This window comes from Ictalurus punctatus, chromosome 2, assembly GCF_001660625.3.
Source record: "Ictalurus punctatus breed USDA103 chromosome 2, Coco_2.0, whole genome shotgun sequence".
Lineage (NCBI taxonomy): Eukaryota > Metazoa > Chordata > Actinopteri > Siluriformes > Ictaluridae > Ictalurus > Ictalurus punctatus.
This window is the reverse complement of record NC_030417.2, coordinates 11,230,111-11,374,289: the sequence shown is the minus strand read 5'-3', so window position 1 is coordinate 11,374,289 and position 144,179 is coordinate 11,230,111. Positions and strand designations below refer to the sequence as shown.

General features: G+C 39.0%; 5 protein-coding genes across 11 annotated transcripts in view; 2 read left to right on the top strand and 3 right to left on the bottom strand.

Moving 5' to 3' along the window:
* The window catches only part of gtf3c2 (general transcription factor IIIC, polypeptide 2, beta), a 42,402-nt gene extending 12,059 nt beyond the window's left edge, over positions 1–30,343 (top strand). The window contains exons 1-19 of one of the 2 annotated variants that reach the window (XM_017494226.3): positions 107–373; positions 3,203–3,374; positions 3,499–3,736; positions 5,392–5,665; positions 5,992–6,086; positions 6,822–6,899; positions 6,998–7,096; positions 8,238–8,462; positions 11,067–11,178; positions 12,766–12,877; positions 19,649–19,680; positions 22,597–22,726; positions 25,102–25,246; positions 25,610–25,771; positions 25,896–25,983; positions 26,098–26,217; positions 26,498–26,647; positions 27,614–27,721; positions 28,522–30,343. In XM_017494226.3, the coding sequence (XP_017349715.1) occupies positions 3,209–3,374; positions 3,499–3,736; positions 5,392–5,665; positions 5,992–6,086; positions 6,822–6,899; positions 6,998–7,096; positions 8,238–8,462; positions 11,067–11,178; positions 12,766–12,877; positions 19,649–19,680; positions 22,597–22,726; positions 25,102–25,246; positions 25,610–25,771; positions 25,896–25,983; positions 26,098–26,217; positions 26,498–26,647; positions 27,614–27,721; positions 28,522–28,743 (2,556 nt within the window). In that variant the 5' untranslated portion in view covers positions 107–373; positions 3,203–3,208 and the 3' untranslated portion in view covers positions 28,744–30,343. Of the gene's footprint in view, positions 1–106; positions 374–3,202; positions 3,375–3,498; positions 3,737–5,391; positions 5,666–5,991; positions 6,087–6,821; positions 6,900–6,997; positions 7,097–8,237; positions 8,463–11,066; positions 11,179–12,765; positions 12,878–19,648; positions 19,681–22,596; positions 22,727–25,101; positions 25,247–25,609; positions 25,772–25,895; positions 25,984–26,097; positions 26,218–26,497; positions 26,648–27,613; positions 27,722–28,521 lie in introns of those variants that run through there. The other variant, XM_017494234.3, reaches the window with a different exon arrangement.
* Positions 30,344–33,228: 2,885 nt separating this feature from the next.
* slc30a2 (solute carrier family 30 member 2) lies at positions 33,229–52,416 on the bottom strand. The gene is made up of 9 exons (XM_017494255.3): positions 52,034–52,416; positions 48,144–48,352; positions 42,015–42,161; positions 41,644–41,797; positions 41,085–41,304; positions 40,442–40,547; positions 35,295–35,429; positions 34,903–35,061; positions 33,229–34,080 (listed from the first exon to the last, which is right to left on the bottom strand). Exons 1-8 carry the CDS (start codon positions 52,111–52,113, stop codon positions 34,916–34,918), a joined length of 1,197 nt encoding a protein of 398 aa, XP_017349744.1. The 5' UTR covers positions 52,114–52,416; the 3' UTR covers positions 33,229–34,080; positions 34,903–34,915.
* Positions 52,417–67,107: 14,691 nt separating this feature from the next.
* Positions 67,108–96,426, top strand: si:ch211-243j20.2 (uridine-cytidine kinase-like 1). Of its 4 annotated transcripts, none has more exons than XM_047152066.2 (15): positions 67,108–67,377; positions 69,859–70,085; positions 72,235–72,341; positions 72,516–72,686; positions 75,927–75,998; positions 77,420–77,609; positions 79,958–80,019; positions 84,755–84,774; positions 85,730–85,828; positions 85,969–86,062; positions 86,254–86,316; positions 88,744–88,866; positions 91,412–91,519; positions 92,204–92,360; positions 94,108–96,426. In XM_047152066.2, exons 1-15 carry the CDS (start codon positions 67,289–67,291, stop codon positions 94,182–94,184), a joined length of 1,659 nt encoding a protein of 552 aa, XP_047008022.1. In that variant the 5' UTR covers positions 67,108–67,288; the 3' UTR covers positions 94,185–96,426. The 4 variants fall into 4 exon arrangements, with proteins under 4 accessions (XP_047008022.1, XP_047008024.1, XP_053543710.1 ...); XM_047152068.2 differs by having other exon boundaries at positions 67,142–67,377; positions 69,883–70,085; XM_053687735.1 differs by lacking the exon at positions 84,755–84,774 and adding an exon at positions 84,000–84,016 and having other exon boundaries at positions 67,142–67,377; positions 69,883–70,085.
* A 5,482-nt stretch (positions 96,427–101,908) lies between these two features.
* dusp10 (dual specificity phosphatase 10) lies at positions 101,909–124,358 on the bottom strand. 3 transcript variants are annotated; one of them, XM_053687733.1, is made up of 4 exons: positions 123,926–124,332; positions 119,982–120,706; positions 109,350–109,718; positions 101,909–104,785 (listed from the first exon to the last, which is right to left on the bottom strand). In XM_053687733.1, the coding sequence occupies exons 2-4, from the start codon at positions 120,607–120,609 to the stop codon at positions 104,520–104,522; spliced, it is 1,263 nt and encodes a 420-aa protein (XP_053543708.1). In that variant the 5' UTR covers positions 120,610–120,706; positions 123,926–124,332; the 3' UTR covers positions 101,909–104,519. The 3 variants fall into 3 exon arrangements, with proteins under 3 accessions (XP_053543708.1, XP_017348788.1, XP_053543706.1); XM_017493299.3 differs by having other exon boundaries at positions 119,982–120,784; positions 123,926–124,331; XM_053687731.1 differs by having other exon boundaries at positions 104,644–106,962; positions 119,982–120,784; positions 123,926–124,358.
* Positions 124,359–127,290: 2,932 nt separating this feature from the next.
* On the bottom strand, positions 127,291–140,706 carry taf1a (TATA box binding protein (TBP)-associated factor, RNA polymerase I, A). Its single transcript, XM_017493322.3, has 10 exons — positions 140,356–140,706; positions 139,198–139,367; positions 138,488–138,601; positions 137,790–137,988; positions 134,812–134,927; positions 134,551–134,709; positions 132,858–132,924; positions 132,372–132,498; positions 130,392–130,537; positions 127,291–127,896 (listed from the first exon to the last, which is right to left on the bottom strand). The coding sequence occupies exons 1-10, from the start codon at positions 140,477–140,479 to the stop codon at positions 127,829–127,831; spliced, it is 1,290 nt and encodes a 429-aa protein (XP_017348811.1). The 5' UTR covers positions 140,480–140,706; the 3' UTR covers positions 127,291–127,828.
* Between the last annotated feature and the right edge of the window lie 3,473 nt (positions 140,707–144,179).

Genomic DNA, 144,179 nt, shown 5'->3' with positions numbered 1-144,179 from the left:
TACGCTGGTGTAGTATTGTATGATATGTTTATTTTTATCGTGACAACCCTGTAGTTCCTGTTTGTATGACCGGTGCGCATTCTCTGCTTGTCACTGGGGGGCGGTAGAGATCAATCTTCTGCTCCCATGAAAACATGGCGGACATGTCAAACGGACATATCCAACTAACTAGAGGCACGTGTGAATTAATGCTCTGGTGATCAATTATAAACAGTTTTTCCACTGAGCTATAGATTAGTATTCATTACACGGATATGCGTGTTATGTTTTAGTTAAACGTTTAAGTTTGCTTCTTTAGTCGTGATCAGTGTGAGGCGGATTCGAACCGGAGAATATCGAATGGTGAGGGGCTTCTTTAGCGTGACCCAACACGGTGAGCCAAACATAAACCCCGATTAAACCCGGGGAAAAGCCTTTATGTATGTTGTGTACACGTTCGTTTACTGACTGTGTGATGGGGTTTTCGCATTTATTATTATTATTTTTTATAGGAATACATTCAGCATGACAATGTGGGATTAAGAAAGAGAGAAAAGCTAGCTGAGAGCTAGCTAACTAGCTAGTAATGTATCGCCTTACTAAAACTAACATAAGGTTCATGTGCACAACTTTAGTGGTTGTGTCCATGAAACTTGAATATTAAGACTTTTCGTTTAAGTGTTTAAATATATTTTGAAATATTTACTAGCACCTATTGTTTTTAATATAACCTTAAAACAGAGGAACACCTTGTGGAGTGATGGTTAAAGGCTGCTAGGCTCATCTGCTGGGTCAAAGTTGAACCAAGATACTTACTTCCCTGCTGAAAGAAAAGAAAAAAAAGAAACTATCACAGAAATTGTAATGGTTTCCACTTCAAATACCACTACAAACCATGTGCTTACTATTATTGGTCCTTAATGGTATCCACCAGACATGACATGCCACTAATAGAAGGCAACAAATAACCAGTAGAGACCCACAGGGACCATAACAGTTTCTGTTAAAACCAGTTCAATTCCCGTTAAAACCATTACAAATTCTATGCTGGTTTCTATTGTTTGTTTTTTCAGCAGGGTTTCCAAGCATTACAATTTGAATCAGGTTTAAAAGGTAACATGACCTTATATAAAATTGACCTAAACAACAAAACAAAATGAACAGTGCCACAAAGTAGAGTACTAAATCATTAAAATCAACATTACATTTCCCAACCTAACTAATTCATTCAGTCCAGTGTGTGTGTGTGTGTGTGTGTGTGTGTGTGTGTGTGTGTGTGTGTGTGTGTGTGTGTGTGTGTGTGTGTGTGTGTGTGTGTGTGTGTGTGTTCATTCATGCCTGAGTGGCAGTGTGTGGTCACAGTGACATGTTCCTTACAAATGGACAAAGTCAGTAAGCTTTGTATCAGTCAGATGACTAGTTGTGATCGAGGATCAGTCAAAATTGACCAGAATACAACAATAGGACTAGAACTGTGTTCTTGTTTATATGAGACAGCATAGTTGTGTTACCTGTCGTGACTCAATATTTACGGTGCTCTGATTTTTTTTGTGTGTGTGTGTGTGTATAGCTCATATTAACTGTTTCAGAAATTGAAACAAAATTTAAGATAAAACAAAGGCAACCTGATTGAACACAAAATATAGTTTTAAATGATAATGTTATTTATTAATGCAAAAAAGTTATCCAATACCAACTGGGCCTGTGTGAAAATGTATTTGCCCTCGTAGTTACTAATTCCCCAAATCTATGAAACTGCATTCATAATGGGGTTCAACTTGACTAGACACAACCAGACCTGATTACTGCAAATTCTGTTCAATCAAATCAACACTTAAATAGAACTTTTTCAATAACATGATGTTGGTTAAAAGGTCTTACCCAGTAACACACTAAGCCAAATTTGAAAGAAATTCCAGAAATGATGAGGAAGGTGATTGAAATACATCAGTCTTGGAAGGGTTACAAAGCTATTTCAAAGGCTCTGGACTCCAAAAAACCACAGTGAGATCCATTATCTCCAAATGGAAAAACTTGGCACAGTAGAGATCATTCGCATAAGTGGCCGACCTTCCAAAATTCCTCCAAGAGCACAGCAACGACTCATCCAGGAAGTCACAAAAGAGCCAAGGACAACATCAAAGGAGCTACAGGTCTCTCTTACATCAATAAAGGTCACTGAAGACAGGGGTCCTGCTACATCTGGAGTAAACCAAACACAGAATTCCACAAAAACATCATCATACCTACGGTCAAGCATGGGGTGGACGTGTGATGGTGTGGGGATGCTTTGCTGCTTCTGGGCAACTTGCAATAACTGAGGGAAACATGAATCCTGCGCTCTACCTGAAAATCCTAAAGGAGAATATCCGGTCTGCAGTCCATAAATTGAAACTCAAGCGCAACTGGATTATGCAGCAAGACAATGATCCAAAGCATATGAGTAAGTTTTAGTCCTGGAGTAAGTGAAAGACTGATCTCCAGTTATTGGAAGCGTTTGGTTGCAGTTATTGCTGCTAATGATGGCACAGCCAGATTTTACGTTTAAGGGGGCAATTAGTTTTTCACATTGGTGATAGGTGTTGGATAACTTTTTTTTTGCTTCAATAAAAAAAATGTAAATAATAACAACTACCGGGGTGCATGGTGGCTTAGTGGTTAGCAGGTTCGCCTCACACCTGCATTGTTAGGGGTTCGATTCCCTGTGTGTGCCGGGTTTGCATGTTCTCCCTGTGCTGTGGGGGTTTCCTCCCCCAGTCCAAAGACATGCATGGTAGGTTGATTGGCATGTCTAAAGTGTTCGTAGTGTGTGAATGTGTATGTGATTGTTCCCTGTGGTGGATTGGCACCATGTCCAGGGTGTACCCCCCCCCTTGTGCCTGATGCTCCCTGGGATAGGCTCCAGGTTTTCCCGTGACCCTGAAAAGGATAAGTGGTATAGAAGATGGATGGATGGAAAATTTTACTGTGTGTTTATTCAGGTTGCTTTTGTTTTTATGTTGTAATTAGTTTGATCATCTAAAATTATTTAGTTATGACATGTACAAAAAAACTGAAGAAATGAGGATTTGTTACAGCACTGCAGCTATCTAATGTAATGACGTGTCCTCAGAAAGGTTAGTGTGTCCTCGCACTATGCTTTGAGTCTGCAGTTACACACACACACACACACACACAGCGCATTATCACTGGCTAACTGTCTTCCTGCAACTTTCCTTTAAAGGTGCTGATGTGCTGTGAAACCTCGTTAATGGGGGTTCCCTGCAAAAACGACACGGACGATCTGAATAAACAGAATAACCACATGGACACTGGAACTGGTGGTGATACACTGGGGACCAAAGTGCTTCAAGACTCTAATATTAAAAGTAACACACTTGAAGAGATGTACGAAGGCAAGTTGGATGCATTTTTGAGTTGTGCGGAGATCATTCGTTTTGTCATCTCTATTTTCCTCTGAGAAAAAATGGGTATAAAGTAACAGTTTGTGTCATTTTAAAACATATTTTGCATTAGCAGGACAGACAGCAGCCAGCTCTCAGGGTCCCTCTGATACTGAACAAGAGGTTTTACCACCACAGAACAAGCCACAGAAAAAAAGGGGACGTCCAAGAAAAACAGTAAACAACCAAGACAGTGATCCAACAAAAATGAAGTCTGCCCCCAGTGAAGTACCTGTTAATCACGACAGCTCTGCCATTCCAGAAAGCCCTGAGATGACTCCAAGTGGACGCCCGAAGAGAAAAGCTGCCAAAGTGTAAGCTTTCTAGATTTTAGGATGAATACTGTTATGTATTAACTTGAATGCAAGTTATGTATTAATTTCTACCTCGTCAATCTGTAGTAAAAAAGAATAAACAACCCACATAAATTTCGTTACTATATGTTTTAGCTGTCGGAGGAGTGATCAATCACAGAATTCACTGTTTCAGCTAACGAGTCCTCCACTGCTCATGGCAAAAAGATTATGAAATATAACATTTTTAATAGTCTGCTATTTCCAGCTGTTCGGTTTCTTCGCATTATAACTCTTTTCGCACACTCTTCTGCATCTACATCATCTATCTTATTGTATTCCTATGACGAGTCCGACTACTCCTCAGGATGTCTTTTCTTTCATCCATCTTGGCTATGTATATGGTGTGTATTTGGGTCTAATGTATTTGGCCTGCAACAGCTAATTCTGAAAAATCAATCAACAAAATAGTTTGCACCGAATTTCATTATTGATTAGTTTGGATTGTGTTGTGAAGCACAGCTCTGTGGTGCGCTGTCTCACTTCTCTAAAAACACATTTGATCAAAATGGAGGCACACATTAGACTCTCCCCAGTCATACTGCACTTACCAACATCCTCTGAGTGAGAGAATCAAGCCTGCCAACCACATCTTTTTGAATCACACGGTAGAGTAATCTTCCATTCAGAGGGTGTGGCCAATTTTGCTCCCATGGCCCCTAACTACAGAAGATTGTGGCATCATCAGGATTTGAACCCACAGCCACCTGACGAGGAGGCAAACGCATTTCTGTTGCGCCACTCGGGAACCAGCCTCTGTGTCAGATTCTGCCATGGTCATTTTATAGGGGCAGGTTTCAGTTAAAAATTTTTCAGCGTTAGCACTGAGGTGCAATCACAAAACTTACAGAAGAACAGTATGTTAAATGTTAATGTATGGACTCTGTAATAATGTTCTGTGTAATTTGGCATGAACTGGACACTGTAGGGTTTTAGTGGTTATACGAGATCTGCTCTGATATATATAAAGTTTCTGAGAACAAAAATAAGACTTAAGACAAAAACACTTAAGAGTTAAGTGTGACACGTTTTCCTCGCACCTCTGGGGTTTGGGGTTTGATTCCTGCCTCCACGCTGTGTGCGTGGAGTTTGTGTTTTTCCCCTGTCCAAAGACATGTGCTGTAGGCTTATTAACATCTCTAAATTTTCGATAGTGTTTGAATGTGTGTGATTGTGCCCTGCAATGGGGAGGCACCACGTCGAGGGTGTCCCCCACCGTTTGCCCCGAGTCCCCTGGGATAGGCTCCAGGCTCCTGTGACCGATCCCAGCCGATCGCCTTTCAGCTGTATTTATTTATGTTTGTTGTCATTATTATTTTTGAACATAAGATATAATTCGACATTGGTGCAATTGTGCTTTGAGTTCTGTAACTTTCATGTACGATGGAAATGGCGTGAAGTTTTAAGATTATTTTTTTTGCAATGAACTGTGGAACTGTGTTTTTGTCTTAAGTCTGATTTTTGTTCTCAGAAACTATACATACCAGAGAAGATCACTTATAACCACTAAGCCCCTCCAGTGGCCATAATATAGTCACTGTTTTACCGATGGCTGTACCAACCTCAAGTAAAATACTGTAAATACTGTCTTTATTATTCTACCTATTTATGCCCAGTGCTCTGGAGTACCTTCACAATATCAGCAAAGACCTTGAAAAGTTTGAAAAATCCTTCACAAAGAGAGAGCAAAATGGACTGGGCCGGTCGAGCAGTCCATCTCAGAAAAAGCCCTCAGGAAAAGCCAGAGGGAAGAAAAGGAAAGCTGCAGATGATGACAGCGATCTGAACGACGATGCCGACTTTGACCCAGGGGACCACAGAGAGGTGGAAAGTGAGGAAGATGAGGATGACGATTATGAAGATTCGGAGTCATGTAAACAACACTATAAAGTAAACATGCATTACAATTTTAAACATTATGTTGGCAGTGTTATTACTGAAGAATAGTTGAATGCATGAATTAAGGGAATATTTAGGGTAGACTTTAGGGTGTGTTCACTGACTCATAGCATAATGCTTTTGCAGTTCCCCTGTGTATAATCAGTCATGAAGGGTCACGTCTCATATCTACTTTGTTTGACTTTTTTTTATGTTATTTGAAAATCTAAAGACATTTTGTAGTCTGTCAGGAGTCAAATGTAGGAAAGTTAGTTGTTCTCAGGTTTGTTGGGAGAAAAGTTTGCCATCAGTGTTAATCCAACTGTTTTACTTTATAGAACTTGCCGTCTAATCACAAGGTGGTTGGAAATAATGGGCTTTCCAGCAGTGCCATGCAACCCATTTGGAAATCCTTTAGAAACACCAAAGAATTGTAAGTCATTTACACTTGGGTGTTGGGGTTTTTTTTGTTTGTTTGTTTTTACACAGATATACAGATTGCTGAAATTCTGTCAGTTTTGATACAGATGTAGGCCTTCTCCTGACAACTAGAGGTCGATTGATTGATTGGTTTTGCAGATTAATCAGCACCGATAACTGGATGTCTCTATTTTTATTTATGTTTTGTCTTTTTGGATGCATATCTTTTTGTTTGCTTTAATATTTATTAATGGTTAATATATTATATATTTTAGATTACAGCATTTGGCAGACGCCTTTATCCAGAGCGGCTTACAATTATCATTTTATACAAGTGAGCAGTTGAGGGCTAAGGGCCTTGCTCAAGATCCCAACAGTGACAGCTTGGCAGTGCTGGGATTTGAACTTCCGATCAAAAGTCCAATGTCTTAGCTGCTGTGCTACCACTTCTGTGTGTGTTATATTATATATATAAAAATGTATTTATTTATTTCATTTTAAAAAGTAGAGTACATTTTCAGGGTACATTTGTACATTGTAATAATGTTCAGCAGTATTTTACTTTTGAGTGCTTTCATTCAATATCAGTTTTAAAAACTATCGGTTGATTAATCGTTTATCGGCGGGTACTGCCCAACATGGTTATCGGTAAAATCCAGTATCGGTCGACCTCTACTGACAACTGGCCATCATTTCCATACACAAATCTTAACTATTTGTCTCCTTGCCTTGTGAATACTTTTTCTAGCCGTGATAAGCATTCATCCTCATGGGTGTTTCCTGAGTGGATTCCTTCAGTCAGTGACTGGCATCTATTGTCTTTCAGGTATTGTGGAATATTAAGGAATATCACTTGTTTTCTCCAGTTTACGTACTTGACAATAAATTGACTTTTTAAAAATGAATCTCTTTGACTTCTATCAGGGAGGCAGAAAAATATTTACCCCAGGAGAAGGAGTCAATGAGTTTTACGTTAGACCGCGAGGGAATCAAGGAACAGGGTACGCTGCAGAAGGTGAAAAGGTAAAGAAATGATGGACCGTCATCATTTTATCTCTGTGATAGAGATATGTTAGGCCTGGGGTTCCCAAACATTTTGGGTAAATTATCCCAAAGGACTATTCCTTGCACGGACTTACCTTTCTAACGGGAAGTGTTGTTTGTTAAAGGAAAATCCATGCCGAGGTGGTGTGATACAGCCTGATGTGAAGCAGAAGGGTCTGATTTATACTTTGTGCATGCAGAAGTAGCGGTAACGCCAGCAGCATTGTTCAAGCACTCGCCTGCATATCTTGTGTGCATCTGGAAGACATTTCCTATGTCAGAGCCAAAACATCCCTGTCCATCAGGTTTCAAAGAAAAGATGTTTAACACACTGATGAGCTCTGATTCTCTGTCGCTGTCATTGTGATTGTTGTCATGGCCTGTGACGCAAATTAAAAAAACTTTACATTTAAAAGTATGACCTAATCTAGAAAATCCAGAACATTGGTATGCAAGAATTTTGGTAGGTTTAAAGGCTGCATGAGATGTTTTTAAAATTCATACACTAACCAGTTAGTGTTAGTACTCCAACTACTAACTGTCTAGAGTAGTACATAAGTAAGGTAAGATTAGTTTTAAAAAAAAAAATTGATAAAAAAAACAAGGGATATAGGTTGAATATAGTTGAATAAGATTTCATTTTTATTTTATTTTATTTCATTTTTACTCCTTGAGCCTGCCCCCATTTCCATTCATGTACACAAAGCTCCACGCTCCACTCATTCAGGACATTCAACTGCTTGAAAGCCAAGTTACAGCTCTATAAACATGCAACTTCTCCTCATAATGATTCATGAGGTTGTGATGGGGCATTGGGGGGGCGTGGCTATAACCTGACAAGAGGCCAATCCAAATTCAAACAAATATTCTGGACCGGAAGCCAGGTTTCCAAACTGGGTTTTTTTGTTTGTTTGTTTGTTTGCTTTTTCTGATTCAAAATATATTTGTTTAGACATTAGCTTAAATTTATTATTATCTTTTTTGTAAATGTCACAACCCCTAGTTTGGGAACCCCTGTATTAGACTATGGAAAAACCCTGGAGTACTCACATCTGGACACACCAGGTGCAGAGGTTCTTTTCAGTACAGTAAATATATTTACTAGTCACTTGGATTGCAGGTTTGAATCCATGTCACCGAATGCAGAAAGGTGGGACTCTCTGTTCTTCGTTGGAGGCCCCGTCTGGGCCATGGAGTGGTGTCCTGTCCCTGAAGGTGCTGCACATACGCAGTATGCTGCTCTTTACTGTAACAGAAATATGGATGACCGGCACAAAATTAACACACTTCACACAGAACATGCTCTCCTCCAACTATGGGATCTAGGCAAGCTACAGATGAGTAGGTGAGGAGCTCTCTTTTTATTTATTACCTGTTATTATAATAAAAAGCGTATGTGTGTATGTATGTGTATATATATATATATATATATATATATATATATATATATATATATATATATATATATATATATATATATATATATAATATAATATAATATGAGTTTTAGATAGGGACAGATTTTTTTTTTATGGCAATGAATTATACTAGAAAAATAAATGATCAGATTTTACAGTTTATAATTCTTATACAGATTAATAGCTTAAACAAGACTGAAAATAAATTCATGTGTCCATGGTATGCCAGACAATCTGACTGATATGTTTCAGTAGAATCGTTCGTGTTGAAGTAATCGTTTTAAGTGGTTTGCATTTAAAGTCCTGTGATTTTGGCAATGCAGGAAACACAGATCGAATCTTTGATCTACAAATGTACTTCATATACTGTACTGTATTGCAGAAGTGAAGTGTTGCCTTCAAAAATAATACCTTTAAAAGTGTTTTTAGAAGTAAATTATATGAAGCAGTAAACTAATAAAAACAATCCAAAATTGAATTATAATTTACTTTGCCACAGTTATAATCCCAGAGCGACTCATGGTCTAGTACTAGATTAAAATATGGTTCATTACACAAAAATTTAACATAAAATTTTCATGCAACATTACATTTATCTTTATTTATATTTAGAAATCAAATTTCTTTCTTTTCTACCAACACACTAATGCGTCAGGCATAAAATATGCAGTACAAAGTGCCTTGCGAAAGTATTCCATCCCTTGGTGTTTTTCCTGTTTTGTTGCATTACAAACTAGAATTAAAATAATCAATCAAGGATTCAACAAAGACACCAAAGATAACATTGAACACTGAACAAGTTAACAGTGGAGGTGGGAGTATCTATCCATATGACCACTTTAATCTGTACACTACACAGAGCACAGCTTTATGGAAGAGTAGCCAGAAAAAAAGAAAAGAAAACATGTTTGGAGTTTGCCAAACTGAATGTGGCAGACTCCCCAAACACATGGAAGAAGATTCTCTGGTCAGATAAGACTAACATGTAACTTTTTGGCCCTCATGGGAAACACTATGTGTGGCGCAGACCCAACACTTCCCATCACCCCGAGAACACCATTCAAACAGTGAAGCACGGTGTTGGCAGCATCATGCTGTGGAGCTGCTTTTCATCGGCAGGGACTGGAAAACTGGTCAGGATTGAAAGAAAGATCGATGGGACAAAATGTATGCAAATTCTTGAGGAAAACCTGTTTCAGTCTGCCAGAATTGTGTCTGGGATGGAGGTTCACCTTCCAGCAGGACAAAGACCCTAAACATATTGCTAAAACTATACTGGAGTGGTTTAAAGAGAAACATTTTAAATGTCTTGGAATGGCCTAGTCAAAGCCAAGACCTCAATCCAATTGAGAATCTGTTAGATGAAGTGAAGATTGCTGTGCACCAACAAAACCCATCCTGAAGGAGCTGGAGCAGTTTTGCCTTGAAGAATGGGCAAAAATCCCAGTATCTAGATGTGCTAAGCTAATGGAGACTTCCACCTGTAATTGCAGCAAAAGGTGGCTCTACAAAGTATAGCCTTATGCACACTCAATATATTTTTTTGGACTTAATTATTGTTTGTGTCACAATAAAAAAATATTTTGCACCTTCAAAGTGGTAGGCATGTTGCTTAAATCAAGTGGTACAAACCTCTAAATAATGCATTTTAATTCCAGGTTTTAATGCAGCAAAACAGGAAAAATGCTGTGCCTGAAACTTTTGCATAGTGCTGTGTACACACAGATATGTACGTCCTTATGCTCTTACTTTCCTGGTGGTCTTAATAATGTAGCCTAGCAAACAAATAGGTTCAACAAACCAGAGAAAGAAAACAAACCCTACTTTTCATTTCAAAGGTTCCATTTGGTATGCAGATGTGTCATCCCAAAACATACAATCCCAATGCTTTACACTCATCAGCTGAGGCACAATGTGCTTCACAGTAGAAAATTTTTGCTGGGTATGCACAGATGACAGGTGATCATTTCAGAATCAGGAACACATCAGAAACACTAATGAAACTGACTAAAATCATGTGCAACTCTATGCTGTTATGTAACTTTCCTTCTAGGACAATACAGTGTGTCTGAAAACCAATGAACCTAACCAATGAGAGTAAAACTACATATATACATATCATTTATTATTTACAACATATGCACCATTATACTTTTCTCAGTTACTGTATCAGGTTTTTGCAGATTTTGCTCAACATATTCAGATCAACATATTTGCTCAACACATTCCCATTGGTTCCTGACTTTTCAGACACCTTGTATATCAACTCGAAAGAATAAAGATGCTAGCCCCAAAAAATATTGGTACTTGCGATTTGAGGAGAAAAAAAACACGATGTGCTACATCAAAATATTTGGAGAGGATAAGGACTAGGGTTACATCAAGTCTTCCCCCACTAGGAATTCATACATACTGATCTACTTAACTAGCTAAGTAGCTGTCAGTACATTATGTAATAATGTCAACTACCACTTTTTCTCCACCCCTTTTATATTATTCTTATTATTTCTTATTTTTTGTTTATACTTCAGACCTTTATCATCCCCGCGCTTAGCCTATGCCCTGGCAGTGGATGATGGTTGCATCTGGAACCTGAAGTGGTGTCCCGCAGGAGCCTGGGAGGTTCCTACAACGGTACGAAAGGTAAATACACACCTCACAGTGACATAGGCTCATGAAAACCAACATCACTGGTGTCTCTAAAGGTGTTAAAATGACTGGACATTAAATGACCGACATGATGTAGTGCAGTGTGATAGTGTCAAAAGACTGGGAATATGCAGGTATTGCACAGCTTCTTGAAGTACTTAATAGGGCTTGATTGGGCTCCTAAATGGTGTAACAGAAAAGCATTCGCCTCATGGTCTGGAGATCGTGATGATGCCATGGTGACAGTGACAATAATCAATCATGGGTATCATGCATGAGGAAATAGCTGGATAGTGCTTTCCTCTGACAAAACAGACCTATTTGTATCAGAGAGACAGCAGAAACTTTAGGAGTGGCCAAATCTACCATTTGATACATTCTTAAAAAGAAGCTCAGCAACACCAAAAAGCCTGGAAGGTCACGGAAGACAACTAAAGTGGATGATCACAGAATTCTTTCCCTGTTGAAGAAAAACCCCTTCACACCATCAACAAGACGCTGGAGGAGGTAGACGTATCATTGTCAAAGTCTACAATCAAGACATGCCTTCATACAGAGAGTTTACTTCAAGATGTAACCCACTAGTAACACTCAAGAACAGAAAGGCCAGATTAGACTTTGCTTAAAAAAATTAAATAAAAACCTCTTTAAAAAAAAAAAAAAGACTGACCATTTCTGTAACAAGATTCTGTGGACAGATGAAACCAAAATTAACTTGTACCAGAATGATGGGAAGAGAAGAGTATGGAGAAGGAAAGAAAAGGCTCATGATCCAAATCATGTTTGACAGATGCCACATCATCTGTCAAACATGGTGGAGGAAATGTTATGGCATGGGCATGTTTGGCTGCCAATGGAACTGGATCACTGGTGTTTATTGATGATTTGACTGCTGATAGAAGTTGCATTATGAATTCAGAAGTGTATAGAGCTCTACTTTCTCCTCAGATTCAGTCAAATGCTGCAAAACTGACAGGACGGCACTCCACAGTACAGATGGATAATGACCCAAAATGTACCACGGAAGCAAAATCCGAGAGCTTGATGCAAGTTAGACCCGCATCTAAAAACGCTTCCGAAACATGTTGGGTGTTGGTCTTTAGTGTGATTCAGTGATTAACTCCAAATCCCAAAATGCATCACCCAGTGTAGAAACCTACAAATATGTTAAAAAGAACATTTAGTGAGATAAAAAGACAAGAGTGACGGGAGATAAGGACATGTTCTTAGTCGTTATAAACACCTGTGAGTTCTCCTTCAGTCTCTTTCTTAATGATATATATTTCTGACAAATGTATATTTAAAAACCATTTAACCCACCTAATGGTTTCTGTTAGTCCTTCTTTTTCCTATGAACATCCTATTCTCCTTTCAGAGCTGGTTATTGGGGTTCATCGATAGAATACATAATACATTTTTTTAAAAATTAAGATTTTAATAGCATTTGTTTATATTGAACAAAAAGACTTTGGTCAGTCAGTGATGTGAAATAGCCCACACTGCCCTTCATTCCAGATTGATCATGTTAGCATAAATTGAAGAAAGAAATAAACCTGGATTCTACACACCATTTTCCTACAGGCCCCACATGTGCCTCGATTGGGACTGATAGCTGCTGCCTTTTCTAACGGAAATATTGGTGTTTACAGTCTGCCACACCCAGAGCATCTACAAGCCCAAAATCAAGCTACAGGTCAGTGAGTGTGAGAGTAATAATACTGTGGGTGGATGTGTGTACTTAGAATCAGTAGCCCAAACCTTTATGTATTGTTAAACAGAAGAGGGCAGCAAATCAAAGCAAATCTATGTATAAATTCCGCTCACTAGGCCAGAAGGCTGTTCTCAGCCACATAAAGAGATATGAATAAAATTTAAGTAATGTTTGTCCTTGACCTGAAATATTTATCTTTTAATGTTATTGATTTTGGAATAGCAATAACACCACTAGTGTACTAGTTATTAGGGTGGAACTTGCCCCAATAATTAGTGACTGAAAATGTGATTATGTGATGTTCATGTTGTTCTGTCGGGTTTATAGAGAGTGTTATGACAGTAAAAGCTTCATACAGAGAGGCGAATTAAGTATCCGGATACTTTAGTTTTTGTTATTTAATATACTTCCAGTGCATAAACCAACCAAGCATAAGACACACCTGAGTCTATTGAAAGCCATTGAAAGCCAAGCTTAACTGATTAAACAGGTGGAATCAGGTATGACTCCTGCTTGGTTGGAATGAAAACCTGCACCCACACCGGCCCTTTGCAGATAAGATTGGACACCCCTGGCATAAACTATATCCATTTCAATTGTCTTTTGACTTTGCACTCGTAAATATGACCAAACCAATATGTATTCATAAACATAAATAAATATATGATGATTAAAAAAACTAAATTATTGCCAAAGAACTCTATTTTTGTTTATCTGACAGTAATATATTCTAAAGAGTTGTGATTTGAATTTTTCATTTGGTTTGTGGCATATGCAATAACATTTACACACTGTCAGGATTTCCCTTTGCGCAGAGCGGTGGAGCACGCAGCGCTCTCTGAAACCTGAGGTGCAGCACTTCCGGGTTCAGGGACTCTGTTTAACATCTTACACGTGTATTTCTTATAGTTTATGTCCTGTCTCCACCCTGTTATGTTATTGGATGTTTCTCTCACGTGGTCTTATTGATCACAGCTGTTTTGTGTTTCACCCCGATTATGTTTATTTAAACCCCTCATGTTTCTATGATCAGCGGGAAGTATTACGTATTTACTGCTCCAGTTGCATATGTCCTGATACTCATTACGTGACAGAATATTTTGTCACACCATGATTGCAGCAGGAGAAGGGTGGAGCCATCACTCTAGGGAAAGCAAGCAAACCATCCCAGCTTTGTGTTTAATCCAGTTTCCCCAGTGGACTGGGGGTATGATGAGTTTTTTTTAGCTATCCTGAATATTTTCTTGTTGACTGCCAGTTCTATTTTGTGAGCCTAGCTGACCCCAAGGCCGATGAGAAGCAATGGCTAAGGTTCATGTTGTCCCGGTTCTTAAGCCCGCTAGTGGTCACAGCTTCTAGTGGACACGGGATCCAGTAGACTTAACTTAGTTTGTGGAACTATTTGTGATTGCATTTGGGAATCCAAAAACCAAAGCTGACCTGGAACATCTTTTGGGGGGGTCAACCTGTCAGATAAACCTGCCCTGCCATTCACCACCTATTATGAGCAAGCAAATAGGGTGGCCCCCACAGCAGATCTTCAGTCAGAATTCAACATGGCGACCTCATCTCCAGAGCTCCAGCTTGAGACCCACAAAGTGGTCTCACTTACCAAGCTTCAGCTGGAGAGCAATGTGGTGCCCTCATCTCCAGAGCTACAGCCCAAGACCTATAAGGTGGTCTCATTTCAAGAGCTCTAGCCTGAGACCCACAAGGAGGTCTCCAGTGCAGCACTCCAGTCGGAGGTCAACGTGGCGACCTCGACTCCAGCACTCCAGCCTGAGACCCAGGAGGTGGTCTCACCTGCATAGTTCCTGCCAGAGGTCAACGAGGCGACCTCATCCCCAAAGATACAGCCTGAGATCCACAAGGCGGTCTCACCTGAAGAGCGTCTGCCTGAGGTCAATGTGGCGACCTCCTCCCCAGTGCTCCAGCATGAAACCTATGAGGGGGTCTGTTCTCCAGAGTTCAAGCATAAGGTCAACGGGGTGACGTCAGCTCCAGAGCCACAGTTGTATGTCAACGAGACGGCCTCCCAAGCCATGTTCCTGCTAGAGGTCAACGAGGTGGCCTTCCATGCCAAGTTCCAGTCTGAGCTCATCGAGACGGCCTCCCAAGTCATGTTCCTGACTGAAGCCGACGGCACAGCCCTTCATACCATGTTCCTGTCTGAAGGCAACGACACTGTCAACCAAGCCTGAGTCTGTTCTGCTCACACCTGAGTTTGCTGACATGGCCAAGTTCAGCCTGCAGAGAGAATAACGCTCTCTTAACGGCAAATTAATTGTTGCCTTATGGCAACACCATGCAGTAAAGGGTTAAAGGGGCATCCTGGATTGATGGGTACTGGCTGTGTGTAGGATCTTGAGTGGAATTTTAATGCCTATTGTTCAGAGATGTTGTTACAGGCACGACACTAATAGTCTCCCTTCCACTGCGTTCATTACCTCCTCTGGTTTTAGCCATTATTGTGTGTGTGTGTGTGTGTGTGTGTTTATGTGTGGACTCCTTCATTACAGTTCCTTTAGTTGCTGCTTTAAGCCATTTAGTTACAGTTCTACTTTTCTCTTCATTGTGGAGAGGCTTCAGTACATCATTGTGTTCTTATGTGCTATATTTTCAAAATTTTGGGTTTCATTCACGTTTGGCATTATGATTATATGTTTGATTGATCATATCTCTCAGCATCTCTTCTTCATGTCTTATGGATTTACATGAAGCTCATGCATTCTGAGTCAGGTGTGTTTCTGTGTGTGACTGCGGTTGCATGTTTCTTTAGGGAGCTTCTTAGCCTTGGGTTAGAAAGATAAACTGCTTGATTAATTAAGCATCTGGCTGTAATATTCATCCTGTCACTATACACGTGCAGTATATACCCTGCAGCAGCAGTTTGCAAAACATCTACCTTGGCTGGGTCTCTTTGGAATCAACTGCTGCGTCCCAATTCACCTACTTATACTACACACTAAAAGTGTGTACACTTTTTGTGACGAAAAAGTACATGCTTTTGACTGCGTAGCAAAAAGTACTGGGACATGCTAACACACCATGTAAAGGAAGAGAACATTTTTGCTCGGTCTCTTCATCTGACCCTGCAAGATAAACATGGTACTCTTTTTAACAACATCCAACCATTAATCTTACGTGACATTAAAAAAATCACCGACATTACACTCGTCCGCCATGTTTGCAGGAAATATTAGTTTAAGGTGTCCACGGATCCACAGTTCGAAAATATAACAGAAATAGTAGACCATCCGGGTGTCTTTGGGATACTCATTTACTACAACACTATGATTTGGGACACGGTCATTCTAAACTCGGATACTATATAAGACAGATAGTAGGTGAATTGGGATGCAGCAAATGTTTTGAGAGCAAATTTGATGAAGCTGCTTGAATGTTTAAATAATTCAAAACTAGTATAATTGTTTATTACCACAAAGTTTCATAATTGATTATCCTTAAAATCATTAGCGATTTTATATTCTTTTTTTTTTTTTTTTGGTGATTTTATTGGTGCATTATGGACCCATGACTAATACCACATGCTAGAGAGTTCAGCATTAGACCCACAACTATTGTTTTGCTGGCACTGTGTGTTCATCCTTCAGTTCCTGGACTCACTCTCACGTTTGCAGCTCAATCTAGTCTATACCAGAATACTGTAGACGACCCAGCCGGCATGGCTACATTAATGAGCTGTGTCCTTTTTACAGAGCTGCTTAATCTTTCACCCTGGGCAGCTGTGGCTCGGGTGGTAGAGCGGGTTGTCCACTAATTGTAGGGTTCTTGGTTCGATTCCCGGCCCATGTGACTCCACATACCAAAGTGTCCTTGGGCAGGACACTGAACCCCAAGTTGCTCCCGATGGCAAGTTAGCACCTTGCATGGCAGCTCAGCTAACATGTGAGTGTGAATGGGTGAATGAGACGCAGTGTAAAGCTCTTTGGATAAAAACGCTATATAAGTGCAGACCATTTACCATTCTCTTTTTTCCCCAGTGCCTTGATCTTAAGAAACACTAATTTAATTGCAGTGCCCTTCCTCTTCAGGAGAGCTGATTAAATATTGAATTAAACATGTTTTACTACCTTTGTCCTTTAAGCTCCGTGTCCATCATGGCAGATCAATGGCACGAAGTCAAATGTTGCAGTGACTCCAGCTACTTGCTAAAGAACATTCCAACGCTTTTGACGTACTGTGTCTTGTAAGAGAAAGATCTTATCTGCCCTCAAAGGCCTCTTTGTTCCTCATTATAATGCCTGGTGTCTGAAATCATTTCAGCAGAAATTGCTTCTCACAGTTTACCAGCTTGACATCTCCAAACCCTGAGTCTATGATGAGCACCAAAGCTATTTTCTAATCAACTGTGTCTTTCCTTTTCTCGTTCACACTCGCCAGCGTGGTTCAGTGACCCAAACAGTCATTTCATGAACAGTTCCATTATCGCATGTTGTTGCCATATGGCAACAATTACATTTTACCATTATCAAAATACTCAGAATATATAAACTTGTTTAAATGATGAAATAAATAATAATTAAGCTCAGATGGTGTTTAGGTTTTTCCTTTAAGCAGTTTTGGCTAAATATTCAAATTGAATAAAATTTTTAGAGCATTTCGATGAAGACCTTCACTATGCTATGTGATTGCCGAGAAGGAAGCGCAAACAGTACATTCCTGGTCATGTGACATGGCATGTTTTTTTGTTTCATATTTTGTTAGATAAAGCCCCCTTTTTCCAGTTACATAGGAAAATAGTGTTTTTGTAATATTACCTATAAAAAATGGGGTATAAATTAATTGTTACTGATGCACCAAAGCTATTTTCTCATCGTGTCCTTCCTTTTTTAGTGACACAACCAATCATTTCCCACTAAAAACCATCAAACAACCCCCACCACAATGCATGGTACCTCCATCAGTGCAGGCTTCACACACGAGTGCCTCTACATCCCATTTGGCATCATTATTATGTGTGTGCGTGTGTGTGTGTATTAGATGTAAAAAGATGTAAAAAGAAAAACACCACTTGTTTTTTTGAAAGTGAAGTGCTGTCATGTATAAGCTGAATTGTGTTAGCTTGTACTATACTGATGTGTCCTTTTGTGGATATTTTAGAAAAGGACCCTGAAGGGCAGTGAACTCTCACATGCACACATCATCAGCGTGTAGCCTTTTTCCTTTTTTGTTCTGTAAGAAAGATACGAGTAGGAAGCAAGATTCTCATCTCTCTCAGTGAAAATTATTTACAGATTGTTTCCTGTCAGACAAGGATCTGTAATGGAAATGACAAAAAAGATGCATAGCTAGGTAGTTGCTGGTGTTTGAAGCAATGAATTTTAGCCCCGTAGCTGACACTTTTTTCTCTCAGGACTGTCAGTCAAAATGTTTCTTCACCACAGAGAAAGGGCCTCGGTTTGGCACGCTACTTGCGTGTGAGATGAAAGGTCACGAGTTTTATCGACCTGGGTTTATGACTCATAAGTCCTTTTCATCACACACACACACACACACACACACACACTAATTTTCTCCCATATACATTCTCTGTTGTTATTGTTGTTGTTGTTGTTGTTGTTTTATTAAGTGTACCATTGGTTTTCTGCATGTTATAGATACTATATTATACCCTATCCTTTTTTTTTATCCCACTTTTTTAGCATGTGTTGTACATTTGAGACTCTGTATTTATGAGAAGCCTTGAATTTAAAACTTGAAGAAAAAATAAAAATACATTAGCCAAATTTTATTTGAAAGCTAATAAGGATACTTTTAGTATAATCTCATTTGTATAATATTAACTGGCCATTACTACCTTGTACAAAACTGGTATGGTGGGGGGGTCATATATTTAACCTGATGTGCAAATCGGTTAGTAGGGTGGTTCACCCAGAACTCTGATGCTTAAAATATCTATTTCAACATCATTCACAAATTAACAGTAGACCTACAACAGGTTCTGAACTGTTTTTAGTCACATATTGATCGAAGGCTACTAAATCGAATCATATTGTATCAGCAGATTCAGTGATACCATCAGATAATGAATCATTGCCTTAAGAACTGAAATCTTATCATATTGTGTGGAAGCCTGGGGGTTATACTTCTGCTAGCTTGTATTCGTTCATTTATTGATCTTCAATAACTTCTGTTGTCCTGGTCACGGTCTCTGTGGATCTGCAGCCAGCCCCGGGAACACTGCATATGAGGCAGGAATACACCCTGGTGGGGCCACACACACTTCACACACAATGGTAATTTAGAGTAGTCAATCCACTTGGCTTGTATTTATCATAAGTAATATTATCCTTTTTGGTTGAAGTATTTCAACCTGTAATGAATTATGTTCAGCATTCTTTCAAAATCCTTTAAACGTAAACAAAATTGTCTCAAGCTGCTAATAATGTAAAAGAAGCACAATTATTCCCATATTGCTCAGCATGAAAGGACAGACTCGACCCTTCATCAGTTTTTTGTTGTTGTTGTTGTTGTTTTGTTGTTGTTGTTGTTTTGTTTTTTTGTTGGGGTTAAGTGTTATTACACCAAGCTGATCTTCCATTTACTACGAGTTTAAATGGAGACTAGGTTTCTAATACAGTGTTCATGTTATCAGTTTTTTGGGTCTCATTTGTCAACTCTTATTCATTTAATTGTCTTTGATGATGAATGGGTGGTCATACTGAATTGTAATCTCTTTATCAGTGGCTGTACAGCGTTGATAAAAGCCATTAATGTGTTTCCCAATAGGAGAAAGCAGCCAGGCACCACAGATATACCAGGTAAGTCAATAATTATTCTGCAGCTTATCTTCATATATAAAGCGCAGCAGCTTCTTGTTTAGCTGACTGCTTTGTTAACCCAGGAAAAATACGTTCATAAATTTAATCATATTAAAGTAGGAAACATGCATGCAGGTGTGTGTGTGTCCTATATTTCTATGTTTTGTACTTAAAACATCCTGAATATGAGGATTTTGATTGTTTGGATTTTTATCCAAATAAAGATTAGCATTTTCTGTAAATGTATTACAGGTCACTTTGTCATATATCTAAGAGAGATTTTCTGTATATTTTTTTGTAAAGCTGCTTTGTTACACAATAAAACATTCATATTTGTCCTGTGAACATACTTGGGTTTAAAATAATATTAAACTGAAATATACATCTAAAAAAAAATTGAATATTGTGGAAAAGTACATTTTTCCCGTAATTTAATTCAAAAAGTGGAACTTTCATAAATTCATATCAAAGCAACCTCAGCAGTGCCACAGGCTGATTGCCTCCATGTCACGCTGCATTGACAGAGTAATTCGTGCAAAAGGATTAATTCCCCGACCAAGTATTGAGTGCATAAATGAACATACTTTTCAGAAGCCCGACATTTCTGTATTATAAATTCTTTATTCTAATATTTTGAGATACTGGATTTTTTATTTCCATGATCTGTAAACCGTAATCATCAAGCTTAAAACAAAACAAAAAAAAACTTTAAATATTTTACTTTATATGTAATGGATCTAGAATATATGAAAGTTCCACTTTTTGAATTGAATTACAGGAAAAAAATTTACTTTTCCACGATATTCAAATTTTTTGAGAGATATATTAGTTTTTGTATTCCCTAAAAATAGTGCACCATTAACTTAATGTAAGAGAAATTCACGACGGATTATAAATGCTCCATTTATCTGACCACTCATTAATTATGCAAAAGCTAGTAAATGTCTTAAACATGTATCAAAATTCAGTGGCGGCTTGTCCGTAGGGGCAGGTGTTTCAGAGCTGAACCATTTATATCAACAACTGAACAAATATTAATCTTCATAAAGTCCTCATTCAGAACTCCATACACTTTGAAATGTTAATTAGCTCTTTGGAGTGACCAACAATTTTTTTAAAGATGTTGCTGCATGACAGATATACAGTCCCCTCCAAAAGTATTTTTGCGACAGCAAGGCCATTTCTTTTGTTTTTGCTATAAACTGAAAACAGGGTTCGAGGTCAAAAGATAGATATGAGATGAGATCAGAATTTCAGATGTGTTGAACAGCTCAGAACATGCCACCTTTTGTTTGTTGTCAAAAAGGATAAACCCACAAGAAGACCAGAGAGCTGTATATGAGAGAAAAGCAAGCCATTTTGAAGCTGGGAAAAGAGGGAAAATCGATCAGAGCCATTGCACACACATTGAGCATAGCCAATACTATGATATGAACTCTCCCTGAAAAAGAAGGACACCACTGGTGTATGAACAACCAGACATGGAACTGGTTTATCCAAAAAAAAATTTTTGTTAAATATAGGTGTGCAACAATTATTGGCACGCTTTTAGTCTTTTATATTTTGTGCTACCTCCCTTTGCCAAGATTACAGCTCTGAGTCTTCTCCTATAATGCCTAATGAGATTGGAGAATACATGGCAAGAGATCTGAGACCATTCCTCCATACAGAATCTCTACAGATCCTTCAAATTTCAAGGTCCACACTGGTGGACTCTCCTCTTCAGTTCACCCCACAGGTTTTCTATGGGTTTTAAGTCAGGGGACTGGGATGGCCATGGCAGGACCTTGATCTTGTGGTCAGTAAACCATTTTTGTGTTGATTTTTGATTTTATGTTTTGTATCATTTTCCTGCTGGAAGATCCAACCATGGCCCATTGTAAGCTTTCTGGCTATCTGTTGAGTCCATGATGCCATGTATCCCCACAAAATGGCCAGGTCCTCTGGCAGAAAAAAGCTCCAAAACATTAAAGCGCCACCACCATATTTAACCATGGACATGAGGTACTTTTCCATATGGCTACCTCTCTGTGTGCACTAAAACCACCTCTGTTGTTTAGTGCCAAAAAGCTCTATTTTGCTTTCATCTGACCATAGAACCTGATCCCATTTGAAGTTCCAGTAGTGTCGGGCAAACTGAAGATGCTTGAGTTTGTTTTTGAATGAGCGTAGAGACTTTTTTCTTGAAACCCTTCCAAACAACTTGTGGTGATGTAGGTGACTTCAGATTGTAGTTTTGGAGACTTTCTGACCCCAAGACGCAACAAATTTTTGGACTTTCTGTGATTTTTTTGGCCACTCACACCATGACACAAATCATGGTTGAGCAATTTCCTGATCCTGGTCAGGCAGGTGTGCTAAATTTTTCTTAAAATATCAGTGTGAATACACTTCAAATATTTTTCTCATATGAATTCACAGGGGTGCCAATAATTGTAGTGCAACTATATTTAACAAATTTGTCTTGTCAGTTGTTATACGTATATATGTGTGTGTGTGTATATATATATGTATATATATATATATATATATATATATATATATATATATATATATATATATATATATATATATATATAATGTGTGTGTGTGTGTGTGTGTGTGTGTGTGTGTGTGTGTGTTTGCATTTGTTTGATATCCCTGAGAGCAAATTATTTTGTGAAATATTTTTTTTTTTTTTTTTTTTTCTTTCTCTAAAGAAAAGGTTAAACAAAATAAAGACAAATTTTCACAACTTTCTTTGCTCATATTTACCAAGCCTCATTTTTGGCAATTTTCTGCTGAAGACTTTCAGGGAAATGAAATTGCAGTGCTTCCCTTATAGTATTCTCCTGTAAAAACTTCTTTCAAAGAAATTCTTTCCTTTATGAAGCACGCAGGTTTGCTTTCCAATCTTGAATTTGTGTCTCTGTGTAGGTGCAGCGCATCATGACTCTGCAGGTTGGCGCAAGCCAGGCAGATCACAAAGGCCGAAGTGGACTGTGTTTTGCTCTGGACTGGCTCCCACTTAAACCACACAACATCCTGGCTGCAGGTTTCTGTGATGGTAATCTGTATTCTACTTTATATTTCCTTAAATTTAAAGGTGTATTCAATTTATTTTTAGATTAATAGCTACCCATACATATCACTGTCCATACTCATCACTGCCACCAGTGTTTTAACTTCATGGATAAAAGCTTGAAAGTAGTTGTTAGTGGAAAATTAGTGGGTAACTCAGTTTGGCTCTTAATTCTTTTCTTTTTTCAGAGCTGTAGTAGCTTGAAAGTTTAAGGCTCTCACACAAACATGCACAGCTGAGCTCTCACTGCTTAGCTTTTGTACCACTCAGCTCTCTCCACTTCTTGACCCCTCCTCCCAGTCACAAAACACAACTAAACACACGCCCACTGCCCCACAAACCAAACCACCTGACTCAGGACAGGTCGCCTGCTCCCCCAGACTTTGCACTACTTTGAACTTAAATGACTGAAGTGCCAAATACCAACGAGATCTGTGCGTTGGAATACGTCATGTGGTGGAGCCATTGGAGCGGTGAAGGTCCATCCCAACAGGTAGTATTGAATGTTGAGGACTGCCCACTTGATGGACAGGCATTTTATTTCTACTTTGCTGTACCAGCTGTCTCACACGGAGAGCTTCCTTAGAGCGGATGTACAACACTGGGCGCTCCCCAGATGTGAGTTGCCAGATGTCAAAGGTGAAATCTACTCTCCCTGTTGTGTGCTAAGGTCACCATAGAGGCCCTAGAGAGAGCCCTAGAGAGAGCCCTAGAGAGATCCATGTTAGGGGGCAGTGGTGGCTTGGTTAAGTTAAGCTCTGGGTTACTGATTGGAAGGTCAGGGGTTCAAGCCCCAGCCAAACTGCCACTCTTGGGCCCTTGAGCAAGGCCCTTAATCCTCTCTGCACCAGGGGTGCTGTATCATGGCTGACCCCAGCCTCCAGGCATGCTGGGGTATGTGAAGAAGAGAATTTCAGTGCGCTCTAATGTATACGTGTCCAATAAAGACTCATTATCCAGAATCTGGATTTAGATGCAAGTTTTGGATTCACATTTACAGGGTCACGTTCTCAAACGTGTGGTAAGTATTTACAGGGTTATTGTTTAAATGCTAAACAGTGCCACACACTACTAAATAATCTCATGTGGTTTGTTCCTAAAGGACAGGGGTAAACAATAGGCCATTTACAGTCAAAAACTCTCTTGGGATGGCGACTACATTGAATTAGTGGGTCCTGACAAAAGTGTTGCTGGGATAACATCTACATGGCTACTGCCAGATCCCAGCTCTTTTGGGTTCTTTTCCAAGGACAAAGGTACTATAGAGAAGGTCAAAAGTGCTCTAGAAAACAGCCTTTTTCCATTGATGGCCTCTCGCATCAGGATCAAATGTATGTTCCACATTTGGCTGACTTTCTCCTGTGTGATTTCTCTCATGTTATCGTGCTCAATCTCATTGTGACCTCTGACACAAGCTCCGTAACATTAAAGCAGTTTACACAGATCATCAGCCTGAGAGTCATTTTACAAAGAATCCTAACCATGTTATCAGTCCATTACATTTGCCAGTCAGTTTTCCAGATGCAGAATCAGTTAAGGATGCTCAGACCAGATCTGGAAAAGGTTTGATGAGGCACAGGTGAATCAATGCGGACCAGTGGTTCGCCCTGGACTAGACGTACAGCCCACAGGGACAGGGTGTCCTGGCCCCACACCAGGCCTCATCACTTTTGTATGCTTTTCCTACTCTACTGCTGGTTCTACCCGTTCTGTGCAGATAGACCAGATTGCTACTTGTGGATCCAATCTCTCTGGCAAGACCCTGCTTTCTTGTGGCTCCAAGCCTCACTGCTACTTGTTAGTTGTCAGAACAGCCTATCTGGGGTCACGATGGCTATCGAGTTGCACGATTTACATATCGAAAACGAGGTGTCCGCAGCTTTAAGATCAACAAGTTGTATCTTATATTAAGTGTTTTATACGAACCTTAAAAGCCTTGCTCTCTGACTGTGGAATAAAGCAACAAAAGATCTTTCTCTGAGGCATTTTAGCTTCACTTGTCCATGCTTGCCAAACAATGCTTGATAAACCTGTGCCTGCCTTCTGTGCATGGATTGCCTTTACGTGCAAAACATAAGATTAAAAATTAAGAAACAATGTGTTGTTCATCACATCTACTTTGGTATACACAAATGAAATTAGTATCTCCACTACTGTTGACCACAGAGCACATGCATGCTTAATTTATATGGTTTTATTTTTAGTTTATAATGAGCTTAGTTACAGCTAATCACTTTTTTTATAGTCCCGACTTCAATTATGTATGTGACCTTGTTAACATGTAATTAATTTTAAAAAATAGTTTTACAGTGTTTGCAGTGTTTTTGATTTATTTATTTTGTTATTACCTCCTTCTCTAGGTATGGTGGCTTTGTGGGATCTGAACACCAAGTCTTCCTTGCTTAGAGTTAGATCTCCGGACAGATCTATCTCTCTCTACCCCTACCACTGCTTCTTGGCTCATGAGAACACCATTCGCTGCCTCAGCTGGTGCAGAGCCTCAAGGTAACAGTTTCAGATTATTCAAGTTTATCACAGTTTCACAACATTCCTGTTGCATATCATACATCAGTTTGCCAAACAAAGGAATTGCCGTGCATTGCTGCAAATGTCCCTTTTACTGACACACTTTACTAACACAGTCACTCAGTCTGTGCTTTCTGTTTTATTGAGGAAGAACAAGCTCCAAACTCCATAACATTTCCCATTAAGGTTACAGCGCTTTGGAACGTACTTGCTTGAAAAGTGTGATTGCGGTATCTTATAAAATGTATGAATTTATTTTAAAAGTGTTCAAATACTTTCTGGGGCCACCGTTTTTATGTAGAGCATTTTCTTTCTTGTTTTATTTTTATTTTTTTACTGTAGTGAATTGATGGTGACAGTAGGGGATGATCGTATGATCAAACTGTGGAACTTGACTAAGACCTGCACTCCCCTTAAGGCAATAAAGCGCTTCCTGCACACTGATGTGTCCTGGCCTATCTTTTGGCCAGGAGTTTTTCTCACCCAGGAGTCCTGCTATGCCACGTGAGTATTCAGTCCACCACCTAATGTTTGACGTCTCAAAAAGTGAAGACTATATGTGAAGACAAACATAGTGTTTTTTTGATTACATGTATTGCAAATTATATGGCCTTTGTTCTCGTCATAGGCTTGGGCAGCAAGGACTTCACTACTTTGACTCAGGTTACTTCGGTTATAAGCCTTTATTTGTTTGTTCAAGGAAAGCTACTGTATGGGTGAGTATTGTGTAGACATTGTTCACTGTGCCAACCCTTCATATGATGATACATTATGTAATGTCCTGTACTATCATTTGGCTTCAAGAATCTATCTCTCTTATGTTGTCAAAGAGCTTCTCTGTATCCGACTGGATGAACTCCTGTGTAATCGGGGACAACATTGGAGAGTTTGTTTGCTCTGTGCTGTGTGACCCAAACTGCAATTACAGCAACAGCAAGAGACATCGATTTGTATGTTCCTGATGCACGCATGATTTCCTACTAGACTTTAACATGTCCTGAAGCATATTCCAATAATATATTTAATGTCCAATCATTTCCGATGCTGTTTAACACTCTTATTTGTCGTCTGGTAACTAAATCAGACAAGAGCAGGGGACAAAAGCAATGATAATTCATGTAGGGCTTCATGTTTTCAGGACATACCGTACCATCCCAGGACATGTCAGTAACATATCACTTAACTGAGAATCATTCATCACAGAGTTGTAATATATCCTTCTTTGTATAGCCGGTGTACAGGACAGAGCTGGTGCAGTTTGAGCCTGGTCAGAGAACTGAGGAGGAGAAGGAGGAAGAGCATGACTCAACCCAGCAGGAGCCACAGACCTACATAGGCGCCATAAGAAAATACTACCTCCGCTTCCATGACATGGACCTTGTGAGTGTCTTCTTGTGCAGTTCACTAGTTTAACCTGTGCTTGACTTTACTTTTATAGACCTTGTTCTTCAAACTCGGATTACTGAACTTGTTGAATTAGATTTGCAGGTAGGGCTGGGCGATATGAAAAAATAAGTTACAATGTAACTTAAGCCACGCTGTCTTACCAAACAAAACAAGGAGGAAACATATTATAAGAGCCTGCCTCCTCTTGGTTATTATTAGTTTGTTCACGTGTCTCTCAGAGAGAGCATGAGCTGGATTAGCGAGTGATGTCAGGTTCATAAAACTTCTCTGCTTGCCATGTCTGAGCATTTTCAGTGCACAAAATGTGTTTAGTATGACAACACTCACACATCTCTCTATGAAAACAGACTATGGAGACGTTTTAATCATATCGCCAACCCACATATCTTTCAGTGTCCTCTCTAGGGTAATATATCAACCTGATTTTGGTTACGAGTCTCTACATATGGCCTTTCCAAAACAGTACTCGTGCACAGTTAACACAGTCCAGCTACTCCGAACCACTTCTCAGTTCAGGTCAAAGCATCAACTTTGCTTGTTTCGGAATTATACTTACTAAATCAGGCACACATCATTTTATTCTGGATTTGTAAAGTGAAGAATGTAAAGTATGGACCTCCTACCACGGCGACACTCCATGTGTTCCCGTCTGTGCACTCCTTCACCATCATGCATCCATGCACAAGTCCATTTCACACGTTTATGCACACACTGCAGTCAGGGCTGTTTGACTTCGGTTAATTAAGCTCTCCGCATCGAACTCGTACTCGCACACACTTTCTTGGGTGCCATTATTAAATGACCTGTGCTGTAAAAGGGTGAGTGCCGTTTCTAGCGCCACACACAATCCTAAAGACTGGAAACTTGAACGTTAGTATTTAAAGCTTACTGTGTTTTCGAACTTGCACACTGACCGGTGCTCCTTTCTTTCCCACACAGAGATCTTTTATAAAATATCAGCAGAAGCCTATATTGAAGCAGCTGCATGCGTCCGAGACTAAAGGCCTGCTTTCTGTCGATCAGATGCCTCTGAATGCACTCTACAAAGTAAGAACATCACAAAGAACTCAGGCTTTTTTGTGGTCCACAAAGCTTTATGTGCTCTGTAGTGGATATGAAGTTGAAACGATATGAACCATGAAATATATTATTAACAAAAAGATTTATTCCACGGCAGTGTCTGATTAGATCAAATTAACGTATAAGCGATTTTCAATGATATCTAACATATACTTGTATGAAGGACAACATCTATCCATCCATCATAGTATTTATGCATCTGTCTCCATGGTTACCGCTTAACATGATTCTCAGTATTATTTGTTGGCAAAATAATGGATGACAAAAATAATGGGGCAGCTGTGGCTCAGGTGGTAGAGCGGGTTGTCCACTAATCGTAGAGTTGGTGGTTCGATTCCCGGCCCACATGACTCCACGTGCCGAAGTGTCCCTGGGCAAGACACTGAACCCCAAGTTGCTCCTGATGGCAAGTTAGCACCTTGCATGGCAGCTCTGCTACCATTGGTGTGTGAGTGTGTGTGTGAATGGGTGAATGAGACACAGTGTAAAGCACTTTGGATAAAAGTGCTATATAAGTAAGGACCATTTAATGGAAGCTTGTTTCAATCCTTCTTGGTAAGTATAAAAGCTTCATGTATTTGGGCGTCTAATCTAAACATGACCTCTCATTTGGAATCGCTTTGTTTTGTGTCCTCCAGAAATACTGAATTGAATAAAAAATTAGTTCCCCCATATCCTCCAAATGTTTCACGGGAGAAAAGACAAAGAAAAAGTAAATACTGTACAGCACTGGTGTTTAAAGATTCTTCTTTCTCCTCCTCCTCTAGGTGTGCTTCAATCCAAACATGGACGCTCACTCCTGGGTGCTGTCAGCTGGCCAGTCGGGGCTCGTGCGTGTTCACTGTGTTAGTGGCCTGGATGGTCCCGTTATGCACAAACTCATTCACGAGGCCCAAGCACAGTTTAGCACCATGTTCTGCTCTCAGGAAAAAGACACATCCGCTACCACTGTCCACCAGTGCATGGCAGAGACAGTGCAAGTGCCCTAGATGCTCTCAAATAAGCCATGTAAACACCAGTATAGGCTTTATGGTGTGCTACATTTCATCTAAAGTCCAATTCGTAGTTTTTACTCTTCTATGACTTTATGTAGACTATCCGATTTTTAAAAAGGAAAAAAAACTCCTAACTTATTTTGGGGACTGGAAAAAGATAGATTGCGCTATTTTGATACAGTTTGTGAAAGGTTTTATATTTTGTGCACTTTGTTTTTAATTCTTTGCTGTGTTGTACAGGTATACAGCAAAGGAATTGGGTCATCAACAGCAATAGCACTTTTGAGCTGTTCTAGAGTTTTCTAAAATGAAGGCTTTCTAGGTTTGGTTTTATTTATAATGCAAATGTCTCTCAAATGTGTTAAGCATTTGTTAAGTTTTGTATCATGTGTTTGTGTCCTAATTAAACAAATCAGCAATATATTTAGATTTTGATACTTTTTTATTTTTGGCCCGATCATTTCCAAGGTTATTACTTTACTGTGTTTTGGTGGTTCGGTTGCTTTATCATTTGATTGGTCGTCTGCCCTGTGAACAACTTCCCACATAAAGTTGTTAAGTGCACAGAAATGTTCATCTGTCCTTTCTATTCTCTCATCTCTGTCAGATGTGCAGTTCTTTACTAAGTGCCCTAATGACTGACACAAGCAGAAAATATACTTGTCTGGAAAGTTGTCCTAGATCTATTCATACTATATCTGACATCTTTATGTATAATAACCAACACAGTCACTGTTCAGCACTGAGTTAATGTTGCCTCTCAAATGTAATAGCTTTTTGTGATGAAGTGTGAAGCAATACAGCTGAACACCTGCCTCATTTTTCATGCCTTTAATTACAGAACTCAGCAGCTGTAATTAGCTCCCACAGACACACATCTGAACAGTGTGGTGTTTTTTCAGGCTCGTTAATGAGAGTGCTTAACATGGTGCTCTGTTTTCCTTCATTTCGGTTATTTAAACTCCTTTGTGGGATCAGATTAGCGCTGTATGTATGTTCCTGAGTATCAGAATTATTTCTTTGAGCAGTTGAGGGTAAATCACCACCACCAAGCAAGCATTTTATGGTTAAGTTGGTTAACGCATAGTTTCTTGGTTAAGAGCTTAAACACTTCATAAGTCAGGGTTTTTTGGCCGCTTGTTCATTTTATTGTGGCTTACAAAAAGCTCACTTTATTAAACATGTAGTGACGAACGATAACATGTAGATACATATAGTACCACCATAAAACATTTACACAAAGGACTTTGTTTATACAATATGCAAAACATATATACACCCATTCACAAGGACTTTGCAGACACACATTAAGAGTATTTACAGTTTTCACGGTAACACTGTCTTCTAAACATAGCACAAAAAAGCAGGACACATCAGAAGTGACAGGACATACAGTAAGAGATTAACAGACATTCTTCCTTAAATTTAACTCCGATTTCTTTTTCACATGAATATTACTCTTTATGTTGGTATATTTCACTGATCTGCTAACCTCATTAATCTGTTTGTTATACTGCATATTCACCCAATGCAATGTACAACTTTAATTTCATTTTCATGTTTCCAGTGGGAAAATAAACTCCTCAATGTTTGATTGTGTTATTGAGCTGAATTAGTATCAAATCTGAAACTTCAGCTCAGATTTAGCTCCATTCTAACAGTTCCACTTTATCAAATTGATCTCCAAGAGGATGTCTAAACTCCCAAAGGCAAATCCAGTATAAGAAAGTGTGTGATCTGCTGTCAGAAACAGATCTACATACATTAAGACATTTTCTGAGAGTGCTGAACATACATTACGTGCAGCACTATTATAAAAAATATTCAAATTTAAATGTTGGTCCATTTTTTTAAATCACTTGGAGTGATATGTTAATCATGGAGTGGTATGTTAAAGTGTTTACTTGTAAAATATCAATTTTATCAAAAGTGAGATACACAATATACACAAATTAAAGTACTTCAGCAAGACAGTAAGGTCCTTTTCATAAGAAATCTTTTGACTGGCAGTTTGTACTAGGCTTAAAACAGCACTCATGCAAGCGTGCATTGCCTTGTTGGGGTATTTTGCAAATATAGTACCCTTTTTTCTTAAAGTGCAGCTCACAATATCAAAACACGTTAAAGCAGACCTTAAAGCACAACAACATGGCAGGTATTTGCATACCAACTGGAGATAATGGCCCTTATTCATCAAAGTCACATAGAAATGAGTGCAGACCAGTGTGTGAGTGTGGAATGATTCAAGTCACCGGTGATTTGAGCACACATCGTGCATCAGCCTCAACCGGGTGGATGTTCATGTGGATGAATCAGCAAAAATCATTTGGAAAGCCTTCCCAGATGAGTGGAGGTTATTATTACAGCAAAGAAATCTGGAATTAGATGTTCAGCAAGCACATATGGGTGTGATGGTTAAGTGTTTTGGGCATACAGTGTACCATATACAGTACACCATTCCCCTTATGTACTGTACCTCTGATTTACATGAAACACAGCTTAATTTATTCAGCATGCTACAGTTATCAGTAAAATTTCTGGCTTCCTCAAAAACAGCATAATATGTGTGCATAGTGTGAAAACCAACTGCTCCCACGGTTTCAATTAAGGAAATAATCCAATAGGTTTGTTTTTTGTACTCCTGTGTTTTTATTCAAATTAGCTGCTTCACAGTTCTCCGGTTTTCTTCCACAAACATGCAGGAAAGTGGACTGACTAAGATTAATTGCCTCTAGGTGTAAGGGTGGGGGTGTGTGTGTCAGTCACACTCTGTGTATTTCCACAGCGGGAGGATCCTGACCTGAGTAAAGCAGTTACTGAAGATGAATGAAATAGTTCGATTTAAAGCTTAAAACATAGCGAGCCAAGTTTCCATCTTAAGCAAATATATCCAGGTCAGAGCTTCATGGTATGCAAGGTATTACACAGTTAAAAGGGCTGACGATAGTCATGTCTGTGCATTCTGATTTACATTTACAAATTACATGTTGATACTAAACCTGATGATATTCATTTGAGGTTCCAATATACACTATGCTACTGTGGTGATTACATGATTTTTGTTATAATACTAGCGTTTACTTGCTGTCGACGCTATTGATCTAGATCATTTAACTTGCAAGTCGAGGCATTTTTTCTTATTGTTAAAGCATTACACTGAAGCTTATCCCCCCCCAAATAGATGCAAGTTTGATCACACATTCACAACAAATAAAACAGATATATAAGGAAACTTGTTAGAATTTGCTTGTTGTATGATCAGATTTGACCGAGACTTTGATGAATAAAGGCAAATGTGAATGGGTGTGAATTTTCCAGAAGTGTGTTTGCATTAATGTCAAGCCTATAAATTATAAACTCCGCAAAAAAAGAAAAACATCCCTTTTTCATGAGACTGTATTTTAAAGATAATTTTGTAAAATCTAAATAAGCTTTACAGATCTTTACGGGAAATGGTTTTAACAATGTTTTTTCATGTTTGTTCAATGAACCATAAACAATTATGGCACATGCACCTGTGGAACAGTCCTTAAGACACGAACAGTTTACAGGTGGTAGGCAATTAAGGTCACAATTACAATAACTTAGGACACTAAAGAGACATTTCTACTGACTCTGAAAAACACCAGAAGAAAGATGCCTAGGGTTCCTGCTCACCTGTGTGAACATGCCACAGGCCTGCTGCAGAGAGGCATGAGGACTGCAGAAGTGTCCAGAGCAATAAACTGCGATGTCTAATGTAAGACGCCCAAGACAGTGTTACAGGGAGACATGAAGGACAGCTGATCACCCTTGCAGTGGAAAATTACATGTAATCATGCCCCCCCCCCCCCGTTTTCTAAAATGCCTCGGTTGCATGGTTAATTTGATACACTTTCTATTCATAAGGTGTTTGCCATGCCCTTTTAATAATGCAAAAATGCTAATATTGCTATTGAATATTAGTAACTACATTAGCATTTTGTCCCTTTAATGGAATAGTGGCAGCACTGAGCTACTCATTGGAATGTGGCAGTCACATCTGTTGAATTTTATGGCAGTGTACTATATGGCACTCGAACCAGTCATAAAAATCATATGTACTTGGTATAGAGTATAGATATCTCTCCTTGTCATATGGTAACAGTTCATTTGATCAGTAGTAATAGTCTGCTAATGCTTAAGCACCAGCCACATCCAAATTACTCAACTTCCCTGTTGTGTACTGCAACTCAGCAAGCTGGGAAAGTAAAATCAGACTAGTGACACTCCAGTTTGAATTTGACCTTGAATTTCTCTCTACCTTAATTGATTTCTCTCTCTCCATATTGTGGGTAGAATGGTTTACTGTCTCCAGGCAGTCACACTGAAACCTCACAGAAATCACATCCATACCTATCTTTCACTCACTAATTTTCCTGCTTGAGTGCTTAGAGTTGCTAGAATTGTTTTGAAGTGTTTCACACTCTGTCAAAACAAAACACTAAAAATCAAGAAACGTACACAAAAATGAAATATTTAATAAAGCTGCCCAGAAAGAACTACGGATTTGAGTGCACAGAATGATGAATGAACGAATCAGAGTCTTATTCACAAAATAATCAAACTGTGATTTGAGCACAAGTCGTGAATCGGCTTCAGTGGCGTGGAACAAATTTCCTGCCCATGAGTCGCTTGTCATAAGCATAACACACCCATATTTACCCTCGTATCAATTTACAACAACCACACTGAATTATACAGGCATTACTACAGTGGTTCAAATGAAAAATGATTCAAACAAGCTATATTTCATAAATCAAAAAATTTGGGGGAATTAAAAAAATAGAGGGCAAAAAAATCATTTCAGTGAAGCTGAGTTAGAGGTATTTATGTCCTAGTTTGCTGCAAACAAATATGGGGGGGGGGGGGGGGGGGGGGGGGTGTTGCATGAAGGTACATACAAAATGAAAACTTGAAACACAGGAAAGGATGGTTCAAGAGATCTGACTGTTGCAATCCTATATAGAAATTTTCTCCGTTTGTTGTCGGACTTATTTAAAGCTTTATCCATAAATATTGAGATGCAAAATGTTGGTGGAGCTCCGAGATGCTGGACAAAAACAAACAAACAAAAAAAAAAAACAATTTTTAAATCACATATACATAATCACAGTTCTGAATGAGGAGGTGCGCAAAAAAAAAAAAAAAAAAAAAAACCAACCCAGATGGAACATGACTAAAATAAACAAATCCTTCAAATAATCCTAAAAGAAAAAATCAATCAAAAGGCAGAAAAAAGTGCAATGATATCCAAGCATCTCTGAATAGCTTGATGCGTGTGGTCCTCATCCCTGTGCAGCTCCATGGTGCCTATTGTATGTAAAGACATCTGTTACTCATTTGATGGAGCAATGAGCTATATCTGTGCCCTGCAATTAACATTTGCAAACTGCCTGCCCATGGAACTATTTTAATGAGGTTTCCATGTGTGCGGATGTTAAATGTTATTTGTTATTCAGTTGTTACTTACTTCCTTGCTGTAATTATCGATTGTATTGATTTTCAGTAGTTTACATTAAAAATCAAGGATGAGATTGAAAAGCATTCCAACGAGATGCGAGTTTAATCATATAAATTAGATTTGCTGAACATGAAATCGATCAACACAGAAACTGTCACTGTGTGTGGTGGTTTTCCAATCACATTTGACCTTATACAACTTTGATTGTTAGGGCCATTGTGTCCAATCTCTGTTTGGAAGTGACAAAGAAAACAACTTCAAGTGTCATACTGCTTCTTATTTACAACATGGTCCAACAATGTAAAGTATCAAATATTAATCTAGGCCTTGTGGTGGTTAGTAGAGGGCAAGAAAGCCGTTTATTGCCTCTATTTGGTAATAGACAATGCATATTTCTATTCAGTACTCCAGAATATTGACATTGTGCACAGCTTATGGGAAGCCGACTAAGCTTATGTTTTTAGGAAAACTTCAGTAAAACAGAGGAAACATGAGAGGATCTCTGCATCTATGCATAATAAAGAATACTGATGTGGGGGGAAAAAAAGAAGAAAAAAAAAAAAAGAGGCCTGCTAATGCACCAGCAGCATTTCTGGATATGGAGCCTCAACAAAGTCAAAAACAATGTACACGTTTTAGACAGGCCACTTCCGCAGGACAGCTTTCCTCACCGGATTGTCTTGGTTAGTCCATGGGATCCTGGCACATGGTGCAGTAGGCCATGTCCTCACTGTAGGGCTCGACCTGGATGGTGGTGCTGTAGAAGCCAAACTTGGTCTGCAGGAGCTCTGTAGCTTCCTTCAGGACATTCTGAGGATCTGCATTTTCCTCTGATTAAACACAAATGGTGGTTTATTCTAGCAGGCATGCAGCTCCACACTTAGTACTTTTAGCTTAAATATTATGAACAGTACAAATAAAATGAAAGGAAAGCTCAATTCAATTTATAAAAGAAGATATATACTTGGAAAATGAGATTACAGCATTTTAAGTAGTCTTGTTTACAGCATTTGAATGAGTTTTAGTAAACTATATCTGTGCAAGTGAAGTACTGGTGTCTTACCAATGGCCACATGGACAGAAACCAAGGTCTGTCCAACAGTTAGAGCCCACAAACGCAGACTGTGCAAAGCCTTTACAGATTTCAGTGATAGCAGCACCTCCTTCACAGAGTTAAATTCAATTCCTCTGGGTGCACCTGAAAGTAAAAACATATGCCATGAGGAACTACAAAAGAACATTAACAGCTAAGCAAACCTTAATTCCTGGGAAGTGCACCAAGTGTATTATTTCCCCAATTATAATGCTGTTACTCTAATACTGCAAAGATGGCACCATTTGAGAGCTAGCATTTTAATATTTGCTAACAGAAATAAAACATCAAGTGTCTTATAGTGTTCTATTATATAAAACAATGTCTTATTGACCATGAAATAGTCATCTACACTGATGATTTGGGGGGGGGGGGGGGGGGGGGGGTGCAGGGTGTGCTCGGCTAAGGCTCTGGGTTACTGATCGGAAGGTCGGGGGTTCAAGCCCCAGAACATCAAGCATGGCCATTAACCCTCTCTGCTCCAGGGCCACCGTATCATGGCTGACCCTGCACTCTGACTCCAACCTCATAACATGCTGTGATATGCAAAGAGAAAGAAAAAAAAAAAAAAAAAAAAAAAAAAGAATTTCACTCTGTTGTAATGTATCTGTGTTCAATAAAAGACTTATTATCTCAGTCATTACTAAGCCTTATCTAACATTTGCTATTCTGTTTTTTTGACTGTGCTTATTCCCTCGGCTGTGATTCTCTGCCTTGCCTGCTTTGGATTGTTTGAATGATCTTTGACCTCAGCCTGTTTATGTTTCCCAAATTCTGCCTTACCCTTTGGATTTGTTGTCTCATTAAACTACCATACCTGCAATTGCTTCTGCCTCAACCTCCATTACGTGACTGAATACTTCGCCTCAACATGGATGAAGAAGGTACGTCAGACTGGTGACAAGCCATTGACGCCCATGCCCATGGGAGAACTCCACCAACAGCTTTCCATCCTGATTGAACAGGTAACTCAACTTTCCCAGAGCATGCCGGTGGTAATGCAGACCCACACCTCTTTCCCTCGGATACCGATGCTGGAAAAGTATGCAGGTGATCCAGAGTGAGGCAAAGGTTTCCTCCTGCAATGCTCATTGTTCTTTGCCAGCTACATAGGGATGCCTGAGGCACGCAAGATCATCCATTTCATGGAGTTACTGACCGACAAAGCTCTCACTTGGCAGTATGGGGTTGTTTCGACGTCTTTTTGACCATGAAGGCAAAGAAGTGGGGGAGGAGCTACTGACCATCTCCCAAGGTCCATGCTGTGTAGCGGAATATGCCTTAGAGTTTTGGACTATTGCTGCGTGAAGTGAATGGAATGAGCCTGCGCTGAAAATGCAATGGATTAAACCCGGAAGTATTAATGGAGCTAACCTGCCCGACAACTCACCCTTGATTCTCTCATTGACCTGTCCATTCATCATTACCGCCTGCTTCAGAGCCGCTGTGGTTTCAGGAGTGAGAACGTTTCTACGGCACCGTGCACCAAAGCTGAACTCATGCAGCTGGGGCACGTGTGACTCAGGGAAGAGGAGGGGAATAAGTCATGTTGAGAGTTTCAATCAGGGGAGGGACAATCTCGCACTGCACAGCATCTCTTTCCCTCCAGATCGGCACACTCCATAAGGAAATAGTCACCCTCTACACCATGGTCTCTGCCAGACATCCCATCATCTTTGACCTCCTATAGCTGGAACAGCACAACCCTTGTATCTCCTGGACAGACAGACAAATCATACACTGGTCTCCATACTGCCATGCACACCGTTTCCAAACCTGCGTCATCCCTATAGAGGCAACATCAGTTGAAAGCCAGAACCAACCATCCCCAGTTCGCATTCCACCTAAAGATCATGATCTCAGGGAAGTCATCAGCAAAGAGAGAGCCAGCAGACTACCACCACACCACTCATATGACTCTGCAATCGAGCTGCTCCCTGGAACCAGTCCACCTCAGGAAAAGGTGTAACCTCTAATCAATATCAGCGCATCTACATCCCCTGCTTCAGCTAGTTTCTTCTTTGTGGGGCCTAAACCAATGTCCCATAAAGTACCGTTATCCTCTGCCTCTGGTTCCCACAGCCCTTGAACAACTCAGAACAGCAACCATTTTCACCAAACTGGATTTACGCTGTGCATACAATCTGGTCTGCATCAGAAAGGGAGACAAGTGGAAAATGGCCTTCAGTACCACCTCTGGCCACTGAGTACATCAGCCCTGAGGGAGTCACCATGGACCAAGGCAAGGTGAAAGCTGTGGTGGATTGGCCTACTCCACACACAGTCAAGGAGTTCACAATTTCTGGTCTTTGCCAACTTTACCGACATTTCATCAGAGGATGCAGCTCCATAGCACACCCCTTAACGTCAAGGAGGAGGCAAGACGAAACATTTAACCTGGAATCCAGCTGCCAAAGAGGCATAGAGCAACTCAAGTAGGCATTTACCACAGCCCCTATTCTCATCCACCCGGATCCCGCCAAGCCCTTCATCGTAGAGGTTGCTGCCTCAGAAATGGGAGTAGGTGTCGTCCTGTCTCAGAGATTTGGAGATAAACCCAAGCTTCAACCTGTTGCCTTCTTTTCCAGGAAGCCATAATCAGCAGAATGAAACTTTGACATGGGCAACAGGGAACTCTTGCTGGTCTAATTAGCTCTCAAGGAGTGGAGACATTGGCCGGAGTAACGCATCCTTTCATCATCTTCACAGACCATAAAAACCTCAAATATCTCTGCACCGCCAAACATCTGACACCTAGTCAAGCCTGCTGGTCTTTGTTTTCCTCATGTTTCCAGTTCATGCTATCCTACCGACCAGAGTCAAAGAATACAAAGGCTGATGCACTTTCCCGCCTTCATGGCCCAGAAGTACAAGACAACCATGACGAATTAATTCTACCGAGTTCATGTGTAATCAGCTCCATTGAATAAGAATTGGATCAGGCCCTGGTAAGTTTACCAAGATCACAGATCCTTTCTGCATGCTCTGCAGGGAAACATTTTTTTTTCCTGAGTAGCACCAGGTGGAACTCATGTCATAGGCCCACACAGCGGTCGCCACATGCAACCCCGGGATGCAATGCACCTACCACCACTGCAGGAGAAGTACTGGTGGCCCAATATTCTGAAGGATGTGCATCACGTAGTATCTTCATCCTCAATGTGTGCTCAGTCAAAGGTTCCTTGAACATTGCCAGCAGGCAAGCTCAATCCTCTGCCCATACCTGAACGCCCACAGTCCCACATCTCTGGCAGGTCTGTGATGAAGTTGACAGAGTCTCAGGGTAACAAAACCATCTTAGTAAATCACTGATAGCTTCCCCAAATTGTTGCATCTTATACCACTACCATCCATCCCATCAGCCTTCACAACGGCTGAGCTGCTGTTCCAACATGTTTTCATATACTTTGGGATCCCCGAGGAGATAGTTAGTGATTGGGGACCACAAAACACATCTCAAGTCTGGTCCAGCTTCATGGGTAAGATGGAGACCACCATCAATTTAACTCAGTTTACCATCCACAAGCTAATGGCCAAGTGGAACGTGCCAACCAGGAGAAAGGGCAGTTTCACTGGACAGTTTCTGTGCTTCAAACCCTGACGACTGGTCCAGATTCCACGCCTGGGCCAAGTACACTCAGAACTCCCTACATCACTCAGCAACACACCTCCCCTTTTTCCAATGTGTTTTAGGCTACCAACTGCCCCAGTTCCCTTGGAATGCGAACCCCACCTATTCCCAGACCATCAACCAGTGGTTCCAAAGAAGCGAGCACAATCAATCTGCACCTACAAGCAGAAGACTGGTAGTCACCACAGTGAACATCCTCAATACCAGCCTGGGGAAACTCCATTTCCCAGAATGCATCACTAACTACAAAACATGGCCGAAGACACCTACAACTCCCAAACAAGTCACATTCACCATCCCCAGAGTTCTAATTAGAGACACCTGGTTCCAATCAATCACACACACCCCCCCCACTCCTTAAAAGAGACTATTCACACACTCTTCAGTTGCAAAATAAACACTCAGTTGATCATATCTGTCACTACCAAGCCTTATCTAGTGCTTGCTATTCTTTTTTTTTTTGACTGTGTTTATTCCCTTGACCTTGATTATCTGCCTTGCCTGTTTTGGATTGTTTGCATGATCGTTGACCTCTGCCTGTGTGTCTCGAATTCTGCTTGACCCTTTGAATTTGTTGTCTCATTAAACTGCCATACCTGCAAGAGCTTCCATCTCAGTCTCCATTACATGACACTGGGTAGCATCAGATGACCTGCAGTTCATCAATTTAAGCTGAATAAGCAAATAATAAGTAACATTTTAGCCATCACTAATTATCAGCTACCAATTGGAGAGGGTGAAGGCTAACATGCTTCCTCTGAGACACAGCTAACTTTTGCTCATGCTGTGTACAGAGCAGCGCAACACACTCTGAGGAAAACATGATCTGCCCCTTCCCGCATACATGAGCTCACAGACATCCATGATCAGCTACAGTCACTGTGATTGAAAAGAGTATGTCCCTACCACCTAGACAGCATTGACAATTTTACTCCTTTGGTTTCTGGCCACAGGTGGCTGTGGCATTGTTTTGAACTCACAATCTCTCAATTATGTGTTGTGCCATTCAGAACATTTTAACTCATCCAAGGGGTATCGGCTTCTGAATAGTGGGAGATTTCCAGTAATTTAAACACTATTTGTGTTAATATGTCCATCGCACCTGCATCAGTGTTTCAGTAGGATTGAAATAGCTTCAAGATTATACCATAAATCATCTGACTTACCACATAAGAACCCTTCATTAGAAAACTATTGTACGGACATGGCCTACTGCACCCTGTGTCAGGACCAGTTACACATCAGCATGCAACATCAGCATGCAAATGTCTTAAAGGCGTCTCATCCAAAATGTACTTTTCGAATCCATATCTGGAAACACTGCAAATTCATTATTGGTGCATCTTCTGAACCTTTTGCAGGACTTGTTTACAGGAGTTGTTTCAGCTGTATGAAGGCTCTCAGTCACCAAACTTCAATAAGGGATATAAATTTACTAAACCACTGAGGTCTGAGTAACATAAATTAAGCACTAAAACAAACCTACCCTCCATGAGGATGCGGAACACATCTCGGAGAATGGTAAGTGTTGTCCCCAGGACAAACAGAGAGAACAGGAAGGTGCAAATGGGATCAGCTATTTTGTATTCAGGCTGTAACAGAGAAAGCATTCAGTTCTTTAAAAATGTATTATATCTCATTAGGGGAAAAAATTATCTTTTCCAGATCTGTTTATCAAAATTTGGCTCTTCTCAGGAACACATAGCCAAAGTTTGTGTACACCTGACCATCACACCCATACTGTGCTTGTTGAACATCCCATTCCAGATTTATTCCCCATGTGCTGTTATAATGATATCCACTCGAGTGAGGTCAGGTCACCCACACCACTGATGTTGGGTGAGGAATTGCAGTTCCAGTTCATCCCAACCATCATGGAGCTCGCTTTGTTATGCGCAGGGGCATTGGCATGCTGGAACAGGTTTGGGCCTCTTAGTTCAAATGAAGTTAAATTGTAATGCTACAGCATACAAATTCAATACAATCGTGAGCTTCCAAATTTGTGGCATCAGTTTGTGGAAGAACCACATATGGGTGTGATGGTCAGGTGTCCACAAACTTTGGCCATATAGTGTAGCTCTAAATACCCTACTTTGTGGTGACTGCATGTAGTGATTTGATGTATTTACCCGTAAGTAGATAACGATAGCTGCAACCATCACCCCAAAGCTCTGTAAAAGGTCACCCAAAACATGGATGAATGCCGCCCTGACACTGGTGTTTCCATGGCTTCCCAGAAGGCTGTGAGAGTGGCCATGGCCCACAGGACTTATCCCATTTTCAGTAATCTTGTGATAGCCAGAATCATTTCCGTGAAAGGTAGTGGAGTGATGGAGGATGTATGCCATTCTATAAAACAACACTGCAATCAAAACCGCTATTCTCCTAAATCAATGTGAGCAGAAGGGAATTCCATGAAGTACACCAACTCCATAAGCCAGGCTTATTTCAATAAACCTAGTTAATTTTAGTCAAGTTTGGTTAATCTTAAGCCCCTCGTTCAATTACTATGGCAAGGTAAGCTTGAGTACAAACCTGCATGATTAACACAGCCAGACTTGAATCAGCAGAAACAGGTTTGTTAGTGGAATGCAGTGAGCATGTAGTCACCTGTGTGGCCAGTTTCAAATAAGCCTGGATTATATTAGTTTACTTCATAGAGTAATATTACAGGTTTTTTTCACTCACATGATGTTGACCACAACAGCACATCCCGAAGTAAGCAGCATCACTCTGCCATCAATTTCATAATCATTTTTTACAATTCTCTCAATAGCAAGGTACACCAACACCCCAGTAACTATCCAGATGGACATTATGGATATCAGCGCTCCCAAAATCTCTGTAAACACAAAACAAAACCACCACTAGACCAGTGCTAAAAAAAAGAAAGAAAAAAAAGGAGGAGGCTGGGGGAAGAGTATACACGATTGCTATTTTGATTTTCAATCACAGAATAACATTATAGACATGGACACCAACAGCACTATTAATATGCTCAGTGAGTGATGCCTCCTGCAGATGTTGGACCAGCTAGATTTGCTTTAATAGTTACTTACCTGATCTGTGCCAGCCAAAATTCATGGTCTTGGTGGGAGGTCTATAGGAAATCCACAGGGAGAAAAGGCTAACCATCATGCTGCCAAAGTCTGTGAGCAGATGAGCAGCATCTGTCATGATGGCCAGGCTGTGGGCGAGATAACCACCTGCAGAAATGGGGATGCACAGACATGCACAAACTAATGCAGTGACATACAAATGATATTTTATATATATTTTAAGCATGTTAATTGCAGTTGCATGCAGTATGGGTGTTTTTCAAACAGAGCAGTTCTACTTTCACATTTTAAAATTAGAATTGGACTAATCTTTTACATTTTGTAGAGGTATTGTTAATAAACGAGTCAACAACCCGGCTATGTGAAGCATTTTCAAGTTATTACTTAAATACTTAAAGTTTTAAATGATTCACTCTTGCTATTCTTGTGGCAAGAATACCTATTGTGCGGGAAATCGTTTAATCTTTCAATTTAATGCAGGATTCTGGAGCTGGGCTCAGAGCCAATACCACAGTGTGAAGATTAACAAGAAATGATTACTAAACTAGAATTCCTTTAATACTTCAATTCCTTTGTGTCGCACAGAGAGAACATTTATCTTCCTCAAAGCTGAAAAATTTCCATTCAAGAAGAAATTTGTATCCAAATAAAACTCTAAAAGTCAATGAAACATAATGGGATGTCACGAAGCTAGATTTAAAATAACTGAAATCCTGATTCAATGTCAGAAAACATGTGATCGTTACATGTGTTTTTTCATTATGAAGTATAAATAAATATATAAATATATATATATATATATATATATATATATATATATATATATATATATATATATATATATATATATATATATATATATATAAATAAAAAAGGAACCCATTTCAGAATATGGCTGTAATGTAACAAAATTAGGGGAAGGGAAAGGGTTTGAATGCTTTCTGAATGCACTGTACATTTTATTACAAATAAGAAGTACATTTAAAAATATAATAATGTTAAGGGGTTAAACAAGTCTGTTTTAAACTGGGTTTAAAAACAGTGGGCTGCTGCATTCTCAACTAGCTGAAGTGTCTTTAAAGTGTACTTACAGTGGATAGACTTTCAGGATATCTGTTTTATCAGAACCCCTTCAGTGAGAATTTATTTATGAGCTCGTGTATTCTGGTGAACCTTGGAGCTACTATATGTAACAAGGAGCTGATCAGAAAGTTCTGTGAAAAACATACTGCATCACGTCTGACCCCTGCACTCTGACCCAGACTGACTAACAAGTTGGTATAGGAAAAGTACTTTTTTTTGGCCACAGGGGCAGTCGTATGACTGACTATTTTGTATTGAAACAACAACAAAAAAGAAAGAAAGAAAAGAAAAAAAAAAGAGAAATAAGAGAAATGCAGGCAGTAAACACCAAATCAGCCATGACATTAAAACCACCGGCCTAATATTGTGTAGGTCTCCCTTGTGCCACCAGAACAGCTCTGACCCATCGAGGCATGGACTCCACAAGACCGTTAACAGCAGATTCTTCAGGTCCTGCAAGTTGGGGCCTCCGTGGATTGAACTTGTTTGTCCAGCACATTCTAGAGATGCTCGATCGGATTGAGATCTGCAGAATTTGGAGGCCAAGTCACCTCTTTGTCATGTTCCTCAATCATTCCTGAGCAAATTTTGCAGTGTGGCAGGGCACATTATACTGCTGAAAGAGGCCACTGCCATTAGGGAACACCGTTGCCAGGAAGGTGTGTACTTGGTCTGCAACAATGTTTAGGTAGGTATTACATGTCAAAGTAAAATCGACATGAATGAGAAGACCCAAGGTTTACCAGCAGAACATTGCCTAGAGCACCAGACAGCCTCTGCCGGCTTGCCTTCTTCCCATAGTGCATCCTGTTGTCATCTTCCCCAGGTAAGACACACACACACACACACACACACACACACACACACACACACACACGGCTGTCCACATGATGTAAAAGAAAATGTGATTCATCAGACCAGGCCACCTTCTTCCATTGCTCCATGGTCCATTTCTGATGTTCACGTGCTCACTGTAGATGCTTTCAGTGGTGGACACGGGCCAGCATGGGCACTCTGACCGGTCTGCTGCTATACAGTCCCCATACGCAGCAAGCTGTGATGCACTGTGTGCTCTGACACATTTCCACCATAGTAAACATTAACTTTTTCAGCAATTTGGGCTACAGTAAATCCTCTGTGGGATCAGGCCAGACAGGCTAGCCTTCACTCTCCACAAACAACAATGAGCCTTGTGTGGAAGATAAAACGGGTAAGATAAAACAGGATTCAGGGATCTGTGGCACATGACGGCAAATGAAATTCTGAGCTACAACTTTAGCTACAACACTGGTACAGGCCACCTCCAGAGATTCTCTGATGACTCCTCCATCGTGGGCTGCATCAGTGAAGATAAGGAGGAGGAATACAGAGGCGTAGTGTAGAGCTTTGTCAGATGGTCTGTGGATAATCACCTTCAGCTCAACATCGGCAAGACCAAAGAACTGACAGTGGACTTCTGCCGAAACAGAAAGCCCCCAACACCCATTACCATCCAGGGGGAGAAAATAGAGATTGTGGACTTGTACAAGTTCCTGGGAGTGCACATCAACAGCAAGCTGGACTGGTCGGAAAACACCGAAGCTCTCTACCGGAAGGGACAGAGCAGACTGTTCTTTCTAAGGAGGCTCGGGTCGTTTGACGTGAGCAGCCAGCTACTGCAGATGTTCCATCAGTCTGTAGTAGCCAGTGCCCTGTTCTTTGCTGTGACATGCTGGAGAGGTGGAATTAAGGCTGGGGAGGCTGACAAACTCAAGTTAGTGAAGAAGTCCAGCTCTGTTGTTGGTCACAAACTGGACAATCTGGAGACAGCAGTGGAGAAGAGAATAAGAAACAAAATCAGGTCCATTTCGGGAAATCTTCTTCATCCACTGTATGCTGAGCTGCGGCAGATGGAGAGCACCTTCAGCCACAGGCTCATCCCCCCCAGTGCAAGACGGAACGCTTCAGATGTTCCTTTGTGCAGACAGCCATCAGGCTGTACAACACTTTGCCACCCCCTCCCTTCACCTTACCTTTGACTACACTACACATACACTTTTCATATGGGTACCATACTGTACTTTTTGCACTGCTCACAGATCACATCACTGCTTCAAAGCTTTTCTTATATGTCCACACTGATCATACCATACAGCTGCAAAATGTATATAGTATTGTACATATGCGATGTACATGGGCTACTTGCATAGTTGGACTGTACATTGTTGCTTGCTGTATATACTGCTCATATGTATGTGTGTGTGTATATACACACAGTATCTCACAAAAGTGAGTACACCCCTCACATTTTTGTAAATATTTGATTATATCTTTTCATGTGACACCACTGAAGAAATGACACTTTGCTACAATGTAAAGCAGTGAGTGTACAGCTTGTGTAACAGCCATTAATGTCTAAACCGCTGGCAACAAAAGTGAGTACACCCCTAAGTGAAAATGTCCAATTTTCAATATTTTGTGTGGCCACCATTATTTTCAAACACTGCCTCAACCCTCTTGGGCATGGAGTTCACCAGAGCTTTACAGGTTGCCATTGGAGTCCTCTTTCACTCCTCCATGACGACATCACGGAGCTGGTGGATGTTAGAGACCTTGTGCTCCTCCACCTTCCGTTTGAGGATGCCCCACAGATGGTCAATAGAGTTTAAGCGATCACCTTCACCCTCAGCTTCTTTAGCAAGGCAGTGGTCATCTTGGAGGTGCGTTTGGGGTTATCATGCTGGAATACTGCCCTGTGGCCCAGTCTCCGAAGGGAGGGGATCATGCTCTGTTCAGTATGTCACAGTACATGTCGGCTTTCATGGTTCCCTCAATGAACTGTTTCTCCCAGTGCCAGCAGCACTCATGCAGCCCCAGACCATGACACTCCCACCACCATGCTTGACTGTAGGCAAGACACACTTGTCTTTGTACTCCTCACCTGGTTGCAGCCACACACGCTTGACACCATCTGAACCAAATAAGTTTATCTTGGTCTCATCAGACCACAGGACATGGTTCCAGTAATCAATGTCGTTACTCTGCTTGTCTTCAGCAAACTGTTTGTGGGCTTTCTTGTGCAGAATCTTTAGAAGAGGCTTCCTTCTGGGACAACAGCCATGCAGACCAGTTTGATGCAGTGTGCGGTGTATGGTCTGAGCACTGACAGGCTGACCCCCCACCTCTTCAACCTCTGCAGCAATGCTGGCAGCACTCATACGTCCATTTCCCAAAGACCACTAAATATGACGCTGATTATGTGCACTCAATTTCTTTGGTCGACCATGGCGAGGCCTGTTCTGAGTGGAACCTGTCCTGTTAAATCGCTGTATGGTCTTGGACACCATGCTGCAGCTCAGTGTCAGGGTCTTGGCAATCTTCTTATAGCCTAGGTCATCTTTATGTAGAGCAACAATTCTTTTTATCAGATCCTCAGAGAGTTCTTTGCCATGAGGTGCCATGTTGAACTTCCAGTAACCAGTATGAGGGACACCAGGGAGGGAAAATGGCAAATTGGGCCCAATTTGGACATTTTCACTTAGGGGTGTACTCACTTTTGTTGCCAGCGGTTTAGACATTAATGGCTGTGTGTTGAGTTATTTTGAGTTGACAGCAAATTTATACTGTTATCCAAGCTGTACACTCACTACTTTACATTGTAGCAAAGTGTCATTTCTTCAGTGTTGTCACATGAAAAGATATAATCAAATATTTACAAAAATGTGAGGGGTGTACTCACTTTTGTGAGATACTCTAGGTAGATAGATATAAATAATTTGCGCTTATGTCTATACATATTTATACATCTTGTATATACTCTTTATATATCCCTGTATTGTTCTCCTTCCTATCTCTTAACTCTTTTCGTCTTTTTTTTGGCTGCTACTGTGACACCCTAATTTCTCCACCTGGAGATTAATAAAGTATTATCTTATCTTAAATTGATTTTCCTTCAAACTCTCAGTTACAGTTTTTCATCGTTGTACATCCAGCTAGTCGCAAAGGGGTTCGCACTTAGTCATTCATGGTCACAAAAATCACATGCATGAAAATATCAGAGCCTCAGCGATCACTCGCAGAATAAGAAAATGAGTCAGAGGCCAGATAAGCGGGGGCAAAATCATGTACTGTGCACTAGGCTTTACTATTCACGAAGGGTTCCCAATTTATTATTAGCACTGTATTACATTTCCTCAGTGGTCTGTTTTTATTAATCCACCATGGCAAAATCAGTTACATGACCAGATTTTTAAAAAAATGGCTGTATTTATAAGCAAGTACAGAAGGCAAAATTTAAACTGTACTAGGCTTTAGCAGAATGACCAATACCAGTCCTAACGGAGCAGTACACAGAAGACAGTGTTGCTGAAGTACTGTATACTCAGGCACATTGTTATAAACCTTCCACCAACAGCAACTGGATTCAGTAGTTAGAACCCATATGAAGTGTGATCCAACAGTTTGAGACCACATTGAAAATATATGATTTTTTTAAAATCTGGAAATAAACAGATGGTTTTATAATTTAAAAAATGTCATTAAAGAATTATTCATGATACTGCACTGTCATAATACAAATTTGTGATCTTCGTCGTGTTAGCCCCTTTGTACAAAATGTCAGATTTTCCTTCAGCCTCATCACTTCCACTGAAGCAAGTGTTTGGATGACACTCCAATGGATTTGATCAAGCATTGATCAGGATCTATACAAACTTGTGGATTCCATACCAGCAATCATTAAAGCAAAATAACTAAACTAAACTTTTCACTCAATTTGTTGCCATTAATATATAATTTATAATTAACCTTTTTGTATCAAGTCTAAAAAAAAGAAAGAATGCAAAATAGAAGCATTTTTGCTAGCAGTCTTAGGCCTTTGGACCCTACTATAGGTGTATTCCTCAATGTAAACACACCAGATGTCTTTTTGAAAATCACACCTCACCTCTTAATTATTTCATTGAGAAGTTTTATAATTAAAAACACACATACCTAAACACACACAAACTTGACCTATAAATAGAAGTTTTGGTCACTGTTCCTTTTACATATCAACTTGACTCTTACCAATCACTTCCCCAATCATGAAGACCAGGCAGATAATCGAGGCAATGTACAGCTTCTTTTTAGCCAAAAGTGTATCACGGTTCTCCTCCCACTGAGCTTTGCTTCCATGGCAGTGGGCTCCAACAGGCCGCTGCAACTCAATGGCCCCAGTAGCCTCCCCATTCTCATACACCCGACTTGGGTAGCTTTCTTTGGAACCAGGAAATTCACTGCAAAAATGAGACGAAGGTTTTATACCAACTATTCGAGTTTATATATTCTGTACATATATTGTAGATCATGAAAATAAACCCAATCCCTTCCCAAATATAAACAGCCGTTATTTTGGGAGACGGGCAGATGGGCCAAAGGCAAAAGTCTTAGACATGTGTAAGTAAGCAAATGAAGAAAACTTTCAACTTTCATTTGGATTGTTTGGCTCAGTTCCAAAATCTAATCAGTTCATCTGCTGGTTACAATCATAATCCAATATAAATCCCACAAACATTAAGCCACTCATTCTTGAGATATTACACTAACTAGAATCTTGGATGGACACACGAATAACCTCATAATGGAATTGCTTCTATACATAACACCAAGGCAGTGGCTTAAAACCAAAATCCAGTTAACTTATTTATTTTCTGTAAAACAATGCTATCCATTTTAGCCATGTTACTCTTGACCACTAAAATACTAGATGTTGATAAAATCCATGAGAACCCCACCGCCATGCAGTTCTAATAGATTTAATCAGTGTGACACAGGGATACACATCAGAGTGGAATGAAATCAGCATGGGTAGTAGCTGCTGAGTCTGCTGTTTGGCCTCTCTGTCTCTCTGCTGCATGCGTGTTGATGGGAGAGACTCTATGATGAAGCTAATGGAGTGGAAAAGGGCAATCTTGCCTCAGAAGAGATAAGCACCCCCAACACACACACACACACACACACACACACACACACACACCTCACGCCTTCAATGCCTGAAATGAAGCAGCCAAGCAGGACACAGCCTCAGTTTAATCACCCCACAGGGAGTGATGCACATGATACAATCCCACCCCACCACCCCATATACCCAAATGCACTCCATATGCACTTCTTATGCACAGTACTTGTGTATTATCACTTTATTTTGAAACCTTCTTTGAGTTTACACTTGGGTGAATTGGCTACATCTCATAATAGATCAAAACGTGTAATCCCTCATGCACTACTCCCAAGTTAATTAAATGGGGGGAAAAATCTCCAGAATATTAAATTGGGGTAATTACGTGGGCATATTTACCTCAGTCTTGCAGCTAATCTAGCAAGGTATATAATGATATTTTTTCCTCAGAAATATTTATTTAAAAAAAAAAAAAAAAAAGTATGATGCATTTTATCATTCATTTGAACAATTTCTCTTCTTGTAAATAAATAAATAAATAAATATAAAAATAAAAAGACGCATCACTGTCGGTCAGCAAAGAAGCTTTACATTTGTGGGCTCACGTGCAAGGAGGAGTCTCTATTCATGTAATCATAATCATATCTTGTGGCATGATGATCCAAATCCAAAGACTGATTAATAAAACGCAGACTTGTATTTATTAGGGAATAAAGAATGATCATCATGAGATTAAAGCCATAAAGATGGCTGTGGATGATCTAAGAACTGTTTGCACTCAAAGTCTCCATCATTGTACAGTTAGGCTAATCATTTCAGTTCGATACAATAGACTTTAGTCAATACTAGAATGAATTCTGAAATGACTTAGTTGCTGTCAACAAAAGTTTTTTATTTATTTTTTTATTTTGAGCATACAGTTTTAAAAGAGAAATGATTTATAACTGCGCTATCCGGTGTTACCAAGATGAGGATGGGTTCCCTTTTGAGTCTGGTTCCTCTCAAGGTTTCTTCCTCATGACGTCTCAGTGAGTTTTTTTCCCCACTCACCACCCCCTCCTCTGCCTTGCTCATTATGCATATATTTATATACGGAATTGATGCGTTTCTGTGAAGCTGCTTTGTGACAGCGTCAATTGTTAAACGCGCCTTACAAATAAAACTAAACAAGAATATCATCATCATCATCTATGCATCTATTAAAATGTGAAGAATCAATCTCCACCCACAAATATATGCATGAAAGCGCTCTTGCAGTAGTTTTCCAGTTTTAGTTCTTTCCCCCAAAATGCGCCACAACATGCGCCGTCCTGCTCCCCGGTGCCGCATGGAGAGGTGCAGCTCAACTCAACACCACTGTTAATTACATTACAGAAACTTCTCATTGTCGAACAGAAACTCAGTGATTTTACACATTAAAACATAAGAATTAATATGGAACATAAAGAAACTGACAGCAGCCTCCTTCCTGCTAACACCCTCGAAGACCTAAAAAAAAAAAATATATTAAAATGTCATAAATAAGGAATCCGAACATGATTCTTTTAATAGAGTGACCAAGCCTGCCAGAATCTTACCTTTTAACAATTATGCCACTTATTGCATTTCTTGCAGATGCCTGTCTATCCATTTATCTATCTACCTATCAAAGTGCAGTGATCCATATACTTATTATTACGAACATAGAGGAACATGATTTAGTAGGTTCCATTTTTAGACGCTTTAAACATTGGACATTTCCGAAATCAGATTAAAAACACTCCCCCCCCCCCATTCTGTGGATTTGTTGTTTTGCCGACTTTAGTAAACTGCTATAGGCCTGACCAATTCTGCTGAAATCTCATTAAAACACGACAGTAAATGCTAGAAAACGTACAGAAAAATCTCACGCACTTGAATGAACACACTTAGAAATACATGTCCGTTTCATGTAACTATAATTAACTGTGATCCTTAAATATAACCTCTAAGAGTCAGATCTTCTAGATCTTTATACAGAGCATGCATTTTTGTTTTCTAGAACTAATTGTTTGTATCGAATTTATTTTTCCAGCTACTGCATCAATCAAAATGTGACCGTTTATTCTCCATTTTCTGATCGAATTATGTTTGTAAACTAGAGAATCATGCAGTAATTGGTTATTTCCCTATTATAAGGGAATGTTGTATTACATTTACAACAATGCAGATTTTGTCGTTTTAAAATCTATGTGCAAAAACCGGCACACAAAAAAAACCTTTTACAAACACACCAGGGCTTTAAAGCAGTTTTTTTTTTATCCTATAATAAGAGGTGAAAAGCCGAGGTCATTTGTCAAGTGCTGTCCAAAAACAAGTGATGCATGGAAATGAATTTGCTCATTGACACAGCATCACACACCGCCTGACCATGCAATCTCTAAGAGGACTAGATGGAGGATAATAATAAAAAGACAGGGTTGAATTAACAGTACAGGGTTTATACAAGTCCAGAAGGGAGTGATGGTGAAGACTAAGGCTATAATCATCACAGCTGCAAGTGTGTAGTTCTGTAAGAGTTGTCCATTTTTTAAAATGGAATTTGAGTTTTATTTATTTATTTATTTATGCTCCGTCTGGAGGGAAAAAAATAGCCGTCTCCATTTCTATGTTACAGCAGTGCGGACACAGAGGTTTTTAATGAAAATGAGGCCACGAAAAATCAGTCAACTATACTAACAGTGCGTCTAACATATCCACAAATTTGATCTGATTTGTATGGGACCTCAGAAATAGACTGCTGGGTTTAGAATAAAGATTAATTCGTCTTTAGGAAACGCATTATTGTGGTCAGGGTAATAATAATTATAATAAATAAATAAATAAATAAATAAAAATAAATAAAATGTGGTATATGGTAAATTGTTTTAGTTTACCAATGCAATTTAAAAAAAAAAAAAAAAAAAAAAAAAAAAAAAAAAAGGAGCACCTCCAATTCACGTTGCACAAGGATACAACCTGCAGCTCAAAATGTAGAACCTACAAAGGAAAAAATATTTACCTTTTGAGTTTAAGAGAGTATGTTCTGGCATTTCTCTCGTTAATGAGATGAGATTTCTCTGAATTCCCCGGTGCCTCCATGCAGCCTCGGCGCTCGCGCTAATCAGAGTTAAATGAGCAAAAAGGTGTGTGTGTAATGAATTTCAAAAGCACCCGGGTTTTTTTTTTTTTTTTTAGATCACGCAATAAAGAATCCTCCACTCCTCCATTTTCAAAAGTGAAAAGGAACAAACGGAATCAAATCCCGTATCGTCGCAGTGAGCAGCGAGGAAAAGTTATTAATGCGCCACCGCTGAACTTGACTGTGTTTATTAGCAGTCTTTGTGCAAAAGGCGCGGCGCGGAGACGCAGAGAACCTACTGCGCGTGCACGCGCACACGTTTGTCTTATTATCCTTATAAGGACCTTCTTCTAAATCTAACCTTAACCTCAGTAACCAAAACTCTCATATATGCTTTTCCTTGTTGGGACATTTGGTCATCACCAAGAAATTAAAACATACACACATTCATTCATTCAATCATTCATTCATTCACTCTCTCTCTCTCTCTCTCTCTCTCTCTCTCTCTCTCTCACACACACACACACACACACACACACACACACGCACTAAAAGCAGCCTAGCGTACCCTGATTCACTCACTGTAAATGGCCAGTTCACGTCATTACATTATATATATATATATATATATATATATATATATATATATATATATATATATATATATATACACACACATCACATTATTGTAGTATTAAACTGCAGCAGCACTTCTCAGTTACAGACTCTTAAAGTGAGTCATTTAAGAGTTTAAAAAATGGAATTTGTTACAGACTACAGTTGACTTAAGATTTAGAAAATATCTTCTTAGAAGTTGTTCTGTCTCCTTAGACGGGTAGGTAGGCCTAAAGCTTAAAGTCTGCAGAACACCAATGCAATTAAGCTTTTAATAATGCAATACATTGGAAGGTTTTGTAGGTCTATCGAATATGTTACACTGCAAAGATAAACTACACCACGGGGCGGGAATGAAAACCTGTACCCACACCGGTTCTTTGTAGATATGATTGGACACCCCTGGACTATACCAAAATCAAAATAGGCCTACTACTATTGCAGGATTTTCCATTTGCTTTATGTGATGATACTACAGTGATGAACTGAACTCTTCCATAATCTACTACAGGAAAAGGGGGATAAACACTTCCAAGCCTGAATACACCCACCGGACATGATACTTGAGCGTGAGCCACATGAACCACATGAACGTGGTGAGCTCATAAAGTAGCATAGGTTTCTTTTATTTAAATTTTATTTCACAGCAAAAAAAAAAAAAAAAAAAAAAAAAAAAAAAAAAAGGGGGGGGGGGGGGGTTGGAATGGGCAACCATTAACATTTTACACACAGCCAACACGCTAAAAATAAATAAATAAATAATAAGTTTTAAGTTTTGTGTGAATCCATGTAATATTTCGTGTTATAGCAGTTTCAGTAAATTAAGCTCCGCCTCCTTGCAAAGATTGACAGATATGGCAAAGATCCTAGCAATAGATGGCGACAATTGGTTTTGCATATTGTGCAAATGATCAGAAATGTGAGTGGGTCGGGCTAAAAGGGCCGAAAGACATCAGTTTGTGGCATAAGCCAATATATGAGGACAAAAAGATTCTTCAATGTATACATTTTACGCTGGATATACTTGTTTAAATGTGAAACAACTTGAATAGCGCCCTCCGTGGCCAATGGGGATCGACAACACCATTTTTAGTGGGTCCCTAAATGGAGCTATCGCTCACGTTTTATGAGATTGCACAGTTAACCCTATCTGCCTGCTGAAAGCTGATTGGCCGATTGTGCCAATGTTTTCAAGCCACCATATCAAATAATAAATAATCAAGAGTTACAGCTGTTTGAGTGAATTAGGCTCCACCTCATTGGAATTGGTTGGCAGGTGGTGGGCATATTGTTGATAAATATCAACATATTTTTGACAGTTATTAAGCATCAAACTCTCCTCAGCCATTTGTTACCAATTTTGTAAAGATAAATGTTTTCCAAAATCAATTGGATTAAACATTGTTTGCATGGAAACAATTATTATTTTCCCTAGAATCCCTAGTTTCTTTTTTTTTAATATGGAGAATTTAGGGCTTTGAACATAATTTTATTTATTTATTTATTGTGTTTTAAATGTAACAGCGTCTCAATGAGCTTGACATTTGGAGACTTTGTTTGTCATTTAATTTTACACACAATGTCTCTCCCCACATTTGCATATTGTGGAATAATTGATGTAATCTGTATAGGAGCTAATATGTATTTAAGAAAGAATGGCTTGATAAAGGAATGGTGTTCATCTGGGTTTATTGAAATATAATGGTGAGATATACAGTATACCTACAACAAATGCATGACTGCTTTGGTTTGGGTATAGCTTACACAGAATTGATTAATGTTGTTAAAATAATTCTGCCAAAATTACTTACCTTCTAAAAGTTCACTGTATATACAGGTCTTCAAACATAACTATTGGTGGTGTTGTTTGTTGTCTAAAAGATGTACAGTGGATATAAAAAGTAAATGAAGTGACTCTGATTAAGCCCAAATAAAGATCAGCTGTTTCTGTAGGATTTTCCTGACATTTTCTTGGTTTCACACAATTGCTGAAATCATGGGATCTCATTGTTGAAAGGTATCAGTCAGGAGAGAGATACAAAAGAATATCTAAAACATTAGATGTACCATGGAACACAGAGAAGCCCATCATCAATAAGCAGAGAAAATGGGACACCTCCAAAAATGGATAAAAGTACAAGAAGAAAACTTACCAGATAGGCTGCCAGAAGACCTAAAGCAACATTAAAAGAATTGCAGGAACATCTGGCAAGTACTGGTCACTCCTCCCTGTGATAACAATCTCTCTTATTCTTCACATGTCTGGGCTATGGGGTAGGGTGGTTACACGGAAGAACTTTCTCACATAAAACAAACAAACAAAACATCCAAACCCTCCTAAATTTTGCAAGAAACATCATATGGTCTGATGTGACCAAGGTGGAAATTTGTTGTAATGATTCTGAAAGATATGCTTGATGCAAAAAAAACAAAAAAACAACAACAACAACAAACAAGACAACTCATCACGCAAAAAGAACACCGTACCCACAATGAAACATGGTGGTGGCAGCATCATGCTATGCAGCTGCTTCTCCTCAGCTGGGACTGGTGCGCTAGTCAAGATAGAGGGAATCATGGATAGCCCCAAATACCAATCTATTTTGGCACAAAACCTGCAAGCCTCTGTTAGACAGCTGAAGATGAATGACCCAAAGCATAAATCCACATCAGCAGAGGAATGGCTTCTTAAGAAGAAGATCAATGTTGTGGAATGGCCCAGATATAAATCCTGTTGAAAATAAATAAATCCTGTGGAATGACTTGAAGAGGGCTGTGTACATCATTTTTGCAAGAAAAAGTGGAATAAAATTGGCAAATTGAGATGTGCTAAATTGGGATACTCGCAAGCCCCCAAAACTTATGCAACAAAGTTATAGAATTTTTTTTTTTGCTATATCACATTAAAGGTGAAGTAAGATCTGACAGGATTTCGTTTGGTTTAATTTTCTATTCTAATAGAGGTGTGTAGACTTTTTATATATATTGCCTGTAAAACGTTTCATATTAAAAAGCAATGGATCAGAGATGTTCCCTTGGAATTTGATATGTGCACTGCTTTCTGTAGTCCACATCTGGATCAATATAATTTTCTCCCAAACAAGGTAAAAGACATTTGATGCATTTTCTAGCCTTGTAATAATGGTCCTGAGAAATTTAAACCAGCTGCTTCACCAAAGCATACTATGTGTTATTCTGTTCCAGAAATGTTAATTTATGTATTTATTGTCAAGATAATAAAAATGTTTGTTTATTTATTTTTTTATTTATTTTTTTAAATTTTCATAGCTTAATTCATTTAGATGACACAACTAAAGGGGTTGTGATGCAGTTTTGTCTGGAATCAGTAGTATGGGATTATTTTATATTCTATTTTTCCATGATTATTTGTTAATGGATAAATGATTTATTCATTTTAAGATCAATTCAATTTAATGTAACTGTCTTTATTCACTCATAATTTACATGTGTCTGTTTTTTGGGTCATAATGTTCTGTCCTTGCTCATGTTTTTCTCCTCTCTTAGCCTTGGCCATTATCTGTATGGTCCTTTTGCATGCACATATCAGTATAAAAACCTCCTTTGTCCAATTTTTGTTTAGGCTAAAAAAAAAACACCCAGGTTGTCTTTATGCATGCAATAAACTATTTCTTTCGTTATACCCTGGATCTTGATCTCCTGATTCTTTTGTCATCTTACTTCTGATGAAACTGAAGTATTTTTATGGTCATCAAGAAAGACCTATCTGATCTGACCTATTCCGGTGATCCTGTTCCTGTGGTCCTGATAAACCTATGTCCTCATGGGTGAGTGAGCCATCCTGTCAAAGAACTTGCTAGATGACAGGCTCTGTTTGATGAGTTAAAATAAGAGTTTGATTGATTGGAGCTCAAAGTTTCTAGGTACCTAGTGAGTTAGTGCTGTTTATACAGTATGGCAACGAGTAATCAGTATCCTAAGGGTGTTGGACAGTCTTCCTCACTAGCTTGTAAATCGTCCTTGGTTTTTGCTGATAATCTCAGCTTTGACAGGGAGCTAGGGCAACTGTTAGATAAGCTGTGTGGAAGGAAAAATCTAAGTTATGCAATGAGCTTGGTATTATAGAACAAACAGTGTGGAGTCGAGAGCAATGTTTTTCTGCTTTGGATAAATGCATCAAGTGCAAAGACCTTGAGGTAGCAGTGCAGGTGTTCAGGCAGATGCATGCTTTCCTAATACATGATAAAAAGTGTGAGATCAGTGAGCTAGTTGCTAAGCTGGTTTTTGTGTGTGTGTGTGTGTGTGTGTGTGTGTGTGTGTGTGTGTGAGCAGTTTTGGGAGAGAGCTAAGTATTCGCTCACTTGGGCTAGAGTGGTGCAGAACTGTATCGATGTAACTTCAATCTCATATCGAGGTTGTTGATTGTCAACCAGGCAGAAATGAGTCTTTGATGGAATACACCCATCATTACACTCTGGTGTTTATGCTGCATGGAGGATACAATGTGAATTCCATCTCCGATGTTCTTGGAAGCTGCGTTTCCGATATTCAGTGGGCGGTGGTTAAGATTAAGGTTTATTGCCAAGGCTTCATGCAGTCTTCCTTCTGTAATGATTTCAGCCATCAAAATCTCTGATGCAGTTAAGTCCAACCTACAACAGATTCAATCTTCCTTGACAGGCATGTACGCTAATGCTCCCATGATAGAAGTATGGTCTTGGATGGATAAAGGAGTCTAGATTCTGCTGGCATATGGACAAAATGGGGAAAATATGTAGCTCCTGAAGTCTTGTTGCTATATTTATCCCAACAAATCCACAGTCTAGGACATGTGGTTGTTCAGAGTATAGTTCACAGATTTTCTTCTACATGGTCAAACTCTAATTTTCCATGAATATGCAGTCGACATTGTGCGACGCTGTGCTCTGTGCCAGGTTAACAACAAAGCAACTGGGATGCCAACTCCTGCAACTCACACCCAAGCACCTGCAGGACCTTTCAAACACCTGCAGGTTGAATACTGTACATCGACCTTTCCCCATGTCAGGGTAAACAGGATGTGTTGATGGTGGTTGATAAATTCTCACATTGGGTTGGTGCCTATCCAACCAAAACAGGGACAGCCATGCACACAGAAAAATCACTTGGCAAGGATTTCTTCCCTTGCTGGGGGATAGCTGAGTGCATTCATTCATTTCTTAGTCCAAGTCACGCAGGAAGTCATAAGAATGTTGAATGTTTAATTTAGGCTTCACTGTCCATGTAGACCACAGACTTCTGTCGAGTGTCAAAATCAGACTTTGTCGAAGTTACACCAGAGTGAAGTGTCATGGGTGGATGCATTGCCAGCTGTTTTGTGCAGTATTTGGTCCACACTCAAGTGGAGGGGTTGGTCTCAGCCTATATGAGATCATTACAAGTCGACTTGTAATAATCGATCTAAGACAAGCAGATGTTCATCTTACCTCTGTTACGCTAATGAAGTATTGTGAAGAGTTAACTAAAGTGGTTGCTCTGTGCAACAGCGTGTCCAGGAGGCGTGGACCTCACCTCCAAAAGACGAATATGCTATTGTACCAGGACAGTGGGTAATGACCAAAAACCACACAGCTGGTCCATTAGAGGTGAATTGAAAAGACCCTTTCCAAGTCCTCTTAGTAGCTGATTTAGCAGTGTTGTGTCAGGGACGTAAGACTGTTAAGTGGTACTACTGCCTAAATAGGGTCAGTTTAGGTGGCTCTGAGAGGAGAACTTTGAGAGGATCTGATGGCGTTTAGGCCTCGGATGTTAAACTCGAAATGAAGATTCCCTTTTCCCCAACATGCAATTAACACACCCTACTCCTGTCAATGGACAAGACCCAAGTTAGGCAGGGAGAGACAGTAATCCTGTATAGTGGTAATTTACACAACATTTGATCTTAAAACATCTGGTCACCAAAGTTCCTTCTGTATCTGCCACAATATACTGCTGTCTTGTGTGTGTGTGTGTGTGTGTGTGTGTGTGTGTGTGTGTGTGTGTGTGTGTGTGTGTGTGTGTGTGTGTTTTGTGGGAAAAAACAACTGAGGCGTATTTGGAGTTGGTGCGGGTGCTACGAGAAAACCAAGAGTCTACTACTGGATTCATTAGTTTTCCACTAGCTCATAATTGGCCCCATGTCACGCCTCAGTGCTGTCCGCTGCCTGTGTGTGCTGTGCTGAAGCAAGACCTATCCGTCCTCACCATCATCAAAACACCAAAGACTGATTCTATAGATTAATTAATACCTTCAGACAGCATCAGTGGTTACAATATAGTTATGGTCATTGGTTTTACATTATCCCACAATACATATGTAGCCACTGGGCCTTGGGGTTATTTGATCAGATATATCAAGAAGCCTTGTTCTCATACAGTGTTTGGAAAAGAATGTAAAAGCTATTGCTTGCTCAGTCAGTGCTATTACCACTCATTCACCTCCTAAGGTCAAAATCTGAGAATTAGAGACATATCAGTTCAAATTAATGTCAAGGCACTGGGTTTACAGGTACTGATAATCATTGTAAGGGGTGGGAAATTCTCACTGGGGAGATTTGAGACACTTCCAGTCAGGTATATTTTATTGATGATATTAAGGTGTCATAACTCAACCAGTAATTTGTCAGGCTTTAATGCTGATAAGGGAAACACTTCCAGGCTTTGTATACATTAAACCAGAACACTATGTTCCCAGGCATTGAGGTCTGTATCCCTCATCCTGTGAGTGTCTCTACTGGCATCGTGTGGGCAGGATATGCCATCTCAGTCTGCGACACATTCTGCGACACTTTGTTACATACAGATGTTTCTTCATTTAATGTCACTACATGTCATGATGTTACACAAGCAGTTATAACTCACTGTTGCTCTCCAGGTTTATCATCCTGTAATCAGACATACCTCCCTCCTCACAATGTTACTGATATCATCACTCCATGTAGACTTCCATTGTGTGTAGAACATGTAGCTTCACCACAGGACTTAACAAATACCATGTGAAAAGTGTTTCTCATTTCTATCAAACTCAGACAATGTTCACAGCCCACTCAATAGCTGATTGTCATATGGTGATGCTGGCACTTTTATCTGTGTGGAAGCACCACTTAAAGTGAATTACCTGCCAAGTTCAATGACTGATGTTCATTAATTTACCTACTTCCTGCCATGATCTTATCTTAAGCCCTGAGTAACAGGGCTGGCCCTCATATAATTTTGGTCTGTCGGCCAGCCAATGATAAGTTACACATCTCTGGGATGTTCCTAGCTCTTGTACTGTAGACCTGTGAACTGTGATAAAAGCGAGTGTACTTGGTATAAGATTTGTGAAATGCACACAGTTGCAGATAAAGAAGTAGTGTTGGGTCCGAGTCTACCTTTGTCGAGTTTGAGTCGAGACCAAGTCCTTAACCAATCGAGTCGGAGTCCGAGTTCAAAAGGGGTGAAGTTGGACTCAAGTCCAAGTCCTTAATGGCAGAGTCCGGCTGAGTCCAGAAAGTAATTACATTGAAAAAAGATTTGAAATTCCAATTGTAAACTCAACATCAAGCTGTTAAATTAATATTTTAACCTTCACAAACCAATGGCAACAAAAAATCCCACTATTACATATGATACACAAACCAATGGCCATTGCCATTTAATAGTTTTATTTCAGGTCATCAGCACCTCAACTAGTCTCCTATCAAAAATGGATTCAAAGAAAAAAAGGGATATGTAGAACTTTTATTATATTACAAGTGTATGAAAATACAAACCTGTTTTTGTTATTGTATCGCACTATAATGTGTCCTAAAGTTTGAACTGGCATTGCAATTATTTGATGCCTCTCCCCCATATAGGCTGCGAGAGAGAGAGAGAGAGAGAGAGAGAGAGAGAGAGAGAGAGAGAGAGAGAGAGAGAGAGTACAGAGAATTTTAATTCCTAAAATGAAAAAAAATCAGCAGGGTTTATGATATTTACTACATAAAGAAGTACATTTTACATGAAATTCAAGACTGGAATCACCAAATGCTAGGGGTGGCAAATGTTTAGACTCGACTGTACTCGGAAAAATGTCCGAGTCCGTGCCAAATTCGAGTACAAATTTAACCAGGTGCGTGACAAGTCTGAGTTTGTTCATAATTGGACTCAAGTCCAAGTCTGGTATCAAGCAATCCAACTCTATAAAGAAGCCTATAAAATGCCTAAGAATGCTAAAATTTATGCTTCTGGTACTTTAGGTACAATAGGTTACTGACAAGGGATATCAATCTTTCCTTGAGGCTGCAAGATTCAAGAGATTCAACCATGCCTTAACACCTAAAAGGATGGTAGATATTTCATTTTATTCATACACTGATGCTACATTTATAAGAGATAATAAGACACACCCCCTTTGTATATCATTTTCATCATCAAATTACCTGAACCTTTGTGTTGAGTATCTTACATGTAGTCAAACTTTTTTGGAGTAGATTTCTAGGTGCTCTCATTCCTAATTACGGCATCATGGCCTTACAGTATATCCACTACAATACATTACAGTCACACCGGATAATGATTTAGCAAAATTGGGCTGCTTTAGATTACGTCCTAGCACAACAAGATACTTGTGCAGTGGTAGGCCGTGAGTACTGTACAGATATGTTTGACCCTACGACAAATTTAACTCAGTACATCAAAGATCTAGATGTGTTGCATAACCGTGTTAAGCATATCAGTTAAGTTTCGCTATTGCTGCAGGTGTGTTTCTAAGAGCATGAAACAGGATCAGGTAGCACAAACTACAGTTTTGTTGACTTCCACTGTTAGGCCTGATGCCTACATTGAATATGATATTCTTACTCTATTTTATGCTTGGGACACAGGTAGAAAGGTTAGACCAATCCTTATTATTACAATCCCAATTCTGAAAAAGTTGGGACAGTATGGAAAATGCAAAAAAAAAAAACAAATCAAAAAGAGTAATTTGAAAATTCAATTCACCATGTACTATATTGAAAACACATTATTAACATTAATTATTTGATGTTTTACTTTGTGAATTTAATATATTTTTGAAAATATACACTCGTTTCTGATGACTGCAACACACTCCAAAAAAGTTGGGACAGTCGACTTTGCCTCTGTGTAACATCACCTTTTCTTTTAATAACACTTATTAAGCATTTGGGCACTGAGTGAAGACACCAGTTGGTTAAAGTTTAGCAAGCGGAATTTTCCCCCATACGTCCATTATGTATTTCTTCAACTGCGCAACTGTACAGGGCCTTCATTACCTTATTTTATGCTTCATAATGTGCCACACATTCTCAATCAGAGACAGGTCAGGACTGCAGGCAGGCCATACTAGCACCCGCACTCTCTGCTTACGCAACCATGCACTTGTAATCCGGGCAGAATGTGGTGTGGTTTTGTCCTGCTCTGGATGACAGCATATGTTGTTCCAAAACGTGTACATATCTTTCTGCATTAATGGTGCCCTCACAGATGTGCAAGTTACCCATGCCATGGGCACTGACACTCCCCCATACTATGACAGACGCTGGCTTTAGGACCTGACGCTGATAACAGTTTGGATGGTCCTTTTCTTCTTTGGCCTGGAGAACACGACAGCTGTTTTGTCCAAAAACTATTTGAAATGGTGACTCATTAGACCACAAAACACGATTCCACTGTGCTACTGTCCATCACAGATAAGACCAAGCCCAGAGAAGTCGGCAGCACTTCTGGACAGTGTTGATGTGTGGCTTCTGCTTTGCATAGTAAAGCCTTAACTTGCATCTGTGGATGCAGTTAATTGTGTCACTGACAAAGGTTTCAAAGTATTCCTGAGCCCATGTCAGGATCTCCATTAAAGACTCATGACAGTTTTTAAGACAGAGGTGTCTGAGGGATCGGAGATCACGCGCATTCAGAAGTGGTTTTCGACCTTGCCCTTTACGCACCGACATTTGACTGGATTCCTTGAATCTTTTAATTATATTGTGCACTGTAGAAGGTGAAATGCCCAAAATCCTATCGATTTGTCTTTGTGGAATGTTGTTCTCAAAGTGTTGGATTATTCACTAATGCATCTGTTGGCGAGCCTCGAAGAATCCTTGTGCTTGAAGGACTAGGCCTTTTTTTGGAGGCTCCTTATACACTTTGATTAGAATATTGCCTCACCTATTTCACATCACCTTCTTAGTTCAACTTGTCACATCCCTATTAGTCCTAATTTGCCCTGTCCCAACTTTTTTGGAACGTGTTTCACGCATCAATTCCAAAATAAATGTTTACATTAAAAAAACTATGCAGTTGATTAACATCAAATACATTGTATTGATAGATTTTTTGTTTAAATACAAGTCAAAGTACATTTACAAATCACTTATCACATTTTCCATACTGTCCCAACTTTTTCAAAATTTGGGTTGTATATGTAGATGGATGATCTCCTGGCCAGTGATTATGGTATGTATGATAGTACAGTAAGTTTAAGCTTGGGGGGGGGCACGACTATTTTCTATTTTTCCATGATTATTTGTTAATGGACACATGATTTATTCATCCATCCATGAATATCCCAGGGAGCATGTGGCACAGGGTGGGGTACACCCTGTACGGGGTGCAAATCCATCGCACAATCACATACATATTCACACACCCATTGATACACTACAGACAATTTGGACATGCCAATCAGCCTGCCATGCATGTCTTTGGACAGGTGGAGGAAACCGGAGTACCCGGAGGAAACCCCCGCAGCACCGGGAGAACATGCAAACTCCACACACACAGGGCAGCAGCAATTGAACCTCCAATCAAAAGGTGTGAGGCAAACGTGCTAACCACTAACCAACCGTGCGTCCGTGATTTATTCATTTTAAGATCAATTCAGTTTAATGTGATTTCTGTAACTGTCTTTTTTCACTTATGATTTACATGTGTCTGTTTTTTGGGTCATGATGTTCTGTCCTTGCTCATGTTTTTCTCTTTTCTCAGCCTTGGCCATTATCTATATGGTCACCTTGCATGCACACGTCAGTATAAAAGCCTGCTGTGTCCAATTTTTGTTTAGACTAAAAAAACACTCAGGTTGTCTTTATGCATGCATGCAGTCAACGATCTCCTTCATTATACACTAGTTCTTGGTCTACTGATTCTTCAGTCATCTTACTTCTGGTGAAACTGCAGTACGATATACAATTTCCTATTGATTTGAATGTTCTATGAATCAACAAAAGCATGTGGATATCTGACCATCACTCCCATATGCGGTTCTTTTTCAAAATGTCGCCACAATTTTAGAAACACTACTGAAGAACAGAATGTCTTTGAATGCATTGCAATTTCCCTTGGAACTAAGAGGCCCAAACCTGTTCCAGCATGACACAAAGTGCACAAAGCGAGCTCCATGAAGACATGTAGTGCGTCCCAAATCACACACTTGTTTACTATTCTACTCCATTTTGTAGTATAAATAGTGTGATTAGTGTGTTCACACTGAAAACCCCCCAAAAAACAAAGTGCACTTTAAGTTTGCACTCATTCAACCGAAAAAAATGAAGTGTGGAATGATGGACACTTCATCTACTCAACGATCACAGCTTTCCTGAGGGGCTATATCGGGCTCAGATGCTGAATGAAAAAAATTAAAAGATGTTTGCATTGCCAGCAGCCATAGCCACAACCACAACTTACTAAGTTGATTTTAAATTGTGCAAGCAAAATTCCCCTGCAGAGACGATTACGCCTCCGTCTGATGGCGACTGAGGTCTTGTTGGGCATAAAAGCAAACATTAATATAAACAGTAAAATGTACCAATTCATTTTTGTTATCTGTTTGGGTATTTCGCTAATGCTAGTTCCATCACATTACATGCTTTTGATTTGCCCTCGACCTGGAAACAGCATATACTTCCGGTCAGTACAATACCGAAAGTGTGCCGTTTGAGATGATACTACCCTTCTAAAATGCATACACTAGAGTATACCCCTAAGTGAAAATGTCCAAATTGGGCCCAAAGTGTCAATATTTTGTGTGGCCACCATTATTTTCCAGCACTGCCTTAACCCTCTTGGGCATGGAGTTCACCAGAGCTTCACAGGTTGCCACTGGAGTCCTCTTCCACTCCTCCATGATGACATCACAGAGCTGGTGGATGTTAGAGACCTTGTGTTCCTCCATCTTCCATTTGAGGATGCCCCACAGATGCTCAATAGGGTTTAGGTCTGGAGACATGCTTGGCCAGTCCATCACCTTCACCCTCAGCTTCTTCAGCAAGGCAAAAGTCGTTATCATGCTGGAATACTGCCCTGTGGCCCAGTCTCCGAAGGGAGGGGATCATGCTCTGCTTCAGTATATCACAGTACATGTTGGCATTCATGGTTCCCTCAGTGAACTGGAGCTCCACAGTGCCGGCAGCACTCATGCAGCCCCAAAACATGACACTCCCACCACCATGCTTGACTGTAGGCAAGACACACTTGTCTTTGTACTCCTCACCCACCTGGTTGCCGCCACACACGCTGGACACCATCTGAACCAAATAAGTTTATCTTGGTCTCATCAGACCACAGGACATGGTTCCAGTAATCCATGTCCTTAGTCTGCTTGTCTTCAGGCTTTCTTGTGCATCATCTTTAGAAGAGGCTTCCTTCTGGGACGACAGCCATGCAGACCAATTTGATGCAGTGTGCAGCGTATGGTCTGAGCACTGACAGGCTGACCCCAAACCACTTCAACCTCTGCAGCAATGCTGGCAGCACTCATACGTCTATTTCCCAAAGGCAACCTCTGGATATGACGCTGAGCATGTACACTCAACTTCTTTGGTCGACCATGGCAAGGCCTGTTCTGAGTGGAACCTGCCCTGTTAAACTACTGTATGGTCTTGGCCACCGTGCTGCAGCTCAGTGTCAGGGTCTTGGCAATCTTCTTATAGCCTAGGCCATCTTTATGTAGAGCAACAATTCTTTTTTTCAGATCCTCAGAGTTCTTTGCCATGAGGTGCCATGTTGAACTTCCGGTGACCAGTATGAGTGAGTGTGAGAGCAATGACACCAAATTTAACACACCTGCTCCCCATTCACACCTGAGAACTTGTAACGCTTACAAGTCACATGACACCGGGGAGGGAAAATGGCTAATTGGGCCCAATTTAGACATTTTCACTTAGGGGTGTACTCACTTTTGTTGTCAGCGATTTAGACATTAATGGCTGTGTGTTGAGTTATTTTGAGGGGACAGCAAATTCACACTGTTACACAAGCTGTACACTCACTACTTTACATTGTAGCAAAGTGTCATTTCTTCAGTGTTGTTACATGAAAAGACAATCAAATATTTACAAAAATGTGAGGGGTGTACTCACTTTTGTGAGATACTGTAGTATAAGTATACACTGTATAGTATGTAATTTGGGACACACTAATAGTGTGTTAAGGGTGGAAGAACTCGAGTGTCCTACACAGAGCCCTGACCTCAACCCCACTAAACACCTTTCGGATGAACTGGAACTGGAGACTCCTCACCATCGCCTGACCTCAACCTCACTAATGCTCTTGTAGCTGAATGAACACAAATCCCCACAGGCACGCCCCAAAATTTAGTGGAAAGCCTTCCCAGAAGAGTGGAGCGCATTATAACAGCAAAGAGGGAATAAATCTGGAATGGTATGTTCAACTAGGACAGGGGTTCCCAAACTTTTCCAGGGCAAGGCCCCCCAAATGGCATTAACATTTGACCGAGGTCCCCCTTTTGCTAGATGTCTTTAAAACACATTAAAAATACAGACTTCTGAATATATCCCCCTTTTTTATTATTAACAATTACATCTTACATCTTTACATTACATTATATTAGGAATTGATTGTGTGTGGTTGTCTGAGAGTGAGAATTTATTTTTGACACCAAATTGTTGAGGCTCCCCGGGCGCCCCCTGGTGGCCCCCACTTTGAAAACCACTGAACTAGGACAGGGGTTCCCAAACTTTTCCAGGGCAAGTCCCCCCAGATGCAAGATGTCTTTAAAACACATTAAAAATACAGACGTCTGAATATATCCCCCTTTTTTACGCTGATGTTTTGTCTGTTTAGCAATTAGAAAGTTAGGTATAGCTAATGTGATTTTAATATGTATTGTTACAAATAACATGTTATAGGAATGCATATATAGAACAAATCATGTATTTCTTTTTCACACCAAATTGTTGAGGCCCCCGGGCGCCCCCTACTTTGAAAACCACTCAACTAGGACATATAGGTGTGATGGTCAAGTGTGTATATAGTGTACAACAAAAACAAACAAACAAAAACACACAATTTTGAGGCAAATTGTTGATTCATATGAGTTTTCTGTAATGGTTTAAAGACTTAGGCTTTAATTTTGAAGAATGACATACTTCTACCAAACTACTTCCGCCCAGCGTGGGCCTCGTCTCCCCAGCACGGGGCTTTGTATGTGTGTGTGTGTGTGTGAGAGAGAGAGAGAGAGAGGTAGATAGATATCTGCAGCTGGATGTTATATGGGTCATCTCTTCCTCTTCCTCTGTTACACACGTCCTCGATGACGTGTACCCACGTCTGCTCTTGCGAGTAGGCGGCTCGCGCGATGAAAACATGGCAGTGTCAGTGAGCCACGCTGATGTCCAAATGCAACAAAAAGAAGATGGAGACGAGGACGAGCAGCGCGCCTCCAGATCAGACAGGTGAAAGCAGCACTGCGCTGATTCTCTCTTCACATTACTCACATGAAACAAGTTTATACATCTCTTTATACATCTAGCAACGTGCTGACTGAAGCTAGCTGGCTAACTTTAACCTTGTGTGCACAATAATTCACGTGCATCAGCCGGATTTATTTACAGTGAGAACACTTTAGCACGTGTTATGTAGCTGTAAGCAGTGTGCTACTACTACTACTACTACTACTACTACTACTAATAATAATAATACACAACATAATAACCTCCCTACACGTTACACACCCTGCCAAAAGAAGTCTGACACGGCTTTCACAAAGACAACCTACTTCCCTACTTTAATAGAAACCCTCATAGACTTTGTACTGATTTTAATGGTTATAAGAATTGTATTGGTTTTCATGGACTCTGTACTGGTCCCTGTGGATCTCTACTGCTAATTCGTTGGACCTACATCCTTAATACGGCCTACTACGTAATGGAAACCATTGGGTAATGGTTTTAATGGTTAACAGCTGATGGTTTGTGATTGTATTTGTAGTGGAAACCATTAGAATTTCTGTGATGGTTTCTTTTTTTTTTCCAGCAAGGTTGTTAAAAGTTAAATACCACATTGCAGCATTATGGGAACATTTTCTGAGTTGAAATGTTAATCCAAATGTGTATTTGCAATCATGTTTTTCTTATAAACATGCAGAATGTGAGACATAACATAAATTCTATTGCAATTGGCTTTTTCTTTCTTTCTTTTTTTCCAGATGAAAAGGTCTGTTTGACCTTTCTGAACTGGAATGATTCTGCCATATTGAATAAGCTGTTGTTTATATCAGTGCTTAGCTAAGGGAGAAGCCAGATATTTTACAATGAAGCTATGTTCACACAAACACACAGCGACAAAGAGACCAGAGAACATTCATTTTCAGTGAGAGCTGGCAACTAGATGTGGGCATGTCCAGCCACTCGATTCTCAGTACGTTTACATGGACAAGAATAATCCGATATTAACCCGATAAAGAAACTGCCATGTAAACAGCTATTATTGATTACCTTAATCCGACTAAAGTCATTGTCGAAGTAAACACAAATTGAATTAAGACGTGGAGTATTCCTGTTTTATTCGCATTCTCAAAGTGCATTACAGACATGTACACACCTTAAACACATTAACGTTGTGTGGGAGTTTTCACAGCATTTTGTGAGAGGACACGTACACACACGGCAGTGCTCAACCGTTTTACGGCAAACAAGCGAGCACGGCTGCGTCCGAAAACGCATACTTACCTACTATATAGTAGGAGAAATACATGTATCTCAGCTACTATATAGTACGTAAGTACACGGTTTGGGACACAGCCCATGGCTTCAAGCAGTCGTCTATTTGCACGTATAGCAGGACAAATAATTATCTGCACTTGAAGCGTTCGTAAAATTTAAAATGAAACACCCAAAACTGTATACGGTACCATAACGAAGACGAACTGTATGTTGATACGTGAAATTCTGGAGGGAACATCGGCCGGTGTGGCGTGGGGACGTAATGACGTGTGCCGTTAATCAATCTATGTTCTATAGAACTGGAACATGAATGGAATATTCTAAAAGTGACTCATGTAAACACCTTAATCACAAAATTGTCTTACTGAGAATAAGGTCAACAATTAGATTATCCATGTACTGTCCATGTAAACGTAGTCAATGTTGAAAAAAGCTTAGGCAAATTTGGAGCAACTTGGTGCAGCGACTACCAATGGGAGGGAAGGTGGTAGAGCGCACATGATCTGTGATTTCATAGTACAGCGACTGGCGACTTGCAACGATAAAATCGCTGCATGCGTGAAAATAACTTGAGGCGGCCAGGTTAGATGTGAATCCCTTTAACCTAAATCGTTGGGGTTAAAGGGATGTGAATCCCTTTAACCTAAATCCTTCAGAGGACCGTGTACATTTATAAAAAATTCAATGCTAACTCAAACCTGTGTAGCTCCTGTAAATGTAAAGCCAATATTACAGTAACAAGTAAGAAACTACATATCGATTTTGAAACCCCAGTAAACGTCCGGGCCCCACTGAGTACCGTGTTCTTACAGTTACTGTCACTAGAGAACGTTCCTGTCCATATGATGACAGCCTTACTCACATGAGGCTCCAATCTTTTCTGGGCTTGCGTGTGGATTCCTGGAGTGTACATGAAGCTCTGTTTGTACTCCCTCACCTGCACCAACATAAAATGCCATGTCACGAGCTCAATCTGAGGGGGTTCTCAAGTCCATGGACTTTCTCTTGCCCTGCATGGAATAATGCTTTGTAGCCTTGCCCAGATAAAGTTTGGTCCAGTGATGTGCTACTAAGGCATTTCTGATGGATATGTTTAAATACACAAACATAGAGGAGTAATATCAGGTGTCATCTTAGCACTGAAATCATATCTATATTTGTTGTGTTTTTATTTATTTATTCTTTTTAGTATGTTGTTAATCCACTCAGCAGAGCTATTTGTGGTCTACACTTTAGTGGCAGCGGTGAGGATTCTCTTGATGGCCTATTGAGGCGCACATGCCCTTTGACCCCATCACTGTCTCCACGAAAGAGGACCACAAGTCAGAGTAAAACAGAGCCGCCTCTTCTAAGGACCAATAAAAGGACGATCTACACAGCAGGACGTCCACCCTGGTACAACGTCACAGGGACCACCTTTAAAGAGGCTTTTGTTATAGGTATGTTAAACTCATCCTCAGACTCAGCTACTGATGAACTAATGCTGTTTTCACTCCTTACTGTCCAAATACTCTGCTCGTTAAGGAATCAGTCATGCAAATTTTTCTGTTAATGAAACGGTACTTTGGTTTGAGGTAAATTACGAGTATTGTATGACTCTTGAGTGTATGATAGCAAGTCACAGTATTGGAAAGTGTACTCTCTTTGTAATATATTTATTTATTTAATGTTGTGCTCAACCTACAGACTAAAGCAAGCTGAAATCGTCAAGTCAAGTTTATTTATCATTTGCACAGTATCGTACGGAAGCCCTAAGCAGCCATGCATTATAATTTTTTTTTTCTTTCTGTTGTTTTCTTGTGATCACAACTTAATTTTCTCGTGATCTCGGCATAACAAAAAATCGATTTCTAGTAATCTTGATTGTCCCGTGATCTTGACATAACCAAAAACTGTTTTCTCACGGTGTAATTTTACCCTGAGGAAAATCTTGCGCGCTGTGAATGGGACTGCTGTTACATGCACGTTGGCATCTTCACCATCATAAATGTAATAATTGCCCACTGTAAAGATGGATTTTATCTCCGCATTAAGGGAGAGGACTGTCCCCCTTCTCAAGTAACAGACACTAATGCTGAAGTCGTCAATCCTGCAGGGATGAGAGATTTTTGTAGGTCACCCCAGAAGTTCATCACCCTGGTTCCCTCGACAAAAAGCCAATAGGATTTTTCCATTGGATTTTGGATTTTTGCAGAAAATATGCTCTGTGACCAACAAAAGTTTATGATTCGTACATGTTTTGTTCATTAAGATAACATTCATAAGATTTTGAAGCGTATACACTCGCCAGAAGTAAAAAGCTATAAACGAACTACACCAGGGCCACATGACTTCAACGTCGCCATCACTACGCTTCCGACAACTCTTTCAATCTTTATTTTAAAAAAACCATACAATTGGAAAATACTATAAATTGATAAATCTACAAGTTGGAAAGTTTGCGTTGCAAGAGTGCGAGTATAAACCTAAAGAGACTGTAGGGGATGAGATTTCCTGTTCGGCGTGATGACATTTAATGTCCCCGACAACCTCTGTAGTCCCATTTAGCCACTTGTTAGCAACCGTCTTTTTCAAGACACGTAAAAGCTTTTTAAAACATCCTGAGTGAGGTATTACTGATGTATTTTATGGTGTAGTATAAAACGTGAACATATCTTGAGCTTGTGTAAAACACAGACCTTATTTAACCATTTAAGGCATTTAACCAAAAAACCCATTCAAAAACCCCATTGTCTTTGGGATGATGGATGTCCAGTACACAGAAAAATTCAGTCATGATCACGAGAAAACAGAAAAATTTAATAATGCATGGCTGCTTAGGGCTTCCGTAGTATCGCAAGACATTATGCACATTTAACATGTATATAGGCATGTGCAGATGTGTGTTTTAACTAGCTGCTCGAAGCACTTCATGAGCGTGGAGGTCAGCGTGACAAGGCGGTAGTCATTAAAGCGGGAGATGACCGTAGTCTTGGGAACTGGAATGATGGTGATCCTCTAGAAGCATACTGGAATGGCTGACAGATTTGGGGTCAGATTGAAGATATCTGTTAAGACGTCCACTAACTGGGTGGCACAGGCTCTGAGGACCTGTCCATGAGTGCCATTTGGAACTGATGCCTTGGGCATGCCTACATCACAGTTTGTCCTCCCTTTGTATTCAGTTGTTGAGCGCAGAGCACTCTATGTAATTTTGAGGTCAGACCCATGGTAGTCGTCTTCTACCATTTGTAAATCGAGCGACTCTGTGTGTGTGTGTGTGTGTGTGTGTGTGTGTGTGTGTGTGGTGTGTTATCTGTATTCTGTGAAGCCCTCATTTAGACACACAGCCATAATTAGCTCTGTTATTTAATCCTATTAGGAATATTTCTCATGGTTAATAAAGAACCTGCATTTGAGCTTTCTAATTAATGTATGTTTTGTATCCAGTTAGAATATGCGCAGGCATTAGCTTGCCTAATATATTCATTTATTTAAGTCCTAACAATTTATTTGAGAATATTTGCCATTTTTATTTCATTTATATGCTTTGTAGCAGTGTAGAATTATACTGGGGCTGTTTTATGTGTGTATTGTTGGGTCCTACAGGTTTGTGTGGTGGCAGCGCTTCAGGGAAAACCACGGTGGCCAATAAGATAATTGAGGCTCTGGATGTTCCATGGGTCGTCCTACTGTCAATGGACTCTTTCTACAAGGTAATAATAAATTAGCAGGTCAGGAGGTTCTGTAGCCTCCTCTTTCGAAGCTACTATGTTTAAACAGCTTTTAGTCACAGCATGTGGTTTTCAGTAGGTTAAGCATTTAGCGAGCTCTGTCTGATTTGTGGAGGTTTCTTTTTTTTTATTTTATTTTATTTTTTTAAACCACAGGTGTTGAGCAAAGAAGAACAGGAGCTTGCAGCCAGGAACGAGTACAACTTTGATCATCCAGATGCTTTTGACTTTGAGTTGCTTGTAACAGTCCTGCGGAAACTGAAGAAGGGTAAAAGCATCAAAGTGCCAGTGTATGACTTCACCACACATTCCCGTCGCAAAGAGTGGGTAAGTATGTGTGTGTGTGTGTGTGTGTGTGTGTGTGTTGCTGTGAGGACAGTTGTGAATACTAGCTGCTGATGAGTTTTAAATGGATTCACATTGATCAAGCATGAAGATGCAGAAGTCTAGGGCAATGTGGCTTCCACATATACATTATCTTACAAAAGTGAACACTGAAGAAATGACACTTTGCTTCAATGTTAAGTAGTGAGTGTACAGCTTGTGTAACAGTGTAAATTTGCTGTCCCCTCAAAATAACTCACCACACAGCCATTAATGTCTAAACCGCTGGCAACAAAAGTGAGTACAACCCTAAGTGAAAATGTCCAAATTGGGCCCAATTAGCCATTTTCCCTCCCTGGTGTCATGTGACTTGTTAGTATTGCAAGGTCTCAGGTGTGAATGGGGAGCAGGTGTGTTAAATTTGGTGTTATCGCTCTGGAACCATGTCCTGTGGTCTGATGAGACCAAGATAAACTTATTTGGTTCAGATGGTGTCAAGTGTGTGTGGCGGCAACCAGGTGAGGAGTACAAAGACAAGTGTGTCTTGCCTACAGTCAAGCATGGTGGTGGGAGTGTCATGGTCTGGAGCTGCATGAGTGCTGCCGGCACTGGGGAGCTACAGTTCATTGTGGGAACCATGAATGCCAACATGTACTGTGACATACTGAAGCAGAGCATGATCAGTATGCAGTATTCCAGCATGATAACGACCCCAAACACACCTCCAAGACGACCACTGCCTTGCTAAAGAAGCTGAGGGTGAAGGTGATGGATTGGCCAAGCATGTCTCCAGACCTAAACCCTATTGAGCATCTGTGGGGCATCCTCAAACGTAAGATGGAGGAGCACAAGGTCTCTAAAATCCACCAGCTCCGTGATGTCGTCATGGAGGAGTGGAAGAGGACTCCAATGGCAACCTGTGAAGCTCTGGTGAACTCCATGCCCAAGAGGGTTGAGGCAGTGGTGGAAAATAATGGTGGCCACACAAAATATTGACACTTTGGCCCAATTTGGACATTTTCACTTAGGGGTGTACTCACTTTTGTTGCCAGCGGTTTAGACATTAATGGCTGTGTGTTGAGTTATTTTGAGGGGACAGCAGATTTACACTGTTATCCAAGCTGTACACTCACTACTTTACATTGTAGCAAAGTGTCATTTCTTCAGTGTTGTCACATTAACAGATATAATCAAATATTTACAAAAATGTGAGGGTGTACTCACTTTTGTGAGATACTGTATATTCATAAGGCTCTGGACTTGTATATAACCATAAGAGTACACAGGCCTCTGTTTGTGTATACTTTAATACCATATTGTAATTCTGTGTGTGTGTATATATGTATGTATGTATATGTGTGTGTGTGTGTGTGTGTGTGTATATATATATATATATATATATATATATATATATATATACACACACACACAAACAATAGAGATGTATCGGCCGATAAAGGCTATTTTTCACGCTATTGACTGATAGTTTAAAAACATCCGATGATCAGGGCCGATTATATCCTGTCAATCACAAGAGGGTAGGAAAACGCACCGATTTCGTGCTGTGTGTAAAGATGATGTCTCCTGTGTGGACAGACGACAAAACTGCAGTTTGTAATGTCTGTAATCTCTGCACTGCTAAAATTTTACACCGGAAGTGAGCAACAGTGAAGCGGGAGTTTCGGAGCCGAGTCAAAAAAAAATTCTCGAGTTGCTCGCGCTGAATTATAGCGCCAGTACACTATTGAAAGGTTTAAATGAAGATGAGTTGTCAAAGTATAAATTGCGCAAAAAATATATTTGTGGAGTATTTCATATCCAGTCAATGTTAATGAGTTAATATCATCGAAAAAAAAGTTTGTTTGTCATTTGATGTCAATGATTAAGTAGAAATGCTTTTGTTTGTGGTGAGGGAATTAATTCCGTTAATAGGAATTAACATCCAATAAGTTAAGAAATCTTACTTTAATCTTCAGAATTTAATGTGTTAATGTTGGAGTAATGTGTTTTTTGTTTATGAGACCAGTTACTGTCAAACAACTTGTTGAAATGGAGAGAATAAAGGTTTTTATTTGCATTTTTTTTTCAGAATTGTGGAATTAATTATTATTAATTTAAAAGAATGCATAAAAGGCAGAACTATCGGTATCGGCCGATATCACTGAATAATCGGTATCGCTGAGAAATTTTGTATCGGTGCATCTCTAATAAATAATATATCTCATGACTGATCTTGGAGGTACAAGTGCATTGTGTATAACTTCAGCTTCTTCTGTGGTGGATATTTATCTTCACTTTTCCCTGTTTGAGTCAAACTATAAGCATTTTAAGTACTGCTATTTTTATTTATTTTTTTTACTCCTCTCTTGCTGATGGTATCACTTGGAGCTCTGTCTGCGAGAGAGAGAGAGAGAGGAAGTTTTGCTCTATCTTTCTATAGGTCACATTGACATGAAAGCAGAGAGAAGTGGCATTAAAATTGTTTCCACATTTAGTCTGATAGCTCTGTTCAATTTCTTGTTGTCTTAGACGCCTGTATGTTTCAAGTGATCTGTTTTTTGTGTTCTTTACATCTGCCTGTGTTAGGCCTGAAAGCAGTTTTGCACAGCAAAAAAGCACTGTGTGATTTTTGCCCCCTGCAGCTTCACTGTGGTATTACAGTATACACACAAACGGAGGCCTGTGTCCAGCTCTTACAGTTTTGTTCTTGGTTAAGTAAACAAAAGTGAAAAGCTAAAGTTCACTGCATGACCACTCACTATCCTTTAGGAGTACATGCAGGAGTTGTAGACAGCTGTATGGCAGCTCAAAGCTATAGTTTCACTATGGCAGTACAGTCATTGCTCATAAAAAAAAAAAAAAAAGGATCTGGTACTTTTAAAGAACTGGAATCCAGTGGCAGTTCTATACAGTGATTATAAAATCTTATCAAAATGCCTTGCAAATGTACTGAAATACTGCATGCGCACTGTAGTGCACGGAAACCAGATGTAATGGACAATCCGTTTCTGCTTCGAGATATAATTGGTCTGTGTATATTGATCTTAATCATGTTCATTATACACAGAATCATGTTTTAAATTATTTTTACATGTCAGTTATAATAATGCGTTTATTTTCTGTCACTTCTTAGAGAGTTTTAAAGTGTAAATAAAGTAAGGCTAAAAGTCAGTCTCCCTCACTCTGTGTGTGTGTGTGTGTGTGTGTGTGTGTGTGTGTGTGTGTGTGTGTGTGTCTTTACAGAAAACGGTCTATGGGGCCAATGTTGTAATATTTGAGGGAATCTTGTCATTTGCAAATAAGGAACTTTTGAAGGTAAGTTTACATGATGCCCTTCACAGGTGTATTGCACAACGTGGGCTAATAAAAACAGGGATTGTCTGATTTAGCCTCGCTTGATTTAGCGAAATAGGGTCAATACTATTTCTGCTAACGAGTCATAATTTTCCAGTCGACGCTCTCGCACGCATACATGCGCATGTACAGAATATACAATGGGGGAAATATATTTCCTATGAGGCTATTCACATGAAACTTTCACCAGACATCAGTATTAACTCAAGAAATCCGGAAATATAAAGAACTCACAACATATTCAATACTTTTTTCCTGTGTCATTCCACTTTATTACACATAACTTTATTTATGGACGTTAATGTCATAAATTCTTTATACTTCCGGATTTCTTGAATTAATACTGATGTCTGGTGAAAATTTCATGTGAATAGCCTAATTGGAAATATATTTACTGAAATGTTGATGCATGCAATACTTATTTCCTCCACTGTATTATCAGCCCTAGTAGAGGCCTTGAGTGAAGCTATAGTGATATGGCAGCCACTGAGAGCGAGCCACTTTTCACTCCAGCTGAACAATCACTAATTATTCAATTCTACAATGAGTATAAAAGCATTGCTGAAAAGCAACACGTCTGCAATTAACAAACTCGAGAAGCAGCATGGTGGATGATGAACATTAGAATAAATACGCAAAAACATTTTTTTTAAATAATGTAAAAGAAACAATACTAACATTAATACATCATTTTATTATTTAAGGCCAGATTTTTTTTTTACTTGGTGTATTAATATAAAATATTATAAATACTCCTGCTGCAAAAAAAATACATAAGTTATGTATTGTGATTTTTTTAATCTTTGCATAATGAATTTTTGGTTGAATGAATTTGGGAAAATACTGAAGATTTTCCAAGACCCTGTTATTGCTGTAAGAAATTATAGAATGTTACGCAAGACAGCATCTTTAAGTGTAGTCAATTTTACTGAGCGTACTGTGTTCATACGATACTGTAATATGTTCACAGTATTTGAATATATTGGTGATGGATTTGGAGGAAAATCCTGTCAGTGAAATGTAATTTATTCATGCCATGAATAGGTTTGTTAGAAATATGTCATGTTTAAATAAGTCAAATTTCCAAACATGGTTACTGAATGTAAGCTTCAAACTTACCAGGCTTGGGGAAAGTTTGCCCAAAAGCATTGTTGCCATAGTAACTCAGTGGTTCTAAAGAAAAATCTAAGATAAAGTAAGTGTGGCTTATCGAGTTTGCTTCGTGGATCACCCCACAGGATTCAGCTCCTGGGCTTGGGCAATATCAAAATATTTATACAGTCATAGCTTCTCTGAAAATGACCTCCTTATATGGTGTTATTGTGGATTTTTTGCTTTTCTTGTGTACTTTACTTCCTTGTTTTTTTGTGTGTTACCTTCAGCTGTTGGACATGAAAGTGTTTGTGGATACTGACTCAGACATTCGGCTCGTCAGACGACTGAAAAGGGACATTTCGGAGCGAGGTCGTGACCTTGCAGGTGTTATCAAGCAGTACAACAAGTTTGTGAAACCTGCGTTTGAGCAATACATCGAACCTACAGTCCAGGTCGCAGATATTGTGGTTCCAAGAGGTAAAGTGCACATTTTAAAGGACTTAGCTGTTTAAAAAAAAAAAAAGTAAGCTCTAAAAATCCTCACAAACATCACAACCAGTGTTAAGTCATAGATAGTAGTTTATGTGCATTTCCCATAGAGAGGTGAAATATTCATTCCTTTTAAATAGAGTAGCTTGTAAATCGCGACTTTTTCAATGAGTAGTGGAGAAGATAACGTTTCATATCGTTTCAATAAAATGAAACTTTATAGTGCTTATCAATACAACAGTTTAACAAGTTGGTCAGTAGGAGTCAGGTATCAGGTCAAAGTGATTGAGCTGTTTGTCATTTGTAGGCTTTTGTTTTTTTTTGTTTTTTTTTAAATATTGGTAATCCTAGCTTAACCACAAACTACGTGCTTAAGGTAGATTATTAATTAAATTGTGAAGTTGATGAATGCCAACAAGCCGCTTTAAACAAGGTTTGAGTAAAACTTTCACTTCAGTCAAAGTGCCACCATTTTATTTGAACAGACACAAATAAAATTCAGTTACAAATTTCATTCCTAGTTCTATTTTCTCTCCAAACTTAGGGAAAAATCATGGGTGCCCCTAAATATCATTTAAAATAAATGAAAATAATGTAACCTTTCGAAATATATAAATATATTTAACATGCCCCTCAGTCCTCAGATCTACTGATGGCTTTCAACTATGTCCTGTTTCCAAAGGGGTACAGATATGAAGTTCTGCACAAAACTCTTCTGTTATCAGTCCTTGGGGTATATCAGTGGGTTTTCACAGAATGAGACAGATACACTCTATGGCCAAATGTTTCTGGACACCTGACCATCACACCCATATGTTGTTCTTCCCCAAACTGTTGCCACAAAGTTGAAGGAACAATCTCTATAGAACTAAGAGGCCCAAACCTGTTCCAGCATGAAGATGCACAAAGCGAGCTCCATGAAGACATGGTGTGTTAAGGTTGGAAGAAGGTGGAAGAACTCGTGTGTCCTGCACAGAGCCCAGACCTCAACCGCACTGAACACCTTTGAGATGAACTGGAGCCTCCTCAACCAACATCAGCACCTGACCTCAACCTCCCTAACGCTCTTCTGGCTGAATGAACACACCCCCCTACAGCCATGCCCCAAAATCTAGTGGAAAGCCTTCCCAGAAAAGTGGAGGGGAAATAAATCTGAAAAGGGATGTTCAACATGGACATACAGGTGTTTATGGTCAGGTGTGCACAAACTTTTGGTTTATGGTGTAGCTATTAAATGGTGTAATGCCTTTTAAGCAATTAACAAAAACATTTAAACACTATGACGGCCTTAATAATGTTTTGCAGCAGTTAAAAATATGCCAAAAATATGGTGAGGGGGAAAAGAAGAACCCAGACATCGCTTTCATAACAATAAAATGAATAAAAGAAGCTTTAGCTGAATGCAAGCCAGAGATTTTTCAGTGACCCCTAACACACATTCATTCAAATGAACAGAAGTGACTGTGTGAGTGCAGAAATAAAGTTTTGCAATGGCCCTCCCAGTGTCAACGTTTAAACCCTTTTAAAATCCTGCCCACATGCAAAACACTATTTTCGTTTTAGATGTTCTGCATGGAGGAGTGGATCAAGACCCTCTAGAAGTCTAACCTTGTTAGAGGAAGCGGCACAGTGCTGCTGTTATTTAATTTATTGTTGTGTTGCGAGTATTTCCGGAAATCAGTGTTTTGTACAAATAACTGGGAAGAAATAACTTGGATCTATGGAAGGCAACGTGCTTCTGAAAATGCATTGTGTTAAAATAAAACTGTGTAGCATTTCCTCTGCCTTGAGGCTTAAAATCTTTATTTATTACACTCTAAAAATTAACTCTTGGCAAGTGTAAATATGTTGAATATAGGAAAATCAATCCAGTATTTCTTATGAGATTATTATAAATCAGATACAAGATTATTCAGCCTGTTTTTAGATGCTTTTTATGCATTTTAAGCTTTTTTTTTTTTTTAATTGGCAGATAATTTTGCTTCTTTTTCAAAATAAATGCTTAAATTAGGAAAAGTATCTGCCAATAAAAAGAGTTTCAAGGTTTAAATCAGTACACATCTAGAAATAGATATATTTATATGTTTATTATGTATTATTTTCTATATCGATGTTATAAATATATTCATTTTAAGTTAATTGTATAATTATAATAGGATACAGTGGATCAGTTGCCTATATTACGAATATTTTCACTTGCTAAGATGTCATTTTTTGCAGTGATCAATTTAACTGTCAAAAATTGAAAAATCAGTAACTGATTTATGTTATTTAATATTAGTCTTTTGGAGGTGTGTATTAACTGTTTCTTACACTGAGGTCTGTTCTTCCACAAGGTGGAGAGAACTTTGTAGCTTTGGAATTGATTGTGCAGCATGTCCACAGTCAGCTCGAAAAGGTAGGCTTTTACATCTTGTGTATTTGTGATAGGGCTAGACTTATTTATTTAATTTTTTGCCTGTTTTTAATAGCTTGCTTTAACAGTGAATATTTAAAAAAAACAATTATAAGAAACTATATCATTTTTATATATAATTTTTGCACAGCTAGTAGATTCAGGTGTGTCAGATGACTATTAAAAAGATCTGTGGAAATGCAACAAAACTGAAATGTGAGATTACTTTACTTTTATAATTTTATTAATTCTTTTTAAGGCATGAACACCCAAAATAACGCATTTGAGTACTGAAATAGGTACTTTACAACCATACAGAATAGCCTTTTTGTTAGGTCAGTCCCAAATCACTCCTAAAAGTCTTCTCAAAGCGGTGTCTGTTTAGAATGAGACACTACAAAAAAAAATCGCTGCAAAAAAAACACACAAGAAAATTACATTAGATTAACTGAAGCTTAGTTCAGTTATTGTAACACAGTGCTCTTTTCATTTCAACTTTTCACACTACTCGTACACTTTTCAGTGGCAAGAAAGAATTTCACACATTAGTGTCTGGGGCAAAACTCCCCCACATTCCGAGTGACAAAAATACAGCTTGGATTTTACCGATAACTCAGTTGTGCAGTAGCTGCAGATAACGGATTTAATCAACTGATAGTTTTAAAAAATTTATACTGAATGAATACATAACTCAGTGTAAAATATTACCCAACTTTATTACAAAAATAAACAGTACTGACTGTACAATGAAAATGTACTGTACTTTTTTTGATAAATATTTATATATATATAATATAATATACACATTTGACTATTAATAAACATCAAAGTACATAAAAGATATACACACAAACCGATCCAAACAGTAACACTTCAAAAAAATAAAAATCGAGATCCAAAATGAATCAAAAACCACTTCAAATAACACAAGATTTCAGTGGTAGTTTTTATTTCACCTCTAGAGGCTGCTCTCATACTGTATAATGACAACAGACCCTTCTCAGCTCCCGCAACCGGGAAAAACTATCAGTGTGGATTTTTGCAGAAAACTGATAGTTACTGCAATCGTTTATCGGTGCCGATTAACACCTCTAGTACACATTTTCTGTACACATGCATTGTATTATCATGCAAAATATATTATACAATTAAACAAAACCATTTAGGAAAAAAAATCAGATGATTGATATTATAGCACTATTAAATATAAGTATTATAGAACTAATACATTTACTTACAACTCCTTAGCTCAGTCCAGACCTTCCTGATTATATTTGATCATCGGTGAAAAAAAATTAAGATCCCAATTCTCCATCCTCTTCATACTGTAGAATGTACTCAAGTGCTCCTTGTACATTCATTTTCCTTAGTGCAACAGATATGAAGAAAAATAGAAAACGCTCCTCATGAAATGTTGCGTTGTTGTTGCTGCTGCTGTTTTTTTCCGCTCCAGATATAACAAGACATTAACCCTACTTAACTTTTTTTTTTGTTGTTGTTTTCTTTTTTTTTTTTTTTCTTTTCATACTGTCCCAGCTAGCGATGTACTGACATTTGTTGCATGCGTGTATATTAAACCCAAGCTATGGTCACAGAGTAAACTTTTTTAAGGATTTGATTTGGTTTCATGTTTAACATTGAATCTGAAATGGGCAGCCACAAGTCAAGTCAACGGAGGGTGGTGTGAGAGAACTTGTTGGAGAAAACAAGCTGTGCAGCAGTGGTCCAATCTCAAAGTTCCAAGGCACTAAAGAAGCACCTGAGTTGATTCTGTGGATTGTCTGGTTAGCAATGTGTGGCAGGGACGATAGTTGATCGTGCACAGAGACTGATGGTGAGGTCTCAGAGTTGTCCAGGGGGATCACAAGATCTTCACATGGGAGTGCATCTTCAGGGATGTAAAGCAGTTCAGTTTTGCTGGGATTTAGTTTCAGCTGATGAGCTGTTATCCATCATGTGTCTCTTTCAGCCACCCTAAGATCTGTGCAGAAACATATGGATGTTCTTCCATCAAGTTTCCTAGGGGACCAGGAGGGTAATGCATAACAATATTATGAATGGAGAGGTAACGGTAACAGCATGGAATTCAAAGGATGAGATGTCGAGATGAGACAAGAGGTGCAAGAACTGTGAAGTATCATCTCCATGAACAAAGCAGATCTGTACCACCTCCCCTGCCAGTCTTAATGGAGTATGAGAGACAGCATTGGCAGAGGACAGAACAGTTGGTGTAGTTGAGCTAAGCTGATGAGACATATAAGGCAAAAGCTGTTATGAATCTGACCAGTATAGCTGATCGTTTGTTGGCTTTTTTTTGTCTGTTTCAGATTGTCATTTAATATTTGTAGAAAACTTAATGCAGTATTCATGTCCTGTCCTCATGTTTCAGAGGTGATCTCTTAAAGTTGGAGTTGTATAATGGACTTGTAGACCCCCCCCCCCCCCCCCCCCCCCTTACAATTAAGTTATTGAGTGAACAATCCAAGTAATCTCTTGATGGCTCCTAATTCATCACCATAACTTTTAAAGGTCACCAGATACCCAACGTTGACTTTGTTCCTCCTAACTTGGTTCACTAAACACTAATCCACCCTCTTGAGCACTCAAGTATACTAGAGCTGCAGACATACCCGTTCAATTAATAGTACTAATACAAAAATAAAATAAACAGTCTAACATAAGAAGAATACTTTATCATTATTATTATTATTATTAGTATTATTATGCTTTCAAGAACCAAATTCGGTTATAAACGTAATGGGTCTCATTTATTCTTTTTTCCTGTATTACAACAGATTTAAGTATATTAGAATATATTCTATTCTACAGAAGAAAATTTTCAATATTTAGATGCTCTCACGTTTAGTTTTTTAAGACTTTTTAGTGGAGTTTTTAGATTAATTCATTTTAGATTTCAATGAATTCAGATGTTATGATCCAGGTGCCTCCATAAAGACTTATTCATAAAAGAAAGAATTGATAGTATTGCCATCTGAGAAGGCTAGAAACCTATTCAACATTAAACTGGTTTACACTGACTACGTTTACATGAACAGCAGTAATCTAATTATTGACCTTACTCTGAATAAGACAATATTGTGATTAAGGTGTTTACATGAGTCGCTTTTAGAATCCTTTCATGTACCCGTTTTACATGATTTAGAACATAATTAGATTAACGGCACACATCAAAACGTCACCGCGTCACGCCCTCCGATGTCCCTCCAGACTTTCACGTATCAACATAAGGTTCGTCTTCGTTATGGTAACGTATACAGCTTAGGGTGTTTTTATTTAATTTTTTTACGAACGCTTCAAGTGCAGTTAATTATTTGTCATGCTGTACGTGCTAATAGACGACTGCTTGAAGCCATGGGCTGCGTCCCAAACCACGTACTTACCGTCTATATAGTAGCCGAGATACATGTATTTTCCCCCACAACAGGCCTGTAGTAGGCAAGTATGCGGTTTGGGATACAGCCGTGCTCTCTTGTTCGCCGTAAAATGTTGAGCACTGTCATGTGTGTACTGTCCTGTCGCAAAATGCGGTGAAAACTCTCACACGACGTTAATAATGTGATTACGGTGTTTATGTGTCTGTAATACACGTCCATAATGCGACTAAAATAGGAGTACTCCACATGTCTTAATTCGATTTGTGTTTACTACGAGTATGACCTTAATCAGATTAAAGTAATTAAAAATTGCTGTTTTCATGGTAGTTTCTTAATCACAGTATTGGTCTTAATCAGGTTAATAGTGGATTATTGTTGTCCATGTAAACGCTCTGACTGTGGTGTAAAAGAGAAAGTAGCTTCATTTTATACCGTGTGATGGAGTGCTGAGTGTTGGAATGGCTTTTTTCCATTCGATGTTTTGATTTCATGAGTTGTTTCTTTTTCATTTCTCTCCTTCACAATGTGCATTTGTAATGAAACACTCGTCAAACCCCCCTCGCCTGAATGCACTCTAACTTACCACAGCGTGAAATCACAGTGAGGTATGGCTGTCAATCCCAACAATCTGCCCATCTCCCTCCCTCTCTCTACCTGGTTACTTCTTCTGTTCTTCTCCGTCCCTCTCTCTACCCGGTTCCCTCTACTGTTCTCCTCCCTCTCTCTACCGGTTCCCTCTTCTGCTTCTCTTGCTTTCTCTCCAGTTTTCTGCCACAAACCTGTAGAGACAAAAGAGACTAAAGGAAGTGTGTAATGGATGTCTACTTCCAATGAGTTGGCTTTGACTTTAAGCCAATCCTTAATTCATTGAATTCAATGGTGGGATGTTTTATGCCCGCGTCGGGAAGAGTGGGACCATGTTTTGTACATCCTTTTGTCTCTTTCCTCACTGTGGCACTTCAGTGGCTGTGATTAATGTGGGTGAGGGGAATGATTCGGTGGTTTTGTTTTAACCCATTAGTAATTAACTTATCATAAATGCGGAAGTTTACAATACTGACCATTTAGGTTCTTTTATAATTTAGTTCCCATAAGATAAAGAAGAAATACAAGTTTATTTCAGAACCACTGAAACATCACCTGAACCTTAACATCCCGTGCCGAAAACACACACACACACACACACACACACACACACACACACACACACACAATCTGCAGTTCCTATTTCTGTCTAAATTGACTTTGAGCTTTAATGGGGTTGTGTTCTCTTTCCCTCTCTTTCTCTCTTTTCTTCTCTCTGTCTCTGTTTATCACAATAAATCTGTTGTCATCTTCTTCAGAGGAAACTCCGCTGGGATATGTGAGGATAAACTCTGGCATCCCACTTTTTTTTCTGTGTCTATACTTTTGTCATTTTGTTTGTTGTGGAGCATCTCTGAACTCTCCTTTTGAATTTCTTTTCATCTTGACTTTTCAAATGATTTCTTTTTAAGTCACTTAATGACAACCTGGTGCTTGAACGTTTCACTTGTTTGCCTTACGTTCTTGTGTATGGCCAACTAACACAAGCACAAGTTTTCTTTTCCAAGACATCATAATGATTATCAGTGCTGACAACAACATGTGACCGAAACTATGAATTGACTGTAGAATGGATGCCTTAAAGTTTACTCATTTAAATTTCTTTGGTACATTCTGTCTCGTGATGCATCAGTGAATGTTTAAAGATAAAATTGTACATATTGTACAGATTAGAGATTGCACATAATAACATAACTTGAGCTTACTTACTCATTTGCTGTAGTAAAGTTAATTTGGAAATAAAATAAATGGCCCGTTAAATATAATGAATAAACAATGGATATTTTCCATTCCATCTCATTTGGACTTCTCTTCTTGGACACCTCATGTAACATGTTTACTCGCAAGCACATGCTCGCGTCCCAGTTTGGGGGATGACATCCAGGAAGACGCAAATGATGCCTGAATATCATGTCTTTCTAAAAGGAACATACATTTAGAAGTGGCCATGCTAAAATATGCATGTTTATCAGATTATAGTCCTGGTTTTGTAAAACATTGTTGTTGTCAGTTCCTTTGTTGTCTTCTTTAACATCTTAAAATTGGCCTATAACCTTGATTTCTGGTTTTTCTGATGACTTACATTCATACAGGGGGAAAAAAAGGCACAATAGTTCTGTATTGTTCTTTTTTTTCCCTGGCTTGACATGATTGTTGGTGTGTGTGTGTGGTATTTGTGTGCGTGTATGTTTTGTGCACTTACGAACTGATTAAGTTGTGGTTGTGCTGCTTAGATCTGCCTTGGCTTCAGCACATCAGGGTCAGCCTTTACCTAAGACCCTCAGCGTGCTGGAAAGCACACCACAGGTGCGGGGAATGCACACCATCATCAGGTATGATTAACACATTAAACACTAGATTTTGTTCTTGTTGACTTAATTCCCGTAGGTTGCTGTGCTTTCTGCTTTAAGCCGTTGTCAATATTATGTTTTCTGTCTTCCACTGAATCTCTGTCTGATATGTAAAACTGCAGGAACAAGGAGACTAACCGAGATGAGTTTATTTTCTACTCAAAGAGATTGATGAGGCTCCTCATTGAGCACGCCCTCTCCTTCTTACCACTGAAGGTTAGTGATTTTAAAAGAAATGGTGTCCGCTATGCTAAAATTTAGGTGCTTGTTATGAATTTTTTTGCTCTGCTTTTTTTAGGATAAGACCAGAAGTACCTTTCATAGGACCAGGCATTTACACTACAGATTTATACAAATTGCATTGCTTGCTAAATTCTGTTTTTTTTCCCCCTCTGTCTTCTCCACAGCCAGTGTCTGTTGAAACACCCCAAGGGACAATATATGAGGGGAAAAGACTCAGTGGGAAAAGGGTTAGTTGTGATTTCAGACCTTTTACATTTTTTCAGACAATTTAGTTCCAAGAGTGTTCTGTTCTGCTGCTAAATGTACAGCTTTTAGTTGGGTTCACAGATCTATGAGCTTATAGCAGAGACATTCAAACTGTAGGGTGTGAAGGAATTACAGGTGAGATGGAAAATACCAAAAAAGAAATCTTTAAATGACAGATGTATCAGATTAGCCAACCGAAATTAACAGTTGTACAGGTGTTTTGACTAGAGGTCGACCGATAGTGGATTTTACCAATAACTCAAGTTGGGGAGTACCTGCCGATAACCGATTACTCAACTGAATATCTTTAAAAATTGATGTGTGTGTATATATGTATGTGTGTGTGTGTGTGTATATATATGTGTGTGTGTATATATATATATATATATATATATATATATATATATATATATATATATATATATATATATATATATATATATATATGAGTAAATAAATGATATGCATCCAAACTGAACCAAAAAGTAACACCCCAAAAAAAAAAAAAGACTGAATCAAAAGCTGAATCAAAAATCACTTCAAATAACACAACAAAATTTTTCAGTGGTAGTTTTGATTTCACCTCTAGAGACCACTCTCGTATAATGACAGTGGACCCTTCTCTGCCGCTCCCGCAATGGACACAATCGGGGAAAAACTATTGGTATGGATTTTTGCCGATAACCGATAGATCCAGCTATTGGACATCGGTGCCAATTAATCGGTGAAACCAACCAATCGATCGACCTCTATTTTTGAGCGTTCCATTTAGGCAAGTTTATTTATATAGCACATTTCATACACAATGGTAATTCGAAGCCCTTTATGTAAAGAAAATACTAAGTATTTATTTAAAAAAAAAATAAGAACAACAAATTAAGGTAAGAAATTAAAATGAGCAGGAGATAAAAAGGATTTGAAAAATGTAACGGGTAAAAAGGGGAAAAGTTACAGCACTAAACTGCTCTAGATCAATCAGTAGAGTGCAGCATAGTGTTTAGGCAGTAAATGTGAGGCTGAATGTGTTTTCAGTCTGGTTTTAAATGGAGCTAGAGTTTGAGCACATCTGACTTTTTCTAGAAGCTGAGTAGTGGGGAAAAACATTAAATAGACCTATAGCAAAATTTCAAATCTAACACTTAAATCACTTTGATGATATCTATAATTGGACAGTGATTTTTAAATGCTGTTTGTTGCTTTGCTCTCCTAAGACAGGATCAAGATTTCAAGGCGGAGATGGGTGCAGGTTTAAAGTTTAATCAATAACAAAACAAAACATCAAGACACTATGAACACATGAAAATGAAAAACACAAAACAATACATAGGGGACGAGAGAGCATTACGTGGCAACAGAAGACAATCAAAGCAAGACAAAGTGCATTGCAAACTGTGACTGTATGCACACAAGTGCTCCTTAACATGAATGAGAATCAGGTGCAGGTGGTCATGTGACAGTGATGCAGAGGTACAATGGCTGCTGGGAACTGAAGTCCAGAGTTCTTTCAGGATATCCGTGACAGACAGTCAGAAACCATTCATAGTTTCAGGAGGATTTCATTAGACTTACTTCGGCAATTCTCCAGCTGTGATCCTTCGAGATTTTTTGGGCACTCGAACCATCCTCTTCACAGTGTGTTGAGACAATAGAGAGATGCGTCCAATTCCAGGTTGATTCATAACATTTCCAGTTGACTGGAACTTTTTAATTATTGCCCTTATGGTGGAAATGGGCATTTTCAATGCTTGTGCTATTTTCTTATAGCCACTTCCCATTATATATACGCCTGTGAAACAGGAAGTCATGGTTGAACAATGTCAAATATCAATTAGAATATACTTCAAATATATTTTTCTCATGTGAATTAATAGGGGTGCCAATAATTGTTGCACACACATGTTTTAACAAAGATTATTATTTTTTTGCATAAACCTGTGTTGTATTTGTTTGATATCCATGAGAACAGAGTATTTTTGTGAAATGTTTTAACAAAAGATCAAGAGATTAAACAATAGACAATTTTTCACAGCCTTCTTTGCTCATATTTACTAAGGATGCCAATATTAGTGGAAGGCACTGTATAAAAAATGTCCTGTTATTTCTTACTGTTTTTGTTTTATTTCATTTCATAAACATGTTTATTTTTTATATAATTTGACACGGGTCTTTTTTGACCTAGGGGGATAAAGGGGGCGCAAGTTCCCAAAACAACTGCAAAGTGGGACTCATGTGGAAACAGTTTGAATACATCTGTTGAGATGTACGTTTGCTGAAGTCACCATTGTCCTCATTCAGGATATTAATAATACATTTTTACTAAGGTTCTGCTCAGGTCACTGCAAAAAAATTTTTTTTTTGAGGTTGTAAAGCTCTCCATGGTTACAGGCAGTGTGTGTGTTTGTGTGTAGATTACTGGAGTGTCCATTCTGCGTGCAGGGGAGACAATGGAGCAAGCCTTGATGGCAGTGTGTAAAGATATTCGACTGGGAAAAATTCTTATCCAGACAAACCATGACAGTGGGGAGCCTGAGGTACTTACAGTTTTATTGCACAGCCTATTAATCATTCAGTTAGATTGCTTATCTCCAGTCTGCAGTCTATTTACTGTCTTACTTGCAAAGCCTCATATTGTAATATCCATTTTTTTTGTTTGCCCTTTTACTCATTTTGACTTTACCTCTCTGTGGTAGCCAGATGATTATTATTATTATTATTATTATTATTATTATTATTATTGTTGCTGTTGTTGTTATTATTATTATTATTATTATTATTATTATTAATAATAATAATAATAATAATAATAATAAAACATCTCTCTATCTCTTTCTGCCTCTGTTGTAGATTGAGGACTGTGGATTTGACTCTAAATAAATGCCATTCAATTGTATCCACCAACTGGAGTGCAAATATAGCTAGCCTTTTTAATATCCTACTAATTGGTGGCTACAAGCCATCACAAAGCCAGCACTAGGAATAATTTGTGCTTCTGATCCACACTGTGTACACTTTGTTAAATACTTGAAAATCATTGCCATGCAAATGAATTTAGTTGTAAATAGTTTCATGCATGTGATGGGTAATGTCAAAAGTAAAGTGCTTAAAGTGCTCAGAACACCTGCTACCCCACATACAGTCCCAGCGAATACAGTAGTTGATTTTGTAGGTTTGCTCAACTGTGATGGAAACAACAAAATCTTGTTGCCTTTGCAGCAATCAGTTAATGAGTATGAGCTGGTAGCATATTTTTATTGGGAAATTTGTGGAATTACACCCTAGTGGGTGTTCAGCTTACTTCAAACACACAACCTTGAGCACATGGCAGACATGTGATCTACAGTTCACTGCTGAATCAAACATGAATTCAGCTGTTAGAGTGAATAAAGCCGCTTCTCATACAAGAACATCCAGTGTGCTATCAACATGGCCTTTCTTTTTTTTTTTTTTTTTTCCTTTTTTTCCTTTTTTTTTTTTTTAAATTAAATTTTAATTGGTGTTCCTTATACATTATATAACGCACACAATACTGATAGTTTAAAAACACAGTATGAAACAAGAAAACAAACTATATATATATATTATATATTATGTAATATATATTATATAAATGAAATTTTCTAAATGAAAATTTTCATTGAAAATTTAATTCAATGAGTTGAATTTCAATTCTATTGAAAATGAAAATTTTCACTAAATGAAATTTTCCATCTAAATTGTTATAAGATAAAAGCTCATCATTACTACAGTAAATAAGTCCTTTAGAGTATGTATTCCACTTTTAAACCATTGTCCCCAAATCAGAGGGTTTTTTCCCCCTTTTTTAATATATGGATTATTCCATACTGAAAAATAGTGTTGACACGTGAGAGATCTGACATTTTCTGTGAATGGCAACATGGCCTTTCTTCATCCTACAAGCTGCTTGTGCCTGTCCTCTCCTGCCTGCTGGATCCCAGTCCTGATGCACACATCTACTTTCAAATGCCAAGGACATTGAGGGGAACATGTGCCTTATAATATCAAATGATGCAGAAACTTTTGTGGTCCAGGCTCCAAGGTTGTGCCTGTGACAGTTTGACAATTTTGGATGCAACCAAGTTAATCCTCTTTCACCAATGATATCATCAATCCTCCCTGACCTGATAGATAATAATTAAACTCATTTATCATGATGTAAAATTGTTGGAAATGTATTAAAATAAAGTCTTAGGACTGAAAGTTTGTTTTGAACAAATAGTAATTTGACCCTTGCTTTATTTATTAATATGATGGTATGCAGTGAGATTATTCTGTGGTGTTGTAGTGCTTTTTCATCCATCTGCCACTCTATATACTCAATATATATCAAAAGGTCATGGGTTCAAGCCCCAACACCTCCAAGCTGCCACTGTTGAGCCCTTGAGCAAGGTCGTTAAAGGGGATAGTTCACCCAAAAATGAAAATTCTGTCCTCAATTACTCCCCCTCATGTCGTCCCAAATCCATAAGACTTTCGTTCATCTTAGGAACACAAATGAAGACATTTTAATGAAACCTGGGAGATTTCTGTCTCTCCGTTTACAGTCCGGTAACCAAAACTTTCAAGCTCCAAAAAGTTTATAAAGGCATCGTAAAAGTAATCCATGTGACTCCAGTGGTTTAAACCCAATTTTATGAAACGACACGAATGCTTCTGTGTGCGCAACCTAAAATTAAGTTTTTATTCACAAAATATCGATCTTTGACGCACGTTCATGAGAGAACCACGACGCATGTGTGTCTCAAGAACGAGTGGTTTAATTTTTGTAGGATGTATAAGGAATTCTCATTTAAACAGCAGATGAACTGATTCAGATTTTGAAATAGGGTCCAAACAGGGTCAGTGTCACAGCATGGACAATGGTTTTTCTTCAGTAGCTTCCTGTCCGAAATATATATGAAGGGTATTTGAGGCATTAGTAACAAGTAGGACTAGACTTTTGCTGGCAGTTCTTGGTAGTTGCTGAGTTCTGCTTGTTTTAGGATACGTGACTGAAGCGAAAATGTTTTAAGTGTTTGTGCCTAATTGTTTCTTTTGATAATCTGACTTGATTCCTAGCTCCATTACCTGCGCTTGCCGAAGGACATCAGTGAGGACTACGTGATTCTGATGGACAGCACCGTGTCCACAGGCGCAGCTGCTCTCATGGCTGTTCGAGTTTTACTCGTATGTAGCCCGAGTAATCTGGTGCCAATTGCGTTTTTTTTATCATTATCCTTTAAATTTGCAATTCACAGAATCACTGTTTACGTTCTAACCCTTTCTCACAGTACACTGGCGTTCCATTTTGCATGCGGAATGGAAATCGACTTATTAGACATTTTCAATCAGTACAAACAAATGAATTATTTTCTCACCGCAAGTCTGTTATAAGATGAGTCAGGATGCTGTTGGGTTTCTGTGTGTAGAGTATCATGACTGTGTTTTAACACTGGTAAAGATATAAAACAGAGAGCACAACTAAAGCTTTTTATTTATTTTTTTTAATTTTTTTTTAATTTTATTTTATATAAAGGAAAAGCACTGTGTACAACTGCCACAATAAAATGAAAGCATTTAAAGATTTATAACATTCTTAAAGCCATGAGTGTCTGCTTTCATGTCAGCCATAAAACTGTGGAGTGTGACCTCACAAATAAATTCAATGCTGAACACAATAGCTGATTTGAATATTAATCTGCCATATCTACAGAGGGAAAGGCACAGTAATTTCATGAAAGTACATTGAAGTTACTTAAATTAAACAACAAACGATCATAGGTCATCTGTGCATTCCTGCAGTTCACTGGGTATGTATTTGATAAGTAGGGAGCAGGGCATTTCACAATGTGCCTTGTGCCTTGGTTTCAGGACCATGATGTTGAGGAGGATAAGATATTTCTGCTGTCTCTGCTGATGGCTGAGATGGGTGTTCACTCCGTAGCCTATGCCTTTCCCAAGGTGCGCATCATCACCACAGCTGTGGACAAGAAGGTCAATGATGAGTTTCACATCATCCCAGGCATTGGTAAGTTAGTCTACATGAGTAAATTAATATTTCACCTGAGAAGGGGTTCGGGTTTGTGCTAGTGTCCAGAATGTTGTCTGTTTAAATCCCACACAGACACGATTCAGCACTGAATGTTCATTAGGCAAGATTTGCACACAAAAAAAATAGTCAAGATTAGGTCTCTAACAGTTAAATATAATTTGATTGATGTTTATTTACTTCTAGTGCCCATATACACACAACTCAGTTAGTTAGCATTAGCAAAAACGGTCATGACTGTTCTTACTGATTTCTGAGGATGTTCACAAAGCATCATATCCTTTATTCCTTCTAATGAACTCTTCGCATCACTAACTAGCATGTTAGCATTGCTAGTTAAAAGAGAGGCCATTCAGCTGCTTGAAAGTAGAGTTATGATAATGATGAGTTTATTTATCACATATACGTATGCACAGTGAAATTCCTTTCTTCGCATACCCCAGCAAGTTGGGGTCAGAGTGCAGGGTCAGCCATGATACAGCGCCCCTGGAGCAGAGAGGGTTAAGGGCCTTGCTCAAGGGCCCAACAGTGGCAGTTTGGCAGTGCTGGGGCTCGAACCCCTGACCTTCCGATCAGTAACCCAGAGCCTTAACCACCAAGCCACCACTGTCCCTGCCAAGCGGAAGTTTTGGTAATGAAAAAGTATCTACTTAATTTGATCCCATAAAGCTGTCCATTCAAACAATTCAAAGCTTTATACAGATTGCCTTTACGTATATGTCCAGGAGCAATGTTGCTAAACGTATGTTCACACTTGGGAGCAACAAAGCAACAGGCGACTGTTCATTTCTATATACCTCCATATACGATTTCAGTGACAGAGTTGAGATTTGTTTGAATTTATGCAAATTAGGTACAACATAGTAAAGCGACAAATCCAAATGATTGTCTCGAACCAATCATTTAGTAGTACAACATTTTTTCATTCCCCCTCACAGCTTTAATTCCTACCTGAAATTACTTCCTATGTCCTGCCTGACTTGAAAGAAAAAGGAATAAAAACATAAAACTATGTATAGAACCAGACGAAACCAATCTGTAAATGTGTATATGAGGCATTACAAAGAAAAATTAACCTCTGAATAAAATTGCAAAGATCATTGGGGTCTCTGGAGAGTGTTTATAGCTAGTATAGTTAGCTTGTGTGGCTAATACAAATGCGCCTGGCATCTAACGTGTACATCAAACAACCGATTTTTCAGCCTTTTTTTCCATTTTATTAAAATATTCCCAGTAATTTTAAGAACAAATCGTCTGCTGTAGTAAATGCTGAGCTGTATTACACGCCCCGCCTCACTCAACACCCACAAGAGACTAACTGTGAGCAAGAGTGAATGTAGGGTAATTCTGTGTCTTGTGTAACTGCATGTGGTAGTAACATTTTTCGAAGCACAGTGAGTGATTTATTACTACAGGAAGATTATCTGGCTGCTCTGGGTGCTTGCTGATTTCAGACTGAGATGTAGGTGTAGTGAAGGGGTTTTCTCAGCCATGTATGTAGTGCACCTTCAATTCACAGCTGTTTTTGGGTACATGGGTACAATGTTTGACTCTGACCTCTGACCCTAGCAACCTTTGAAGCTGCGGCATTAATTAATTAATTAATGTGGAAAAATCTATCGATTAATTCAAAAATTAAAAGTAACACAATGGAGACCTTTTGGGTCGAAACATTTCTTTCAAGGATAATCAGCATAATCGGTGATCAAATGCTGGTCTTTTACAGGAAACTTCGGGGACCGTTATTTTGGGACAGACGCTCCTTCAGACTGGTATGAAAGTGAAGAAGGGATGGATTACTAAGTCTTAGTTTTAAAAAAAGTGAGTTTATGTGACATTAGCAAAAGCTACTGCTGATTTGCTGCCACGTGCCATAATAGTGGCACTCAAAGGGCAGTGTGTGTGTTTTTTTGTTTTGTTTTTGTTTTTTTAAACACACTGCAGCTTTGCTTAGGTTTTACAGAAGGTAAGGTTAGTTTCGAGTCTCTTTCCACAAGTATTAAGAGAGGCATCATGCTGATGGTTAATTTATTTCCTTGAAGGATGTAATGGCCCGTTTGATTTGAGATAATCTTCAGTGAAATGAATGAACTTCAACTCATTCGATGAACTGTTTATGACTCTTTAACAATCTTTCACATCCTTGAATTTTGAAGCTTGAATTTTGAGAGTTAATCTTTAACAGGGTATGATTTTAATTGAGTGTTAGAGAAAGTTGGCCTTAAATGTTTTAATTAATTGTTGTTGTTTTTTGTTTTGTTTTGAGTGTACATGAAGGAAATGTATTCCAAAATACGATTCAAAAGGAAAAGGGCTTTGAGAAAATGTCTTTTTCTTTGCTGCCATTTTCAAGTTGAAATTCCTGAAAGATTATTTAAAAAGTATGTATTTGTAATGTATTTAATCATCCTTAGCGATCACTCCAAATGGCAGCACTGTGAAAAATATTGTCTTATGAAATGGTGGGAGTGTCCAGGGTACACAGAAACCATTTCTCACTACAGTGTTGAGAGTCTGCAGGCATGTACAGCCATCCTGTATTTTTAAGATTTTTAAGATCTTCTGATAGGTGTCTTTTGTATGTCCCTCGGTCCCGTTTAAAAACTAAGGGGGATAGAGCTTTTTTAGTCGCTACCCCTCGTTTATGGAATCAATTGCAACTGGACATCTGCCTCGCACCCTCATTTACCATTTTTAAAAAGAAGCTGAAAGCATATGTCTTCTCCTAGGTTTTTTTTTTTTTTTTTTTTAACTAGTGTCTATTGTCTGTCTTTATTAGGCTTTATTCTGTTTTCTATTTTACTTTTCTTTACTCTGTTCAGCATTTTGGTCAGCTTTGCTGTGTTAAATGTGCTTTCTAGATAAAATTTGCTTGCTTGCTTGCTTACTTACATCCTGAAAGACCCAGACCCTCAACACTGTAGTGACAAATGGTTCGTGTGTACTCTGGACACACTGGGGTGTGTAGACTTTTTATATTCACTGTAATTAAATCTGTTTTTAGACATTGCCACCGAATGTGACGCAAATGGATAACCATTGTTTATATGTTAGCCACAAATTTAGTCAGTTTATGAGCTTAATTTGGATCCACAAACAAGCACAGAGGCAAACAAAGCTTCAGGAAAGGAACAAAACAAAGTAAAGCGAAGGCAAAATTTAGGCAAAGTGATGTCCGGTGTGAGAAATGATGAGCAAAGTACTTAAGCAAAGCAGATTACTTGTTGTATCCCTTGTAGTTCTTTTGATACTCAAAATGACACAGTAAACATGGCATGGTACATTGGCCAGATCTGTTCTGTTGTTTCATACCTCGTATCACTGGGTGCTGCATATAATGTTAACCAACAGCTAAAGAAGATAATGGTGCAGTTAATGTTATACATGTGGGAGGATGTGCACATTATAGCGTAAACAGAAATGATCCTAGACACTGCATTTACAGCACTCCAGGAGCATGATGTTTCTGGAAATCTGGGTCCAGAATTGGCCATTAATCCATATTAAGAGGAAAGAAGGAACGTTTGAATAGGATGTGCCTCACAAACTCTATCTAAACTACATTGTGTGCATTTATGGAGTTTATGCATTTATGCACGGGAAATGTTTTGCTTACTTGTGGTTTATTCTCCATGTTTGGTTACAGGCATTTTTTAAAAAAAAAATTTTTTTAATTTTTTTTTTTTTTTTTTTTTTTTGCAGTTTATGAGGGTTTACTGATACTTGTTACCCAACAGTCTTAAATTTGAACATTTACTGGTTACATGTTTGGATGTTTTATTTCTAATAGAGCAGTGTAATTGAAATACTTTTGTTTTACTGAACACACATCACTGTATATTACACATCTCTGTCAGCCATTGATATACAGAGCCTCCAGAAAGTATTCACCCCCCCCCCCCCAGACCCCCAAGGTGTTGATTAATATTTTTACTTTATTGCAACAGCAAATTTAAACATGTTGTTGTAATTGATTTATTTTCCTGGTTCTTTTGAACTGTCTTTATACAGGAATAAAGATTAAAGTATTTAGATGTCCTCTGAATTATTTGTAAGTAAATAAATAAATAAATAAGTCTAAAACTTCCTTTAAAAAAACAACCCTGTGTGAATTGTCCTTTTGTAGCAATTACAGATTTGAGTTGTTTTGAGTGTGTGTCTATAAGCTTTCCACGTGTTTTATTCTGGCATTTTCTTCCATTCCTCAATTTTCAGGTCAACATTTTCAGATTTTCAATTGGATTTAAGTCTGGTTTTTGACCCGGCCATTCCAAAACAAACCTTTAGATGATGGTTTTTTCTTTTTCTTTTTCAAGCCATTCCTTTGTAGTTTTTGTCCTATGCATGGTCCTTCAGAGCATGATGCTACCATTGCAGGAATGGTGTTACCTGGGTGCTGGGCTGAAGGCTATTTGGTTTTGTGCCAAATGTTATGCTTTGGCTTTAGACCAAATGGCTCAACTTTAGGCCCATCACCTACATAATTTTTATTTTTTAAATATAATTGCGTTATGTTAATGTGTCCAATCGAAGGAAGAAGAAAAGCTCAATACTACTTACTTCCAAGTTCTAAAGCACAGATATTAAAGTTGACCAGATGGGGAAGAGTTTCAGGATCCTTCAGATGTTCTTCACAGAAAAAGATGAATCAGTGATGAGCGTAGACATGGCATGTTAATTATGGAATAACACAGACGGACCATTCTATTATATGAAAGTAATCCATGCTGGTGTGATGTAGCCCGACGTGAAGTGGAGTTGCTGTTACCACACAATAATAAGTGGATTATTTTTGTCTAATAGCAAGGTCCAAAGTGTTACTCCCCTTAATACCACAGCAATTTGCCAATGATTTATATCCACCCATCCATCTTCTACCGCTTACTCCTTCAGGGTCGCGGGGGAACCTGGAGCCTATCCCAGGGAGCATCGGGCACAAGGTGGGGTACACCCTGGACAGGATGCCAGTCCATCACAGGGCACAATCACACACACATTCACAAACCCGTTCATACACTATGGACACTTTAGACACTTTAGACAGCTTTACCATGCATGTCTTTGGACTGGGGGAGGAAACCGGAGAACCCGGAGGAAACCCCCGCAGTACGGGGAGAACATGCAAACTCCGCACACACACGGCCCCGGCGGGAATTGAACCCCCGACCCTGGAGGTGTGAGGCGAACGTTGATTATGTATATATAACTTTTTTTTTTAAGTGTACTAATGAACAACACATCAATCTTTTTAAATTTTATTACTTACTTAATAAAATTAAAAGTTAATGGTGTGACACTGGAGACTTCATTCATAAATGCTAAATAAACATCTCATCATAAAACCTTCACCAGATCAACCATAATAAGTTTTTCTTTGTTAAACAACACATTTGAAAATAAATAAATAAATAAATCCTTCTATTACTAGACCTGCCAACCTTTCATGTATTTTGCAAAGGAGTTCTGCAGTTTAACATCTGAGTTGTCATGCAAAAAATATGTAAGGAGTTTTTGCGCAGGTGTTTTGAAGGCTCCAGTAGTAACTGTGACTTTCTTTTCAAAATTGGTCATAATTGCGTGCTTGACTTTGCTAACTTTTAACATACACTATATGGCCAAAAGTTTGTGGACACCCCCCCCCCCCCCCTCTCTCACACACACACACACACACACACACACACACACACATGATTGTTGAACATTCCATTCCAGATTTATTCCCCCTTTGCTGTTATAATAAGCTCCAATCTTCTGGAAAGGCTTTCCACTAGATGTACGGAGCGTATGTTTCAATCGATCATTTTCACAAGGTCAGAGAGACTTTGTTTATTCATTCAATATTTTGGGACATCCTATAAAGTTATTTACTTATTTTGAAGATAGGATGAACCTGTAGTACTTTTTAGTTTTAGATTGTTTTTGATTTATTTAGTTTTATGCAGGCAATGTTTTGCGTTGTTTATGATTCATAAATAAGGGTCTCCAGTCATATTTCTTCTTAAATATAGTTTTTTTCAAAAATGTTCTGAGAAAGTGATTAAGCACTCTGTTTTTATTCATTTTTTTAATCAGAACTTCTGCTCAGTCCTGCACTTGCAGATGCTCAAAAGCTTTGACCTGCATCAGCAGTAAAAAATGTCAGCCATGTGGAGATTATACTTTTATTATAATTTGTGAAAGGGTGATACTGAATTAAATGTACTGTTTTATAATATGTATTTATTTATTTTACTGTTTAATGTGCAGTTTTGTATTGACCCTCCCAGCAGTACAGGTGGTGATATTACGCCTTCCTGGTACTCTACTTAAACCTACATTGTTTACCACAATATTTTAAAAGGGAAAATTGCAAGCAGTGGAGGGGGAAATCAATATTCCCCTAGCAAAATTGTCATGCCAATGTTGTGACATCCACAATACATTCCGTTTCATTTGTGGCAAATATACACTTAAACCAGTGTTCACCAACCCTGTTTCTGGAGATCTACCTTCCTGCAGGTTTCATCTCCCACCAAAATCTAACACCTCTGTTTTAGTTTATCAAGAACTTCTTAAGGCAATGATTAGATGGTCAGGTGGGCACAATTCTGGTTGGCACTAAAGTCTTCAGGAACGTAGATCTCCAGGAGCATTCTTGGTGACCACTGAATAAAATCTTAAAAATGGACCATGACTGCACTTATTAAGAAAGTCTAGAGCTCTGCTTTGGTTGTAAGATTAGTGATCAAGACAGAGCCTCATATTTGTTGAACAAAATGCTAGCATCTTTGCCAGTTGCTATCCCAATGATATCGTGAGAACAGAGGGAACATAACAGAGTTCGTATCAATGTCTCTGGCTTTTCTGCTAAGAACAAGAAATATCCCAATGTGCCTTCAGCCATGAAGCCAGTGCCACATGATGACATTCTGCCAATACCAAGGTCACCAGAGACATGGAACATAGAGGGAGCTAATAAAGGTGCCACAATGTATGAGCAGCAGCGGCTTGTGATAAAAACTTTTGTGAAAGCAATGAACAAGGACGGTGAAGGTTTTCAATACTTAAGACTGATTCTTCTCGAAATAACTGATGCTAAGACAAAGGAAGGAATTTCTGTTGGTCAACAAACAGGTCATCGGTGACGGTGATTCAATATTGCACCAGATCACTGAATCATCCAACTTCTGCAGGGTTGAACTAACGTACAGTTGTGCCACTGTTTTAGGTTGGTAGACCTAATTCAACCAACTATTCTATTTGTGTTGTGAATGTAACCTAACACAGTTCTGATGTCAGTGCAGATTAAATCTGCCATTTCAACTGCTAATATCACTGGACAAGGTGAACTTGGATTTTTCCATGACAAACACGACATGGCACAACCCTACCTTCCTGTGTCAACTTCCCCCAGATAAGCTATAACTGAGATGCCAATAGTTAGATGCATCTTAGGTGATGCAGTTTTCTGTATTGTCTTGCAGTACTGAGTTTGTCTATACAAGAAAAAATTTCACCCTGACCTAAGAAGATCTAAGATCTAAGAACATGAAGGCTTGCATTGTATCAAAAATGTGCTAGAACATTATGGAGCACATACACCGATCAGCTATAACATTAAAATTACCTGCCTAATATTATGTAACTCCCCCTTATGCCAATAAAACAGCTCTGACCCGTCGAGGCATGGACTCCACAAGACCTCTGAAGGTGTGCTGTGGTATCTGGCACTGAGATATTAGCAGCAGATCCTTTATGTCCGGTAAGTTGTGAGGTGGGACCTCCATGGATCGGAGTTGTTTGTCTAGCACATCTCACAGATACTCGATCGGATTGATGTCTGTGGAATTTGGAGGCCAAGTCAACACTTTGAATAGTTTCTCATGTTCCTCAAAACATTCCTGAACAATTTGTTATCCTGCTGAAAGAGGCCACCTCCATTAGGGAATACCATTTGCCATGAAGGAGTGTACTTGGTCTGGAACAATGTTTAGGTAGCTGGTACATGTCAAAGTAACAGCCACATAAATGAGAGGACCTACGGTTTCCCAGCAGAACATTGCCCAGAGCATCACACTTCCTCCGCCAGCTTGCCTTCTTCCCATAGTGCGTCCTGGTGCCACCTCTTCCCCGGGTAACTGATGCACACGCACCCTGCTGTCCACATGATGTAATTTTTTTGTCTTTATATAGGTTCCTTTGAGTGTCTCCTTGACATTATTGCTGTTGATAATAATAATACTGTAATTGTTAATATTTTCTTTATTGTTAAATGTAAGAAAATGTTAGGCATATGAGTTGACATTTTAAAATGTAAATTTTTCTGTAACTGTAATTGAATAACTCTTACATTTAAAATGTATTAAACAATTACAGTAGACATTATTGGTATTATAATAGTTTTTGCTTGTCACTGAACAACTTATTCTTTGTTGTCAATTTACAATTTTGAGTCCTTTGTTCTGTCAAGTTTTCTGTGTTTTGTCATGTTGCTGTAACATAAAATACAGTCAGTTCAACACCCAAAACAAAATAAGGGGAATATGTGGGGCCAAGGGGTGGTAGCCCAAACAAGATGGTATAAATGGAACTCATCTGGGGCCAGTGGATGGTGGTTCACATGGGCCCCACTTGTAACTCACCTATGCCCAAGCAGGTGCTCACATTGCCTAAGGCACATGGGTCCCACAGAGAAATTTTTATGAGCCCTATTTGGGCAATCTACCTGGGACCCAAACTCTATCCCATCAAAAACCTATAACCCACACAAATGCTCATTATGCCACCATGTCAACTGAGTAATTCAGCTGGGGGAAGCCCCAATTCACAAAAAAAGCCCCAAAATCTGCTAGCTGGTTAAAACTGTTTAAGAAAGATAATGACTACAAACATACATCCAATCATCCCAATATTGGTTGCACAAATGTTGCAAGAAGCCTATAATGTTCAGAATGGAGGAGGAGCTAAAATCCCTACAAGTCTCAACCATTTTAGACAATACGGGAATAGGCTCTGTGCTGTTATTCTCGCTAGAGAGGCCTTCCCCAAATAATTGTGCAAGTGCAGATTATTCTGAAACTAAATTTTGCAGAATAAAAGAGCACTTAAGATGTCTAACTGAAAAATATTGTGTTATCCTAAAGCTATATAGTTGTCTACATTTGTTTAAGCTCAAAATATCACTATAGTAATTTTTACTCATTTTCTTGAGGGGTGCCAATAATTATGTTGTTAACTGTAGATGTATCTGAGACAAGGACTCTCTAGGCTTCTGCTCTGTGTTTGCTGGTGCTGCCATGCCTAATATGTCTATGAAGCAATTCTTTTAGCAGTGTTAAGACCCAGGCTATTCTGGTGCTGTGGGCCTGCAGAGTGTTGACGGGATACTGATAATGAAGCGGGCATCTCATCAGATTTATTTTGGGGTCTGTTCCTTATGAAGAGAATTTGACCTTTGTAAGCATGGGCCAGAACACAGAGGCCCACAGGGACTGGGTAAATATAGGGCAGTATTATGAATGTGACATAATTCAAGAACTGCACAGAGATTATTTTCTTTAGCTTGGATTTTAGTTGTAATAAAAAATTTGCAAGCAATAACAATCCATACAAAAACAGAACAGCCAGACAGATTACAGGTTTAAAGATATTCTCAGATATTACCTTTACAAAAAAAAAAAAAAATCACAGTACAGTTCATTATATGGATTTTTATTTTTTTTTGCACTTCTTTTGTTTTATTTCCAAATCATATGTCAGGATTTAACCTTTGTAATTAAGATTAAAAGCAATAATCATAAATATAAACCGCTTTAACCTTGGGGAAAGAAAATAATGTACCAGAACATGTCACAAATAAGGTTTAGAAGGCCTCCATTAATATAGCACCTTTTTCTGAGCCAGTGCGAAAACACACTAATGATCACACCTAACATAACGCATAGACAGAAAGAGACACGATTATCTATGGTATATCAGACTACAGGCACACATAATACATATCTTGCTGTTTCTTTTTGAGTCACTCTTAAAATATCAACTGTATACTGTATAATACTGTATATAAAACAGCAAACCCACATAAACACTCCATATATATACCCCGGAAATATTGGTTTACCTTTTTGTTTCAGTTGCACAATCATTTGCACCATCTGACCATACATAAATGTTTCACAGAAGTGACAATATAGAAATCATTTCAGGAAGGAGGTCAAATGAATTGAATATACAAATAAAGTAAGGTATATAGTGTATACACACAAGCAACAATTTTACACCGCAGTTTTATTAAGTGAGCAGTGAGGACATTCAGGCTCATTTCTTAAAGAACAATGTTTTAAACACTGGTATTTAATGCGAATTAAGGCCTAATCTGTTTATTTTGTTTGTTTTGTTTTTGAAAGCAGTGACAAAAGACTTTCTGCTTTTGAAAATATGCATAAAAATTATTTTTATGAATTTTAAATAAATTCACATTTAAAATTCATTTTACACTCAACCATCTTACATAATCTTAAAACAGTATAGCGTCTCAATTTGGGGAGACGTTTTTTCTCCTTTTTCTTGAAGGCTAACTGTTTGTTACTCCTTTTTGGAGCATCTGCTTATTTTTCTGTATTTATCTTAAAGTTGCATTTATATAAGTTTCGAAGTCGAAGTAAAATCCTCTGACGGTAACTGCTTGCATATGCAACTTTGTTTTAAATAAAAAACATAAAAACAAAGTTCAAAGTGTGGCTAAATGTTAATGATATTAACGTTGTGCTAAGTACGTAGTAAAGTGATAACTATAATGCCAGACAAAGCTTTCAAAATTACACCCAGTTGGCTTAAAGTTTCATTATGAAATTATTTATAATATCCCTCTGTGTCATTTTGATAGAGAAATAAACAGATCACCCCTTACTTATAAATTTGATGAACTAAACAAATTATGAATGACTGCAAACCATGGCTTTAATCCCAAAGAAAACATTTTATCCTTAGTTTGAATAGCTAAATATGATAATACTGTAGAGAAAGCCGTGCTGCTGTGTCACTCAAAACAGAGTATTTTCAGTTTGCTTACTTTACATTAAAGAACGGGAAAGAAAATAGAGCCGAGACGTCGTATGACTCCAGTTAACACCAGTGCTTAATGTTTCCAAAGAAACTTTGGAAGCTTTGCAATGGAATTAAGTACAAATGATGGACATTGTTGCATTAATCAGTTATCCACATTTACTACCACTTAAAAAACTGTCTCCTTGATATATTTTTGACTAAGTACCCAGTTAGAGGTCAGAGCATTTCAGCTGGCTAGAATGTTACTAGAAATAAGAGAATTATGTAATAGCACACCATAATCTTTTGGTTGTTCTCCTACATTCACACACAAACAAGCTGAAAAGAAAAAAAAGCAGATGTCAAGATGATATTTGGAGCATTGAGTAAGGTAACAGTGTAATTTAAGACCACAGTATATGGTAAATATCATATAACAATAAAAGAGGATTACAGTTGAATATTAATATTTATGTCTTGGGTGTTCATGCAGCATAGATTTCTTATTTGGACATATTTCTGGCACCAGGAATAACCACAGTAGAAGTGCCAGAGACAAACATACACAGAGCCGTTGAGATTTTATCAAAGAGGAATTAAGCAAAATTATTTGGTATGATATACAGACCAAAAAAAAAAAACATTTCCTTCCATCTTTTAAAAAATAAAAATATATCTAATAAACATTCATGCCAATGACATTGGCTTCACATTCAACTGAACACAATATTAATCTTTTTAAAAAATATATTGAATCTTGAACATACAGTAGAGACCTGCAAAGGTGTTCACCATCACCTACTATATAGATACAGATTAAACCTCCATTGCATTTCACTCAAAGTATTGCACAGTGAAGCCTCATCATAAGGCTCATCATGGTCAACTCTGGTATAAAAATAGTACAAGAACAACTAACACACCAAACAAATCTTTTCTCACAGGCATCTTTAGAGACAACGTGCATATTCCAAAATCCATGCTGAAGCGAAAACAAGTAGAAACTTGCGTCTTTGAGGCATGCATCCCATTCACAGACAGTCTTCCGGTTGAAAAAAAAAAAAAAACTAAAGGAAAAATACTTTGGAGGAGAATGCACTCTTATCAACCTTTCTATACAACGGTCTCTACTCCAATAAGCTTGGGCGTGAGTATGCGAGGAGTGATGCCATTATTGAGATCTTCTTCAAACTCAAGGAGCTGGCCCATGAAGTTGAGGTTGGGCGAGATGATAGGCCTTCGCATCTTCACAAACTTGTAGGCATCTGTCATGGTCATCCAAGTGTGTTTCATCAGGTATGCAATGACAATAGTGGCAGACCTTGACACGCCCGCCTGGCAGTGAATGAGCAGTCCCTTGCCTGCCTGGTGAGCTTCTTCTGTTGATGCAGATGAAAAGACAACCGTTTAAAATCTAGACCTAGGATTGCTTAACATTAAATCGCTGCTTGGATTGTAGCATGGGGGGTGGAGTTTGCTATTCAGAACTTGAACGCAGTGCTGTTTATGCTACGTGATATTGACTCGGGTTAGAAGCAGCATTTAGTCCTGATGCACTGGTCATTTGTTGTAATCACAGGATTTAACCCTGACATCATTTTTTGAGAGGGTATTTGAGGACAAAATTGAATATGTAATTATGACATTATGGAATAATTAACCTCTTTAACTAAACCAGGGGTTACTAAAATAGGGGCTGTGACCAAAAAGAACAGGCTCCTCTTTTGTTTCATTCATTTATTTTACAAATATATATTAGAACTAGGGGTGCACGGTGGCTTAGTGTTTAGCACGTTCGCCTCACACCTCCAGGGTCGGGGGTTCGATTCCCACCGTGGCCCTGTGTGTGCGGAGTTTTCATGTTCTCCCCGTGCTGCGGGGGTTTCCTCCGGGTACTCCGGTTTCCTCCCCCAGTCCAAAGACATGCATGGTAGGCTGATTGGCATGTCCAAAGTGTCCGTAGTGTGTGAATGTGTATGTGAGTGTGCCCTACGATGGATTAGCACCCTGTCCAGGGTGTACCCTGCCTTGTGCCCGATGCTCCCTGGGAAAGGCTCCAGGTTTCCCGTGACCCTGAAGGAAGGATAAGTGGTGTAGAAGTGGATGGATGGATTTGGAAATGTATACAAAAGACAGTTTTAATAATTTGAAATTCAATCAAGCAACATTTAAAGTAATAGTGTATGTGCTATTTTAGTTACTTTAGTTATAGTTATTTTAGTATAGACACATCCATCTACCTCTGCTTAACAAAATACCATGGTGTCTCAAATTGCTTACTTACATGCTATCCTAGACTAACTGCTTAGTGTTTACTAACACTAACTGGTTTTCCTATTACAGTTACTGTTTGAATTTTTAAAAAAATCTCTCATGTCGCTTTCAAACTTACCAAAAGGTCTGCTTTGCATACCAGTCTTCTGGATTTTCTAAATTAGTCAATATTTTTGAATGTAATTTCAGATGCAGATCTGAAGGAGAAGACTCAGAGCTGTTATTTTGGCAAAGGGAGGTAGCACAAAGTATTGACTAAAAGGGTGCCAATAAATGTTGCACACCTATATTTAACAAAGATTTTTTTTATAAACCTGTTTTGTTTGCAATTGTTTGATATCCACGAGAGAAGAGTAGTTTTGTGGATTTTTTTTTTATAACAAAAAATCAAAAAGGTTAAACAGTAAAGAATTTTTCACAGCCTTCTTTGCTCATATTTACCAAGGGTGCCAATATTACTGGAGGGCACTGTATGTTACAGTAGTCCTAAATTATAAATATGTAAAAAAAAAAAATTTAAAGTGAAGTGGTCAAAGCTTGTGATCATAAGTCATAATGGTCATTTTGGTGTCCTTTGCACTAATTTATTTTGTGCTCAGTGAGGAGCTCAGAGGAGATGGTGTCTCAAATAGAGATGTCTGACTGGTCCAATTACCTGTTTCTGCGTTCTGGAGCTTGGGGTGAAGTTACACATTGGGGTGTAATCTCAACATATGATTAAAAAATATGACTCAGAATGGACAGACAAGGATCTTTATCAGCTTCGCGCCTTCAGTTGAGTAAATTGCAGATTTGTGTAAAAAGTGTGCATCAGGACTGGGATTCAGCAGGATCCAAAAATTCATGGGAGCTGGCAGTCAGATATGAACCTCATGGGACAAAAAGACCATGGTGATTAACATGTTAGCAAATTGGACCTGGTGGTATTTTTGCACCGCATTTATTCATTTCTCCATTATTAACTCTTTTACATGTTCAAGAACTTTTTGGCCCAATTATATTCATTAGAAAAGATCACAGATCGCTACAAACAAAAAAAACTATTATACCGGGTGGGACTGGTTAAAGGTCTAGGTGTAGAAGGGAGAACCATCCCACTTTCAGCAGAACCGACACCAGGTTCCCTTGTCAGTTTGTCAATTTTGCTTTAAAGGCTTGATCACACACTGCTCTAGCACAAAACCTCCTCTGTGTTCTGGGTTGCAGTGATGGCACCAATGTGGTCCCTGGTGCATCCTGCATAGCTCATTCCATCTGCTGTTGTGGTCTTTCAATCCCATCTCTGTGGAAATAATGTCCCGGCACAGATACATGTCTAAGGTCAGTCTGTTGTGTCTGTATGTTTTGCTTGCATCTCAGACAGAAGGAGGCAATTATTTAATGCTTCATGGGCCTATGTGTAGCCTTCCAGTAGCCTGTGTGCCAATATATTGCTGATACAACTGAAGCATAGGGTTTCTACATCAGTCACTGCAGCCAGTATGTCTGCTCTTCAAGCACATCACATCTTCAACATGCTCTAAAATGTGCAATCGTGTGGGTGGATATACCACAAACTGGAATATACACTTGTGCAGCCATATTGGGTAGAACTTTATTTCACCGAGGCAGCCTTAATACTAGCCTGTAGGGCATTCATTGCCACTGCTGTGCTGTGCTCCTTCTTTACACAGTCTTTAGTTTGTGTTAATGATGAAAGATATCAGCCCTCTCTACCGAATTGGGCCTCATCTTCAGAGAATGAAGACAGCACATCAGCATCTGTCCTTGTATGTGAGGAGGCTGTACTATGCTCCCTCAAGTTCTGTACGTCAGTAACTGTTGTGTTTCTGCTAACAGCTCTTGCTTTTGGACCATGTCTGCTAATAGCTCATCTAATCTGCTTTAAAACATAGTATTGGACTGCTCAGCAGAGTCTTCTCACAGCTTTAGTTCCTGCTGATGCCATACAGCGAAGGAGCATACCTTTTGTTTCAATAGTAGTATCTGTAGCCATGTTTGTTGTTGGCTTTGCAGCATCAGAGGAAGGGCATTATACTGCTCTTATGGCAGGGCTCTGTAAGTACTGGTCACAGATATTCACGTCCCAAATAATCTGAGCATCGATCAGGTCTCACATTTGTCCGACTTCATCAGGGTTTGTATTGTTTTGTTTCTTAATATAGTGTCTGAATACTTTTTCCCCTATCAGTTTTGTTTTTTTAAACCTATCTTTGTTTATGCTTATGAACACATATTTTGAAGTGGATATGTGCTATGGAAGTACACTACCGTTCAAAAGTTTGGCATCACTCAGAACATTTCACATTTTTCCATGAAAACTCATTCTTTTAGTTGCAATAGAGAATATAGTCAAATTAACAAGGTTAGAAATAATGGTTTCTGCTCTGGAATTACATTTTAGCGCTTCAAACTTTGTTCATCAAAGCAGTTACAGTCTTGCAGACCTTTGGTGTTCTAGCTGTCAGTTTGTTGAGAAGTCTGAATAAATTTCACTCCATGCTTCCTGAAGCACCTTCCACAAGTTGGATAGGCACTTTTTCGTTCCATCTGGTCAAGCTGCTCCCACAGCATCTCAACAGAGTTGAGATCCAGTGATTGCATTGGCCAATCCTTTACATACAGAATACCAGCTGACTGTTTCTTCCTTAAATAGGTCTTGCTTAATTTGGAGCAGTGCTTTGGGTCATCGTCCTTTTTTAGGATGAATTTGGCTCCAATCAAGTGCCATCCACAGAGTATGGTATGGCTTTGTAAAATGGAGTGATAACATTCCTTGTTTAAGATTCCTTATACCCTGTGCAAATTTCTCACTTTACCAGCACCAAAGCACCCCCAGACCATCATATTTTCTCCACTTTTCCAGCATCTTTTCATTTGTTCTGCAACTTACAAATTTTCTTCTCTGTGATCCAAGCACCTCAAAATTTGTCTGTCCATAACACTTCCCCCCAATCATCCTCTGTCCAGTCTGTGTTCTTTTGCCTATTTTAACCTTTTCCGTTCATCAGGCAGTTGCAGATATGGCTTTTTCTTTGGAACTCTGTCTATAAGGCCAGCCTCCCAGAGTCACCTCTTCGCTGTTGAAGATGAGACTGCTGTTTTGCAGTTATTATTTGATAAAGTTTCTAACTGATAACTCAAGTGGTGAATCACGCTTCTTTTCTATCCTGCTTAGGGCAAGACTGTGCTGTTCTGTGAAGGGAGTAGTGCACGTCTTTGTTAACAAAATCAGCTGATTCCAGCTATAATAGTCATTTACAACATTAACAATGTCTAGACTGTATTACTGATCACTGTATTGTTGTTATTTTAATTGAAAATTAAAAAAACAAACAAAAAAAAAAACAAGAAAAAGAAAAAAAAAAAGCAAGGCAATTTGAGTGATTCCAAACTTTTTAGCGGTAGTTTATATTAAAAAAAAACCAAAAAAGAAAAGTGTCCAAATACTTATTTCTCCTCACTGTAACTAAGGTTTGGAATATGTAAAAGCTGTCATACTGTATGGTCTCACTGACTTAAAGTTCGTAATGGCTGGACTGGACAATCACTGCATTGCTGAAATGTCATTAGAATCATCTTTGATCAGCTAAGATTTGATTATTAGATTACTGTCTTCAAGGTATTACCAGTGAATTGATTGATAAAATCAGAAGGCAGTTACCATACCTATAAATTCAAATGCTTCTTCAAAGTACTGACGTAGGTTCTGCTTGTTGCTGTCGGTGGCAGGTAAGCGTTTATACTTGCATATCCCTAGGTCATAGAGGTATAGTGGGAGGTGCGTGGTGACATTGAGAATGTATCCAATGTTCAGCCTTTGCATTTGGTCAAGGTCCTGTGCATCACGCTCATTTCCCAGGTACAAGAACGGCAGAATAGTTGTCAGCTCAGCATTCTCAATATCAGGGCTGGAGGGCAGCAAGTGAGGTAGTGCCCCAGACAGGGCAACAGCTGCACCAGCATCATGACCCTCTTGAAGTTGTAGGGAGCTCTCACATAAGTCCTCATAGCCATGTCTGAAACTGGAGAAGCCACCTGTAAGGGACACATATGCACATGGAATACTAGTAATGGCATTAATGGCATTAGCTTAATCTCAATTGTTCCGTACTTAACCCATTCCTCCTCTTCCTGTACACACTCTTACTGCTGACTTCATGATACACTTTGCTCAGAAAGTCACTGACATTCAACTTGATTCACTTGACCCAATACCATCTACACTTCTCCAGACAATCTCCATCAACCTCTCTGAATGTGACTGCTAGGATCAATACATCTTAACAGTTAGTCTGGTTCCTTCCATCTTGTGTGATCGAGTCACACCTCTGCTTTATAAGTCCATACTTTACCCACTAATGTTTCTAACTACAGACTTGTTTTCCTTCTTTCATTTCTATCCAAGACACAAAACTGTCCTCGTCCTCCTTGACTACTCTCCTACCACTGACTATGAATCAGCAGATCCTCATTTCTACTCTTATTTTTCACTTATTTCCTTATAACATGTTAGGTTCTATAACAGAAATTCTTAACTAAAACAGATCCCCATTTAAGCATATAAAAAATAAATAAAAAGGACCCAGAGTCCCAACTTAGTCCCTCTGAGTGCACTCAGTTTCTACCACCCGTTGGTAAGTGTCCATAAGAATGCTTTGCATTTGATGAGTAAGGAGTGTAGTTATGGTCCAGCTAAGAAGCAGGAACAACTCCACTAAGAACATCTAAGAACTCCACCAGTTGAAGGTATCAAAAACAAACAAACAAAAAAGTCTGCACACACAATTAGAACAATGCTCAGCTTTTACATAAAACTGCTTTGTCTCTATTACAGTACAATAAAGTCCTGGCATCCCTGACATGTTTCAAGACTGACTGCTGCATCATGGATCTGCTCCACTTGTGTCAATTTAGCAACATCAGCTGTAGAATCAGTGCTGACTTCAGTCTCAGCAGTATGAGGGCTTAATTGAGCTGGGGCACATACTTTCTGGCATGTGGGTTTAGCTCTGTTGTTGATATCTTCTCATGATGCACTGACGAACATGAAGGTGGTTAGTAGAGCTCCTGCTCAACAGGTGCACTGGTAGCATCCTCTCTAAAAGTTCTCAAAACACAGCCATCTGCCTCAATGGTTAATAATTCCACAGATACCAGTGGCTCCTCTTCCTTGTGTGGCCTCCTTTCTCAATTATCTGGATTGGTCCGGCTTGGGACCTACAGCTGGAATATTGGTAGGAACCCACAGGGTAGAAGATCTTCATAGAGAGTACAATGAGGTCCTTCAACCTTTTATGACACAACTCATGATTAAAACCCTGTGTCCTGGATAAAGCTCAGCAGCTTTAATACTTTCATCAAATCTTGCTTCGATATTCAGTCCCATTTTGTGAGAATTCTTAGGCGCAACAGACTAACTCTCCAGAAGGTGCTGTCGTAGTTGCATGACATACTCTGAATGGCTTCTTTAGCCCTTCCCTGCAGGACTGGTACCAAGGATGAGGTCAACTGGCAACATAGGTTGTCTGTCAAACATTTATATGGTGAAATTCTGGTACTGCCATGTATTGTGCGATTATATGCATGAACAAGGGATTGACAACATCTCTGGTGGTAATGTGTGACCACATGAGTGGTTGTTCCTCTCTAGAATTTCAAGCATACTCTGGAGTGTTCTGTTGAACCTCTCAAGAGGGTTCTCACAGGGATAATATGGTGTATTTCTCAGCTTTTCTGCTCCAATCAATCAAAACAGCTCTTTGATAGACTGTGACTCTCCTCAAAAGCTCTCCTCTGATCACAACTAGGAAACCCACAGCACAAAATAAGCTTCTCCCAAAGTGCTTGTGCCACCAGAGGTTTGTGATAAAATTTGTAAACTAAAGTAAAATAATGACTATTAAATGGCAAATGTCTCAGCTGTCTAGTTTGAGGGAATGACAGTCCATGCACACAAGCTACAGTGGGTGATAGAGTGGGGTGACAGCGGGCGGCTCTCTGAAGATTCTCCTAAAACACCTTTTATACGTGCAGCATTGTTCATCAATATCTATAGTCATCCATGGGCAATGATGAAAACCACACTCAGATTCAAAATGGCCAATGTCGTCATGAACAACATGCAAGTCTATCTCTCTATATTGACAAGCTGATAACATACATCTCCATAATTGTCCATTCGCTTCTAGTGCTAGACACCATCCCAGAGCTAAAGTCTACACTAATCATCATGTACCATTCTTGGTACTGTCTCCTACCCAGGGAAGATAAAGTAGACGGGGATTGCAGAACCATAAAAAGGCACTTCACAACAGAACATTTACCCCTCACAGGTGCAATTGACTGGTGTTCAAATATGCCAGACAGCATTGTGTTTGACATCTCTTCCCTTGCATCAATTTCCTCTTTTTCCAGTAGGAATGTTTGATCTTCAAGGGAGTGTGTATTTACATGTAGTGTGTGGAGTGTGTATTTACATGTAGTGCTCTGTGTTTGATGTTAAAGAGATAACCAGAGGTTTCCAGCTGCATCAAGCTTTACTCAAGTCATAACATAGGTCAGGGGGTTGTTGTCAGATACGATTGTAAGGTCAACACCAAACAAGCAATTATTGAATGTTTCACAAACTGCTAATTTTAAAATCAGATACTCTAACTTATGGGTAAAGCAGTTTTCTTCACTGATAACCCTTAAATGGCATAAGCTATTACTTGCAGCTTTCCAGCTTAGAATTTGTCAAAGCAAGAACAGGTGTAGATGTCAAACTCTCAATAATGGCCATGAAATCAGTCTCATGTTTAGCAGTCCACTCATTCTGGAAAGGAAGATGAAGTTGGAAAGTGTTCCATTATGTGCTCTCTCTTGTACAGTTTCCCTTTCTTTTTGGGTGTCTGATACTCCAATGTAAGGCAATTCAAGGGCTTTACTACTTTGGATCAACCATCGAGAAAAAAAGGTAGTACTCAGCAAAAGCCTAAAAGCACTTCACAACTCCTTTTGGTAGGAGGGTCAGGGCCAGCTCTGCAAGACAGAGATCTTACTGGGTCAGTATGTACACCATCTGCATGTAGTGTATGACATGCCCAAGGTACTTCACAGAAAAATTTCGGTCTCTCTCTCTCTCTGTTGAGCTACACATGGCCCCACATCGATAGTCTAAAAATCACTATGAGATTACTGTGGATGGTACAACATAGATACCATAAAGATGGCTGTGGATGTGCTTTCTTGGATAGCCTCAATGACTGCAATTGCTACGAACAGTTTACACTAGAGCTGCAACAACTAATCGATAAAATCGATAATAATCGATTATGAAAATCGTTGTCAACGAATCTCAATATCGATTAGTTGGGCTGCGTGTGGCACGGGGTGTATTTACTAACTATGTTACTTATGTACTGAGAACATGCTTCGGAGAGTAAATACTAAAATTGTGTCCCAAATGACGTACTGTACACTTAGACTATGCACGTGTACTCCACTGTCTAGTGTGTGAATTTTAGAAAGGTAATATCGTCTTAAAAGGAACTCTAGCGGGTTTTTTTTTTTACTAAGTATAAGTAGTATAAGTATAAGCCACTTAGTTTAAGCTGGAAGTATAAACCGCTTCCTAGTCAATGGCGTGTGACGTCATACGCACGGAGTCACCGACAATGTGTCACGTTCTTACGTAATAGAGTTAAGGACGAATGCAAATGCAGATCAGAGGTTTTTATTAAAGGAGATATGCAGACAAATCCAAAACGGTAATCCAAAGCGTGGTCTATTAACAGGCAAAAGGTCAGGCGATATACAAACAGGCATGAACTGGGTGAGGCTAGAATCGAAAATATGAAACGAGAAACAAGGTCAATAGCATGAAGCATGAACCGGGAACTGAGAACCAACCGCTTGGTAATGAGGTAAACTCAATGCTGAGCAACGAGGGGTTTAAATGACAAATATAATAATGGGTAAACACGGACAGCTGAAAACAATATTGACACACACTCGGGAAACAACCACTGACAAAGCAGGGCAGAGACAGAACACAACCATAACAAAAGCATATGTCCTTCGTAAACAAAGTTACTGTGATTGCAGACCGAAAAGTGTGCGTTTGCTATGCGTTTAAGTATCTGGCTGGTGCACGCGTTTTCCGAGCATACTGCAATACTGCAGCACTGTCTCAAGGGGAAATCATGACACAATGACTTTCTTCAGTTTACTGTTTATGTCAACATTACCTTGTTATTATATAATATAAACTTATATATTAGTTTATAATATATATAAGTATTTATGCATTATTTTTATGATGCACAAAAAGCACTGAATTAAACTACAGTCCTAAATTAATAATATTTATTCTGGTGTGTGTATTGGGTTCTTTTCAGTCTTATATAATTGGACAAACAGTTGTGTAAAGTTTTAGTTGGAAGTTTATATTTGTAACACTCAGTTTGTGGATTTTATGTTAAATAAACGAAAAAAAAAATGGTACTGAAAGTTTGCTCCCCCATTTCCGATTAATTGGAAAAAAATTAATAATAATCAGCCAACTAATCGATTATGAAAATAATCATTAGCTGCAGCCCTAATTTACACTCCAGTCTCCATCATTGAACAGTTGATAACTTCAGTTTGATATGATTTACTTAAAGTTAAAACTATAATGATGTCCGTACTCACGTTCCTGTTAACCCACTTGGCACTTTTTGGACTATATAGAGTTATAGAAGAGAAATTATTTAAAATCTGGTGTCACCCAGGTGAGGTTGGGTTTCCCCCTTGCTCTGGTTGCCTCAGGGAGTTCTTCCTTAAAACTGTCGCCTCTGGCTTGTTCATTATGGATAAAATTATACATTTCAAATTTCAAACTTATATCTGGATTTCTGTAAACCTGCTTTGTGACAATGTCCATTGTTAAAATTGCCATATAAATAAAATAATTAACTAAATAAATAAACAGAATTGAATTTTAAGAATTATTTGTCTGGAATCAACTATAAACCAAAATCCCTAAGACAATTACAACAATTAACATTCATATTCCTCAAGTGGATCAGACAGTCAGGTCATCCAGGAACACAAGCACTTAATTGAAATGGAGGTCTCCAACACATTTCTTCCTTAAGTGTTAACACGGGCTGGGAGCATTTGTAACAGTCTAAATATTAGTAACGCGCTAGATTTCCAGAAACAAATGGGGCAAATAAATGCAGTCTTATGCTTGTCTTATTCTGCAACTTCCACCTGAGAGTTGCCAGAATTTAGGTTCATTATGGAAAATCATTTGGTACCAATAAGGGCAGAAAAATATTCCTCTATCTTAGACAGGGCATAGGCATCCTATATGGCACACATGTCCAATTTTTTGTCATTAACACAGAGTCTGATTTTAAAATTAACAGAGAGTCTGTTTGGTGTCTGGTGAATGAGTGACGAATCAGCAGCATAATCACAAATTCAAAGCTAATGCTGAGGCTCGCCTACAGGAGCACCACTCATCTCCACTTCATGAACGCTGTATAAAATGTAAATAAAAACAGAATGCAATGATTTGCAAATCTCATAAACCCATGTTATCCATAATAGAACATAGAAAACATATCTAATGTTTAAATTGAGTAAAATGTATCATTTTAAAGAAAAAAATACGGTAATTTTGAATTTGATTGTCGCAACACGTCTCAAAAAAGTTGGGATGGAAAAGTAAGTGTTACTAAAAAGTGTTACTAAAGTGTTACTAAAGTGTTACTAAAAAGAAACAGCTGGAGGTTAATTGGAAACAGGTCAGTAAAATGATTGGGTATAAAAAGAGTATTTTAGAGAGGAGGAGTTTCTCAGAAATAAAGATGGGCAGAGGTTCACCAATCTGTGAAAAACTACATCTACAATTTGTCTACAATATCATCAAAAGAGTAAAAGTGGGCCTGGGAGTATGCCCATTTGGAGATGGCATATGACCGGGTCCCCAGGGGTTTAATGTGGGAGGTGTATGGGGTAAGGGGTTCCCTTCTTAGGGCTGTCCAATCACTGTACTCCCAAAGCGAGAGCTGTGTCCGGATGCTCGGCAAAAAGTCAGACTAGTTCCAGATGGGGGTTGGTCTCCGCCAGGGCTGCACTTTGTCACCAATCCTGTTTGTGATATTCATGGACAGGACATCGAGGCATAGTCATGGTGGGGAGGGGTTGCTGTTTGGTGACCTGATGACCTCATCGCTGTTTTTTGCAGATGATGTGGTCCTTATGGCGTCATCAATCTGTGACCTCCAGCACTCACTGGATCGGTTCGCAGCTGAGTGTGAAGCGGCTGGGATGAAGATTAGCACCTCTAAATCTGAGGCCATGGTTCTCAGTAGGAAACCGATGGAGTGCCTACTCCGGGTGGGGAATGAGTACTTAACCCAAGTGAAGGAGTTCGAGTACCTCGGGGTCTTGTTCACGAGTGAGGGGACATGCGAGCGGGAGATTGGCCGGAGAATCGGAGCAGCGGGAGCAGTATTGCAATCGCTTTACCGCACCATTGTGGGGAAAAGGGAGCTGAGTCGGAAGGCAAAGCTCTCGATCTACCGGGCAATCTTCGTTCCTACCTTAACCTATGGTCATGAAGGTTGGGTAGTGACCGAAAGGACTACATTGCGGGTACAAGCGGCCGAAATGGGTTTTCTCAGGAGGGTGGCTGGCCTCTTCCTTAGAGATAGGGTGAGAAGGAACTCAGAGTAGGTCCCCTGCTGGAGCTGCTGCCCCCGCAACCCGATAACGGATAAGCGGTTGAGGATGGATGGATGGATCATCAAAAGATTCTGAGAATCTGGAGAAATCTCTGTGCAAAGGGTGAAAATCAATATTGCATGCCCGTGATCTTCGGGCCCTCAGGTGGCACTGCGTTAAAAACAGGCATGATTCTGTAATTGAAATCACTGCATGGGCTCAGAAACACCTCCAGAACTCATTATCTGTGAACAGAGTTTGCTGTGTCATCCACAAATGTTGGTTAAAGCTCTATCATGCAAAGAAGAAGCCATATGTGAACATGATACAGAAATGCTGCCGTCTTCTCTGGGCCAAAGCTCATTTAAAATGGACTGAGGCAAAGTGGAAAACTGTTCTGTGGTCTGGCGATTCGAAATTTTTCATTCTTTTTGGAAACCATGGACTCCGCATCCTCTAAACTAAAGAGGACTAAAGAGGAGAGGGACCATCCGGCTTTTTATCAGCACTCAGTTCAAAAGCCTGCATCTCTGATGGAAAGGCATCACCAATGCTGAAAGGTATATTCAGGTTTTAGAGCGAATATAGGTTTTTCCATCCAGATTCCATCCCATCTTTACTTCTGAGAGACTCCACCACTCTAAGATACTCTTTTTATACCCAATCATGTTACTGACCTGTTTCTAATTAACCTCCAGCTGTTTCTTCAGTGAAGAAACTCAGAACTACATTTCCCAGCAGCTACTGCATCAGTCACATGACCACCTGCATCTGAATCATGTTCCTGTTAACGAGCATTCGTGTATATAGCCACAGTTTGCACTGCATTCTTTGTCTTACGTTTGTCTTTCTTTGCCATTGTCCCTGTTGCTGTGTTTATGATCTTTGGTTTATGATTACTCTTAGTGTTTTGCTGCTGATTCATAGTTCTTGTTTTGTGTTTGGTTGTGCTGTTAATTAAAGAAATTCTGCACTTTCATCCATCTCCACCTTGTAATCGTGACATTGTTCATGTTATAGCCGGAAGTACTTTTTTTTCTTGGTGCACACATAAAAACAAACAAAAATGTTCCACAATTGCAAATTATAATTAACAGGCAAAAAAGACAAGACAAGATGGCAAGGCAAGATGATGAACCCGAAGGAATGAAACAGATGGAACGCAAAGAACATTGTTCATGAGGGAACAGACGAAGGCCCTGTGTGGCCTCACAGTGTGGTGCTCAGCAAGCGGCAAACTGACAGATGCACTATCCTCTCAATTCAATGCCTGCTAGCCCAGCCAAAATGTGAAAAACATGGCAATGTTCACAAGACAAGTAGCCTAAGGATAAAAGACAGTTCACTGTTTACAGCTGTATATGATTTCCTTAAACATTAAGAAGCCTAATTTTCTGTGCTCTGTGTACATGTTCCCTGCTGAATACAAATGGATATATGAATTGTAAATAATTTACCAACTGTCCTGGTAAACATGAGCTGCAGATGCTCCTCCATCTTATGTAAGCTTTAAAAGTACATCTGTTTACTTGAAAGGTGCCAAATCAGCCTGATAAAAATAGCAATCAATATGGCCCATGTTACATGGCACAAACAAGCACAAAGTACTCATTTAATGCAGAAAAATGTACAGTGCATCAGGAAAGTATTCACAGCGCTTCACTTTTTACACATTTTGTTATGTTACAGCCTTATTCCAAAATTGGATTAAATTAATTATTTTCCTCAAAATTCTACAAACAATACTCCATAATGACAACTTGGTTTGTTTGAAATCTTTGCAAATTTATTAAAAATAAAAAACAAAAAGAACATGTACATAAGTATTCACAGCCTTTGCCATGACACTCAAAATTGAGCTCAGGTGCATCCTGTTTCCACTGATCATCCTTGAGATGTTTCTACAACTTGATTGGAGTCCACCTGTGGTAAATTCAGTTGATTGGACATGATTTGGAAAGGCACACACCTGTCTATATAAGGTCCCACAGTTAACAATGCATGTCAGAGCACATACTAAGCCATGAAGTCCAAGGAATTGTCTGTAGACCTCTGAGACAGGATTGTATCGAGGCACAGATCTGGGGAAGGGTACAGAAACATTTCTGCAGCATTGAAGGTCCCAATGAGCACAGTGGCCTCCATCCCAACTCTTCCTAGAGCTGGCCGCCCGGCCAAACTGAGCAATCGAGGAGAAGGGCCTTAGTCGGGGAGGTGACCAAAAACCTGATGGTCACTCTGACAGAGCTCCAGTGTGTCTCTGTAGAGAGAGGAGAACCTTCCAGGAGAACAACCATCTCTGCAGAACTCCATCAATCAGGCCTGAATGGTAGAGTGGCCAGACGGAAGCCACTCCTCAGTAAAAGGCACATGAGAGCCCACATGGAGTTTGCCAAAAGGCGCCTGAAGGACTCCCAGACCATGAGAAATGAAAAATTGAACTCTTTGTCCTGAATGGCAAGCGTCATGTCTGGAGGAATCCAGGCACCACTCATCACCTGGCAAATACCATCCCTACAGTGAAGCATGATGGTGGCAGCATCATGCTGGCAGCATCATGCTGTGGGGATGTTTTTCAGCAGCAGGAACTGGGAGACTAGTCAGGATCAAGGGAAAGATGAATGCAGCAATGTACAGAGACATCCTTCATGAAAACCTGCTCCAGAGCACTCTGGACCTCAGACTGGGGCGAAGGTTCATCTTCCAACAGGACAATGACCCTAAGCACACAGCCAAGATAACAAAGGAGTGGCTACAGGACAACTCTGTGAATGTCCTTGAGTGGCCCAGCCAGAGCACAGACCTGAACCCGATTGAACATCTCTGGAGAGATCTGAAAATGGCTGTGCACCGACGCTCCCCATCCAACCTGATGGAGCTTAAGAGGTCCTGCAAAGAAGAATGGGAGTAACTGCCCAAAAATATCTGTGCCAAGCTTGTAGCATCATTCTTAAAAAGACTTGAGGCTGTAATTGGTGCCTAAGTATTGAACAAAGGCTGTGAATACTTATGTACATATGCTTTTTTTGTTGTTTTTTATTTTTAATAAATTTGCAAAGATTTCAAACAAACTTCTTTCATGTTGTCATTATGGGGTATTGTTTGTAGAATTTTGAGGAAAATAATGAAGTAAATCCATTTTGGAATAAGGCTGTAACATAAAAACATTTGGGAAAAGTTAAGTGCTGTGAATACTTTCTGGATGCACTGTATGTACTTATTTGAAGAGAATATAAGATAACATCACTGTAGCAAACTGAATGAATGTGTAAAGAAACAGGAAGTCTGTCCTGTACAGAAACCACAGAAACAGTTCATAATTACTAGGCCGATATCATAACTACTGTAATGTGCTAGCATTTTGTACTCTATCTAAATATCACTAGTAAGACCTTGAGGCAATAACTGGCCTCTTTATGATTATAATGACGACCTGGTGGTTCCACAGTTAAAGTTCGGACCTGAGGGTTAAGTTCAAGTTCCCAAAACTGCCAAATAGCTACTATTGGCTCTTCAAGCAAGGCAAGACTCTTACCTTGGATATAAATTTCTGCCAATACATTAACAACTGGTATAAAAAAAAATTAAAAAGAGGCCAACCTCTGAGAACAATTGGGTCCCTCCCATCCCTACGTAGAGACTCCAGAACTACATGCAAAGGTTGAGATGATGACAGTCGAGTTGGGTCCAGTGTCCTCTCATCATAAATGATTATCTCTTTTGAAAAAATGCCTCTAAAGGAGTCTTTGCTCTGGTGGGAGGAAATGAGATCCAGCACAGTGATCTTGCCCTGCTGCAGGCGCCGGCGGCTGATCTTGTCTGAGCAGTTAATATGCACAGCGCCTCGGATATGGCTCTTGCTGTAGTCCAAAAAAGGCCTACAGTCTATTATTATTGGCAGAGGCCCCACTGGATGACCTGTGGGGCAATATGTCATCTTCTGAGCCAGCTCACTTGGGTGGATGATGCGCACACCACCTCTGGGTGTGCTGGATATGAGACTGGGTGCACTGACGGTTTCACTCTGGCCCACCATTGGCCTGGAGAAACCTCCGTGCGCAGCATAGTTGACGCCGGAATTCAAGTCGGGGCTACTTGTACTGACCTGGCTCAGTGTTTGGGTCAGGGTCTGTGTCTGGCTGTCTTTCTCGTAAGTGCTCACCATGCAACAGCTGGCACTGTTGCATCCACACGTCAGGGAACGAGTGGAACTGCTGGATGAGGGCATATAAGTGAGGTTGGTCACCTGGATCTCCACCACAATGGCGCCCACGGTGGCTTCCAGGTAGGTTGTGTCCAGATAAAATTGGAGCGGGACCACAAATCTGTCATCGAGGGAAGATGGAGGCATGGGTAAACCACAGAGCAAGGCTGGCAGACAACAAACAACCCAGCTGGGCACTCTGGGGTGGGGAAAAAGTGAGAAATGACAATTATTTAAATGACTGCATGTCTAAACTAATATAGTAAATAAGGAATAATTGACAATAGGCTGTTGAATTATTAGAAAATAATGCACACCTCGAGGTGGTAATGTGGGGTGGCCGTTATACCTGTGTTATTTTCTAATAATTCAATGGACTGGAGTCAATTATTCTGCTTATACCAAAGTTACCACACTTCAAGACCTTGTTCAGATGTTTTATTTCAAGACATTTGTCAGGTTTTTGTCCATAAAATGCTCGTGTGGAACTCATTTATAATGCATCCCAACTCAAGTCTCCACTGCTAATTCCAATACGTCATTTTTGAGCTAGGAACGGAAGCTTGAGCCATTGATACGCAGTTATTGGAGAGAGAGAGAGAGAGAGAGAGAGAGAGAGAGAGAGAGAGAGAGAGAAAGAGAAAGAGAGAAAGAGAGAGAGAGAGAGAGTTCATAAATAAATATCAATAAGCCTACTTGTTCACAGGGTTTTTCATTTTTTATTACTGCTGAAAATACAATGGATAAATAAATAAATATTGATACTTGTTCACCAGCTTATCACATGTGCTCTCTCGCACTCTCTTTCTTTTTTCTTGCTCGCTCTCTCTCTCTCTCTCTCTCTCACTCTCTCCCTCTCTAATAACTGCATATCAATGTCTCAAGCCTCCGGTTCGCCTCGTGACCGAATTACCACCTCGGCTTCACATTATTTTTCTAATAATTCAACGGCCCGTCATTCCTTACATATTTCTGGAAAATTGTAGTTTTGTTTGTTGTTAAATCTGTGTGCTGTGGTGGATAGTAGCCTAACTTTTCTGTTATTTCAGTTAACTTGGCGAAGTGATATGGAACTGTAATTCAGTCAATACCTGACTGGAACTACTTTTGCTGTGCATTTACTAAAAAATAATTGCACACCTCAAAACGTCTGTCAGCCAATCAGAATTGAGAATTCAACAGCGTTGTGGTATAAAAAGTAATAACTATTGAGGTCTGAATTTATAACATAATCTACTGAAGCTTATCCATAAATCAATAACCTATAAACAGGAAAATGTCAAATAAGACAATGCAGTTAGGTCTATAATCACTTATCTGAGAACACATTCACACTGGCTACATCTCCACTATAGCTCAATCTTAAGTCTAGGTGAATTCCTTGTGCTCGGATATATACACTCACTGGCCACTTTAATAGGAACACAGGTACCTCTGATCATTCATGCAGTTATCCAATTAGCCAATCATTTGGCAACAGCACGATGCGTGAAATCATGCAGATACAGGTCAAGAGTTTCAGTTAATGTTCACATTAAACATTATAATGAGGAAAAATGTGATCTCTGTGACTTTGGAAAAACATCACATGAATCATCAACTATCCAGTTTGGGTGAGCCTGTGCCCAATCTAGACTCAGATCCCTGTTCTTGGCTGACAGGAGCGGCACATGACGTGGTCTTCTGCTGTTGTAGCCCGGCCACCTCAAGGCTCCATATGTCATGCTTTCTGTGATGTTTTTCACTTCACCACGCATGGGTGGACTTTGACATTTGAGCCTAGGGGAAGGGGTCCAGGGTAATAGGACGAAAACTTCATAGTGTTATTCATTTACTGTCCAGTCATAGCACATCATAGTAACAAGACAATATGTTTTATTGTCTAGACAATAAGGGGCAATTCTGACATGTGAACATAAATACAACAAATTCTCATAAAATATCTAGAATATCTGGAAGTAGAGATGCATACACAACGTATGTAGGTTAACTAACGTAATTAATTAAAATCTGGTCATAATAATAATAGTGAAATTCTACTCACAAAAAACACAAGGCACAGTACAACCAAAGAGAGAGAGAAAGAGAGCGATAGAAATAAACCTGTAATGTTCATAATTTTGTATATAGGTATACCAGCTGGAGTTCATCTATAATTGGCTGAATTAATTGCTTCAATACATTCACAGAAGAATAAGACAGAAAAAAAAACGTCCTTTCCTGTCAACTCAATACAGTCTTCTCTAACTTTTGTCATCAACAAGGCATCACCAACTATCAGTCTATGCAGAATTTCGCAGTTTTTTATGATTGTTGCAGCCGAACATGCTTGATTTCACTGCAGCTTTTTTCAAAATTTGTGACGCAACTTGCAGAATTTCTTGTGCTTTTTTTGCGGAAAATACTCCAATTGGCGAAATCTCAAATCACACGAAAGTGTTTTGCATGGTCTGTGGAAAAATCTGCGGTAATTTTGAAAAATCGCAAGCTCCTCCGAATACCGCGGACGTGTTTGCTTAATTTTGCGTTCGTTTCTGCGAACACAAAATCCAGTCAAACCCTGGATTGCCTGACATATAGAACCTGTATTTCACTATAGAACTGCTGCTCACTGGATGTTTTCTGTGTTCCACACCATTCTTTGTAAACTCTAGAAACATGTTGTGCGTGAAAATCTCAGGACATTAGCAGTTTCTGAAATACTCTTGAACCACCTGGCACCAACAACCAAGTCACCGACCTCACACTTTCCCCCGTTCTTCAGGGAAACATGCCGAGCCTTGAGATGGATGGACTACAACAGCAGAAGACCACATCAGGTCAGCCAAGAACAGGGATCTGAGCCTTGACTACGCAAACTGGACAGTTAAAGAGTTCCCGGTGGTTTTTCCAAAAGCCAATGAGATCACATTATTTGATGTGAACATTAACAGAAGCTCTGGACCTGCATCTGTATGACTTTATGCATTACACTGCTGCCACATGACTGACTGGTTACATAACTGCATGAATGATTAGGTGCGGGTGTTCCTAATAAAGTGACCGGTGAGTGTATATCCTTGTTTTCATGAACTGCTCAGGCTGCGGACCCGTTTATAAATAGCCCTCTCTGAAACTCGGCATGAGGACGTGCTGAGAATATGATATACAGACACGTCCTGCATCCGACCTCACGCACACACACACACACACACACACACACACACTTCTGATTGATCATGATGCACAGTTTACAGGGCTTTTCCACACAAACACACTTGCCAGTTCTGAAAGCTCCAACATGAATACACACCTGCCAACAACAACACGCAAACGGTCCACAATCACCATCACAACTCACCTTCTGGCGTGTTTTATGAAGTCTAAAGGGTCCTTGCTGATATTTTAAAGGCGTTCGCAAAGCTTCAGATCATTCCGAGAGCTCCAGCAGGGTTTCTTCAGAGCATGTTCACTTTCTGCTTTGCTCCCTGATGGTACAGATTACAGAGTCTCACTTCAGAGTGGCACCGGATCGAGCCAATAGATTTCCTCATTGATCCAGTAATCATAGTTCTACTGGCTATGTAGCAAAACCAGCCCAGGAATTTTAAAAAAAAAAGAAACAAGGAGGAGGAGGAGGCTGGACGAATGTAAAGTCAGCTTTCAGAGGCCTGATCAGAGAGCAGTGCTTACTCAGCGTCCCGAGTGTGACATGGATGCATTCTCACTGACACACACAGTTTAACCAGACAACACTATCATGGTCAGAACGGATCTGGTCTGACTACACGTGGTACACGTGGTCGGTCTACTAGGACAGGGGTTCCCAAACTTTTCCAGGGCAAGGCCCCCCAAATGGCACTATCCTGTGACCAAGGCCCCCCTTTTGCAAGATGTCTTTAAAACACATTAAAAATACAGACTTCTGAATATATCCCCGTTTTTTAATTTTTTTTTTATTATTAATAATTACAGCTTACATCTTTAAATTACATTAGGAATTATATATATATATATATATATATATATATATATATATATATATATATATATATATATATATATATATAAATCATATATTTATTTATTTTTCATACCGAATTGTTGAGGCCTCCGGACGCCCCCTGGCGGCCCCCACTGTGAATACCACAGTACTGGGAAACAAATCTGAGCTTGAAGGCATTTTTAGGTCACATATATACTCACCGTCCTCTTTAATAAGAGTGTACACTATAAGAAAGTACCTGCAGATACAGGTGAGGTCCTAAATTTGCATACGCCGTGCGTAATCTGCAAAATGTTCATAAGTAAAAAAATAACAACAACAACAACAACAACAACAATAATAATAATAAGAGGAAGAGGTATCATAAAAATTTCATCTTGTTTTATTTATTTATTTATTTTTTATTTAATACTACCCCAATGCTCTTGTGCCCAATGCTCCCTGGGATAGGCTCCAGGTTCCCCATGACCCTGAAAAGGATAAGCGGTATAGAAGTTGGATGGATGGATGGATGGATGTCGTTACCTGGATGATCAACGACTCTGTTTATGTTTTGTGATAGTTTATTTTTTTGCAGCAACTAAATGGTTATGTAAGGCCATGAATCTCTGTAGCATTTCTACGAATATTGCCAGCTTTTACATTGCTAAGCCAAAGAAAATATGTTAATCAGTTCCTGCATATTATTAGCATTAGTTGAACTTTTTACGTTTGACATAAATTCTTTAAAATTCTCATTTTAAAAAAATAATAATAAACAATCAGATAAAAATTACATAAAAAATTAGTTGGTCTGCTGAATTATTTTTAACAAACAATTATTTCACCACATGATCTTAATTCTCAAGCCCTCCATAAAATGGTTTGTGTGTGTCTGAGAGCAGATAAAACACTAGTTATGGATGTGGTTTTATGAACACCAGATAACCACCAGGGGCAGTGTCTGGATATCCACAGTGTGTGTACAAACGTATGCCAAGACCTTCAATAGAATTACAAAGTGTCAAGTGATGTAGCATTTGTTATATATACCTGAATCATTTCATTTCTGTCCTTGGAACCTACTCATCGAGCACCCATCAGGTCGGTGGCTGATCCCAACGATGAGGAACCTTTTTTGTTCATAGAACCAGAGTTTTGTCCATAATTAGTACACTATTTCATTCATTCTAAAGTTAATGTAGTGTCTAACACCTGGATGACCCTACCACATTGGAATGGAATCTGCTGAGAGGCAATCTGCAATTTCTTACAATGTAGACACAATACTAATGGCTTTTATTATCATAGATAATAGGTAATAACTAGAGAAGTGTTTCTTATTAAGCCTTTGTAAAGTAAAAGATAAAGTGTATAATAGTGATTTCTGGGTCAGTTTCCAAACAAGTCAACTAGATAGTTAATTATCACTCCATCCAACCCATGCAAACACAGGGAGAAAGCAAAACTCCACACAGACAAAAACAAAAGCCTGATTGGTATGTCTTCAAAACTTTTTCCTCACAGACTTGTTTTGATAGCTCCTTGGTCTTTATAATGCTGTTTGTTTGCATCTGTTCTCTGATGTGCTTTTTTGATTTTTATTTTTAATAAATTTATTTAAAAAAAGATTTCAAACAAACATCTTTCACGTTGTCATTATAGGGTATTGTTTGTAGAATTTAGACTGTAACATAACAAAAAATGAAGCACTGTGAATATTTTCCAGATGCACTATGTATGTATGTATGTATGTATGTATATATATATATATATATATATATATATATATATATATATATATATATATATATATATATATATATATATATATATATATATGTATGTGTGTGTGTGTGTGTGTGTGTGTGTGTGTAGATATATATAAATATATATAATATATATACACACTGTGATTGTGCCCTGCGATGGATTGGCACCCTGTCCAGGGTGTACCCCGCCTTGTGCCCGATGCTCCCTGGGATTGGCCCCAGGTTCCCCTGTGACTGTGAAGAAGGAGTAAGCGGTAGAAGATGGATGGATGGATATACACACACATTTTTGTGTTTCTTAACAAAGATTTAAAAAGGTTTGATTAAACAACTGCAGTAACAAGTAATTGATCCTTATGATATTTTCAATCCTTAAGTTTTATTGCAATACTAAACATCTACACCTCCGGCCAGTAGTAGTTTTCTGGAAGCCCCTGCTTTAACATACTTCATACACAGTGCTTATTTTTTCAGTAGTATGCAACAGAGCATCAACAGATTGTTATTGTTTTTTTTTTTTTTTTTACTAAATGACTAATTGACAATACTAGGAGTCTACATTCTTCAATTTAGCCTTCTGAAGAAGTACTTCAGTAGAACAAAGAATACATTAACGACAACTACAACATCTCATAAAATAAAAAAACACTTTAAACATACCGTCTTCGAATGTTTATCGTGTATTAAGCGTTTTCTTTTGTTAGAGAAGAAAGTTGTTTTATTGTCCATTTTAATTGATTTATTTTAAATGTTATATATTAGAATTTTGTTATTACTCATTAAACTTTCATTTTGCCTATAGACACTGGTCAGAACCTACAGCGGGCAAGTCATGGGAAAAAGTCACCAAACAAAAAACTAAGATGGTACAAATGGAAATTGAAAGAAACCAGGTCTGTTTTAAAATCATAACGGTAGAATTTGCGCAACTTTATAAGAGAAAACATGCCAGTGATGTAGTCAGCACAGTGTGATATGATCAGTGTTTATTTTCAACAGGTTGTGGCTCTCTGAAGCTGATAACAGACCTGCTCCTCACCAGAAGAAGTGGCATGACCTGTTTAAGAGGGTATGTACAGGCAAACGTTCACAGGAAAACAGCCATACAATGTAATCTATAGGTGGGTTGTCAACTGACACAGTGCAATTTTAATGTTACAGATAGATAAATGTCAAGCAAGATATAAGAGGCACATCACATCCACGTCCCCCAGACCTACCGGAGAGGGCCTGACCAAAGCAGGCACCCCAGAAACAGCCGCTTCCCCGACCTCCATGCATCATGGAGCCAGCCCATGTTAATCCCTGTGGGCCCAGCACTTTTGTCACACCACATTCCTTGTTTCTGTAGCCAATCCGTTGTCATATCAAAATTTCTCGAACCTTTTTTCTGAGAATATATACAGATGCATAGAAAGCAATCGTTTCTCTTTATTTCTTCTTTCTTTTCCTCGCTTTTTCGCTAATTTTTCCTCTGTATCCCTTCACTTTCAAAACATCATGTTCTTCACTTTATATCTTGTTGAGCCGTCATTTTCTTCTGATCTTTATAGTACTTCATACTGTAGCGTGTGTCTGAAATGAGAAACAGTATGTTACGATAAGATGTATACAGTGCAATCCAGAACTATTGGAACTCCATGAAATTAAGGAAATTTTAATATAATATAATATAATATAATATAATATAATATAATATAAATATATATATATATATATATATATATATATATATATATACACACACACACACACACACACACACATACACATACACACACACACACACACACACACACACACACACACACACACACACACACACACACACACACACACACCAAAATAAAAAACAATAACATGCAATAAGTAATACATTGAACATACAAGGACACTTTCAGTTTATTAAAAACAGTTTTGTTTGGGTGGGGAGCTTCCCTGATTTCCCCTCAATTTAGTACTGGCCACCCACTCCCACCAATTCGGTCTCCCCATCATACAACAGCTACCAACTAGGGAGAGCCATCTCGCTCCGCTGAGACATGTAAATCCATCCTAGGATATCTTCTTAGCGAAAATAGGATTAACATTCATTGTTTAACATGTGTTCACTGATGGAAACGCAAATGAATCGATAACATTTCAAGTGTCGGCAATAATCTTTTTCTCATTTTACTTTAGCGCACATTTCAATACTTCAAATGTTGCGTTTCAAAACAGTTTTTGTCGAGAAAAATGTCATTCATGCAAAAAACAAAAGTGTTACATGATAGAATTGATTTGTCCGTCACGGAAAGAATAAGGGATGTGCGTGTCCACTGCATGCAGCGCACTGCAAACCTGTGGCACAAGATCCACCAAGGAATCATGGTATGCTATTTCATTGGCTTCCGCTGCATTTGGCAGCTTGATATAAAGCCGCCTTAAATTTTCTTTAAATAGCTGTGCACACAACATATAAATGTCGATGGACATGTCAATTTACTAACCCTGAAAATTTCCCCCACTACTGCTATGGGCACGACATCAGGACCAATTAGTTGGCACAGCATGTCAAACATGGGCCGTGATTTTCTAAAACGTTGCAGCCAGAGACTTTTCCACCATTACCTCCCTGACCAAGGGCTTCGTCACTTAAGGACAGGTACTTGGAGCCCGATCAGACGAGCAACTGCTCCATTCTTACATCGTCTTCTGATAAGAAATTACAACTGCAATCACGTATGAAATTAAAGTGACAGTAAGCTGACCAATTTCATTTAATTGTATCAATACTCTCCATTTTAAATTTTGCTAACTTTTTTTAACGCATTTTGACTTTGTCGATAACAGAAAAGTGGATGGAAACAGCTACTTTCACAGGAAAGCATCCCTCCCATGGACAATTTTGCTCTCTTGGACAGTCACGGATGTTTGTCGCCAGGATCTGAACTCAGGATCTCTGGTAGATACGGTGAATGCTTTTCTCTTGCACCACTCAAGAGCCCAATAATAGCCTTTTTAAGTAACGCAACACCTGTCCGGACAAGAATAACAGCACTGCGTCTATTCCATTAATGTCTAACTTGCTTAGAAACAAACAGTTGTAGAGAGATATCAGTCCACTCCTCCATACAGAACATTTTAAGCCTTTATATTTTGTGTATTTCAAATACAGTGAAACTCCAAACAGACAGGAACCCGAGCTCAGGAGCTCAGAGAAGTTGGTGAGGGTGTTTATGGTGAAGGTGTTTATGTACTTGAATGCTCCCAGGCTACCCTTGGTGAACAAATCAGACAAAGAGCTATCCTAATATGAGGGGTGATGGTCAGGTGCGATGGCAGTTGGGTGGCAGGGATGTGATGGACAGTCTTAAACTAGACCCTTTGAATGGAAACGGGCAATATGACATTCTGCCTTCCCAAAGCAAAAGTTAGCATAAGAGATGGAAAGCTCTGGATCAGGGATGGTCTGTTTCCTTCTCTGTGTTTCCCACAAAAGACAGGCCTCAGGTGATTGTGGAGATACTCACAAGTCCCTTGCAGGGCCAAGTTTTTCCCCAGTGGACAAGAGTTGCCCCTATAAGATTTCAAGTCTCAGGGTTAGACCGAAGTGGCTCAAGAGGGTACCTCCTACTGACTTCATAGTGCTCCTGGGGGATTTTAGTGCTCATGTTGGGAATGGTTGGAGCGGTGTTATTTGGAGTAATAACTTGCTGGTCAGGTCCTTGTATAGCTGTAACAGGTCTGACCCGCTAGACGGAGACCCAGAGGCAGACCTGGAGTGATTACATCTCATAATTGGCTTGGAAATGACTTGGGATTTCCAAGGAGTTGGAATCTGTGGCTGGGGACAGAGAAGTCTGGATTGACCTTCTCGGCCTGTTGCCACTGTGACCACCACCAGGAAAAGTGGAAGAAAAAGGAATGAACCTATAGATAACATGAGCCAGATACTCTTAATACAGCATCACTGAAGTCAACATTTATAGCTGATGTATTGTTCCTCTAATGAGAATAATTTAAAAAAACAAAACAAATAAATAATAAAAAAAAAATTTTTTTTTTTAAAAAACAGTGATCACACTTACTATATAGGCCCACACAGAGCAGTACTTTCACTTTGACACTCATAAGTGCTTCAGAGTCCTTCCTGCTATGGAAGGTTTTGAAATGCATTTTCAACCAGAGGTCTTTTCTGTGTTGCCACTCTTCTTTGATAAGTTTCTTAAGTTTTCTAAGGAAACAGAAGAAATATATATCAGTCAGGACGTGCGAAGCTGCTACTGAAACAAAGTGTTATGGAAAATACCGCAAGCAACAGGACACATATGCAGGACATATACAACTTCATAACAAATGAAATAGACAAAAAAGGGTTAGGGTTACAAAGCCCTGTTGTATCAGCAATCACTTGGAAAAAAGCAACATGTATGATTTGATCCCAGTGCACGCTAAATTTTTTTTAGCCTCAACTTAAACAACCCACACTTTCCCCCTCTGCGCTGCTACCTGGCTTGCTCTGATGCACATTTATTTAATAGAACCCTACAATAGAGTGCAGCAAAAATGACAAATTACCTATTTTTGTAGGCTAACCTGGAAGTTAGTTTTGCAAAAAATTGGGAATGTTGCAGAAAACAATCTCGGTGACCAACAAAAGTTTATGATTCTTGCACGTTTTGTTTTGACTTACGAGTTTTGAGGCCTAAACACAATCGCCACAAGTAAAAAGCTAAAGTTAGGCTAGAAAGGAACTACACCATGGTCACATGACTTAAACGTCACCACCACTAAGATTTATACTACCACCATTTGAAGAAAAAAAAAAAAAAACCCACCACCACTACAATTGGAAAATACTATAAACTGATAAATCTACATGTTGGAAAGTTGGAGTTGGAATAGTTTGCAAGAATGCGAGTATACACACAACGAGGCTGTAGTAGATGAGTTTTCCTGTTTGGCGTGATGACGTTTAATGTCCTGGACAACCTTCATAGTCCCATTTAGCCACTTGTTATCAACCGTCTTTTCAAAGACACGTAAAAAGCTTCACAAAATCACGAGTGAGGTATTACTGGAGTATCTTATGTCATAGAATAAAACGTGAAAATAAATTGAGCTTGTGTTAACCACAGACCTTATTTCAGGCATTTAACCAAAAACTCATTCAAAAAACCCACCGACTTCAGGACGATGGAACCTGAAGTGCTAAAGTGCTAACTCATTTTCAGGCTTCAGGTCTCATTTTTACAGCGCTCTATTAATGCAAATAAATGACATCAAACAAACTTAGCAGTCTGGAGCAGTAGAATATTTATTGAAATTATAATTTTTTATTACGATATGGAATCGAAATAGTAAATGGGGGGGGGGGGGGGGGGGGGGTTTACCTGCAATTTGTAATGTTATTTTCATTATAAAATGATAAGGATCCTTAATACGATGATCTGTGTAGTAATTCCAATAATATCAAACAGGAAGCTAAATGTTTTATAAGATATTAAAACAGCAACATGCAATCATTGCTCATGTTTTTATTAACTGTAAATACAGTGAGTATATGGTTCAGGTAGGTACTACTGCAGAACAATTTGGACCAAGGAAAAACCCTCATAATTTCAGCTTTTAAAAGAAAATGATGGCTTAAGAGAATATTTTTTGTTAGAAAAAAAAGTAAGTAGATTTCCAGTTGTGTGAGTGGAAAAAAAATCTATAAATTAAGACCAATAGACCCATCATTCAATTACTAAGAACGCGGTTGTATACAAGCGTATAAAATTCTAGCATGCCAGATTGACGTAATTGTGTCCTTTTATTTCTCCAAACACAACTTGCTATTCACAGTCCCAAACATTCCTCTTCTTTTGGTTTTCTCTCCACCAACTCGAATATGAATGAGACACCCCACACTTAAATATGTAGGAAGTCATTCGCATGGACCATTTATGGATATTTGTGGAGGTAACTGGGCGGGAGAAGAGGGTTTTTCACCTGCGCATATTTTCAACAGACTGTTTAAATATTAAGTGAATATTCATCAAATTTTGCAGAGCATTTTCTCTTACTTTCTTTTTTTGATGGAACTGAGAACACAAAGCAGACAGGTCCATGCCTTCATGTCAGTCTTCCAGCAGGCATGTTCCAGAAGATTCATAGCAACACTAAGAGCATGCTTCAGATTTTTCTTTTGTCCTGGTAAAGGAGCAGAATAAAGACATTTTATCATCAGTTACGCAATTAAAAACATGTGCTTAATTGCTACAGAAACAGCAATTTAAAAAAAAATTATTACATACACACACACACATACATACACATACATACATATATATATATACACACATATATACATACATACACATATACATATACATTATATATATATATATATATATATATATATATATATATATATATATATATATATATATATATACACACACACACACATATATATATATACACACACACACACACACACACACACACATATATATATACATATATTATATATAAAATATTAAAAGATAAGACAATTGACTTAATTTTACCTGACTTAATCAACAGAGTGCAATATTCCAGCATCAGCTCATGGCTGGGAACCAATGAGTGCAGTACCTGAAACAATTTAAGATAAATATGGATCCGTATGCAATTTTTCGAAACCCTCCTTGGAAAAACATTCAGCAGTTTTATTTACAAGCGTCCCATCAATCACATTTCACTTTCACATCAAGTCACAAGGACTGTTTTATCCATTCCAAACATTTTCAGCCGCTATGTGAGAAACTTTCTGGTTGCCAAGTCAACCTATTTTCTTTAATACATGGTCAAAGCAGACCATGATAAGTTTGTTTGGAAGTGCTTTAAAAATAATGTTCAGTTTCACACCTTCTAACCACAGGGGGCGATGTTTAACACCTGGAGATGATCGTGTTCATAATATACAGAGACCTCCAACATGAAATGGCTGACGTAGTATTAACTATAAACTATAAAAATCCAACCTAGCGTCACTTCGTCACTAGTGTCAGTTTTACTTGCCAATGCCTGAGCCAGGACCAGTTGGTGCTATCCTGTGCAGCTTGTGACTTCAGTTGGAGCTACAGTTTTCCTATTCTCTTATGCTGCAACAGACTGGCTGGAGTGTGTGCTGCCATTGCTCCATTGCTCTACCACCAACTGGACATCCATTAAGCTGCTCATTCCACCACACCAGAATGGATTAATTCTTCCCTCCCTTTCCCCTCATACAAGTGAAGCAAACAGGCTTATAAACTGGAAGAGGCTCCCTCCATCACATAACACTGTGTGCCATCCTTCACCAAGTCAGAAACCCATGTAGATAAGACACACAGGTGAGAATAATGTAATATATATTGTCGCGACGGACCAACAGCCGGCACGCATGGTAGGAAAGTCGCTCCTTCCCCGACTGCCGCGCAGGCCCGAAGCGGACAGCCTAGTGTCAAGCCCAACGACAGCCGGAAGGCCCGTCACAATGGGGCGGAGCCTCCGACACAACCCCGGCCGGCGATTGGGGAGTCGGTCGGGAGAATTCCACCAGTCAGCAGATGGGGGAGTGGTATAAGAGGACGCTCTTCCGCCCGCGTAGTATTTTGAGTAGTAGCTCGCGTGACATGTGCACGTCGCTTCTTCATGAATGGTTCCGACCTCCATACGGCGGCAATCTTTTCTAATCGCTGTCTCTCTCGGTGTCTCTCTTTCCAGAAGGCTCGGGTGCAGACGAGGATGCAGTTTGGTGAGCTTGCACGCAACGTTTAACGACGGCACGAGAAAGCCTCACGCTTCAGGGAAATCCCAACATGCCCTGGAGAGCGCTGCAACGCTGCAATCGATTTTCCCTCTTTTCTCAGCTTCAGAATGGCTTCCTTTTCTCCCATAGACAGCTCTCTCGTCTTCATGTTGGTTTATTCTTGTTAACAACAAATGCAGTCTCCACAGATGAAACCCAGGGCTCAAACCAAGAGCAGACATTCAGAGTTATTAATTGTTTAAAACAATCAATCCAACAGGGCACCCTGGCAACAAGAAAAACCTGTTACAATATTTCTGATTGCTTGAAAAATGGGTGGGTTCAAACTAAAGGTGCCATGTTCTAAGTTGTTCAATACATTGTTGACACTTAGCATACAGATCCAAGAGGTCTATAGCCTAATAAAAAAAACAAAAAAAACACAACAATAATAAAGTAAATAAATAAATAAAAACAGTACACTCTACCTTTAGAGTTTTAATAAGTTGTGCTGGTGAAGCGTTATGTCTCAGCTGATGCTTGTACAAGTAAATGTGAGCATTGGGGTTTGATGGAAATTCATCGTTATAGGCATAGTTTTGCAGTAACTTCAGAGCTTCTTCTTCATCGTTGTAGAACTCGAGCATCTGTCAAAAAACAAAAAGCACAACAGTATGCACGTCATCAAAATTAGACGAACATTAACATAGATTTTGAGTGAAATCAAAGCCAGCAATGTGTCGACTCACATCAACGCAACCATATACAAAAGGGTCCCACACTCCTGGCTGTTTGATGATTTCCTGCAGAGTCATAGAGGCTTGTCTGAAGTGGCTGTGCATCTCATGGTTATTTCCGCAATCCTCTGATAAAATAGATAAAAGCACAGCGTTTATTAGGACTAGGGGGAGAACAACGGTAAAGCCACACAAAGAGCAGAGAAGAAATCGGTAACTTATAAAAGAACAGTGTGCAAAGGACAGGACATCTTTCAGGTCTCAGAATTGAAATCCCAAACAAACAGCCAACCTATGATAATTCAGACATACTGGGGGATAAAAACAAACAAAAAAAACCTATATTTGAAAATACTAAATATGCAAACAGTCACAAAATGTATGCTCAACACTGCATTCACCGCCATAGTGCCTCAATTCCTGTTTTAGAGTCATTTAGTCTTCAGTCTGACAGCCAGCTAAATAGCTTTTATTTATATACCACATTATATTTTTGTCTTAGGTCAAAGCCTAATGTGGCAACACTTACTGTAGCACTACCATGTTCTGAAATGACTATATGTGCTATGGTGGCATGTCATGAACTGCAAATGTCCTTACGCTAGGCCGGCCATCCACAAGGGTTACTATTGACTGCAGAATTTTGGATTTGCTGTAGGCATTAATAACAAGTTCATTTTAGCTTTAGGAGTTCATGGGACTTAGGGTTTTGAGAAGTCATACCAAATTCCTACTCTACATAGACAACTAGTGGAGCATTAAAAAAAATAAATAAATAAATAAAATGAACCAGGCTTTCTATCCATCCGAGTTTACAATTTTCGTCAACCATTGCAATCAGACTCCACTGGTTTTTAAGTGATGAATTGAAATTCTTTTCTTTAATTTCATTGATTATGAAAAGCCTAAATTTGGTCCATCACAGTTCTTCATCCATTCATTTATTCCTTCATTAATCTTTAGTAAAATCACTTTATCCTGGAGTCATGGTGGAAATACACTCTGGATGTGACCGAGTTCACAATATACGTAAACATTCACACTCATTCCCAACTAGGGGCAATTTAGCATAGCCAATCCTACAATCGGCATGTTTTAGGAGGGGAGAGGAAACCCGGACAAAACCGATACAGACAATGGAAGAAAATGAGAAACTTCACACAGACAGTAACCTGAGTTCTAGATCAAACCAAAAACCATGGAGCGGTGATGCTGCAAGGCTAACCACAACGCCACCTAAGGCTATCTAAACCATCTAAGGCAGGGGTGTCAGACGTACAGCCCACGGTCCAAAACCAGCCCGCTAGGGGGTTCAATGTGGCCCGCAGGATGAATTTTGAAAGTGGAGAAAAAAAAAGAAAGAAAAAAAAAAAAAAATGCATAAAAGACACGGACTAGAATTTTTTTTTATAAAATTATATTCCTAAATTATCCGCTAGGGGCGCACTGTTTGTCAGAGTAGAAGATGCGGCACAACACTGGGACTCACACGAACTGCAGATCGTAGCAATGTGCCTTCTGCTGTTTGTTATTACACTGTGACCAGTTGTAACGCACACATGTAAATGATAAATCAGAAGCAAATTGCGCATGTCTGTCTTAAGAAATCTGAGGTTGTTCATAACATGTTTTGTAAAAAGATATTTCATTAAATATGTAGATTTTCCTTATGTGCTTGTACTTCTTTGCACGAAAACAAAGGGAACAATTATGCTATGATTTTACCAGCCCGGCCCACAACATATATTTAGACTGTATGTGGCCCCTGAACTAAAATGAGTTTGACACCCCTGTTCTAAGGCAAAATATCCCAAAACAATGATGTATTTTTAGTCACGTGACTCATTCATCTCAAAACAAACAAGATGGTGGACGACGTTGTGCTGCGGTTGTTGCGCCTGATATCCAGTTTGACAGCATTGTTAAACATTAATGTCATCTTTTACAACCTTCAGATTGGGGACAGAATCGCTGCATCGATTCAAAGAGACAGACTGTAAATAAGCGTCTGATGGAAATGACACTGTCCAAACGCATGTGCAGTGTGTTTTCAGATGTTTCAGTGTGGACGAGCAATTTTTGGAAAACGTTTAAAAATGCCGGTGTAGACGGAGATCGAAGTGCAGCTCTATCCGGATCCAGTCTAAGAGGGTGGAGGTAAAGAGCCCAAATCGCAAAATTTACACATATTTTTAAAAATTCACTTGAATAGTGATTAAATACATATCAGGGCAATTAAGTGAGAGGATTGCAATTTAGCAGCTGTTTTTTTTTTTTTTTTTTTTTAAAGAAACTGGTAAGCTGTTATTGAAAGTACAAATTCCAAGTTTCACACGTGACACACGCGGACATGCAACTGCTTTTGTTTATTATTATTATTTTAAAAAAACCTTGAGCTCCTGAGTGGCACAACCTTAAACTGTTTGTTATACTGGGGGTTATGGCAGCAGCTGGCTTTACAAATCTTGGATTTTATTTCATTTTATTTAAAATGTAGGATTGGTTAGAGAACAGTTTAGCTTTAGGAGGTCGGAGTAACTTTAAAAATAAATAAATAAATAAATAGATAAATAAAAATTCATGCTCACAAATGCAACTTTATTGTTCTCACTGGACTCTAATTGTTATTTGGACCCAAAGGTTGCATATGTACATAGAAAATATAATTCAAATACAGGAATCCGTTGCCATTTTACACATTACAGATGAATCACCTGCTTTATTAAGTATAACAGTTGCTTTTCGTGGTATTTACAAGAGCTACATTGCAAGACAGCATACGGGCTGCAACACATTAGAACGTCTTAATGCATTTCAAAACTGTATGAAAATCCCTGGTGCTAATTTTGATGGACACGTCCAACACCGGTTTACCCAGCGAGCAAGACCACTAAGAGGTTGGACTGTCCTCTGCAAATGTCTATAAATGTACTAATTTGTAGTAACAGATGAGAGAGATCCAGCACAGACATGAAGTGGAGCCTTCCTACCTGTATCAGAGAAGGCCTGCCTCTTTGAAGACCAGAGCAAATAATCCAGAAAGCCGCAGTACCCGTGGATGAGCTTTAACTCCAGACCCTGACTTGCAGAATGCTTGCCATACCTCCAGCTCATTGCGACCGATAGCTGCTGTTTGGCATTGTGAATCTGGCCGTTCAACAGAAGGTGGAAAGCGTGTTCCAAACAGATCTTCGCAAAATAAGGAGAGCAGGAGTTTAATTTCACACAGATAAACTGAATAAAGGTTGGAATGACAGATTAAAATTAATAAAGAATTTGTAATCATTGCTTGAAACGCACTTAATAAATATCTACCATTTTAAAACAAATTACTTTCACCAATGACATTTTTTTTTCCTTTGGTTATCCAACATCCTTTTGTTTCAGTAAACTCCATGTGTTTGGTCGGAGGAAATACTATAAATCCACCAATCACATTATTTTAACCGTTTAACAATTTTTTGGACTTTTGTCACTCAGGTATATTTTAAAGCGAGATATTACTTCAGCATAAGTCACCCTTGCGATTCAGGACTTTATCAGTACTAATGAATTCGATTATTTCTTTAAGCTTTTATTTACTCCATGTTACTTTGTTAAACAAAAGAAAAGAGAGAGACCAAAAAATAAAAAAATAAATAATAAATAAATAAATAACAAAAATACACTACAGATATAAAAATCAAACCTTAGCAAAATTTTTCACTCCAGTGTTTTTCATCCGCTCATAAAGAACATTAAAATGTTCCAGTTCTTTCTTTGGATGATGCTGGAGGACTTCAGTGCCGAGTCTCCAAATAATCTGGGGGGAGAACAAAACAATGAGACCATAAAGAAATATTTCACATTCAGCATCTCTAGAGAAATGTAAGCATTTCATGACCACAAGTTCATCCAGATGACCTACTGGATAGTGTTTGAGTTTTGTGAGGAATAAGAAGATGAATAAGGTCATGAATGGAGATAAAATCAGTCCCACCAGGAATTTGCGCAAAACCAAGCAAACCCGGCAAGATTCAGAGGAGCTTGCAATTTTTAAAAAATCACCGCAGATTTGGGCCGAGACACATCATGTGACATCATCACAACGCGCATTCAGCTGAAACCGTCATCGATTCACGTGCGTCGAACATGAGTACAGTTAAAAGGTCTCATTTACCAACAAACATCGCTGCGATTTCACCATTTTGATTAGTTGGGGGGGGGGGGGGGGGGGGGGGGGTACGGAGCAAGCACAAAAACACTCCATTGCAAATTTTATTATGATTTTTTTTTTAAATGCCACAGCAAAATCAAGCGTTTTTCGGCAGCAACAATCCCAAAAACCTGCAAAATCCTGTTTGGACTGACTTTACCACTACTGGTGAATAAAGTCGGGGTGATTTTCATCTCACTTACCTCACAGGCTACTGACTGCTTGGCAACTGTGGTGTCTTCCAGTGTTTGAGTGTAAACATCTAAATACTGCACAGCTTCTTGCCAGCGATGATGCAGAATGGCATCTCTAATGGCTTGAAGACATAACCTTGTAGTTTTATGGAATCCACTTTCTTTACACATTTTTGTCCCTTAAATGAAATAATATAATAATACAATTAAGCAATTGACAACAAGGCAACAACCCCCCCACAAGTTATGAAGAACATAACTGGAGTAAATATTCAATGCTCACAAAGAAAGGACCTCATGTTACGTTCATTTTAGTTTTTCATAGAAACGATTTTCTTTTCAAACTGATTCACACTATGCAACAATCTGAGACCCAAGAAAGTCTGCTACCCACTTTAAACTTTGTCTTTATGGATGTATTAATAATTGATCTTTAAAAAAAAAAAAGAAAGAAAAAAAAGCTGATTCTGTAATGAAACATTCATATAGTTCATAGATGCCTTGAGCTGAACCACGACTCTGAAATAAACATCCTATAAATAACAATAAATAACATGAACTTTGACCCAATATGTTCTGCTGGTGGAAATAAAACACTGTCACTCTAATGAACATATAACCAGAATATTAATGCATGAATATCAATTAAGAGCCTAACATTTGAGTATTTGCTCATTAATAAAATGTGCTGAAAGTGTACTGTGGGATTTTTTATTTATTTATTTATTTATTTATTTATTTACAGATTAAGGAGTCAATATCTGCAAAACCCAGGGCTTTGGGGACTTCCGCATACAATTTTCTCTCTTTCTGTTGAATTTTTAAAAATGAAAGGAAGTAAACAAACAAAACTATAACAGCAAACTATACTACATGGGTTCAACATTTCAATGATATTCGCCGATCTTCACGAAACCCCGCCCACACGATCTACAGTGGACCATAGTGTGTCTGCAAAATGACCGACAATAGCAGTATCCAAACATAAACATGCATTCTGGACCGGAAACTGTCTCCCATGCGTGCTTTCTCAGCGACTTAATACAATTTTGCTACGGCCACGACTTAATCCGTTGCTTATTTAAAACATGCTCTACATACCTTCCAGTTTGTTTGGGCAATTTAGGAATTTTAAAAAATCGACTATTGCACCTTTAAGGAGCCTACCTTTAATGGGATAGACGAGCAGCAAACCGGCCTGTTTCACTGACGTATGACAACTCTCATCCTCCGAAGTCTCATCGTTCAGATCTGCGTCTGGAATATACAGCTCCGACTGAAGATTATCCATAGTTTACTGTTTCTTTAAAATATGCTAGCGGTTTCTCTACTGAAAACGTTTCTGCTTCTCAGGGACCACGTGCTGTGCAGGAACCAACATAAACTCAACAACTCTAATTGGATGTTTCTCGTGCGTTGACGAAAGAAAGAAAGAAAGAACAACAAAAGCTACAAAGCCATGCGTCTTTATGCGGCGTTACACCAACAAATTAGCTAATTTTACGTCTGGTTTTCTTCTTCTTTTTCTTTTGGTTTTAATAGGTTTTTAAAGGTGCATTACCGCCACCTACTGGACTAGAGTATGGGCAGCAGCTTGGCAGGGGGGAAAAGTAATAAATAAATAAATGAATGAATGAATGATAGATAGATAGATAGATAGATAGATAGATAGATAGATAGATAGATAGATAGATATTAAAACTAAATTACTAAAGTCTCTCACTTATAGCAGTATTTTCCAGATAATTTATTAGGGGACGGTGCACTTTTCCAGATGTTTTCCCCAGCAAGTTCTCCAGTGTCATGTTTTGCTTCCCAGTTTGCATCTCTAACTCAGTTCTTTCTTCTTCATATCTTTTGCAGTCTAACAGAATGTTTTACCGTCTCTTGTGTACTTCCGGGTTTTGATAAGAGTTTGTCAAAATAAATGTCCCCTAGCAATACTACTACAGCTGCTGTTGCTGATAATAATAATAATAATAATAATAATAATAATAATAATAATAATACCGCAGTTAACAAATACCATAAGCAGAAATAAAAAGTTCAAGCTTGAGGGAAAGAATCACAGGGGACAAAACAACAACAACAAAAGCAAGCCTCTGCTTCTTAACCAAGGGTTGTGCCTCAATAAAACTATTTACAGATTACTCTGTCAAGTTCACGTCTCTCATTTATATCACTTACACACTTTTTTCGTTGTTTAATCCAGTCGTTTCATATTAATGTCATTAAAGAAATGTTACATATAAAAAAGAAAAGCAGCAATCCAACCCAAATCCATTTGGGTTAAGTTAAATAAATTAGTCATCCATCCATCCATCTTCAACCGCTTACTCCTTTTCAGGGTCAGGGGGGAACCTGGAGCCTATCCCAGGGAGCATCAGGCACAAGGCAGGGTACAAGGCCAGTCCATTGCAGGGCACACAATCACACACACATTCATACACTACAGACACGTTAGACACACCAATCAGCCTACCATGCATGTCTTTGGACTGGGGGAGGAAACCAGAGTACCTGGAGGAAACCCCCACAGCATGGGGAGAACATGCAAACTCCGCACACACAGAGCCACGGGAATCGAACCCCAACCCTGGCGGTGTGAGGCGAACATGCCAACCACTAAGCCATTACTCATTCAATTAAGAAGAAATTCTAGCTTATTAACTCACCTATTATGTTATGGGTCAATTTGACTCATTTCCACACTTGAGATGTCTGAAATACTGGTTAATCTCTCTTTTTCTCTTTGAAATTTTTTGACTTTCCTCGTTTAGAGTCATGAACTTACATGCAAATATTTCTTCCAAGACAAGCCATAATAAAGGCTTACTGTTTTGGTGTGTATTTAAACTCTGGAAGTCACTTTGGATGTAATTTTTTCCCCCAACATAATGGGAGGGTTAAAGGAAGATGGGCCGGTCTGTGCATAGTGTCCTGTTACTCCAAGACTACATCAGTGTCGACTCATGCTTTCTCTCCATATTTTGGCCTTTTCAGGTGCTGTAACTCTGCTTATTACACTGCTAAATAACACTATTTCAATTCTCACAGACATGAGTCAAAAGTACTTCCACAGTGCTTCTGCTTCTGAGGAATTCTTTTTAGCAGTTAAGTAATCATTTTGCATTTTCCACTCTGTGAACTTTGCCTTTTATGGAGTTTTGTGGGTGTCACTAAATGCAAATCAGTCGTGCTGTGTACACACCTGGTAATACATAGTAAACAGTTTTACCAACCAAAAAACCCATAACGGCCAAGGTAAGGTAAGTTTGACTCGCTTTCTATTCACTTACATATAAATTGGTGTGGTTTAAAACTGTAGTGCAGACAGCCACTAGAGGACCTCAGGGACATTTTGGCTTCACTTTTAATCCCTGTTGCGACATCCACCCATATACAGCACAGAACAGTCGGTAGATGATAGATCAGAATTTCAGCTTTCATTTCATCATATTTACATCTACATGTGTTTAACAGCTTGGAACGTGGCACCTTTGGTGGCAGACCGCCCTATTTTTAGGTGAGCAAATGTATGGGAACAGATAGTCTTAAAGTAAATAACTCTTAATATTTGGTCACATATCCCTTGCTTGCAATAACTGCATCAAGCCTGTGACTCACTGACATCACCAAACTGTTGGTTTATTCTTTTGTGTTGCTTTTCCAGTCTTTTATTGCAGTTTCTTTCTGTTGTTGTTTTCTTTCAGGGGGTTTCTCTCTTTAGTCTCCTCTTCAGGAGGTGAAATGCTGCTTAACTGGGTTAATGTCTGGTGATTGACTTGGCCAGTCTAAAACCTTCCACTTCCCTCCATTGATCATTGTCTTGCTGCATGATGAAGTTCCTCCCGATGAATTTGGATGTATTTCTCTGTAAATTGTCAGATCAAAATGTTCCTGTAAACTTCTGAATTCATTCTGATGATACCCATCATGAGTTCCATCATCAGTAAAGATTAGTGAGTCTGTTCCAGAATCAGCCATGCAAGCCCAAGTCATGACACTACCTCCACCATGTTTCACAGATGAGCTTGTATATTTTGGATCATGAGCACATCCTTTCTTCCTCCACACTTTGACCTTTCCATCACTTTGGTAGATTCTTGGTTCCAGAAATTTTGTGGCTCATCCCTGTATTTTGCAATGTATTCCATGTATAACAAAAAAATCATGTATTCATCCTTTCTAAACATTCATATAGTTCTACAATTTAAAATTTACAATTTACAATTTGTGGAACAATTTCAGAGTAATGTTCCTCAACGTAAGTAAGACTATGAATATCTCATCATCTACATAAAATAATATCATCAAAAGATTCAGAGAATCTGGAGAAATCTTTGTGAGCAAAGGGACAAGGGCGAAAATCAATATGGCATGCCTGTGATCTTCGGGCCCTCAGGCAGCATTACATTAAAAACAGGCATGATTCTGTAATGGAAATCACTGCATGGGCTCAAACACCTCCAGAACTCATTATCTGTGAACACAGTTCGCCATGTCATCCACAAATGCTGGTTAAAGCTCCATCATGCAAAGAAGAAGCCATATGTAAACATGATCCAGAAACGCCGCCATCTTCTCTGGGCCAAAGCTCATTAAAATGGACTGAGGCAAAGTGGAAAACTGTTATGTAGTCAGAATCGAAATTTGAAAATCTTTTTGGAAACCATGGACGCCGTGTCCTCTGAACTAAAGAGGAGAGGGACCATCCGGCTTTTTATCAGCGCTCAGTTCAAAAGCCTGTATCTCTGATGGTATGGGATGCATTAGTGCCTATGTAATGGGCAGCTTGCACATCTTTCCAGGCATCAATGCTGAAAGAGATTATTTATATATATATATATATCTATATATCTATATATCTATCTATCTATCTATCTATCTATCTATATCTATATATATATATATATATATATATATATATATATATATATATATATAGGGTTTAAGAGCAACATATTTTTCCATCCAGATTCCATCTCATC

Bases quoted from the DNA above. Each gene is read 5' to 3' on its own strand.
- slc30a2 (XM_017494255.3), bottom strand. From the start codon at position 52,113: ATGGAGGCACCGGGGAATTCAGAGAAATCTCATCTCATTAACGAGAGA. The intron at 35,430-40,441 runs GTAGGTTTGTTT...TTTTACTTTCAG, and splicing joins GTTCCGCATCCTCATGGAGG to GTGCACCCAGAGGAATTGAA. The intron at 35,062-35,294 runs GTAAGACACCAG...GTGTTTAATCAG, and splicing joins TTCTGTCCATGTGGCCATTG to AGGAAAATGCAGATCCTCAG.
- si:ch211-243j20.2 (XM_047152066.2), top strand. From the start codon at position 67,289: ATGGCAGTGTCAGTGAGCCACGCTGATGTCCAAATGCAACAAAAAGAA. The intron at 67,378-69,858 runs GTGAAAGCAGCA...TCCACTCAGCAG, and splicing joins CGCGCCTCCAGATCAGACAG to AGCTATTTGTGGTCTACACT. The intron at 72,342-72,515 runs GTAATAATAAAT...TTTAAACCACAG, and splicing joins CAATGGACTCTTTCTACAAG to GTGTTGAGCAAAGAAGAACA.
- dusp10 (XM_017493299.3), bottom strand. From the start codon at position 120,732: ATGCCTCCATCTTCCCTCGATGACAGATTTGTGGTCCCGCTCCAATTT. The intron at 109,719-119,981 runs GTTGGCCTCTTT...TGTCCCTTACAG, and splicing joins GGACCCAATTGTTCTCAGAG to GTGGCTTCTCCAGTTTCAGA. The intron at 104,786-109,349 runs GTATGGTAACTG...CTGCATCAACAG, and splicing joins AGAAGCATTTGAATTTATAG to AAGAAGCTCACCAGGCAGGC.
- taf1a (XM_017493322.3), bottom strand. From the start codon at position 140,479: ATGGATAATCTTCAGTCGGAGCTGTATATTCCAGACGCAGATCTGAAC. The intron at 134,710-134,811 runs GTGAGTCGACAC...GTTTTTTGACAG, and splicing joins TTGTATATGGTTGCGTTGAT to ATGCTCGAGTTCTACAACGA. The intron at 130,538-132,371 runs GTAAGAGAAAAT...CTGTTTCCTTAG, and splicing joins AGTTCCATCAAAAAAAGAAA to AAAACTTAAGAAACTTATCA.